General features: G+C 37.2%; 11 protein-coding genes and 1 pseudogene across 20 annotated transcripts; 6 read left to right on the forward strand and 6 right to left on the reverse strand.

Moving 5' to 3' along the window:
• Window positions 1-8,365: 8,365 nt before the first annotated feature.
• On the forward strand, window positions 8,366-20,667 carry LOC125220287 (clustered mitochondria protein-like). Of its 2 annotated transcripts, none has more exons than XM_048122444.2 (29): window positions 8,366-8,522; window positions 8,998-9,219; window positions 9,849-9,910; window positions 10,092-10,281; window positions 10,465-10,605; window positions 10,756-10,912; window positions 11,055-11,248; window positions 11,352-11,453; window positions 11,641-11,776; window positions 11,894-12,022; window positions 12,480-12,858; window positions 13,017-13,121; window positions 13,717-13,835; window positions 14,114-14,222; window positions 14,317-14,463; window positions 14,963-15,091; window positions 15,162-15,332; window positions 15,469-15,555; window positions 16,165-16,299; window positions 16,600-16,755; window positions 17,085-17,153; window positions 17,582-17,740; window positions 18,058-18,114; window positions 18,194-18,234; window positions 18,377-18,496; window positions 18,754-19,063; window positions 19,150-19,257; window positions 19,368-19,439; window positions 19,869-20,667. In XM_048122444.2, the coding sequence occupies exons 2-29, from the start codon at window positions 9,006-9,008 to the stop codon at window positions 20,319-20,321; spliced, it is 4,251 nt and encodes a 1,416-aa protein (XP_047978401.1). In that variant the 5' UTR covers window positions 8,366-8,522; window positions 8,998-9,005; the 3' UTR covers window positions 20,322-20,667. The 2 variants fall into 2 exon arrangements, with proteins under 2 accessions (XP_047978401.1, XP_088919186.1); XM_089063060.1 differs by having other exon boundaries at window positions 8,385-8,522; window positions 9,006-9,219.
• Window positions 20,668-21,773: 1,106 nt separating this feature from the next.
• LOC125222946 (protein EMSY-LIKE 3-like) lies at window positions 21,774-26,879 on the forward strand. Its single transcript, XM_048125851.2, has 10 exons — window positions 21,774-22,057; window positions 23,285-23,502; window positions 23,599-23,708; window positions 23,807-24,059; window positions 24,145-24,345; window positions 24,425-24,493; window positions 25,525-25,764; window positions 25,934-26,002; window positions 26,090-26,153; window positions 26,567-26,879. The coding sequence occupies exons 1-10, from the start codon at window positions 22,030-22,032 to the stop codon at window positions 26,611-26,613; spliced, it is 1,299 nt and encodes a 432-aa protein (XP_047981808.1). The 5' UTR covers window positions 21,774-22,029; the 3' UTR covers window positions 26,614-26,879.
• A 394-nt stretch (window positions 26,880-27,273) lies between these two features.
• LOC125220758 (aspartic proteinase CDR1 pseudogene) lies at window positions 27,274-28,699 on the reverse strand (annotated as a pseudogene).
• A 26,185-nt stretch (window positions 28,700-54,884) lies between these two features.
• LOC148933746 (uncharacterized) lies at window positions 54,885-56,009 on the reverse strand. Its single transcript, XM_089061277.1, has one exon. The coding sequence runs from the start codon at window positions 56,007-56,009 to the stop codon at window positions 54,885-54,887; it is 1,125 nt and encodes a 374-aa protein (XP_088917403.1).
• Window positions 56,010-59,913: 3,904 nt separating this feature from the next.
• LOC125224362 (AUGMIN subunit 7-like) lies at window positions 59,914-62,877 on the reverse strand. 5 transcript variants are annotated; one of them, XR_016130771.1, is made up of 7 exons: window positions 62,663-62,802; window positions 62,316-62,392; window positions 61,778-61,869; window positions 61,541-61,661; window positions 61,139-61,229; window positions 60,679-60,999; window positions 59,914-60,317 (listed from the first exon to the last, which is right to left on the reverse strand). XR_016130771.1 is itself a non-coding variant. In XM_089059128.1 (6 exons), exons 1-6 carry the CDS (start codon window positions 62,789-62,791, stop codon window positions 60,302-60,304), a joined length of 546 nt encoding a protein of 181 aa, XP_088915254.1. In that variant the 5' UTR covers window positions 62,792-62,877; the 3' UTR covers window positions 59,914-60,301. The 5 variants fall into 5 exon arrangements, 2 of the variants coding, with proteins under 2 accessions (XP_088915254.1, XP_088915255.1); XR_016130770.1 differs by having other exon boundaries at window positions 61,541-61,666; XR_016130768.1 differs by lacking the exon at window positions 62,316-62,392 and having other exon boundaries at window positions 61,541-61,666; window positions 62,663-62,876.
• Window positions 62,878-63,080: 203 nt separating this feature from the next.
• LOC148933747 (uncharacterized) lies at window positions 63,081-68,220 on the forward strand. The gene is made up of 4 exons (XM_089061280.1): window positions 63,081-63,090; window positions 66,421-66,569; window positions 66,873-67,035; window positions 67,550-68,220. The coding sequence occupies exons 1-4, from the start codon at window positions 63,081-63,083 to the stop codon at window positions 68,137-68,139; spliced, it is 912 nt and encodes a 303-aa protein (XP_088917406.1). The 3' UTR covers window positions 68,140-68,220.
• A 790-nt stretch (window positions 68,221-69,010) lies between these two features.
• On the forward strand, window positions 69,011-86,835 carry LOC125221818 (uncharacterized). 3 transcript variants are annotated; one of them, XM_048124086.2, is made up of 26 exons: window positions 69,011-69,320; window positions 69,645-69,725; window positions 70,551-70,688; window positions 70,963-71,073; window positions 71,158-71,208; window positions 71,302-71,402; window positions 72,607-72,700; window positions 73,608-73,739; window positions 73,818-74,087; window positions 74,186-74,264; window positions 75,483-75,571; window positions 75,656-75,739; window positions 76,261-76,335; window positions 76,424-76,471; window positions 77,021-77,116; window positions 77,254-77,483; window positions 78,441-81,970; window positions 82,062-82,141; window positions 82,356-82,436; window positions 82,797-82,868; window positions 82,943-83,048; window positions 83,272-83,326; window positions 83,605-83,733; window positions 84,691-84,808; window positions 85,608-85,690; window positions 86,265-86,835. In XM_048124086.2, the coding sequence occupies exons 1-26, from the start codon at window positions 69,156-69,158 to the stop codon at window positions 86,638-86,640; spliced, it is 6,474 nt and encodes a 2,157-aa protein (XP_047980043.1). In that variant the 5' UTR covers window positions 69,011-69,155; the 3' UTR covers window positions 86,641-86,835. The 3 variants fall into 3 exon arrangements, with proteins under 3 accessions (XP_047980043.1, XP_047980044.1, XP_047980045.1); XM_048124087.2 differs by having other exon boundaries at window positions 86,268-86,835; XM_048124088.2 differs by having other exon boundaries at window positions 86,280-86,835.
• A 77-nt stretch (window positions 86,836-86,912) lies between these two features.
• On the reverse strand, window positions 86,913-89,434 carry LOC125221821 (uncharacterized). The gene is made up of 8 exons (XM_048124091.2): window positions 89,186-89,434; window positions 89,060-89,116; window positions 88,902-88,977; window positions 88,276-88,355; window positions 88,119-88,168; window positions 87,957-88,041; window positions 87,743-87,841; window positions 86,913-87,470 (listed from the first exon to the last, which is right to left on the reverse strand). The coding sequence occupies exons 1-8, from the start codon at window positions 89,354-89,356 to the stop codon at window positions 87,246-87,248; spliced, it is 843 nt and encodes a 280-aa protein (XP_047980048.1). The 5' UTR covers window positions 89,357-89,434; the 3' UTR covers window positions 86,913-87,245.
• Window positions 89,435-89,505: 71 nt separating this feature from the next.
• LOC125221819 (chromo domain protein LHP1-like) lies at window positions 89,506-92,183 on the forward strand. Of its 2 annotated transcripts, XM_048124089.2 has the most exons (6): window positions 89,506-89,902; window positions 89,977-90,002; window positions 90,071-90,157; window positions 90,328-91,098; window positions 91,703-91,763; window positions 91,876-92,183. In XM_048124089.2, the coding sequence occupies exons 1-6, from the start codon at window positions 89,648-89,650 to the stop codon at window positions 91,918-91,920; spliced, it is 1,245 nt and encodes a 414-aa protein (XP_047980046.1). In that variant the 5' UTR covers window positions 89,506-89,647; the 3' UTR covers window positions 91,921-92,183. The 2 variants fall into 2 exon arrangements, with proteins under 2 accessions (XP_047980046.1, XP_047980047.1); XM_048124090.2 differs by lacking the exon at window positions 89,977-90,002 and having other exon boundaries at window positions 89,770-89,902.
• Window positions 92,184-93,786: 1,603 nt separating this feature from the next.
• LOC125223916 (protein SOSEKI 1-like) lies at window positions 93,787-95,779 on the forward strand. Of its 2 annotated transcripts, XM_048127224.2 has the most exons (8): window positions 93,787-93,914; window positions 93,983-94,057; window positions 94,178-94,218; window positions 94,363-94,499; window positions 94,565-94,634; window positions 94,705-94,823; window positions 94,894-95,404; window positions 95,471-95,779. In XM_048127224.2, the coding sequence occupies exons 3-8, from the start codon at window positions 94,178-94,180 to the stop codon at window positions 95,613-95,615; spliced, it is 1,023 nt and encodes a 340-aa protein (XP_047983181.1). In that variant the 5' UTR covers window positions 93,787-93,914; window positions 93,983-94,057; the 3' UTR covers window positions 95,616-95,779. The 2 variants fall into 2 exon arrangements, with proteins under 2 accessions (XP_047983181.1, XP_088918465.1); XM_089062339.1 differs by having other exon boundaries at window positions 93,849-94,057; window positions 94,894-95,319.
• Window positions 95,780-100,230: 4,451 nt separating this feature from the next.
• LOC125222244 (serine/threonine-protein phosphatase PP2A-2 catalytic subunit-like) lies at window positions 100,231-105,155 on the reverse strand. The gene is made up of 11 exons (XM_048124755.2): window positions 104,813-105,155; window positions 103,573-103,629; window positions 103,356-103,439; window positions 102,911-102,982; window positions 102,526-102,597; window positions 102,322-102,362; window positions 101,590-101,656; window positions 101,091-101,282; window positions 100,928-101,017; window positions 100,739-100,846; window positions 100,231-100,662 (listed from the first exon to the last, which is right to left on the reverse strand). The coding sequence occupies exons 1-11, from the start codon at window positions 104,903-104,905 to the stop codon at window positions 100,597-100,599; spliced, it is 942 nt and encodes a 313-aa protein (XP_047980712.1). The 5' UTR covers window positions 104,906-105,155; the 3' UTR covers window positions 100,231-100,596.
• An 18,963-nt stretch (window positions 105,156-124,118) lies between these two features.
• Window positions 124,119-141,860, reverse strand: LOC148933748 (protein FAR1-RELATED SEQUENCE 5-like). Its single transcript, XM_089061288.1, has 4 exons — window positions 141,685-141,860; window positions 140,966-141,398; window positions 140,792-140,876; window positions 124,119-124,387 (listed from the first exon to the last, which is right to left on the reverse strand). The coding sequence occupies exons 1-4, from the start codon at window positions 141,858-141,860 to the stop codon at window positions 124,119-124,121; spliced, it is 963 nt and encodes a 320-aa protein (XP_088917414.1).
• Window positions 141,861-142,672: the final 812 nt, after the last annotated feature.

A 142,672-nucleotide genomic window follows, 5' to 3' on the forward strand; every position in this document is an offset into this window, starting at 1 on the left:
CAAAGACAACATCTGAGATAGTAGAGATGAGAAGGATACCATATGCCTCGGCAGTTGGTAGTCTCATGTATGCTATGCTTTGTACTAGACCCGATATCTGCTTTGCTGTTGGCATGGTAGCAAGATATCAATCAAATCCCAGCCAAGGACATTGGACTGCCGTAAAGAACATACTCAAGTACCTTAATCGGACTAAGGACTATGTTCTAGTTTACAATGCAACCGAGCTCTGTCCTTTAGGATATACAGATTCAAATTTTCAAGCTGATGTAGATTCAAGAAAATCAACTTCCGGATATGTGTTTACCTTAGGAGGTGGAGCTGTAATTTGGAAGAGTGTAAAACAGAAATGCATTGCAGACTCTACCATGGAAGCCGAATATGTGGCCACTTCGGAGGCTGCAAAAGAGGTTGTATGGCTTAAGAACTTCCTTCTGGACTTAGGTGTGGTTACGAATATACCCAAGAGCATCACCATTTATTGTGACAATTCTGGTGCTGTGGCAAATTCAAGGGAACCACGGGCTCATAAAGCGAGCAAGCACATAGAGAGGAAGTATCATATCATTCGAGATATAGTGCAAAGAGGGGACGTACAAGTGGTCAAGATTGAGTCAAAAAACAACCTATCAGATCCTTTCACGAAGGCATTAGCGGTCAAGCCGTTTGAGAGTCATGTTGAAGGAATGGGAGTTAGACTAATACAAGACCTCAATCCGCTTTCAGTCCTCGCATATCATCAAATTATAAGCTCATAATTAAGTAATACTTGAAATCATCAGGCATTGGTACCAAGTGCCGGAATATATGTAGGGACTAGGGATGTAAAAAAGTGGTACTATAAAATACCATGGTTGTGGAGTTAATTACACTAGCATCAAGCTAAGTTTATATCCGTGAAGAATTGGATGCTAATCCAAACGAGCAATTGATATAAATCTCACAGGTCAAATGCATTGAGGTCTTGATGACCTTTGGCCTCGTCTTATGTTATCAAATTGGTAACATCATTGATACACACAAGTTATATTTGCATAAGTATAGCATGTATGTCTGAAGAAACAACCACTATTGAAGACTTACCCCTAATAAATTCTACTGCTTCATCCAAAATAAGATTGAGCTATTGGTCATAGCCTTTAAGAGTTCCGGTCACTGAAAGGAAAAACTGGAGTTGAGCTTATACGGATTTTAGCATTGAGTTTAGCCAAAATAAACCACTGAAAATGAGAAAAACATTATAATTCCACTATTGAGCATAACTCTGAAACAAAGGCTGCACAAGCTTATGCTTATGATTCACTGACATATATTCCACTGAGACAAAGTATAACGAAATTAAAATGTAAGTTTCATGTAAGGTTTTTCCCAAGGACTTGAGAATTTTAGCTTTATTTCAAGATCGGTAAAATAGCAGAAACAGTTGCCAAAGATAATAAAAGAAAAATAAAACAATGAAGGAATGAAAATGCATAGAGATATACATCCATTTAGACCAGGAAACTTCAGGATATATTTAATCCTGACGAGGAATCAAGGGAAAGTTTCCGATTCATAATATGTGAAGCAGAAAATCAGGACCCCACATATCAAGTCCATAAAACATTGTAAGTTTAACTAATTGTAAGTAATAAAGTCATAACCATAGGTGGAGAATGATGGTTATAAGCCTCTGAAATCCCAAACCAATGACAGTTATGGGTATAATGAGAGAGAGTAAGAGAAAAGACACCGAACTGTCAGTGAAAATCATAGGATGCAAAAGTATTAAAAACTCAATAACCAGCACACCTATATAGATTTTATACTCTCAAATATTTATCAAGCACCTAAATCAGAGCAAACATTATAAAAAATCACAACCAATTAGTCAAACCAATAACGAATTTGAACAGAGTAAGCCAACATTTATCCCCTCATTGTTTCCCATGGTCCTGCGATTCTCGAGATACACACAAAATGTGATTACAAAATTCTAATCCAGAAATCAGGAACCACATACCTAGTCTCCCACCAGTTAGCTTTACTTGGACACCCTTGTTGACAAACTTAGCTAGGTCCAGAACGGTTTCCTTTCTGCCATACTTTGAATAATGCAAAACATATTTTCGGAGTCCCACACCGATCAAACTTGTTGCAGCCGATTGGCAGGGATTTAGTTGAGCTTACGTACAAAAAATGCATAACACATACCATTTTGAGCTTCAATCGACTGCAGAAGTAACTGAGCGAGTTGCGGTTCGGTTCTGCAAATAAATTGACGTCAAATTATCGGAATAAAAACATAAAATGTAACATATTGCTTGGCCTGATAAAGTGAGGACAGATAAATGAGAGCTTACGATTTTAAGTGGGAGTTCGATCGGGGGAAACGAAGAACCATCCCCTAATTTCGCTGTATTGCGTCTTTCTCGCCTTTTGATTTCCTTCCGCTATACTGGTTTGTTTGGCTATAGAAAAATCTTTTTGGGTTTGTTTTTGTAGTGTTGCCAAAATAAATTTAATTAAATTGTAAATATAAAATTGAAGACAATTATTTTATATTATTATTGTTTTGCGTGAGATAAAAATTAAGATTATACTGTACTAAATTAAATTGTAAAATTATTTTTGTCCTAATAAAAAATTGATAAATTGATAAAGTTATAAGATATGCATTTCACTTTTATATATATTATACTTTTATAATAAATTGTGAATATATAGTTTCTACTTAACATTTGTGGTAAAAAAATAAAAGTGGACTCTTGATAAAGGACGGACAAAAATGACAAAAATAGACACTTAACTTAATATAGAAAAAAAAATAGCGAGTTCTCAAAAAAATTAAGGAGTCCCAAAAGAAAAAAAAAACTTAATATAGAAAACTTAATGAGTAAAAATTATTCAAACTCATTTAACTATTGTGCCCACCACGACACCACCCCCGACACCACCCCCTTCTATTTGGCTACTTTAATCGTCTTTGCTCATTGTCCACTGCCCCTTTTCACGTTGTTGCCCAAAACATACTGCACAACTATTTGAAACAAGATTGATAATGTAATCGTAGCTTTAATCTTATGATCATATTCACCAAACATGTATCAATATTCTTTTTTCTATCCAAAAAAATATTGATTTCTTTGTCAAGTGTACTTGTGAATGCAAAAGGCTTAAAAGGCCCTTTGTAATTGTGCAAAATAAGCCTATACCAAACACTCTATGTGAGTTATCAAACCACCATGAGAGAAACCTTGTTTCCACGGATACAAGACAACCAAATTGTACCAAATTAGATTCATTTGGAAGAGAGAAAATGCATGTGACATAAACAACCGATGCAACTCTATCTCCATGTTCTTTGGAATCACTGAAATGTGATCCAACACATTATTGAATGATAGCTTTTATGTCATCAAAAGGCTGTCTCAAGTCAACAATAACACTTATATTTCCATCATAGAAAGAACAAACTCTCTTGTTTTGCTTGGTAAAGCTCTTTCTAGTTCTAACATATCAAAATGACACTATGATTTAGTGTGTCCAACTAATAATTCTTTAACATATGGAAAATTTCACATTCAATTAGACCACTACTTACTATTTATGGAAATTGCTTGATAGGTATTTATGTATGGAAAATTATCTACTTGTTATTGGGCTCTTATATTTAATGGAGAGATTTCGAAAAAAGGGGTTAATTCCGCTGAACTTTCGAAATTAAGGATTCAATTTGCTAACCTTTCGGATTATGGCATCGAGGCATGCGAATTTTCCAGAATAAGGGATTTTCTCATTTTTCTCTTTTTTTCCTTATTATTTCCTTATAATATTTTTGAATTGACAAAAGTACCATGTAAAATTTGAACCCAATTCTGCAGACGGTGAGCCGGTGGGGCGGAAGGCTGGCATTCAAGGGCAGCAAGCTCCAAGACGACGCCGCTCCGTCCGAGGACCCAAGCATAAATGTCGTGGATCTGGGCACGATTGACCCGATGAAGAAGATGAACTAAGACAAACTGTTTCCTGTCGAGACGAAGAAATTCGGGTACGATGCCGCCAAGGCCAAGACAAAATCTGTTGAGAAAGCCCTCGATGATTGGGTGAAGAAGAAGACCGATTGGTACTGTAAATTGACAAACTCGTATTTTAGTGTCGTGATTGGTATGTTGATAGGCTTAATTGTTGAGTTTTTGTGCTCAAAATGGTTATTTCCAGTCAATTACTATATGTTTTGGAGTTCACGTGTTTGTTGAGTGTTTTAGGCTAAATTAGGCGAAAAAGGCCACCACCTGACCGGGTGAGTTATTGTGCAAAAATGTCACCCGACCGGGTGGCATTTAGAAGCCGTGGAGAGACCAGAGAGTTTGAGAGAAGTCCCACCCGGCCGGGTGGTGAATTTATACCTGCGAGAGTCCAGGGAGTTGTGGAAAGTGAAGACCCGGCGGGGTGATTTTCCTGTGCAATAATTGCACCCGGCCGGGTACGACGTTGCTGGCGATTTTTCCTTTTCAAAAGCGCGATTTTTAGAGGAGAAGAATAAGAAAGAAGATCTAGGGCAACTCTACTCATTCTCCAGTGTCGTAAAACACACATTCTCTCTTTCTTAAGCACTCTGGGAAGAAGATTGAAGATTCAAGCTTCAATTCCAACGCCAATTGTACTCCGTATCATGTTTTCCATTGTTTTCCTTAATTTAGACTTGTTTTCTTCCATGAATATGAGTAGCTAAACTTCTTTTATGTAGAATTCTTGGTGAAGATGCATTGATTCATAGTTTTAAACCAATTGACTTCGTTTTTATCTAGCTCTTGTAATTGTTTGGTTTATTCCTGTGCTTTTTTCGGTCAATTGCTTGATCACCAATTGGTAGTGTTAGGGTTTCTTAGAGTAATCAGGAGGTGAAATAATTAATCTTGAAATAGGAATGATTCACACCTTTATTCAATAAAACTCAGAAGAGTTGAGATTTTGAGTGGGATCTTTAATCTAATCTATCTTTTGGGAGTTAAGTCTAATAATTAGAAGGGGACTTTAATTGTTACACTTAATCTGCGGATTTCTCACCTTCGGAAAGGGTTAAATTCATATCTGTGATTTATTCAACAATTTTAGAGACTTTAAATAGTAATTTAATTTCAATTGGGTTAGGCTATGAGTTGTGCATCGGATCCTTGAATTCTGCATATTTCTTCATCTCTGTCTGCAACTTGCTTCTTTGTTCTCTTGTTTAAGTGTTTTCTTTTAATATCTGAATTTATATGCTTTCAGTAGCTGTTAGTTTCAAAACCAAAATTGATCGTCTAGATAGTAGTCGAAATTGGTTCGTGGTACTTAGAGGTTTACACCTAATTGTCTCTGTGGGATACGATATACTATTGATTGCTATTTGCTACAATAACCACACTTACAGGCATTATTTGGGTAAAATAAAGTTGAGTCATAAATAAAGTTTGATTATGATTTTGATGTAGCTATATTTGGCACTGGATTAGGTCGGGCTTATGTACTGTTTGATGATGACAAGTGCTCCTCGTTGATTTTAGTTTTGATTTTTTGCTCTTTTTCAATTTTCTGATGTTAATCAGCAAAATTAAAGTTTTTGTTTGTTTATATTATGTTATTGTGTTCTAATGCTTAGCTATGGAGAGAATATTAATACTGAGTTACAATATTTGGGGATTGGGGGGAAATAGCTTAATTTCAGGTGACGATGGTGGGCGACGAAGTTGTTTTAGTCAAATTATAATATTATGAGAAAAATAATAGGATAAAAAGAGAAAATAGAGAAAATCCCTTATTCTGAAAAATTTGCATGCCTCGATGCCATATTCCGGAAGGCCAGCGAATTGAATTCTAAATTTCGAAAGGTCAGCGAAATGAACCCCTTTTTTCGAATCTCTCAATTTAATGAGTATATGTGTATATTTATTTTATGGTAATTATCTTTACATTAACCATCCATATACAATAAAATTAGACTATTAAAAGCGTGTTTGTAGCTAAGTTCACTTAGAAGATCGCATATATTAATATTAGAGTAAAGTCAAAACTGGTCATGAACATATGCCCATTTTACGATTTTGGTCTTAGACGTCATCTTTTGAATTTTTAGATTCCAAACATTTCAACTCGGATCACAATTGGTCTAAAGTCTAAAGTTAACTTTTCCGTCAAATTTTAACGGTTAACGTTTTTAATCTCAATTTTGACTAAATTAAGCAGTTAAATATGATTACTAACTATCTAATTATATCCTTAATTATTTTAATAGTTATCATTTAAAATACATAACAAATAATATTAAAAGAAAAAAATGAGAAATTCAAAATCAATCAATTCATGGGCATCTGCATCTCCTCCGATTCCATCTTGGCCTACCCCCCCGCAATCGTAATCGCCGCCACCGGAGAGCTCATCCGCCCCCCTCCCCGCAACCGCTTCCGAAGTGCTCCAATCCCCTAAACCCCCCCCCCCCCCCCCCAAAAAAAAAAATTCTTCTTCCTCTGCAGCTCCGACGGCCTCTACTTCGACGACCTCATCCCGCCGCTCTTCACTGCCGACCGCCTCGACGCCGCACAGATCTACTTCGCCCTAATCTAGGATGATTAAAAATAAAGACGAAATATTTTTAATCATGGCCATTTAATTATTTATTGTAAATAATTCTTAAAATTATAAAATTATAAAGACAAAATAATAATAGTCATTCACATCCAATTATTTTATTATTAAATAATCTTTAAAATCCCAAGTTATAAAAATGACATGTCTATATACTTAATTTCTTATTGTTATTAGCAAATGAAATAATCATAGTCATTCTAATTCAATTATTTTTATTAAATAATCTTTAAAATTCTATGTTATAAAAACGCCTACATGTATATATACTTAGTGTTATCATCCAACGAAATAATCATAGTCATTCACATCTAATTATTTAATATTAAGTAATATTAAAATTCTAAGTTATACAAACGTATGTACTTATTTTCTTAGTGTTATCATTAACACAATAGTCATAGTAATTCATATTCAATTATTTTATTATTAAATAATATTTAAAATTCTAAGTTATAAAAACGACTACATTTATTAACATATAGCAATGTACGGAATAGCCAAAACTACATTGAAGTTTGGTTCTTTTAAGCTTTTGAACATTTTTTTTCTTAAATTTAATAAATATAAATCATGTGCCAAAATGAATATAATAAATCATGTGCCAAAAACAACACTTTTCTTTTGTTCTCTATTCTCTCTTTGCTATTTTACTTTATTTTTAATCATCAGATACACAAAGACTAATGTGCCAAAGATCTATTTTGTTCTCTATTCTCTCTTTATTATCTTACTTTCGGCCCGAAAATACTATCTTTAACTTATTTATCTAGCGTATCCCGGCAGTACAATTAAACGAGGCTTTATATCTAATAACTATGTAGTATATTATAATATTAGTATAAAACACAAATTATTGTATTCATTATAGTATGCTCAAAATTAAACATTAATACGAATAATGAAAATTAATTAACGAATGACCAACAATTATCTTATTATATGTAAAAGAAAAAACAATTTAAAGGGATGGGCCAAAGAGCCCGGTTAATCAAATTTAGGGGTGGGTAGGTACGGTATACCTTACCGAAATCACTATACCGTATACCTTACCGTAAATACGGTATGCCAAAAAGTCATACTTTTACCTTACCAAAGTTTTCGGTATACCGAACTTCGATATACCTTATTTTCGGTATGACGATTTTCCATACCAATACCGTACCTCATTTTCGGTATACCTTACTTTTGCGGTATACCTGACTTTCAACATCAATTAAAATAGAAAATTAGAATATTCAAAATATTATTTATATTTTATAATTTTAAAAATAAATTAAATTTAATTTATTCATAATTATATTTATATTTCACAATAGATTTTATAATTTAAAAATATATAAAAAATATTTTTTTATATATAATTGTGTTTATATTTTTGTGGTATATACCTTAGTTTACGGTATATACCTTAATTTATGGTATATACCGAATTTCGGTATGTAGCGGTATACCGCGGTATTTGAAAATTCATACCGTTACCTTACCGGAATCTTTCGATAAGATATCATACCGTACCGAAAGTCACGGTATACCGAAAATTCGATATTTTCGATATTTTTTCGATACGATAAGGCCGATATTTCGATATTTCGGTATTTTTTCTCAGTCCTTCAAAGAATACAAGGAGTATTATTATATTTATAGCAGCATCACTTGCTACGTACAGATACAGGTAGTATTAAAGTATGCATAGAGGAAAAAGCTCTGGAAGTAGGAGTATTAATTAATAAACAGAAAATAAAAAAATACAGTAGTATAAATTTGTCTGAAGAAATTAACAATCCGCCGTCCTAGTATCTCTCACAAACTCCAGCTACCTCACTCTCCCCTAATTTTACAAAACCTCAGCCACCAACCAAAACCCCACTTCACTACTTTGCAATCTCAGCCAATTCGATTCTCGCCTCCGTTCGGTAATTTTCAGATTTCTCCGATTCCCCTTTTATGCATATACAATTATTAATGCGTTACATTTTGGGTGTTTGGGTTTAGACTGAAGTCTGTGCTCCGTGTTTTGCTAGCTTTTACACAGCCTTTTTGCTTTTTTTTTTGTCAGTGTTATTATCTTGATTTCGTCTATTTGACTCAGTACTCATCTCAAAATGGTGCCGTTGCCCATGACCACCATTGAGAACTTAAATCATTTTCTTTGTGCTTTGACTGCGACCCCTATGCAAAGTGAGAATGTTTCAAGGTTTGGTTACTGTTGTATGCATGGATGAGAAAACCCTACGAGAATGGCCATGTATAATTATACCCTGCTGTAGAAGAAATACCCCATTTTTTTTGTCTTCTATGAGCTTGCTACATGTTTCTGTGTTTTGGGAATATGATAAATCGTTGTCGGTTTTCCTTTACTAATTACTAGTGTTTATTTCCTTTTGTAAGGGTCAAAGATGGCGGGAAAGTCGAATAAGGGAAAGAACCGTAAAGGGTCGCAGCAAAGTGCTGTGAATCCAACAGAACTGCCTGTCTCTTCTGATGCTCCCTTAGATAATAGCTCCACTGCTTTAGAGGCTAATGGAGGTAAAAGCTTGAGTGAAACAATTGAAGCAAATCCGGAGGTGAAGGAAGTAGATGGTGCATCAGAGCAGCCTCAAGGGAAGCAGGGTAGGACCTTTATTCTGGTTTTTAAATCAGCAGTTGCAGACTGTTGTTTCATTTATTCCTTTCAACAATAATCTCATACTAGATTATTTCTTGGTGGACTGTTAGTGAGTTTTGTAAAGCTTGGAAGTCTCATTTTGATTAGGAGATAAACATAGTATTCTGAAAAGTAGCACCATGTTTAAAAGGTGCAAGTTCTTCTGCCTAACTCAAAAAATAAACATTGCTGAGGAAAGACTTTCAGTTTTTGTCATGATGAACATAACATCTTCAAGAAGCTTCTTTTTCCTTTGTCTGTTTTCTTGTGGTATATAATCGGCTGTTATTTGAGATTCTGAGGTCTTATCTTGTACTATCTGACCTTTCTTTATTCGTGTTCGTTGCATTTTTTAATGTATTTTCTGCCAACTGTTGGACATAATACTTATACCTCTAGTTGGCTTTGGTAGAATGGTCTGTTTGATATTTGTTGTTTCCTTTTCGTTTTCTTGTCTAGATGAGAATGCTCCTTGCAGTTAATTTTGATTATGCAAATTTACAAGTACACACATAAAGAATATACATAGATTAACATTTTATGCATCTACTACATGTCAGCTTATACTAAATGACTATTTATCCATCCATGGCAGCTGAGGTTCATTTATATCCTGTTCCTGTGAGAACACAAGGAGGAGAGAAGCTCGAGTTGCAAGTAAGTTGAATTCATAGCTGATTCAAAAGGTTGTACTAAGTCCAAATGATTTTCCTTCTATACTGCACCACTGGAATATTACTACTCATCAATCATATGATATGGAAATCTTTTACTACTTTGTTCTTTATTTGAATTCCTGTTTCTGTGTTTCATTGATTCAATCATTTGGCTTTTATAGTTAAGTCCAGGAGATTCTGTAATGGATGTTAGGCAGTTTCTTCTTGATGCCCCAGAGACATGTTTTATGACTTGCTATGACTTGTTACTGCACACAAAAGAAGGTTCCGCTCACCATCTTGAAGATTACAATGAGATCTCTGAGGTTGCAGACATTACTTCTGGGAGCTGCTTCTTGGAAATGGTTGCTGGTATGTTTAACACACTTTAGTCAGCTGTTGCGAGTAAATACTCAAATAGTGATTTGTTTTGGAAACATGTCATGATTATAGAGTTTCTTGCTTGGTACTGCATTATGAAGTCATGTCATGAAAATGTTATTAAGAGGGACTAACTCTTGAAATACATGTGTTTTTGTGCCTTTCCCTTTGTAGCATTATATGATGATCGATCCATCAGAGCTCATGTTCATCGAACAAGGGAGCTACTTTCTCTTTTGACCTTGCATTCTTCATTATCGACATCACTTGCATTACAACACGAAACTGGTCAAAATGCAGCTAATAATAAAGCAGGTTTGTTATTTGTTTCAAGATATCTGCTCTTGCAGTACCTTTTTTCTTTCATATGCTTAATATTTCAAAGTATCTAAAGTATATGATATGTAAATGCGAATTCTGCTTTGGAGCAGGTATGTAACTTGTTTCACCTATTTTTACATATAGATGCTGTGAAAGCTGAAGTGCCAGAACTTGATAACTTGGGTTTTATGGAGAACGTTACCAGTTCACTCAATAGTTTGCTGTCATCTCCTTCCAAGGAGATCAAATGTGTTGAAAGCATTGTATTCTCTTCGTTTAATCCACCTCCAAGCTACAGAAGGTTGTACTCACTCCAAATAATTTTCATATATTTATGACTCAATTTTCTGTATTACATAGCCTAACCTTCACGTTCTGTACCTTGATTATATTGCTTTATATGTTGGTTGATTACTTCTAACTTTCTACACTGATTATGCCAGGCTTTCAGGCGACTTGATTTATTTGGATGTGGCAACACTGGAAGGAAATAAATATTGCGTCACAGGAACAACAAAAACTTTCTATGTTAACTCCAGCGCTGGGAATATTCTCGACCCAAGGCCAAACAAAGCTGCAACAGAAGCAACAACGCTTGTTGGTCTTCTGCAAAAGATTAGTCCTAAGTTCAAAAAAGGTAAAAAGATTATATGGTATCTAACTAGATTATTATATTTGCTTGCAAATGTCATAATTTTCTTGGTTATTATAAATCACTCATGCTGCTGTTTGTTACGAAGCTTTCCGGGAAATTTTGGAGAGAAAGGCCTCAGCACATCCCTTTGAAAATGTTCAATCTCTGTTGCCACCAAATACGTGGCTTGGTCTGTATCCTCTCCCAGGTTAGTACAAATGATACCTTACCACAATCTATGAAAGTTATGGCTCATGAGTAGCAGATTAGATGCCGTCATATGCTTGAGTTTGTGAGGTGCTGCATTTTCTGCAAATGATCATTCTTCTCCTTATTTCCTTGCATCCTTATTTATCTTGTATTGATAACTGTGTCATGGATGCTTTTAATTTCAGAACACAAACGTGATGCAGCTAGAGCGGAAAACTCTCTGACGCTTTCTTTTGGAAGTGAATTGATTGGCATGCAAAGAGATTGGAATGAAGAGTTACAGGCTTGCCGGGAATTCCCACATGCTACCCATCAGGAAAGGTCTACCTTTTTATATCGTTATACATCATTTGCCAGTCATGAGTGTCGTCTGTCAGTCTGTGTAAACCTACTAACCCATCATAAAGTATCATCTTACTTGTTATCCTTATATTGCAGGATACTAAGAGATAGAGCTCTTTACAAAGTTACTACTGATTTTGTCGATGCTGCAACTAGCGGTGCTATTGGAGTGATTAGCAGATGCATCCCACCCATTAATCCAACAGATCCAGAATGCTTTCACATGTCAGTTAGCCAATATATGGAGTACAATTTTCAATTTTATAATTTGAGTGTACTTCCAATTTATTCGCTATTATGAAGTCATGCAGCCTGTTCTTCCCGCTTTACCTTTTGATACATGATTCTAGTTCTCTAGGCTTTGTGGCTAATCATTGACATTTGCTACTATTTTGAAATTTTGATTGATAGTGTAACCAAATGAATCAAAAGTTTGAGTATCAACAGGGATCTTTTGTTATGGCTCAGCTGACCTTTATGTTTGCATGCTGTTTTGTTTCCTTTACCTATACTTGGTGGATCCCCTTTATGTTTGCCTTCTTCAGAACATGTTTTTGAAATTATCTTTTGTAACTTTCACCTTTCCACATTTCATTTTTTCTGCCCTCTCAGCTACCTACATGTTTGTAATAACTTAGCGTATGGTGTGCTAATCTAATGTTTGTTTGTTATTTGTTTTCAGGTATGTCCATAACAACATATTCTTCAGTTTTGCTGTTGATGCGGATCTTGAGCAGTTGGCCCAAAGGCGGGCATCAGAAGAGCTCCCTAAAGTTGAAAGCACATCCCCCTCGCAGAACTCTTCTGATCAAAATGAGGAAATTTTGTCACAGGCAGGCTTGAGTGGATCTTCTGTTCCACTTGCAGGAACTGTAAATGGCACTCAGACATCCCCCGATGTGCCTGCAGAGGCACAGTTGCCTGAAAGTGAGCAAGCCACATATGCAAGTGCTAATAATGATTTAAAAGGCACAAAGGCCTTCCAGGAAGCTGATGTTTCTGGATTATACAATCTTGCTATGGCCATAATTGATTACAGAGGTCACAGGGTGGTAGCTCAGGTGCGGTGCTAAGACGTTCATGTTTCTTCATCTTATGTGCTATTTGTTAAACACACCAGTTGAACCTTATGAGGAATCAGCCGCTTCATACTTCTGTGTCAGTATTGTCCGTGAACTGTGATTTTACTTTTTGCTTATGATTTCACTCACCTTGCCAGAGTGTGTTGCCTGGAATCCTCCAAGGTGATAAATCAGACTCCCTTCTATATGGTTCTGTTGACAATGGCAAGAAAATTTGCTGGAGCGAAGATTTTCATACCAAGGTAGACATGAGCTGCACTTTTACTTTGTCTATTGAGATTGGTTTATTAATCTGAATGTGCTAAACCTATAAGTTAATATCATATCCTTCTCCAAAAATACCCCTGCAAAAGAAATCATTAGAAAATATGACTTTCGAACACTCCAAAAAGCACTCAACCCTGTGAATATTTATATATATTCCATAGATGTTATTAAATGCATGTGTAGCTTTCTCAGCTTTGTTAATTATTTACAGGATAATAATAATAATAATAATAATAATAATTATTATTATTATTATTATTATTATCCATATTTGAAACTTCTCAGGGTTACACATGTGTGCTTTATCTGTTTTACCTTCTTTCTAATGTGAGGTGGTCTAACTTCACTGTTTTCCCCTTATTCAGGGACTTGATAAGTTCCGTATCAGTAGCCAATGAATTTCAAATGGCTTTTACTTATGGCATATTTCTAGTTGATAGTTTGATGTCTCTACCTTGTTATCAAGGGGCCTTTTCACTGTTAAGGGTCTCAAATTCCTAATACTACCAACAGATGTTGGGAAAATTCACAAGGTCCTGGGGTAGTACTTTATTTGAAATTGTCTTTCAGGTACTGGAAGCTTCTAAACGCCTTCATCTAAAGGAGCACACTGTGCTTGACGGATCTGGTAATGCTGTCAAGCTAGCTGCTCCGGTTGAGTGTAAGGGCATTGTTGGCAGCGATGACAGGTAACACTAAATTCAAATTGGTTAGTGAATTCTGTTATCAGCCCTCACTAGTAATGAAAGTTTCCTCAAGCAGACAGTCTTTAAATACTCCATCCTGCTTTCGTGTTTGAATTAGTAGATATGTTGGTTAGAGGCAAAAAGTGTTCCATCAGCCCTCAGTTTCTGGCCCTCATTAAGTATCACGTGTCTGTAGAATTTGTGAAACAAATTTTATTTGCATTTTAATTCTTTGTTTTGAGCTGTTTGTATTTTCATGCTGTTACGCCGTACTATGGCAGGCACTATCTTCTAGATTTGATGAGGGTCACTCCTCGTGATGCAAACTACAGCAGCCCTGATTCCAGATTTTGTATTTTGAGGCAAGAACTTATAACTGCCTTTTGCCATGTAAGACTTGTATTTCCACTCTAGTATCAGTGTCAAAATTGTTTTGAATATTTTGCATTCTCATAGTATTTCTTGTTCCTTTTTGCATGAAAAGGCTGAGGCAGGTGATAAATTAAGCTCTGGATGTGAATCACATGAAGAGAATACTGTCACTTCAGATTCTTTGGGTGCCAACAATGAAGAAGACTCTTTGAAATCTGAGGAAAATGCATTATCAGTGCCAAGTGATGTACAGTTACAGGTGATCACTGTGAAAAATTATCTTCTAGATGCTTTGACTGAAATATAGCTTTTACAAATGGGACTTGTACCCTCTTGGCTCTTCATACAATAATTCCTTATGAACTCAAGCATTTTACATGCTATTACACCACCAGTATTCGTTGTTGAGGATATGTTAATCATCACTAAATTGGCATTGCTTGCCTCTATTTTGGATGTGTATAGATTAGCATCTATACCACAGATAAGCAGCCTGTATTTTGGTTGTGTTGTTACTCCACTAATTTAGCTTTTCTTAAAGTATTTCTTTTTCCTTTAGATTATGTTGACTAAGATGGTCCTGATATTATCCACCACAACAATGATTGGGATAATCTTTTCTTCATGAACTAGTGGATCATACTACCACTTGTTGCTTTCACATGTCTGCTTAATGAGTTACTTCGAGCTTAACAATCTTCCTGGTTTGCATACTTATTTGTGTCTAAACCTTAAAACTTATGATCATTTTTTCACAGGATACCGAAGATGGTGTAAAGCATAATATTCAAGATTGTGGTTGCCACTCCAATAAAAAAGATGCAACCAAGGACATACTGTTCAACCCTAATGTCTTTACTGAATTTAAGCTAGCTGGGAATCCTGAGGTAACTTATTGATCCTTTAAACCTTCCACTCTGCACATTTTCAACTTTGTTAATATGTGTACCATTCCAGGAGATAGCTGCAGATGAGGAAAATGTGCGGAAAGCAAGTTTATATCTTAAAGAGGTTGCCTTGCCTAAATTCATACATGATCTTTGCACCCTTGAAGTTTCACCTATGGATGGACAAACTTTGACTGAAGCACTTCATGCACATGGCATTAATGTTCGGTATATCGGAAAGGTATGGCCAAACTTGTAATTATTTGTAATCCACATGTATCCTTAATGTCTGTAGCTGAAACTGGACCTCATGCGTTTACCAAACTTAATAGGCTTTTATAATCAAACTTGTAACGAGCCTATGCTTTAATTTACAGGTAGCTGAAGGGACTAGACACATGCCTCATTTGTGGGATCTTTGTTCCAATGAGATTGTCATCAGATCTGCTAAGCATGTTATCAAGGTGACTAACAATTTGTGAGATAATTCATGTTTTTTAGATGGCATATAATTTGGCTGTTACTTGTCGATTATCCAATTGCTGAAAGTAAACTTTAAAATGTTTGAACACTAGCTTTTTGTGAGGAACTGTTATTGATAATACGAAAATCAGTTTTGGATAAATACTAAAAAATATTTGAATGCTAGATGTTGGTCCGTAGAATTGTTGGCTCAACTATGAAAATGACACATACATTGGTTGATTTGTGCCTTTATATCTTCTGATGCTGTAATATTGATATTCTTGAGAGAGATGATCATATGAGTTATTAATGAAATATAAATGCAACGGAACTTGCTAGACTAATACTTCTGGTGTTTTGTGGAGATCCTGCATGCTGTGCCGATAACATGCATACATGGTAGTATGCGATTCTTTTTTCTAGTTGAAGATGCTACTCCCAGTTAGTTTTGCTAGTTCTTGGTCTTTCTACTTGAATACATTGCAGTGTGCCACTCTTTTTTGTGTGTTTCAAGTTATAACTTATATGATTGTCAGATAAAACTATCTTCCATATTATTTACAATTTTTTAAGTATTAAACTAAGTTGCTTTCCACTTTTGTATTCAGGATGCCTTAAGAGACACAGAAGATCACGATATTGCGCATGCAATCTCACATTTTCTCAACTGTTTTGCTGGAATGGTTCAGGTTGTTTCTGCCAAAGGTGTTGCAAACAGTGTGCACACTAAAAGCCACAAAAAGGTATGAATGTGGTTTATTGATTCATATTGTATATCTTGCTGAAGATTACAATCTTTCTTCTTCTTTGGCCTTTTGCTTTATTTTACAGTTTCATGTTAGTTTCAATTGAATTGCAAACGCAAAAAATGATGTTGCATCGGATTGAGATTTTGTAAACAAGATGAACTGAGGCAGGAGAAGGCCTTTCTCATCATACCGAAGTTTCATTCTGATGTTGAACAAAATGAATCTTTACTATACTTATTAAATTTGGTGCCAGGTTGCTTTTAGTTTCCAACATCTGTACTATATATTTTACAGGGTCAATCAGGCCATCATGCTTCAGGAAAATCTTCAAAAGCACAAGCTAAGTCAAAAAGTGGAAGCTATGTGAAAAAGAAGCAGTCCTTGTATTTGAGCTTTACCACAGAAAGTTTGTGGGCTGATATTCAGGAATTTGCAAAACTCAAATACCAGGTTTCTTGTTATTTAATTTGACTCCACTTATTTTCTATATTGGTAAATATTTATAGAGGTGTGATCAATTGCTAATTACAACTAATTTAAGACCATAGGATTCTAGAGATCTAATGGTCTATAAATTGTCATGTATAATTTCGTTTTTCATTTTTTAATATTAAAACGATAATAACAATGATCAAATTTAGGACTTTGGAACTCAATGTCAACATAGTGTATTAAATATATCAACACGAAGACATGACAAGACAATGTCAACACAATTTCGTATTAACATTGCACCCCTATGTATATGTGTGTATTTTATTGTACTATATCTTCTGCAGTTTGAGTTGCCGGAGGATGCAAGGAACCAGGTGAAGAAAATTTCAGTAATACGAAATCTTTGCCAAAAGGTAATCTTTTGTTGAATAAACTCTGAAATCTATTACTACTATCTTGGACATCCATTGTAAAATTTAAATTAGTATCCTTAGATGTAATTTTAGCTTACTATTGTAATATGTGGTTGAAAAAATGATCAAGCACTCTGGTTTATTGGTTTCAAAAATTGCTATTGTTATTGTGGGCATATAGATGGCTGAGTATTTGGGTGGTTTTTTCCTTGTTAGCCTGTCTAAGATAAGGAAACAACCAGGATTAACAGGCTATTCTATGTAGTGGGAGGAATTTTATTTTCATATTGTATACCTCTCTGTTGAGTTGCTATTTCTATGTCATCTCTTAATGCCAGAATTTGGCATTCAATTGACAAAAGAACTGTTGCTGGCTTCCTTATGTGTTTTGGTGTTTGCATCGATACATATTTTACCTCTGTGATCAGGTTGGAATGACCATTGCTGCTCGCAAGTATGATTTTAGTGCTGCCACACCTTTCCAAGTTTCAGATATACTGAATGTGCAACCAGTGGTAAAACATTCTATTCCAATCTGTTCAGAAGCTAAAGATCTCGTTGAAACTGGCAAAGTTCAACTAGCAGAGGTATGCTACATTTCTACTAAGCTTTCTTATTTGGACAACTGAATTTTATGCTCAATGCAATTATCTCAAATTCATATGGATGTGCTTATAAGATGCATTCATCTTTGCTGTTGAGGTCCCTATGAAATGTGGTTACTCAGAATAATCTATAATTCATATTTATGGGCTTATCTTTTATGGATTGTGAAGTATGCTAGTACAATGTTTCTCCTTTTTTATCTGATTGAAATGCTATTATGGATGTTTATTTTTGATTAAGAACTTTTGTTCATTATATTTTGATAAAATAATATAATGATGCTTCATTGCTTTCTCAGGGAATGCTTAGTGAGGCATATGTTCTATTTTCAGAAGCTTTCACAATTCTTCAGCAGGTGTGATATATTCTATATTATTCTTTCCATGTTCTTTCTTAGAATGTATGAACAATTTAAAATGACAAACAAATTGCAGGTTACTGGTCCAATGCATCGAGAGGTTGCAAACTGTTGCAGGTAGTTAACTTAAAACTTATTTCTTGATTTCATGATTAATGTTGTACCTGTCACGAGTATTCTGCATGGTACTGGAAGGGTTTATAATAGCTGACTTCAAGGCTTATAAGTTTATTAATCTACTGCACACCTCTGTCTTCAGGTACTTGGCTATGGTCTTGTATCACGCTGGAGACATGGCTGGAGCGATAATGCAACAGCACAAGGAACTTATAATAAATGAACGCTGCCTCGGATTGGACCACCCTGATACTGCTCACAGGCACAAATCATTCTCCCTGTTCCTTTCATATTTTTTTGTGCTCTAGTTTTATTGTCGGTGCCTAATATCTTGGCTTGATTTCATTCATAGTAATGTCATATATTGATTTACACTGACGAGTGACAAAAAAAAAGTTCCACATTGGGGGCTGTTTTTTTCATGTGGGTCTATTGACTATTTTTCTGCAATGGCATCTTTGAAAGTCTCTCTAGTATTAGTTTGATCTTATGTATGCTAAAGCATTGTGTTTTCTGCAGTTATGGGAACATGGCTCTCTTCTACCATGGTCTTAACCAGACAGAACTTGCATTGCGTCATATGTCACGGGCATTACTTCTTTTAGGTTTATCTTCTGGCCCAGATCACCCTGATGTTGCTGCTACTTTCATAAATGTCGCCATGATGTACCAAGATATCGGGAAGATGGATACGGCCCTTAGGTACTTGCAAGAGGCACTGAAAAAGAATGAAAGACTGCTAGGAGAGGAACATATTCAAACTGCAGTGTGTTATCACGCTTTGGCAATTGCATTCAACTGTATGGGAGCCTTTAAGCTTTCTCACCAGGTAAACGCCAACTGCCAGAGATTTATATCTGTAGGAACTTATGATGTATGGAACAACCCTTAATATTCTTGATCTTTGATATGCAGCACGAAAAGAAAACATATGATATTCTTCTCAAACAACTTGGTGAGGACGATTCTCGTACGAAGGATTCTCAGAACTGGATGAAAACTTTCAAGATGCGTGAACTGCAAGTAATACTCTAATCTATTTATTCAAGAAGTCATTTACTTTTATTTGTTTCTATTAGTTGAATAGATATCCTTACCTTTCAAGATAACATAAAATATTGTTTCAATTGAAGGTGAATGCACAAAAGCAGAAAGGACAGGCTTTGAATCCAACTTCGGCTCAGAAGGCTATTGATATAATTAAGGTACACATCATCCTTTCTCAGTGTTCATGTCACTTTCTACAAAGATTAAGATGAAACAAGTATTCATTTTAATTTTGTCAAAAGAGAAAATCTACTTTTAACTTCCTACTAAAAAAATCAACTGGATAGATATTCTTTTGCTTTGAGTTTTTTTGGATAAGAAAGATAAGATCCTATTATTGAACTTGTAAGCAAATCTATGTAAAGATCGATGTATCTTGTAAATCTGAACATTCTCTACTAGAATTCTAGGAAGCAAAAGATAATGCACAATATATAACGCCTGATGTGCTTTTATAAAAAAAAAACTCAATATAAAATGTAGGAGAATTTTCTTGGTTACATATTCATCAATCATCATGTATTCTGCCAGTTATTGAGATTACACGAGCATTTATTATGATTATGCTGAAACTTTATGTGTGCCAGGCCCATCCAGACCTGCTACAAGCATTTCAAGCTGCTGCAGTTGCTGGGAGTTCTAGTAATGCTAATGTTGCTGGAAAGAAAGCTTTCAATGGTGTTGGGGTTGGTGAAAGCTTTCCTGGGGCGAGGGGTTTGGATGAAAGAGCAAAGAAGAAAGCAGCAGCAAAGGCTCTTTTAGTGCGCAGGCATGGTAGTCCTGCACAGGCTTCACCATCCGGACCGCCACCACCACCACCATCTGATGGTGCTGTAAACGAGGCCGCAAATGGAGGGAAGAAAGAAACCAACCAAACCTCGAACGGAGTTTTAAGTTCAGAAGGTCATGATACCAAGTCTGGTCAGCAAGATCAGGCTCCGGTTGGATTAGGCACGGGCTTGGCTGCTTTGGATGCCAAGAAGCTGAAAACGAAATCCAAAGCGAAAGCGGCATCAGCAGCTGCTGAGTCATCTAACTGAGCCTGGCTAACTTTCGATTATTTTTGTTAGGTGTAGTTTTTGGTCAGCCTGAATTTTCACACCAGCAATTGAGTTATTACATTGTACTTTGAAGCATGACCAGTTTACAGATACATTTGAAACTCTTCCAAAGTTTAATAAATATGCTATGAAAGTTTTGCATCTAGAGAGGATTGATTTCTCAGCAGTTGTTTGAGAAATGTAAGTATTTATTTGTAGCTGCATCAGATAAGAGCTCTTCTGTAATGAAATTATTTATGGGATTCTTCCATAATCTTGGAAGTCCATATCTTCTATTTACTATTAGAATGAAGAGATTGAATGAAATACGTATTTTTGGAGATCATATTCTTTTGTGTCTAATTACTTTGCTGACATCGGAAACATCAGATACGCAAAGGCTACTCCATAAACTTTTTAAATCATTTTAGGGTGGGTTGATTTTAGATTAGGTCTGCGCTTTGGCCCAGTTTTGTTCCGAAAGCTTGGGCTTCAATTAGCAAACCTTGTTTACTCTTCAGAGAAGCTACATTTCATTTCCACCACCATGTTTGGCATAATATCATTTTTTTAAATAAATTCTAACCTTGTACAGACGTATCCTTTTTGCTCTGATCAAATTCATTTTGGCACATGATTTATATTTATTAAATTAAGTGGGGAGAAAATAAAGTAAAATAGTAAAGAGAGAATAGAGAACAAAATAAAAGTGTTGTTTTTGGCACATGATTTATATTTGTTAAATTTAAGAAAAAATATTCAAAAGCTTAAAAGGACCAAACTTCAATGTAGCTTTGGCTATTCCGTACATTACTATATGTTAATACATGTAGTCGTTTTTATAACTTAGAATTTTAAAAATTATTTAATAATAAAATAATTGGATGTGAATGATTATAACTATTATGTTAATGATAACACTAAAAAATTAAGTATGTACGTTTGCATAACTTAGAATTTTAGTATTACTTAATATTAAAATAATTAGATGTGAATGACTATGATTATTTTGTTGGATGATAACACTAAGTATATATGAATGTAGTTATTTTTAGAACATAAAATTTTAAAGATTATTTAATAAAAATAATTGAATTAGAATGACTATGATTATTTCATTAGATAATAACAATAAGAAATTAAGTATATAAACATGTCATTTTTATAACTTGGGATTTTAAAAATTATTTAAAAATAAAATAATTGGACGTTAATGACTATTAATATTATTATTTTGTCTTTAATCTACATAATTGATGTAGTAAATCATTCCATAATTAAATGTATAAAGGTTGATTATGAAAACTTAATCTTTCTTAAATAATCAATAAAAAGATAAATACGTAATACTCCTATATTACATTAATTACTATAATTATTTTAATATAAAATATCTAAAATGTCCAATTTTGTATATACAATTTCTCTCAATTGAAAAATGGCCGCAAAAACACTTTGGAACAAGGACACAACAGAATCAAAAGAGGCGGAACTCAAACCTTAATTTCCTTAGCTAATTTAATAAACACATTTCACGTCCGCATACCCCAAAACACACACGCCGGCCGAAATCAACGAAATCGAATCCTAGCTTGCTATTTATTAGCTCGTAAAAGTCAAAATTTTATAGTTTTCCTGACTCCGTGTGATTGATTCTAGGTTTTGAGCTGCGAGAATTTGTGAATCTTTGCTCTGCAAAAAGCTGGCTATGGACTGCGAGCCGTACGACAGTAGTGGTTAGTGATTCCCTTCATAATCCTAAAAGTTTAGGTTTTTACTGGTTATTTATGTGACTTATTTGGGTTCGGAATCTCAGTATAATTGGATTAGGGTTTTTAAGTTAAATGTATTGTTGTATAATTTGCATTAGTACATTGTGATGCCCGGAATCCTAATTACTTTTAGATTTTCACTTATGGTTTTCCTCAAAGTGCTGATTCTACTTGCTCACTTCATTAATTTCTGTCAAGTGTTTGAATTTTGAAGTCATCTGTTTGGCCAGGAGCTCAAAAAACATTCCTTTGTCTGTTATCTTCCTTCTGGTCCACTCTGTTAGTTCTAAATTCATGTCAACTTCGGTTGTTTTGAGTTACCTTGTTTTCTGTTCCCAGCTCCTTATTTGTACAATACTAGTATATTTAGTTACTTTGACAATATGTTTGAAATTTGTAGCTCTCTTCAAAATCTCTTAAGATTAGTAACATTTGGATGGAACTGTTGAATTAGTGGTTTGGAATAGTGAAAGTGTAGAGAAAAAATAATCATACTGTTTCATTTATGTCTGCTTTCTCTGCATGGACTGAGAGTTCTAGATTATCAAACCACATTCCCCTGATAGAATCTTGTGTATGGATCACTGGTTTTGCTGCTGGTGGTTGATTATAATTTTGTATCTAGATGGTTTTGTGTAGGAATAAAGAGGGACTTCGTGGGGTTGAGATCTTATTCCTCATTGAAGTATTTTGTTTTTCTTTTTCTCATTCTTTTCTGGAAACGGACGTAGGGAGGCACATAATTAGTACGAAATTATCTGGCCAATGGGTTTTCAATAAATCACTATGTGAGTTACTGTACTTCTTATTCCTTTGGGACACATTCCTTTCGCTTAACATAGCTGGTATCTGTAACACTGCCATCCTATTTCAAACAAATGCCTATTGTTGATGAACATGTAATCACGTGCAACTTTCTCTTTAGTAAGCTTGTTTTCTTCTTCACATGTCTTATACAATAAGCACGAACTAGCTGGATAACTCGTCTCAGTGTTTCATTAGTTACTCAATTTGGCCAACAACTTGGATTCTGGCATATCTGTCATGGGTTATTATGATCCCCTTATCTATGTTTTATTAACTTAGATGATATCTTCTATAGTGCCAGACTACATTATTGCTTGTTATGTTTTATAGGCATCGTCTGTGACAAATGTCTTTCTCCTCTCTTTCCCATTGATTCTGTTTCAGGAACTGATGATGATTTTCCTCCACCACATCAAAATACAAATAGAATGTCAAGAGGTGGCCGCATTTCTGGTAATGGAAGGCCTGCTGCCTTTAGTTCTCACCCATTTCCCCGGATCTATGAGGAGACTGATATGGAAGCTAAAATTCACCAGCTTGAGCAAGAAGCATACAGTTCAGTTCTAAGAGCCTTTAAAGCTCAAGATGATGCCATAACTTGGGTACAATTTGTACTGTGACGTGAATCTAATGTGGCTTATTTCTTTCATCAGATCTAAAGGTTTATGCGTCTGCTCAATAAATTGTATTTTTTCCAGGAGAAGGAAAGTTTAATTACAGAGCTCAGGAAAGAGTTAAGATTATCAAATGAGGAACACAGAGATCTTCTCAGTAGGGTTAATGCTGATGATACAATCAGAAGAATAAGGTATTTTACATAAAATAAGAGCTGTTAAAAAGTCAATCTCAAGTTTAATTTTGCAAATGATCATTTTATTGGTTATGAGAAATTGGGAATACTGTCAGAGAGTGGAGGCAATCAGGGGGGCTGCAACAAAGCATTCATGGTGCCAATCAACCAGTACATGATGCAGTGCTGAGTCCGTCCATTTCAGCTTCTCGTAAAAAGCAAAAGATAGCTCCACAGTATCCTTCTGTATCTTATGGTGGGCCATCTCCTTCTTTCCACCCACATGCAATTGCTACAACAAACCAGCCGTCCTCCTCAGCTGCTAAGCGTGGACCTATAGCAGGGACAAAAGGAAAAAAGCACAAATCTGTGAGTTGGAAATTTAATACTATCTAATTTTTGTCTGCTTTACCTTGACTGATGCTATTTTTCAATAATTTGCTTTATTTGTCAGATACCACCTGGTTCATTAACGAAAATTCGGCATCCCTCTGGGCCGGCTGGAAGAGGTCAATTTGGTAACCGCGTTGGGGGCCTTCCAAATGAGCGGCCGCAAGGTTCTTTTGATCCATTAATTGGACGGAAAGTCAGAACCAGATGGCCCGATGATAATAATTTTTATGAAGCTGTTATAACTGATTACAATGCAGTTGAGGTATATCCACCTCTCTTATAACTGTGGACCATTCTTTTCTCTTCATCAATTTCTGAAGTTAGCTCTATGTTATTTTCAGGGTCGACATGCTCTTGTTTATGACATAGGTACTGATTTTGAAACATGGGAATGGGTCAACCTAGCTGAGGTAGATAGCTTTTTTTTTCTACATTACAGAATCTCACAATTCCTTGCTTGCTTGTATTAGTTATCATGTTTTGTTATGTGTGATCTAATGTAATTGGATTGATTTCTTAAGCTTTGTTTTTAAGTACCTTCCTTCTTATGAGTTGGGCACTATATATTTCAGTGTTGTCCATTGCCACTGCAATGATCTACTTGCTACATTTCTAAAGTAGCATGGTACCAGTCCACCAACTGAGCAAACTCCATTGGTTCCTGACACTTAATATGTGTCATTATTTACTAATGGTGCAATTTTGCATTATTAGTTTTAGTTTTACTGCTTTATTGACCTTCACACCAATGTTCTTCCCTTTGATAACATTATTAGAGTGATCAAGTCATGTATCTCCAATCAAAGATTGTATTTTTTTAATAGAGTATCAATAATCAAATTTTGAGCTTTTTTTTTGAGGATAATAAGTTCCACTCACAGATAGTTGTCTAAATTTTTAGATTTTAATTTTGCTTATAACTACTGGTTGGGATATACATCCTGATTAAGGACATGTTTATAGTATCTACTCTTTTCCTTGTGTAAGTGTGTAACACATGTTACATAACAGATATGTAAAAGTTTGCATTACTGGATTTAATAAAGCAACACAAACTTTTGGCTTTTGTGGTTCTATCTAATGTGATTATCATTGTGTGGAACTTTCCCCTTAAAGGATGTCAACTATTAGATAGAGTCTTTCATATGTTCTATCTAAACCTCATAGCAAAAGCTAGGAACAATAAAAATCCTTTGGAATGAGAAGAAGAAACAGAAGCCTAGTTGACTAGTTAAATGTGGTATTATTGAGGCATGATTATCAATTCAGTGGGAACGTTTGACATGGATTGTTTTGCTGAGTTCTTTCTGCCATGGTATTATTTGTCCTTGGAACTATTAATAGGAGAAAAAACTAGCAAGCAGAAGAATTAAAGATTGATTGATATTAAACTGTTTCTTGGGGATAGCCTCAACCTGATGCTTTTGCATTTCCACTGTAGATATCTCCGTCTGATATTAAGTGGGACGGTGAAGACCCTGGGATTTCTCGTCATGGCAGTTATGGTGGAGCTGCCTGTGGGATCGGCCGACCTCTTGGACAAGATAATGCTCCAGGTTTGGGAAGAGGAAGGGGTTTACCCAAAGGCCAGTCCAGGAATGACCTTCCACCCCAAAATGGCATTGGAAAGAAAAGACTGGATGACATTCAGTTGCTTCATACTGAGACTTTGATAAAAGAGGTATGCAGTGGAGGTCTAGTGCCCACTTATTTGATTAGCTAAATGTTTTAATGATAGTTGTAGAAGGTTTTTAATGCTAGTATTCAGACCCTGTTGGAATTGGCAGAGCAAGGATCTAGTGTCCACTTGTTTTATTAGCTAATTGTTCATTAAGTTTGAATGTTGGTAGGTGGAGAAGGTTTTTAATGCTAGTCATCCTGATCCTGTTGAAATTGACAGGGCAAGGAAAGTTTTAAAGGTTAGTAAGCACATCATTCTTTGCAAATTAATTTCATGTGTATTTTGTCTTTCCGATGGGTTCTAATGTTTAGTTCTTTTGATACAGGAACATGAGCTCGCTCTCAGCGATGCCATTGCAAGGTTTGCGGATTTATCTGATGGTGAAAGTGGTATGCTTTGCACTATCTTTTTAAGTTTCCTACTTTTTAGTCACTGGCAGTTTGATAGTATTTTAAGTACTTACAATTTTACTTTGCATCTCCATTCCTTGATCATTCTGTGATACTGACTTAAATTTCAGTTAATATGAACCCTGCCATCTTTTTAAGTTAGTCTCGATTGGAAAAATGCTAGGTGAAAGACACAGCCATCAGTATTTATAAACTTTGTTTCCAGTCTTCCCAATGGAAAAATGCTAGGTGAAAGTCATAGCCATCAGTATTTACACATGCTGCTTGGTTCCAAACTCTTAATTTCACAAAGTTAATATTGGTTTTATTTAGGAAGATTTTATGTTCTTGTTGTGCATTGTGTTCCACTAAATAATTTCCTTTATTTCTCTTTTGGTGGTTGTGCATGACAGACGAAGGTGGTGGCTTCGTACATGGCCAGGCACTGGAGCGGGCATAAGAACCCCACACCAGTGATGATAATTTAGGATGAAGGAGGGATGGAAATGGGAGGTAAATTGGCATTTATGGGTAGAATCAACTTCTGTGACTAATACCGACATGGTAGAATACTGATCGATTTAGGTCTGTTGTATAATTCAGGTAACATTCCTTAACATTATGATTGTTTTTGAGTCCGGTAAGCCAAGTCTGTAGGTGCGTTGTTCTTAGATTATAGTAGTAGTTTGTAAAATATAAACACGTGGTATGTAAAATTTTTGTTCATGTCCTCTTGTAGAAAATCAATTAATTATTCCCCCAAATAGAAGCTTCGTTAAGAAGAAAATCTTCCTCCTCGAATCGCATATATATATATACACGTAGAGGCGGAAATTAGATTCTCAAGGAGGGAAAATAAATTAATGGATGCAGGGATGCAGATGAAAGGGAAAGAATGTTAATTCCATTGATCTACATCTTCTGCCTGTGTGTGGTGGTTTGCGTCCTTCTCCTTGTCTTCTCAGCCGTGGCATCCCTTTGCTGCTTTAGCCCTGGCTCGTTTGGCTCTTCGCCTACATTTATTCCTACATCGACTATTGCCCCCAATGCCCGCCACCAAGCCGTATGATCATGATCATCATTAAGTATATGGTCTCAACAATGGCCAAGTATCAATCACTTTTTTTTTTTTTTTTTTTTTTTTTTTTTTTCCCATTTCTTAATCATTTATATGTATGATGTTGATCGGAGAAACTCGATTGCTACCTTAAATTTCTTTCAAACACAAATTAAAGGAAAAGGAAGTTTAACTGAAAATCAGGATATTAATCTTTACAACCTTCCTAGTTGCAATCTGTAGGTTTAAAGGATACTATCTTATTTTCTAAGTCATATCCTATCAAGAAATCCATTTGTGCCAAATTACCAAATATTGGCTCATCATTTGTGGGTGCAAAAGCTAGGCACAAATTATTTTCCCTAGTCTTGATAAAAGTGTTTAGAGGCTTCAATTTCACATCAGCCCCTTTGAAATGAAATACGATTTCTGGAACTTTTGTTACACTTGTTGAATAATAGCATAAATCCAACAGCCCCTTAGGATCATCCACTTCTTTCATGTTCATATGACTCCTCACTTGTGCCGTAACTTTATTGTATAATTCCTGTGGAAGAAAAGTCAATGTTGTACCTGAGTCAATGATGATATTGCCATCCTCAATTCCCTTATAACTATTTGAAGATGAATGGCTGTCAAATTCAATTCTATTATTCCCAACACTAATCCCTTCTAATGTCAAGAAGTAGAAAGTCTTAGGGAACCTGGCCACTAAGACAGTTGTCTCCACGTCATCACCTGACACGTCAGCATCATCGCCAAAACTCATTTTACTAGAAGACAAGGCTCCGCCTATGTATGATCCGAGGCAGTAGGAGAATCTGCCTCGGATCAAAGATCCCATTTGGGTGATCAGTGACAATTCACCACCACCTAAGCCCACAATACCGGTCACATGAGGACCAAATGTGCCACGGTTGTTATGTCCACATCCAATAACAACATTGGGAATTGCCACGGAACCTAATCTTAGAGTTTCCGTGGCAAGGTAACCAATACTAAACGACTTGTCGCCATATCCAATGGTGTAACGACAAGTGTCCTGGAGACAAGAAGTCCTCCCATGAAGGGCATTGCATGGAGCAGAAGTACAAGCAGCAGGTTTGTAGGTTGAAGAAAGCTTAGGTTGAAAAAGTGGGGCTTTTTGGAGAAAGCATTCTGTACAAGGCTTGCATTGGATCCAAACAAGGTCGCTGCCGGTGTCGACAACGGCTAAAGTTTCGACTGGTGGCGTGCCAATGGACAACTTCATCAGATATTCTCCTTTGTCGGAAAAAATATCAACTAGCGGCGTTTGAGATATGCGTGTGTTGGCATGGTGGTTGAAAGAAGGTCGCAAAATGGTCATAAATGGGTGCGACCAAGAAATAAGGGAAGGAGATTGTAAGAATTCCCTGCGAATTAGGTCTATGGTAAGGCCTTGTGTTGTGATCATAGATATCATGTTGATAGCAATGAATAATGTTGTGAAAGAAGTGGCAGTTTTCATTGTGCTTCTTTGAATTTGTGTAGTGAGATGAGATGCATTTATATTGAATTTGAGAGTTATTAAACTTGATTAGATTTTGAGATTTTTTGCTATAATTGCCTGACTTTTCTTTGGTAATGCTTTGATTTTGTGCCATCATTATTGTCTTTATCCATCAATTGAGAATTTAGTCTTGTATATCTGTATTCAATAAAATAAGTAGTTGGTGTCTTTCTTATTTAGAAAAAGGGCAAAAGGCATAATATTTACCAAGTAAACTATCTAGTCGTTCTACTCCAGCAACAAATATAGCATATAATGAATTATTATCCTCTCGAGTGGCTTATATTCAAATTTATTGCATCTAATTGTATATAAGTTTATAGAGTCTCATTATTTACAAATCTAGTGTTAAAAACTGAACTAGAGATCAAATTAGGGCCCTTAGATATAGATTTTAATGGATGAGATTAAATCAGGTCTCATGAATTTTGCTACTTCATTATGTAAGCAATATTCTTCAAATCAGGGGTATTTCAGTCAAATTACAACTAGGGTAAAAAAATTCAACGTTGTTTCTTCTCATTCACATCGCTCCTCTTCTTTCTCATCTCTCTTGCTCTCTTCTTCTCCAAATCGAAGAATACTTCTACAAATCGACGAATTTTCTTCCACAAAGCGACATATCTTCTTCTACAAAGCGACGCCCATCTTCTATTCCAAACCGACTCTCATTTCTACTGCGAATCGACGCTCAAACGCTGCTTCTTTGCCAAAATCGACGACTCCACAACTTCCTCTTCTACAATCGACGACATCTCAAGCTGATTCAAGTCGATTGACCACAGATTCGAAATGATTGACACACGAAAGTCGTCGATTAACCACACATTCAGCATCTCTATCCGCAAACTTCAACATCTCCATCAGACGTCCACATCTCTACGCGATTTGAAATAGTTGACACCAGAAATTCATCAATGGAAGGTGAAGGTTTATATTATATTGTTTTTCTGAACTTCCTATTTTGAAGTCTATGACTAAAATTGCTTCGATTTACTGTTCAGATGGACGCCGATTGCGTTCCGGCAGAACGTTACGTCTCATGTAATACACTGTATTGAAGTTTTATATTTTTCAAAATTCTACTTTACTTCATACTTTCTTACTTTGGTTTCTGATTTTTGCGTAATTAGTTCATCAATCAGTGGTTAAATAGTTCAATTAGGGGTGAAATATAATCGTTTGTTGGTGGCTAATTCGCAGCGGGTCGACAAAGCAAATCTCGTGTGAAGTTCTTTTGCTGATCGGCTTGAAGGTAAACTCATGGACTGAAGTAATAAACAATGAGCTGAACTGTGTTGTGTGCATAATTTTGCGAATAATTATAATCGTAATGAACTAAAGAACCTATCTGATGAAGTATTAACCTCATGTAATGAACTAACAACGATTAATTTTTTCCAATTTATCAATAATTTTGATATTTGAGAGATTACTCCATCCTCTGGCCGAACCTCTGATTCAAGTAAGACACATTTGATTTTTGGCTTTGATTTGTCTTTATGAGCGATTACTTCAACATTTGATTGTTGCATAAATCAATTACTTCACTGTACTTTTGATATTTAAGAGAAAATATATAAAAACAATTTGGCTGCATAAATCGATGTAGTTCATTTCTTGAGGATATTACTTTATTTCATGAGGTTACTACTTCATTTTATGAGGCTATAGTTTGGTGTTTGATTTTTGATTTTTTCGATTGTATGTTGTTAATGTGTGTTTCTAGTTCATTTCTGGACTCATTTGAATTATGTGGTAAAAAATAATCTGCATCTTCTTAATTTGATTTATTACTTCATAATTTGGAGACATCGCTTTGTGGAAATCAAATCGCAAGGAAAGTTCGTCTGATGTTCGTATGAATTTTATTAATTTTGTTGTATGCATATTTTGCTAAGAAATAGCATTAAATGAAGTAACTAACCTATTTGATGAAGTAGTAAATTCATGGGATGAAGTAATTGTGTTGCATGCATATTTTGTGAAGAAATAACAATTGAATGAATCAGCTAAGCTATTTGACGAAGTAATAACCTTATGAAATGAAGGAATATAAACTGGTCTATTTTGTATGCATATTTTGCTAAGAAAATAATTTGAATGAACTAAATAACCTATTTGATGAAGTAATAACTTCATGGAATGAAGTAATATAAACAGACTTGTTTTGTATGTATATTTAGCTAGGAGTATACTTGTTTTGAATTGTTGTTATGTGTTTCTTGTATACAGGTGAAGAAAATGCTTGGCAAAAATCCTTTAACTCACAGCTGGGTGAGAAATCAAATTGGAGGAGCGAAATGAAGAGTTTTGGGAGATGTAGTTGAGGCACGGTGACATGCTGGGGAGGACATTGTGCAGTCCGTCCCCACGCCTAACAAATGGGTGGTGCCTAAAATCACGGCGCAGCCCATTGAGATGTGTTGGTGTGTCAATTTTGGATGATTTCTTATATTGGACAAGTTTGTGTTTTTTCCTTTTTTTTGTGATGGAGATTTTGTATTGGTTATGAGATTTATATAGTGAGGATTATGTGGTTTACAACTTTCACGTACTGTGGGAATAGTTGACTATTTTGGAGAAAATTTAAACGATTTTAGTTCGCGCACAGTAATAAACTACTATAATGAAGTAATAAATTTCTGCAATGAAGTAATGAACCTACTAGGATGAATAATAGGTAGGTTCAATCATGACATACGAATACGTCATAATCAAAAATAAATATTTCATTAATAAAACACTTTCACACAGTCTATTTGATTTAAAGTCTGCCAAATATTTAAACAAATTCAAATTCAAATTACGATGAAGTAATAAACAACATGAATGAAGTAAATAAGTACATGAATGAAGTAATAAACAACATGAATGAAGTAAATAATTACATGAATGAAGTAAATAACTTCAGGAATGAAGTACGAAACCTATTGGAATGAAATAATTTACTATAAGGAAATAAGCACATCACTTGTATCTTCTCACAATTCTTGAATCATGCCGACCAACCTCGCCGTATTTGGCGCATTTACTTCATTAAACTATTACAACATTAATGATATGTTTATACTACATGTGTGAAAAAATAAAAAAATATAAATTGTTAAATATAATTCATTCAATTGGATATTTGGTTCATAATAAGTATAGTTATACACAAACTTATGCATACAACCTAGTCATGGTAATATTACTTCATTCAACTTGGTGATTACTTCATTCAGCTAAATTATTACTTCATACTAATCTGTTTATCACTATAAGCGTGAAAAAATTGAAAAAAATACAAATTGTTAAACATAATTCATTTATCAACAAGGTTCAACAATAGATTTTTCATCGGATTGGTTAAAAAACTTAATCAAAATTAAAAACACATTAGGTACCCAAAAAAAATAAATCGAAAAAATCGTGAGATTGGTGTTTGTAGATCATCCATAATCTGAATTCTCCATGAGATTCAGAAGGTAAGCTTGAGATGTAATCTGATCTCATGAAGTAATTGGAATTCTTCATGTTCAACACATGTAGAAATCCAGCTACAAACTTATACATACAATACAATTCAGTTAATATTACTTCATTACTTGAGGTTATAACTTCATCAAGTACGTTATTTACTTCATTACAATTATAACACTTTGCAAACTATGCATACAACAATTTGTTCTTCTGCACTTCGAAATTTACCGTCCAGCATCCAAAATAAACACAATAAAATAACCTATTTTGATGAAGTTATAACCTCATTGATGAAGTTATAACCACATTTAACAAGGTAGTGGACTGAAGTAATAACTCACTTGAAGTTCAATGAAGTAAAAACCTATTTTTGATGAAGTGATATACATGTTGAATGAATTAATTACACGTATGAATGATGTAGACTCTTTCTTATCTGCTCCAAAATCTTTTAGAGTAATAACCTAGTCGAATGAAGTGATGGAACTATTTGAATTAAGTAGTAAAACAGAAAATGAAGTAATGACTTAGTTAATGAAGTAATAACAAAGTTAAATAATGAAGTACTCCCTCCGTCCCATTGAAGATGACCCACTTTCCTTTTTGGTTTGTCCCAATCAAGATGACCCATTACTTAAAATGGAAATCCCTTTATCTCTACTTTATTCTCTCTCTCTTACTTTACTCTCTCCACTTAACACACAAAATAAAATTGCATAAAATCCCGTGCCGCCCAAGGAAGGGGTCATCTTCCTTGGGACGGAGGGAGTACTTAATAATCTTACTGAATGAAGTAATAATCTAACTGAAAGAAAGTAATATCCTAGTTGAATGGAAATCTAAATATTGCGATTTCCACACTTGTTCTTCTCTAATTTGAAATGCCTTCGATCAACCGCGACGATTGAGGGAGACAACGCTGCTCTGCAGCTCGTCTAACATCCTCTCCAGCTCGCTCCCTGTGGCCCTATAACCTCATCAATTATCTCCTTTTGCATCTCTTTATTCACCATCTCCCCTATGTTGAACAGTAAGTGCATCACCATGTTATCTACCATCCCCCCCAATCTCTACAATCCATTTAAAGTCAATAATTAGCGGTCAATCATGATGTGCATCAACAAATTTGACTGGATCTTGGTGCACTGGTCCACGTGAAAGAGATAAACACATATACTTCAAGACAAATTCAGGAACAGAGAAGCATACACTCAACTCACAATCAACAAAATTTCGTGACATCCACTAAAAATGAACAACAATGACTCCAGTGAGCAACTCGATTTTGTATGTATCATGCTTGTGTGTGTGTGTCCGTGTTCCAAGTGCAATATACATAACTGTTGTATCAGTAAAAAAAAGAAGAAGATGATGCCTTTAATAAGTCAAGTTGGTTGCAGAAAGGTTCAGCTCTTTATTAAAAAAAGAAGATTTTCCAAATTCAGTGAAAAATGCTCTTATTTTTTTTAAAAAAAAAATGCACAACTCATGCATGAACTAGCTAGATCTGCAAATTGAAGTACACACGAAGCTCATTATCCACAAACAAACACATAAACACAATAAAACAACAAATCAACAACACCATCCCCAAATTCGGCCAGATCACAGCCAGAAGCAGTACAGAGTAATTAAAATCCGATGCGGTTTCTACAAATTATCACAAACAATCAATAAGGTAATGGACTGAAGTAATAACCTAATTGAAATTCAATGAGGTAAAATCCTATTGTGATGAAGTGGTATACTTGTTGAATGAAGTAAATAATGTAACTGACCCAATTGAAGTTCAATGAAGTAAAATCCTATTGTGATGAAGTGGTATACTTGTTGAATGAAGTAAATAATGTAACTGAATGAAGTAGTAATAATCTAGGTGAATGAAGTAATAATGTAACTGAATGAAGTAATAGTCTAGTTGAATGAAGTAATTTAGACTTTTATTTCACTAGGGCTTGCGAACCATAGAAATTCTAAATCATCTTTCAAGCCATAAAATTCTAAATCGTCTTTCTCTCGTCACTTACGGACAAGATAGCCCCCCTCACAAAGTACTTCTTTTTCCATTCAACAATAATATATTTAAATGTACGTATTTGATCAATATTACCTTCAATAAGCTGAAAAAATCATCATTCCTGCTTGCAAGTCATTCATGTTAACCTCATCCACCACAACAATAACAACAAAAATCATCATTCAACCAGAATTTAAGTTCATTCACTTCATTTAAAAAGGTAATTTAGTTCATCATAAGTACGTGATCGGATACACTTTATATTATCATTTCATATTAACCGGCATTTGTTCATTGAACATGTTATTAATTCATTCAACTAGATATTTGGTTCATATTAACTAAAGCTATACACAAACTTATGCATAAAACACAGTTAAGGTCACGTTACTTCATTCAACCTGCGGATTACTTCATTCAGCCAAACTGTTACTTCATTATAGATTTGTTTATACAACAAACATGAAAAAATCGAAAAAATATCCACCAACAAGAGATTTTTCATCAATATTAAAAACATATATCAAATTCAGAATTGGCTATAATTGGCAAGGATTCAAAATTCAGAATTGGCTAAAATTGGCTAGGATTTCAGAATTCAGGCTAAAAACTTACCAGTATCAAAATAACATCCAATTTGACTAGAATTCAGAATTGAAAAAACTATATCAGGATTTCAAAAAAAGCCCTAGCATTTCAGAGAAAGAGAGAGAGAGAGAAATTCTAACGGAATTCACCAAATCCCACCGTTGATGTCGTTGATGTAGTACTACTTCACTGGCGGAGGCAAATCCTCCGGCAGTGGATCGAGATCGAAGCTCCACATCCACCGCAGAATTTGTTGGTGTTGTTCCTACTACATCGACATGCTGATGCATTTCACGTGGAATTCTCCATGGATGAGTGAAGTGAGTGTTTTGTGTGACTTGTAAGGAATATCAAGCTTCCTGGGTCCAGCGAATCCACTAGAGCACGGGGTCTATGAACTCACGGAACGTTGGAAGATCTCGGTCGTTGGAGACACATAATACCTCTTCAAAACCCTCAACCACATATACTAAAATTAGCACAGGGAAGTAGGGATCGATCCCACAGAGATGAATGCGCAAGTAAACATGTTCAAAGACTCGGGACTATTTTTGGGTTGGCTGCTGCCATGCAATTTGGGTTGAGGAAATTAAACTAGACTTGGTGTTGAAATTTTGCTATGCCAACAACTAGATCTAAGAACCACTTCCTAAATTTACCTAGACCTGGGAAAACAACCGACGGTGGGGACCATTTACTGAAAAGGTAAAATACGGATGAAAAGCTGGAAAACAACTAACTAAAGTACTAACTAATAGCGACATCATCTTCTCCAACAAATGGCATGAAACTTCCAGTAAAATAGAGTGAGAACGTAATTCAAAGTGAAGCAACAAAAATTAAGGCGACGAAATCGAAAAAACAATTAAAACTAAAGCAGATCTACGGCTACTAGACGAAGTAAAGTAAAAAGAAAGCAGAAAGTTCAAAATCCATGCAAAACTTGGTTTCCCCTGTTCAGATCCACACTCCGGATGCTAAATCCACTCCGGATCCAAGCATCCGAAACAAACTCATTCCAAAATTATATCCATAACTACAGATTCGCCGATTCACCACAGATCAACAACAACAGCACAAATCCACAACCTATTTCCCAGATCAAGCACATAAACATCCAAACAGAGCATAACATTTAACTTCTGAAATAAACCTCAAAACACAGAATCAACGTAATTCAACACAAAATAAACACCATCATGACGTAAACGAAATGCATAGACAACGGTAAGTAGCAAACAACCACTCGACTTCAGAAACGTTGAAGTTCGACGGAATAACAGTGTAAAAACTGAATGTAAACTGATTGTATCTTCGCCCTTCGTGAGGACGGTGTTACCACTAACTCTCTCCGAAGATGAAACCTCTAACTATCCCAGAATCCCCCTTTTCCCAAGTGTGTGTGAGTGTGTGAGCTGAGAGCAAATCATGTATGTTTCGTGTGCTGCATGCTCCTCTTTATTTAGGCGTGGAAGTGGATCCAACAGGGTGTGAATAGTCTTCGTTACCCTCAGCTTTTGACTCCCTTCGTCCAGCCATTTTTCTCTTTAATTCTGCTCACTTTCCTTCGTTTTTCTTCGCTGGTCCGCTGCCTTCAGCTCTTCTTGGACCTAGCAATTCCTTTACACACTTGGCTTAAAACTTGTGTTAGACCCAACAAAAAAGTGATTTTTCACCACATAACCGATGCAAGAAATTAGCCTTATCAAAATGCTCACACTTAAACCATACTTGTCCTCAAGTATAAAGACAAGAAAAAAAGAATAAGGTGAATTTCAACGCATGGTTATCCCCTGACCGACTCTCTAGACTCTAACTTAACACATACTCCTAGACCTAGACATAAACTGACGCACAAATAACAAACACTTACATAAAAAAAACACGTAAACACATATGCATGAACTAGCTTCAACTTTTAGGCAACCGTCCCCACAAGATTAAGGTCAATCCAACAGGCTGCACTTCTCCAAATTTTCCCCTTCCCTTCTTCTACCTAATCAATCTGTCAGTTTGTCAAGATAGCCTTTCACCTCCCCAATTGTTGGATTCACTCGATCACTCATTCATCACCAGGGATGTTAGGACCGACTCTCTCATAAGTTATTGTCATACCACTGAAGCGTCGGGTTATGAGAGTTTTCTCCTTTCTACACTTCGTTTCCCTTCTTTTTTTTGCTGGGTCAGGTTACTATTGCTTCCTACCCTTAGACATATTTCCCCTGGACTTCGTCCAGCTTATACCTCCTCTCTTTTTTTTTCATTCATTTTTTCTCTCTGATGTGTGTGGACCAATGTCAACCGAGGCAAGGGGCGATTTTCGATACTTCGTCACCTTTACAGATGACTACTCGAAAATCGGATACATCTATTTGATGCGCTACAAGTCTGAAACTTTTGACAAGTTCAAGGAGTTTAAGTCTAAAGTAGAGACGCATCATGGTAAGAGTATCAAATGCCTGCGATCTGATCGCGGAGGCGAATACCTAAGTGCCGAGTTTTTGGACTATTTATCAGTGGCGGGAATTGAATCCCAAACGACTGCGCCGGGCACACCCCAGCAGAATGGCGTGGCTGAAAGAAGGAACAGGACCTTATTGAATATGGTCCGATCGATGATGAGTTATGCACGGTTACCTGTTTCGTTTTGGGGTCACGCTTTGCTTTCAGCAAACTATCTTTTAGACAACTTACCTTCTAAATCAGTTCCTACTACCCCGTATGAGTTGTGGAATGGGCGTAAGCCCAATCTGGAACATCTCAGAGTATGGGGGTGTCCGGCTCATGTATTGGAAAAGGATCCAACTAAGCTGGAATCTAGGACGGAGGTTTGTGTGTTTATAGGATACCCTAGAGGAACGAAAGCTTATGAATTCTATAGTCTCAGAGATCAGAAAGTGATTGTGAGCACCCATGCCACATTCTTAGAGGAAGATTATGTAATGAATCATAAGCCCAGCAGTGAGATAGCTCTTGAAGAGCTCACTCAAGTTATAACTTCCATTAACCAAGAACAATTACCTAGTGTACAAACAATTCCAGAAATTTCAACTAATACACCAAATATTGTAGTGCCGCGCCGCAGTGGGAGGGTCTCTCATGAGCCCGATAGATACATTGGTTTGGGAGAGTGCATGGATCACTCCTCGGACAGCAATGTACTCGATCCCTGGAATTTTGCAGAGGTGCAGGCAGATGTCGATCATTGCGAATGGGTGAAAGCAATGGATTCGGAACTACAATCAATGGTAGACAAAGACATCTACGTTTTGTCTGTCCTACCCGAAGGCTGTACTGCCATTGGGAGCAAGTGGATATACAAACGTAAACGTGGACCCGATGGAAGAGTTAAAGTCTTCAAGGCAAGACTAGTGGCTAAGGGGTATACCCAAAAGGAAGGCATCGATTACGATGAGACCTTCTCCCCAGTGGCCATGCTCAAATCGATCCGTATACTTTTGTCTATAGCAGCTTACATGGATTGGGAAGTATGGCAGATGGACGTTAAGACTGCGTTTTTAAACAGGAGTCTTGAGGAGACCATCTACATGGAACAACCCGAAGGCTATGTAGTAAAGGGCAAGGAACACATGGTTTGGAAGCTTAAGAAGGCCATTTATGGCCTCAAGCAAGCATCTAGATCATGGAACCAGTGTTTCGATCAAACTGTTTAAAAGTTTGGATTCGAAAAATGCCCTAATGAAAGTTGTGTGTATAAGAAGGTTGAAAAGGGAAATGTTGTGTTCTTAGTTTTGTATGTAGATGACATTCTTCTAATTGGAAACAATAAAAAGATGTTGTCATCAGTGCGAACCTGGTTGTCCAGCCAGTTCGAGATGAAAGATATGGGTGATGCGGGACACATTCTCGGTATCAAGGTTCTTAGGAACCGAGGTAAGAGAATGTTGTGCTTATCCCAAGAATCTTACATCGAAACGGTACTTAGACGCTTTAGCATGCAAGATGCCAAGAAAGGTTTCCTACCTTTCAGACATGGCATCCAGTTATCTCAAGAGATGTGTCCTAAGACAGCATCTGAGATAGCAGAGATGAGAAGAATACCATATGCCTCGGCAGTTGGTAGTCTCATGTATGCTATGCTTTGTACTAGACCCGATATCTGCTTTGCTGTTGGCATGGTAGCAAGATATCAATCAAATCCCGGCCAAGGACATTGGACTGCCGTAAAGAACATACTCAAGTACCTTAATCGGACTAAGGACTATGTTCTAGTTTACAATGCAGCCGAGCTCTGTCCTTTAGGATATACAGATTCAGACTTTCAGGCTGATCTAGATTCGAGGAAATCAACTTCCGGATATGTGTTTACCTTAGGAGGTGGAGCTATAGTTTGGAAGAGTGTAAAGCAGAAATGCATTGCAGACTCTACCATGGAAGCCGAGTATGTGGCCGCTTCGGAGGCTGCAAAGGAGGCTGTATGGCTTAAGAACTTCCTTCTTGACTTAGGTGTGGTTACGAATATGCCCAAGAGCATCACCGTTTATTGTGATAATTCTGGTGCTGTGGCAAATTCGAGGGAACCACGGGCTCACAAGGCAAGCAAGCACATAGAGAGGAAGTATCATATCATTCGAGATATAGTGCAGAGAGGAGACATAGAAGTGGTCAAGATTCAGTCAGAAAACAACCTGGCAGATCCTTTCACGAAGGCATTAGCGGTAAAGCCGTTTGAAAGCCATGTTGAAGGAATGGGAGTTCGACTAATTCAAGACCTCAATCCGCTTTCAGTATAAGTGGGAGATTTAGACGTTAGCACATTTTTTGTATACTCGAAAGGCTTATTAAAGGAAAAGGCTTCTAAGTTGAAATACATCATATCTTCAATTACTCTCACTAAGGAGATCATGCCGTATTATATTCACCAGCTCATGCGACACAAACAAAACCTAGACTTAACGACTCTTAACATGCTGAACAAATACACGCATTGACTCCCCTCCCCCTCCCACTTCACTCAAGCTTGTCCCCAAGCCATCGTCGTAAAGGGGGAAACAGGGTAGTCACAACAAACAATTAATCCAAATAAAACTTCTCACACTTAGACCGAGCATCGGGCTAAGTGGGAGAAAACAACAGGAAAACAAAAAACATAAACTTCTCACACTTAGACCAAGCATTGGGTTAAGTGGGAGAAGGTAAACATATATAGCAATTATTAACAGAGACACAGATAATAACACAGACATAAAAAAACAAAAAAAAATACGCTAATACAGAAAATAAAAGTTACTTGGTCATGGGGGAAAATCACTTCTGGGTCTGGCTCCCTCGAGAGCCAGACTGGGGTGGGATTCCGGGTCGGGTCATCTTCACCTTCTTTTTCGCCGGCAGCTCCGGCTCTTCTTCCTCTTTCTCTTGCTGATCGGACACTGGTTTCTTTTGTTAGAGTTTGTATACTAGAAATCACGTTTCGAGTGATTGAATACTGTAAAACTCTTATTTTATTTTCCAATAAATAAAACAGATTATTTTTGTCATAATGTTGTTATGTTTTACATTTAATGGATGTTAATGCATGTTTAAATGTATAAGTTAACTTAACAAAGTCTAAGTCTTTTGTTTTAGTAGACTGGTTGTGGGCGTCGTCCACTTTAAGGTAATACGGTCAGTTCTAAACAAAGAAAAAGATGAATTTCACAACCTAGATGGAATTTGACTACCCATCGAGAAAGGTTGCAATGTCAGTCCGCATATTTCTAAGCCTTACTGAAATAAGATGACATTGGTGTGGTATAGCACTGAACGGATCTAACAGCAAGACTTGCCTTAGGCTATCTACTGAAAGGCGAGGTCTTGATAAATATTTATTTCTTAATCAATGTAGGTTAGCATTGAGCATACGGTATTGATTATGCATTGCTTTGACTTATCAAATGGTGCGGGTTTTTCGTAACCCAATTATCCTGATATATTGGGTAGTGGTGATCGATACCTAGCGATGCTAGGATTGCTATTATATTGAATCGTGCACGAGGTGAGTCTCGTTTGATAATGTCCTCAAGAGGAGCGCGAAACGAAGTTTTATTATTCGGAACCTAGCTAGTTGGAGTATGATTACTCTATGAATAATAAATAAGTGTTTCATGCTAAGTCCACTCTTGGAATTAATAAGAAGTTAATTAATTAAGTCAATAGCAGACATTAATTAATTAATGGACATATTAATCTTAAGCACGGGAAATGAAAGATAAACGGAAACCCGGATTACTTATAATTTCGGATTTGGATGGGGAGAGTTCAATATTACTTCTGTAGTGGCTGCTCGTAATATTCCAATTATAACTTATATTAAATTGTGGGTTCAATTTAATTAGTAAAAAGTAAATTGGATGAGCCCATATCCAAAGCCTTCCATAGATCCCTGTCTGGGCCCAAAAGGAACTTAATATAAATAGGAGAATAAAGGAGACAGAATTAACAATTTGTTTTTCTCAAATTTTCAAAAATTTCGAAAACTCCCAGCTGTAGGAGATTTCGAATTTCAGTCCTATTCCAAAAAGGATTTCTTCTGTCTTCTTTATTTAAGTCCTAGTATTCTAGTAAGATCAGCCCACACTGATATTGGAGTACAGTTCGGGAACCAGAGAGAAGATTTGTGGTTTAGTACTCAAAGCATCACGTGGAGAAGTAGCTAGCCATCTTCAATTCTTTGGAGAATTAATTAGGTATTTTTCTGCTCCGTAGAAAAGCATGTTTTAGGTTTTCAATATTCTTAAAGCATGATTAATTCAAGTTATGAGTATGATACATGTGAAAATTACGCGAATAGATTTTGTCTAAATAATCTGCTAAATAGATCTGATTATTATGTGATTTGTTAAGAACGCACGCTTCCGCTGCCAGCACCAGCATCTTTAACATCAGGGACTTTGACTTGAATGAGATTAACACTGGCTTAGACACGGATGGGGTGACCACTTGCTTGAGCTGGTGTGTGGGTTGCTGGAGGGAAGAACTGCCTTGGCCGGGCTGCTTGACCTCACTGCCTGATCCAGGAAGAACCTTCTGCTGGGTCAGGGGGAGTGTCTTTTCCAACCATTTCAACATTTTCATTATCAGCTCCACAGCCTCCGTCATCCGCTCATTCTGCTTGGATGACTTCACCTCCAAGTCTGCAATGTTCCCCCGCAGTGTCTTCACCTCCTCTCTGTTCCCACTTAATTCCTTCCGCATCCCACCAAGCTCTCTCACCATCTCCTTTCTCATCACTTGCATCTCCTTCCTCAACTCCTGCACATCCTTCCTCAGCTCCTCGACCTCCTCACTGGGCACAGCCTCCACTGCCTCCGTCTCCGTTTTCACCTTGTCTCCTACCTCGTAGAAGAAATTCTCTTTGCCGTGAGATTGGAGCAACCTTTTGTTGAAAAAGTATTCAACACTGAAAGTCTCCGGGGGCTCGCACTTTACGACCAAAGGAACGGTTTTTGCAATCTTTAGGTTGATATTCCGCTGGAGGTAGGCGCTGAGGAGGTGGCAGGTATACATATGTCGAGTAGGGTTGCTTGTCATTTGATGACATGCTTGAGCCAGCCAGTACCCTAGATGCACCTTCACGCCTCTCACCATGCACCAAGTGAAGTAGAGGTCGGTAGTTGTCAGGGCTGAGTTCGCTGTGCCCATTAGATTATAGATGATAAATGTCTGGGCGAATCGAAGGATGCGGTCTTCAATGTGTGAGGCCTTGGAATAGCTGGATTTGAACGTTCCTGCCTTGGAGTGGGTGACCAGCTCCCATGTTTCCTGCACTTTAAACCCTGGCGTATTCTTTGGTACGCCGACCATCCTCTCATTCCAGATTCCTTCGTCATCTTCAGCCTTGGTAAACAACCCCATCCTTAATGACCACTCTCTGATGCTTATTTCATGTTCTTCGTTGAAAATCCTGAATGTGATGGAGTCCGCGTCGGGGTCAGAAGTGTTCTTTAGTCGGAACATTGAGAAAAACTCCCGAGCTAAGTCTACGGGCACCTTCTCCTGGCTGTGCTTCAATAACCACTCAAATCCGATTGCGTAGATACACGCGCGGAAGTCTTCATCACATGCGATCATCCTATGTTCTTTGGAGCTGTACTGCTTGCCAGACTTAGCCATCTTCCCTGCACTGCATCTCTCTTTGTACGCCGTGGCCCGTTTCTGATCGTCGAAGCGCCTCATTGACTCCAGCAGTTCCCTAGTCAGCCACACCTCCGGGCGCTCATGGCTAAACTCCTCATCAGATTCTCCAAGTTTGGAATTGGACCCAGGAGTAGGCTCGGCTTGTTCCTCGGAAGAGGGAGCTTCGGTCACTGGGGAAAGGGGCTCCTCAACCTCCTTGACGGAGGGAGCTTTCCTTGACCGCTTCGACTGCGTCGCAGCTGCCTTACCTTTCCTCGCCCTTTCCTAGGCCAGGCGACGATCCTCCGCCTCTTCAGCTTCTGTCCCTCGGGCAGGGAATTACTTTTTCTCGGAATAGACCAAGTCATCTACTTCGTCTAGCAGACTCCTCCTGGCCCTTCGCCTCTCTGCTCTCTCGTCCACCCGGGGTTTGTCTTCTTCCTGGTCATCCACCAGGTCCATAATCAGATCTTGCCCTTCCTCGACGAGCTCCGCTACTCCAGTAGTATTTAGGTCTGTCTCTTCCAAAAGTTTTTCCGGGGTTTCCCCCACATCATCCACCATTGGGGTCCCCCCCTCGATATAAACAGGGGATTCCCTCCTGACATCACTCGGGTCGCCCCCTCCTCCATCGGTTCAGGGGTCGCTCCCCTAAAATCCCTTGGGGTTTCATCCCCGGTTTCCATAGGGGTTTCCCCCTCAGCAAACTCTACCAAACCAGGGGTTTCCCCCTCAACAAATTCTACAATAACAGGGGTTTCCCCCACAGCAACTTCTTCTCGAATAGGGGTTTCCCCCTCAGCAACTCCACCTTCTTATCACCATCACTTAGTCCACCATCCGCCGCCAGTTCACCCGTCTCTTCCCTCTTGTCCGCCTCCAGTGTACTCGTGCTTGGAGCGGTTTCTGCTTGTTGAGAACCAGAGTCCGGTACCCTGGTTGAATCTTGAGGCCTCTCGTCGTGGGGAACTGCGGGTTGTACCGTCGAATCCGCTGGGATCGTCGGTGGTGGTATGGCCGCCGTGGATGTCATCAGGCTGCCAGTAGAACCGCGTCGTACACCTCCGGCTGCGAACTTCTGGTGGCCTGAGTTTGATCCATCACCGTAAATCTGAAATCAAAAGAAAAACTAGGCAGAATCGGGTTAGGGTTTGTATTTCTTGAGAGAGAAACAAAGTAGAGAGAAGGGAGAGAAAATGCAGTTCGTCGTTTGGGGATTATTGGAGAGAGAAACTGCCGGTTGGCCTTTTTGGTGAAAAGATGGTGCGGTTGCAGGCGTGATGTAAGCAACAGTACACCTCCCATAAATATCGGCCAATTTGAAATTTGAATTATCTCCATCCCTCCTAAAATTCCTTCTCTAGACTCTCCTTCCCTAGCTGATTTCCCTGACCACGACTTTACACTTAAAAAGAAATTGAAGACGCCAGACTCCTAGGTCAAGGATAGAATACAAGACAACGGTTTTCCTGCGGAGTCTGGTGCTTCGAAAATATTTTTGGAAGATTTACATTTTATATATATTTTTTTCGATTTTTCCTATGTTTAAAACGCAATTAAACTATTTACACATTCCTTTTGAGTATTCCCGAGATCCCCTGGTTCAGTGTATATATTTAAAATGTAAGCCAATTTACCTAACCCAGGAATTCATCGAGAATACTTCCTTGTCTGACTAGGTGATAATAGGGAGTGCGCGTAGTGGCACTTCCTCCACTACACACAACTCATAATTATCCCTATAGACTTTTACTCTGTGACTATTAACAAGAAAAGGGATAGAGTTAGAGGCACTTCCCTGGATCTCTACAGCTCCATTCGCGCGGAGGCTGACAATAGTATATGGACCGATCCACTTAGACTTCAACTTCCCTGGCATCAGCTTGAGCCGGGATTGGAAAAGGAGCACCTTCTGTCCCACATGGAGTTCCTTGATCCGGAGATTCTTGTCATGCCATAACTTTGTCCTTTCCTTATACCACATAGCAGACTCATAAGACTCCAGCCTCAGTTCCTCCAGTTCTTATAACTGTAACTTCCTTTCTTCTTCACAAGCCGAAGGCTTCATATTCATCTCTTTTACTGCCCAGTACGCCTTGTGCTCTATACTCACGGGCAGGTGGCACATTTTTCCAAACACCAGCCTATAAGGCGACATTCCGATAGGAGTCTTGAAAGCAGTTCTGTAGGCCCATAATGCATCACCGAGCCTCTTACTCCAGTCTTTCTTTGACGGATTAACTGTCTTCTCCAATATTGCCTTGAACTCGCGATTAGAAATTTCTGCTTGGCCGTTTGACTGAGGGTGGTACGGGGAGATACTCTATGGTGAACACCATATTTCTTCATCAGAGCCTCGATGGTGCGATTATAGAAATGTGTTCCTTGGTCTGAGACGATGGCTCGAGGAACTCCGTATCTGTTGAAGATATTGGCCTTCAGAAATTTTGCCACCTCCTTCGATTCACATGTCGTGGTGGCCTTAGCTTCTGTCCATTTAGACACATAGTCTACTGCAACCAATATATATGTGTTCCCACAGGATGATGGAAAAGGTCCCATGAAGTCCATCCCCCATACGTCGAAGATTTCGCAGATAATCACCGGGACCTGAGGCATCTCGTCCCTCCTTGAAATTCCCCCTGTCTGTTGGCACCTCTCGCAACACTGACAAAACTCGAAGGCATCTTTATTAAGCGTCTAGTACCTTCCTCGCTGTTTTCCTTGGTCCAAAGTGACCTCCACATGCCAAAGTGTGGCAATGATTCAGCACATCTCTTTGTTCCCATTCGGGAATGCAGCGTCTGATCACTTGATCTGAGCACATCTTCCATAAGTACGGATCATCCTAAAAGTAATATTTAGCTTCACTTTTAATTTTCAACTTATGGGCCCGGGAAACTTCTTCTGAACTTGGCACCTCTCTCGTGACCAAGTAGTTTGCCAAATCAGCGAACCATGGTTCTGCGTTTAGTGTTCGCTTCCCTTTGTCGGATTTTTCTAGACCGGTTAATGCCAATACTGCCTCCCAACTGATTGGTCTAGGAAATTCCCCTAGATGATACAAATGCTCTTCAGGAAAAGCATCGGGTATGGCCTCTTCCGTTTCCCCTTGAAAAATTCTGCTCAAGTGATCGGCTACTCTATTCTCTGTTTCTCTTTTGTCTCTCACTTCCCAATCAAACTCCTGCAAAAGCAACACCTAACGGATTAACCTCGGCTTAGACTCCTTCTTAGCTAGTAAGTACTTTATTGCTGCGTGATCCGTGAAAACTATAACCCTCGACCCAAGAAGATAGGGTCGAATTTTTCGAACGAGTATACGACAGCCAACATTTCCTTCTCCGTGGTATCATAGTTCTTCTGAGCTTGATTTAGAGTCTTGGATGCATAGAAGTTTTCCCGTCTATCTTCTGCCCTAGGACAGCTCCCACAGCGAAATTACTCGCGTCGCACATTATCTCAAAAGGATGATTCCAGTCTGGCGCCCTGATTATTGGTGCTGACACGAGTCTGTCCTTAAGCAGTTGAAAGGCCTTCTTGCACCCTTCGTCAAAGACGAATTCTACATCGTTGTGCAACAAATGAGTGAGCGGTTGCGCGATTTTCGCGAAATACCTGATAAACCTCCTATAAAAACCCGCGTGACCCAGGAAGCCTCTAACTTCTTTTTGGTTCGTGGGGTAAGGTAACTTTGATATCACATCTACCTTTGCCTTGTCCACCTGTATTCCTCTTTCAGAAACCACGTGACCCAGGACAATACCTTCAGTCACCATGAAGTGGCATTTTTCGAAATTCAAAACTAGGTGCTTCTCCTGGCATCTTTTCAATACTAGGTCAAGGCTGGCCAAACAAGTGTCGAATGAATCCCCGTATACGGTAGAATCATCCACGAATATCTCAATGCATACTTCAAGCAAATCCGAAAAAATACTCATCATACACCGCTGGAACGTTCCTGGTGCGTTACACAACCCAAACGGCATTCTTCGGTATGCATACGTACCAAAAGGGCACGTGAATGTGGTCTTCCCTTGATCTTCGGGGTTAACGTAGATCTGAAAATAGCCACTGTATCCATCAAGGAAGCTAAAATACTGTTTGCCAGCCAACCTTTCTAACATCTGATCAATGAAAGGTAGGGGAAAGTGATCCTTCTTCGTGGCCTCATTCAGCTTCCTGTAGTTGATGCACACCCTCCACCCCGTTACCAGCCTAGTGGGCACCAACTCGTTCTTTTCATTCTTGACAACCTGTATTCCAGACTTTTTGGGCACCATATGGACAAGACTGACCCACTCACTGTCCGGAATGGAGTAAATGATCCCTAGAGAGAGCAATTTCAACACCTCCTTCAGAACTTCCTCTCGCATGTTCGGATTCAGTTTCCGTTGTGCGTCTCGGTGAGCCTTCACACCCTCTTCTAAACGGATGTGGTGCATACAAAGATCAGGGTTGATTCCTACTAAATCAAAGAGGGTCCACCCTATTGCTTTTTTGTTCCGCCTGATCACTCCCAATAATTCCTTCTCCTGCTCCTTGGTCAAGTTACTGTTGACTATTATTGGGAATGCCTCATTCTCTTCCAAGTAAGCATACTTGAGACCTGGTGGGAGTGTCTTCAGTTCCTTCTTGGTGTTGTTCGTCTCCTGGGGCAAGGGATTTTTTTTTGCACTATCAGGTAATGTCTCCTTCCCAGACCCAGGAGAATTCTCCAGACTAGCCACATGGGCTGATCCCCTTGATCTAGCTAACTCGGGATTTTTGCAAAACTCCATGATGGCTTCTGCTAGTTCCTCATCTGTCAATTCCATTGTATTCATTGCTGCACACCACTTTACAACTTCTCGGTCGATCAAATGGCTCAACTCCGAGTTGTCAATTTGTTCTTGTATCAATTCTGTCTCAAGATATTCTTGGACCAGGGGGTTAATGACATCTATAGCATACAAATTCTCAACATCTAATGGCCTTTTCATTCCCTCATCTATGCTAAATGTATATTTTTCTACATTATAGTCCAAGCAAATCGTTCCATCGAAGACATCGATAATGGTCTTAGCAGTGCGTAAGAATGGTCTCCCTAAAAGCACGCCACTAGACTCAACAGACTCATTATCATTCATTTTGATAACATAGAAATCAGCAGGATATAGAAAATCATGCACCTTAACTATGACATTTTCTAACACACCTTCAGGACAGATGCAAGTTCTATCTGCTAACTGGATTACCACCTTGGTGGCGACCATCCTCACCCCTGTCAGTTTCTTGTAGATCGAAAGCGGTAAAACATTTATAGACGCCCCTAGATTACTGAAGATGCTACTTTTTTGTTTAGACTGTGTGCACAGAAAAGAATAACAAGTTTCCTAGGTCCAGCAAATCCACTAGATCACAGGGTCTACGAACTCACTGGTCGTTGGAAAATCTCGGTCGTTGGACACACAGAATACTTCTTCAAAAACCCTCAACCACTTATACTAAAACTTAGCACAGGGAAGTAGGGATCGATCCCACAAAGATGGATGCGTAATGAACATACTCAAGGATTTGGAAATTGTTTTTGGGTTGGCTGCTGCCACGCATTTTTTTGGGTTGAGAAAATTAGACTAAACTTGGAATTGAAATCTGCTACGCTAACAGCTAGATCTAGGCAGAACAGAAATCATGCATGTAACTGAAATCGAGACAATCAGTAGATCTAAGAAACTATTCTAAATTACCTAGACCTGGGAAATAAACTGACGGTGGGGACCATGGCTGAAAAAGTAGAGTACGGACGAAAAGCTGGAAAAACAACTAACTAAAGTACTAACTAACAGTGACATCATCTTCTCCAATTCAAATTGCACAAAAACTCAGAAGAAACAGGTACAAAGCGTAATCGGAAAACAGAGCAGACTGGATTTTAGCAATTTAACGAAGAACAATTAGGAAGTAAACAGATCTACGTCTACTAGACGAAGTAAAACAGAAAGAAAATAGAAAACTAAAAAAAATCCATGCACAACTTGAATCCCCTGTTCAGATCCAACCTCGAATGCTAAATCCACTCCGGATCCAAGCATCCGACACAAACTCCGGCCAAAAACATTCCATAACTTCAGATTCAACAAACAACCTCCGATTAACAACAACAACACAGATCTACAGCCAAATTCCCCAGATCAAGCACCAAAGTGACAAAAACAGAGATTAACATGCAACTTGCCGAAATAAAACTTCAAACAACAGGATCAACGTAGATGAACACGAGATAACACCAATATAACAGAAACTAAAGGAATGCATAGATAATCAGTAACAGCAACAACCAAATCGACTTCTGAAACGCGAAGTTCGAAAGAAATAAAGTGCATAAAAAAACAAAAGTAAATAGATTGTATCTTCGCCCTTCACGCGGACGGTGTTACGACGGACGTTCTCTGAAGATGAGACCCTTAAAACCCTAAACTACCCCAGAACTCCCATTTCCCAAGTGTGTGTGTTGTGTGTGAGCTAAGAGCGAGAATGTATCTCTTTGGCGTGTGCTGCATGCTCCGTATTTATAGGCGTTGAAGTGGTGCCCAGCGAGGTATAGATAGTCTTTGTTGCCCTCAGCTATTGACTCCCTTCTTCTAGCCTCCTTTTCCTTCAATTCTGCTCACTTTTCCTTCATTCCTTCGCTAGTCCGTTTCCTCCAGCTTCTCCTGGATCTAGCGATTCTGTCACACACCTGGCTTAAAAACTGTGTTAGACCCAGTAAAATATAGTGTTTTTCACCACTTAACCGATGCATAAAATTAGCCTTATCAATTACACATAGCATGCTCGACTCTGATATCTCCTAGAGAAATGGGTAATGTGAACATACCTGGGTTTGTGCATTTCGAAGGCATCCTTCTCTTTTGTATCACAGCAGACATGTTTTCCCCGATCACAATCTTTCCATCTGGCTTGGTCTTCCCAGCTATGAATTCCTTGATGAACTTGCTAAAGGCATGCATCTTCAGGGCTTGCAAGAAGGGCAGGTTGATTTCCAGCTTGCTAAAAATTTCCATGAGGTCCTCTGTATCATCCTTCTTCTTCTTGGCTTCCCCTCGGTATGGAAACGGCTTTGCTCGCTTTACCGCATTTGTGGAACTCCCAGCTGGGTTTTCGCCAGCTTGCCTACTTCCTTCCTTACTTACTGACTCAGGCTCTGGATCTAGGAAAAATGGATCAGCTGCTCGAGGTAAAGATCCCTCTAAATCTCCCTTCTGGAGGTCATCCTGAGCATGAACTTCTCTGGGTCTAGGGCTATCCCCTTGAAACTCTTGACTTTCCTTCCCCTTACTTGCTTGTGCGGTACTTCTTCGTCAATCTCCAGCGTCGGGCCTTCATAGCCCCGCCCTGATCTCAAGGTGATCTGACTAATGTTTGCTCGATCAGGTGGCTTGACTGTGGCAGGGAGTTTTCCTTCATTCCCCCGCATCTCATTCAAAGAAACTGCAATCTGAGACAACTGCTTTGCCATCATGTCCATGGTTGCTTTGTGCTCCAACTGGGCGTCTTGCAGTTTATGCACCACGTCATTGTTAGAATGCAGATTATTCTGCATGAACTGCTGCGAATTCACTAGGTCGTGGACCATGTCATCCAAACTCCTTGGTGGCCTGGAGTTGAATTGATTTGAATTTGATCATTGACCTTGGTTCTGTCCTTGGTTTTGCCGATAGTTCCCTTGATTTCCTTGGTGGTTATTGTATTGGTTGCTAGACCCTTGATTTCCTTGGTGATTTGGTTGGGAATTCTGATAGTTTCCTTGGTTATTCCTCTGGTGAGGTGGCACATAGGAGCTCCCTGAATTGTTCTTATTTTTGCTTCCCCAATTAGTATGGTCCTGATTCCTGTATCCCAATTGCAGTTGCCCCTCTTGATTCCTCCCTGACCAGTTGGACTGCCTCTCTGGAGGGTGTGCATAATTTGTGATCTGCAGTGGGGGCGGCTGACTTTGATAATTGTCAGTCCATCTAAAATTGGGGTGAGTCCTCCATGGGGCCTCTCTTTGCCTTCCTTGGTTCCAACTTCCATCCGGATTCTCCAGCTCCCCATCGAGTTCGCCTGGGCTTGGCACTCCCCTTCACAAGGTTGACCGAAATAAGGTTGAAGTTGCCTTTCCTCTTGACTAGGGGGTTTCTCATTTTCCGATGGAGCATGAGGGTTGTACTTCTCAATTGCATTCAACAGTGCTTTTTCCAATTTATCTATCTTGTCCTCCACTTTCTTGTCATCTTGTTCTGTTACTGCATTGGCCGATCCCCTTCTCAAAATGCTCCGCGGGTTATCATAGGCCTTTTTTGCCTCGATTAATCTCCCCAAGGTCTCTTTGGCTTCACTTGCTTTATTCTTGGTAAAATTTCCCCCGCTCGAGGAATTCATCAAATCCTTTGATTCAGGGTTTGCACCTTCGTAAAACAAATAGTAAGTCTCTGCCTCGATCATCCTGTGGTTCGGACAAACATCCAACAGTCCCTTGAAACGGGACCAATAAGAGCTCAGAGACTCATCATATTCTTGCTTGCACTCCTGGATCTCTTTCTTCAAAGCGTTCGTCTTGTTGGACGAGAAAAAATAATCCAAGAACTCCAGCTTGAAATCCTTCCATGTGTTGATCGAGTCTGGTGGGAGCCTCAGCAGCCAAGTATTAGCCTCCCCCTTAAGGGCAAACGGGACTGCACGCAAACGGTAGTCCTCCTCAGTCGCCTCGTTGGGTCGCTTTTGGATGCTGCACAGCTTACTAAACTCGTTTAGAAATTCGTAAGGACACTCATTCCTTCGTCCAGAGAATGTAGGCAAAACCCCAAGCACATTTGTCTTAATATCGATAGACCTCCGACGCGGGTTTGAGACTATGGCATGGGCGGATTCACCGTCCAGATGCGCGGTGAGTGACCTATCTCCGGATCGGGATCCACTAAATGTGCCATATTCACGTCCTCCTCTTCCTCAGTCTCGGAAGGCTCTGTTTCTGTGGACGACTTCAGGTCTTCTTCTCCTAACGAGTCCCACTCCTTCTCACTTTCTGATTCGAACGGGAATGGGTCTACTGTCCTTAACCCTGATCTGGTAGTGACAGTGGACGTAGACTCCTTGACTTGCCACTTGTATCGGGCGTTTCCTGACCCAGATGAACTAGCCCAACTTCCAGAATGGAAGCCCGTGTTCATAAACTGTCAAGAAAAACAAAATAACAGAAATTAAACTATTTACACCAAATCCTCAAACGCATAAACAATTAACACCATCCATCCCCGGCAACGGCGCCATTTGAAGTGGGTGTTTTGTGTGACTTGTAAGGAATATCAAGCTTCCTGGGTCCAGCGAATCCACTAGAGCACGGGGTCTAGGAACTCACAGAACGTTGGAAGATCTCGGTCGTCGGACACACAGAATACCTCTTCAAAACCCTCAACCACATATACTAAAATTAGCACAGGGAAGTAGGGATCGATCCCACAGAGATGAATGCGCAAGTAAACATGTTCAAAGACTCGGGATTATTTTTGGGTTGGCTACTGCCACGCAATTTGGGTTGAGGAAATTAAACTAGACTTCGTCTAGCTTATACCTCCATTATAATTTTTTTTTTTTTACAACGCCCCATATGTGCTTCCAAGTTTGTAGGCTTATCACTCTTGATGGTGACTTAACAAATATTTGACATTGTGACACTTTTTAGGCTAGGAGGGCTAACTAGGGATTAAGACAAAAGTATATACACTTGTGAAGGGGAGAACAAAGAATGCCTAACGTCATCTCCTAAATTCACATTCACTATGTAGATTTAATATGATTAGGAGCAAGTTCTAGAAACAACAACAAGCATATGATAAAAAAATCACACAAAAAAGAAGTTTTGGCTCAAATCTCACTCGGGTAATAGCATGAATCAAGGCAAACAAGCAATTCATTACTTATGCACCTATTACTCAAACCCTTAAGTCAAAGACCATGATAGCTTAAAAGATGGATGATGTTTTTATCATTAACAACTAGTCTTTACCCCAAGAAACCAAATTTTTTTTTCAATTCAAGCCTCAAAATTTTCAATCAATCACAACCAAACAAAACAATTCTATCCTAAAACAAAATAAAAAGCAACAAAAGACAACTAATCAATCTAAAGCAATAAAATAAGTACCTCGTTAGTATCCCTATCCACCATCTCTCCCCCCAAACTTATTCAAAGCTATGCAAAGAATAAGTTTGAAAAGTTGGTGGAGAAGGGAGACTTACATGGTATGCAAGCAACACAAAACACACCAAAAACAAACTAAAACGATAAAATTAAAAGTTACCTACTAGGGGTTACCTCCCCTACAGTGCCTTTGGTTATCGTCGTTGGCTCGACGTCCTCCATGAGCTGCATCATGTCACGCCATAAATGATGGTGTTGGCTTTTCTGTCAATCTTGGAAGCATAGGATCTCGGCAATCTCTTCTTCCACCAAGTATTCTTCAGTGCTCCATCAGAAATTTTGGTTTCCACTTCGGGTGAATTTTCAGCTTTTGTTTTCTTCTCTTTCACTTTAGAATTCGATGCAGCCTTTCCTTTAGAAATTGATCCACCACATGAACCACACATCCACTGCGGCAAAGAAAAATCCCCAAATGTGGACTCAATTTCTTGTGCCTTTTGGACTTCTACAACATGCACAGCTTTGCACTCCTTCTTCGTAACCAGTTCCTCTTCCTCACGACTCTTCATAGCATTGTAGATAGATAAGATGTGGCGTTTGTTGCCCATATGAAGAGTGAGCTCTCCCCTCGCTATATCTATCAATGCTTTTCCCGTTGCAAGGAATGGACGCCCCAGGATAAGCGGTACATTCACGTCTTCTCCCATATCCAACACTACAAAATCGACGGAAAATATGAAGTCGTGTACCTTCACAAGAACGTCCTCAACAATTCCTTTAGGATAGGTGATGGTTCTATCTGCCATCTGCAGTGTGATTGTAGTTGGCTTGAGAGTGTCGATCTTCATCTTTCTGAAAAATGATAATGGCATCAAATTTATGCTCGCCCCCAGATCACAAAGTGCCTTTGTCTGTCTGTCATTTCCAATGACGCATGAGATGTTGAAACTCCCAGGATCTTTAAGCTTGGCCGGCAGCTTTTTCTGAATTATGGCACTACAGTTTTCAGATATGTTCACCGTCTCATAGTCAGTCCACTTCTTCTTCTTGGAGAGAACATCTTTTAGGAACTTTGCATATGTAGGCATTTCTTGAAGTGCCTCCACCAATGGGATATTCAAGTTCACCTTCCTGGAGATGTCTAAGAACCTCGAGAACTGAGCATCTGTCTTCTTCTTCTGAACACGTTAAGGATAAGAGATCCTCACTTCAGCTGGAGTATGAGCTGTAGATGGTGCGGGTGAAGGTATAGTCGTGTTCTCCTTAGGTGGAGTAGAAATTTGCACTGTCTCATCTTCTTTGACCAATTCCTCCTCTTCAACTCTCTTTTCTGCTACTCTACCCTCATTCCCGGATGGCATTGAAGGTCCCTCGTAGTTTGTTCCACTCCTCAGATGAATAGCTTTGTAGTCCTTGGGATTGATGGTAGTGGTAGAAGGGAATTTTCCTGGTTGCGTAAGAGTGCTCACAGTCTGGGAAATCTGGCTGATCTGAATATCAATGTTCTTCAAATGAGTGGTCATTCCCTGTACATCCGCCTCGACCTTCTCCATCCTTTGATTGTTCTGCTCCATGACCTTATTAGATTGTAGCATGAAGGACTTGAGTATGTCCTTCGTGGTCATCTTCTTGGGGTCGTTCATCATTCCATCAGAAACTGTGAGTCCCGGAGGAGGCTGCAGAGCATTATTGTGGTTCCCATAAGAGAGATTGGGATGCCCCTTGTTCCCATATTGGTCGTATCCTCCCCCACTAAAGTTCGGGCGTGGGTTATTGTAATACCTGTTACCCCCCTATTGCACATAATTCACATCCTCCATACTTCCTTGGGGCTCTTGAGACGGTTGCTCCATCACCATGCAGTCGAACTTCATGGTTAAGGCATCCAGCTTGTCAGATAGGGTGCTCATTGTATCATGATCTGTGGTATAAGCCACCCTATGCACCTTACTCCTTTCGTTGCTCCATCCTTCATCACTGGATGCAAGCTCTTCAATCACTCTCATCGCCTCCTCCTCTCCTTTCTTGAGAAGATTACCTCCCGCGCTAAGATTTAAATCCCGTTGTGCTTCAGGTATACATCCCTTGAAGAATGTAATGACTTGCATTGTTGGGGACAGACCATGATTGGGACACCTCTTCAGCAAGGCTTTGAATCTCCCCCATGCATCTCTGATAGTCTCCGTAGGAATCATCTGAAAGGCAATGATCTCGTGCTGCCTCTTAATAGCCTCACTAGGGGGATAAAACTTCTCCAGGAATTTGTGGACCATCTGGTCCCATGTTCTAATGGACCCCGGTGTCAAACTCTCGAGCCAATCCTTTGCTGCATCTTCCAAAGAAAAAGGAAACAGTCTCAATCGGACCTGATCATCTGTCACTCCATTCATTTTCGTCGTGTTGCAGATCTGAATGAACTTGGTAATATGCTTGTTAGGGTCATCTGAGGATTTGCCCCTAAAAGCATTGTTTTCCGCCATCTGGATCAGTCCTGGTTTCAGCTCAAAGTTGTTGGCGTCAATATTGTTGAAGACAGTTGGGTTTGCCACTCCGTGGTATACATATTGATTCTGCACCGGCACAGCTGGTTCACGATTAACCTGTCGGCGCAATTCCTCCAGCTGTCGTAGAAGCTCAGCATTGGTGGGAGGAGGGGGTGGTGAGCCATTGTTGCCTCCGTTGTTGTTCCCTTCTTCGTGCTCCATCAGAATAGGAGACTCGGGATCAAGCTGAATATGATCCTGAACTGGTGATCGAATAGGTGAGAGGTCCCTCCGATCTGAAGATGCTCCTACGCGGTTTGGCGAAGAAGCTTGAATCTTCTTTGTGAGTCTCCTATATGCGTTCCTCTTCCGGTTCGATGCTTCGATCTCAGAGTCGAAAGGTTCTAGAGGCAAGCCTTTAGAACGTGTGTGCATACACCTGAACAAGAAACACAAATATGAGAACTCGAAAAATTAAAAGAAAAATAAAGCAGTAATGTCTGAAGTAGTAATCTTGATTATTATCACGATATCAAGCTATTTAACACAAAAATTGTCCCCGGAAACGGCGCCAAAAACTTGACTCAACTTTATTTTACCCAAATAATTCCTGCAAGTGTACAGGGTTATTGTAGCAAATAGCAAGCAAGAGTATATCGTATCCCACAGAGACAATTAAGTGTAAACCTAAGTACCACGAACCAATTTCAACTACTATCCAGACGATCGAGAATTTTGGTTTTAAACTAACAACTACTAAAAGCATATAAAATCAGAGATTAAAATAAGCACTTAAACAAGAAAACAATTAAGCAAGTTGTAGAAAATGATAGAGAAATATGCAGAATTCAAGGATCCGATGCTCAACTCATAGCCTAACCCAATTGAAACCGATTTACCATTTAAAGTCTCCAGAATTGTTGAATCAATCACAAATATAGATTAAACCCCCTCCCGAGGTGAGAAATCCGTAGATTAGGTGTAATAATTGAAGTCCCCTTCTAATTCTTAGACCTAACTCCTAATAGTTCGATTAGATTAAAGATCTCACTCAAAACCTCAACTCTCCCGAATTTTATTGAATTAAGGTGTGAATAATTCTTCTTTCAAGGTTAAATATTTCATCTCCCGATTATTCTAAGAAACCCTACACTCCCAAATGGTGATCAAGCAATTGTTAGGAAAAAGCACAAGAATAATTCAAACAATTGCAAGAGCAAGATAAAAACGAAGTCAATTGGATTAAAACTATAAATCAATGCATCTTCACCAAGAATTCTACATAAAAGATGTTTAGCTACTCATGTTCATGGTAGAAAACAAATAGAAACAAGGAAAAACAGTGGAAATCATGATGCGAATCGCAATTGGCGGAGGAATTGAAGCTTGGATCTTCAATCTTCTTCCAAGAGTTCTTCACAAAGAGAGAGCGTGTGTTTTCTCGCTTGTCGAGAATGAATAGAATTGACCTAATTCTTCCTCCTTATTTTTCCTTCAAAAAATTGCGTTTCAGCTCTAAAAAACGCCAAAATGACGGACCCGGCCGGGTGGAATTAATCCACTGGAAATTCACCCGGCCGAGTGGGACTTCTTTGGTACTCTCTGGAATCTCGCAGGCATAATTACGCCACCCGGCCGGGTGGGAATTTCTGGACAGCGCAGTGATCGTATAACGGCCATAACTTCTTCTACCGAACTCCGATTGAGGCGTGCGAGATACCCACGCGAAGCTCTTTCGAAGACGAAGAGATTGGTATGCATTAGGGGCTGATTGGACTTCAAAATCTCCAATAAATATTGTCTCAAACCAAAGCTGCTGCACATCCACATATTTGGTACCTTTTTCTACACATTCTTAACAAAATGGTCAACATACCAACATAATAGAGAAGTAGATATAAACACGTCCAATAATAGACAAAATATGATCAAATTCATACATAACCACCCTCTAAAACCATGTAAAATCCAAGTATGTCAACTAACTAACAGCGACATCATCTTCTCCAACAAATAGCATGAAACTTCCAGTAAAACAGAGTGAGAACGTAATTCAAAGCGAAGCAACAGAAATTAAGGCGACGAAATCGAAAAAACAATTAAAACTAAAGCAGATCTACGGCTACTAGACGAAGTAAAGTAAAAAGAAAGCAGAAAGTTCAAAATCCATGCAAAACTTGGTTTCCCCTTTTCAGATCCACACTCCGGATGCTAAATCCACTCCAGATCCAAGCATCCGAAACAAACTTCTTCCAAAATTATATCCATAACTACAGATTCGCTGATTCACCACATATTAACAACAACATCACAAATCCACAACCTATTTCCCAGATCAAGCACAGAAACATCCAAACAGAGCATAACATTTAACTTCTGAAATAAACCTCAAAACACATAATCAACGTAATTCAACACAAAATAAACACCATCATGACGTAAACGAAATGCATAGACAACGGTAAGTAGCAAACAACCACTCGACTTCAGAAACGTTGAAGTTCGACGAAATAACAGTGTAAAAACTGAATGTAAACTGATTGTATCTTCGCCCTTCGTGAGGACGGTGTTACCACTAACTTTCTCCGAAGATGAAACCTCTAACTACCCCAGAATCCCCCTTTTCCCAAGTGTGTGTGAGTGTGTGAGCTGAGAGCAAATCATGTATGTTTCGTGTGCTGCATGCTCCTCTTTATATAGGCGTGGAAGTGGGTCCAGCAGGGTGTGATTAGTCTTCGTTACCCTCAGGTTTTGACTCTCTTCGTCCAGCCATTTTTCTCTTTAATTCTGCTCACTTTCCTTCGCTTTTCTTCGCTGGTCCGTTGCCTTCAGCTCTTCCTAGACCTAGTGATTCCTTCACATACCTGGCTTAAAACTTGTGTTAGACCCAGTAAAAAGGTGATTTTTCACCACATAACCGATGCATGAAATTAGCCTTATCAATGAGATTTAGAAGATTGCGAAAACTGAGGCAGGTCGCGATTGAAGCAGATCGCGATTGAGGCCATTGTCCGGCGATCGTGAATTGAGGCAACACAATTGTCATGCGATGGAGATCAATGAAGATTGAAGGTGATTGCAAGAAGGAGATTGATGAAGATGAAGGTGATTGCGAGAAGGAGATGGATGAAGATGAAGGTGATTGCGAGAAGGAGATCGATGAAGATTGAATAAGAGATCGGCGATCGAAGAATTGAGAGAAAAATTGAGGAAACACATATTTTAGTATTTTATGTTTGTGAATAAATGATTTTCCAAAATACCCTTCAACAAGTTTTTTAGGGATAAAATAATAAAATAATGGTAAATTAATTCTAAACACAAGATTAAGAAGATGGAGGGTCCTAATTTGGTCTCTAGTTCGGTTTTTAAGAAGGGTTCGGCATTGATCATAACTCTAAGTTAATATATATATATATATATATATATATATATATATATATAGGGATGTGATCATATCATAACCCATATTTATGGTGATAACCTAATAACCCTCATTTTATGGACGAAAAATATCATTTTATGGAACAAAATATCATTTTATGGAATAAAAGTATCATTTTATGCATGCTGAAAAAATATCATTTTATCGTGTATAAATATCATTTTTAGTAAAAATGATACTTTTGACCCATAAAATGATAGGGTTATCACATAAATATGAGTTATGATATGATTGCCTCAATTGACAGACTGTGCATTTAATTTGGAGAAATTTCAAATCCAGGGACGTCGAAATTCTAAGATTGTCGAGTGGATTAGGGCATACACTGTTAAAAATGGAGTAGTGTTTATTTATTCAGAAAAAATCGAAAGGACATCAAATTAGGAAAGGTAGTTATTAATATATTTTGGAAAAAAGGTGAAAGTTCAATTGGGCCAACCAACTCAACTTTACCGGGCTGAATAGCACCGGTCCATAATCCTTCCACTGCAGAGAGCGGGAAGTTTAACGCTGCTATGTGAAGCCAGCCTGGCGCGGTGCTCTCCGCATTAAGAGGCATGTGGTCTACTTCTTTAAATGGGCCACATGGCTCAACTCCAATATTATTCAATTTGTTACTCTTGAATTCATAGAAATGGTTATAATGTCTCTAAAGTCAACCAATATTACTCAACTTGTAACTCCTTAAGGGTGTATTCTAATTGGTAGAAAATGGTTATAATGTCTCAAAAGCTCTACACTACCAAGATTATTCAATTTGTAACTCTTTAGTGATGGAACAATGTACTTGGTGTGATAATATTATTAGACCAATATAAAATATTCTATGCTCTTGATTTACAATGAAGAAGGAAGCTTTATGGAGTACTATGAGATACTATCAAATAATGCAGCTTAGCCATAAATTTTCAATTCAATTCATAGCTCTAGCTAGTCAATGTAGATATCATAATTCAGTATGTTACAAGGGACTAATTGATTAAGTTTCCCAACACAACACAATACAATACAATGAGAGAGAGAGAGAGAGTACCATAACACACAATGAACTAAAGAATGAGATACACATTAAAGCATTGACCAACAACTCCTATCTAAATTTACGAAGACGCATCTTCGCCCTTCTCACGAGCAATGGATGCAGACAGGATTCCAAGATCTGTATTCAGGAACGCCAGTGCAGTTTCACACTCTGAAATTATTCTCATTACTGAAGATGGATCACCGGCAACTGTTTCAGATGATCCAACAGCTACTGCTGCATGTGAATCTCGAAGGTTCTTCAAGTTTCCCAAGAACTGTCACAATAAAGAGACAAGTATGCCTTTAAATATTTCACACATTAAAGTTTAAGGGTTAATACTTAATATACTAGCTTATGATCCCCATCTTAAATGTTTTTATTTATTTGCGATTTAAATTCCAGCATCTGAAATCTGACTGGGCTCACCCATCAAACATGTTTCTCAGGATATCTAAAAGTTGAGGTTGTAAATCTAAAAACTGGCAAACTTGGACTCATAAACTACTAGTACTAAGCCAAAGTTTTTCAACTGTCCCAAAAGAGAAATCATAAATTGTGACAACCACTGAAATTTTAAATTTGTAAGCTATGAGAAACTTTGCTTTGTGGGATACAATTATATTTGTATTAGGTACCTTCAAAAGCATTTTGTATGCCTCCAACAATCTATTTGCAGCGGGTCCAAAACCATGAAGTTGAGGAACCTCCATCATATGTGTCCAAGGACGTATTTCATGCAGATAGTAAAATAGTTATATCAAGTTTACAAACATAAATAGGGATGTAAACAGATTAATAGTACAAAATTGATCATTGAGCAGTACACCAAGAGGCAACTCAGAGAAGATTAATGAAAAACAAAACCTTGGTGTAAATGGTGTTGAGCTATCTAGCAGTTTCAAGGAAAGATTCCAGATGTTCCCGTAGTTTTGCTTCAGCGTCCATGTAATCTTCATCTGGATTATATGGATGCTACAGAGGGTAACCCCATACAAAATGATAATATTGATGCAGAGAAAAGAGATGAAGCTAATGCCAAAATCAAATGAAGCTTGCATTGTTAATGAAATTAGAGTATAGAAACTTGATAAGCACCTTAGAAGCTAGATCATCAACCATCTCTTGAAGGTTTAGAAGTCTGTTTGTTTGATCTGAAAGTTGTTTCTCCAAATCAGATATATCTGCCCTACAAGTAGTGTTTGATTTAGGGAACATAAGATAAATGGAAAACACCGAGTCCAAGTCTGATAATGAAAACCCCAGGTAGATAATAATACTTTGCTAACATAAACAATTTATAATAAGAAGACGAGTAAGAAGAATGCCAATCATTCCAGAAGCAACAGCATATTAATAAGTACGACCAACAAAGTAGATTCATTTCTAAAAGGCTAAATGGAATTCAAACCAGTATTACTTCTTATTAGCAACAAAGGGAATCTGAAAAGAGTGAAACGAAGGGTTATGACACTAATCTAGAAAATAATTACTTCTTACAGTGGATATATTGATTGGATCTGCACATCTGCTGGAAACAACTTGCATTCTTCAGAGAAAATTTGAGCTTGTTTCTCAGCTATAGCATCGATAAGCTGAATATCTTTAGCTACTTGCTCATCTACACTGAACAAAATGACGACACTAAACATTAGCAGGATAAATATACCATCTAATGATCATTTAAAAAAAAAAGAATATACTCATAATGACAACATGGAATCTAGACATAAACACCTCCACTCGGGATTATCAGCATAGATGCTTGCCTCCACAAGATCCACAATAAGACGCAACATTTCAGTACGATCTTCGTAACTTCCTCGACCCTGCAATAAAAGTTATCACTAGCTAGAAATATGTATAGATAGCATGCATCTATCCTAAACATTTTTAGAAGCAATTGAAAGTTGAAAACTTCATAGCCAGGCAACCCATGCCAGTAAAATTATTTCAATGTCAGTTGAAGAGAACACAAAAACGAAAGAAGAAACACTTGTTTATTGTAATTTCACATATTTATAACAAATAGAACACGAGACTGGAGAATTTAAATTTTGAGCATAAATAGTTGGTTTGTAAGTAGCTAAGGGAATGCTTCATCAATATATTTTCTCTTTTCCATTCACCCAAATGCACAAATGCAGAAATAAAATAAACATAAACTGAACAATCATTGTAGTTGTAGCGTTGTGGTTAAACAGTGTACAATGGATGGGGCTTTTGGGGACTTGAAGAAATAGGACTTAACAAAGACTTAGAAAATGAACTTTACGTAATTCGAACTCAATTGGATGGCTCTAGTGTCAATAGTAGTGGTAACACCCAAAAACTTTGCAATCTCTGTCAAATCTGCAATACAGAAACAAAACAAAATGAAAAGAAATGTAGTTGAAGTATAATTTACATGTTCCATTCAAAATTATAATCAAAATATACACCAACAGCTGCAGATATTGCAGCACATATAAAAATTCTGTCAAGTTGTCAATCTGAACACAATGCAGACAAAGCCTACACCAAATTATTCTCAAAATAAAAAGAAAAAGAAAACTTTAAAATAAAAAGGGTGGCCTTCAATAACAATGCTGAAAAATGGAACAAAGAAAAAAGGGGATTTACAGTGTATCCTGGAGGTCTCTTCATCTCGATCCACAGCATCTCCCTGTAGATTCTGCTGCGAAAATGGAGAATTATCACCCAGTAATCTGCAAAATATCCATCATCGAAATTGAAACAAAATGATGGCATAGTTGTTGGAATTTTGGGGTGTATGTGTATAGATCTTTCAATTGTCCAGTGATTCAATAAAGATTAAGGTTTGAGTTAAAAGTGTATTTAATTGTTATGAAAATAAGTGAATGAGAGACCGAATAGAAAATAAAAGGGTTTATATTTAATATAAATATAAACTAGGGTTATGGTCCCCAGTCGTCAGTTCGAAATCTATGTATTCTCTCGGCAGACTACTGTGAAGGACGTCTCTGATCGTTTGGAAGATCCATAGCCGCTGCAAAGCAATTCCACCTTTCAATTCATTATGGATCAAGGTACGTTTCCGCTCTACAGTTTATGCTCCTTCACCATCTTTCTCGGTTAATCATCGTAGAGAGCAGCTTTATGTAATTGTTCATTCAATTATTCGAACAATGATAAAATCCAAATAGGCGAAGTATCGCTACTTGAAAAAGAGAAAGAGCCATTCGAGAAGGGCGTAGCGTTCCATGCCGGCAAAGAGGAGTGACTGCGCCGGTGCATTGGCTCTCGGGTAATTCAACATCGTCAATTTCTTCTGCACTTGTTCCATTTGCTTCGCCGCCATGCCAACGTCAGCACGAAACTGCGAAATTTGCAGGTAGTGGGAGGGGGAAGCAGATAATTTTGAAGCTTGATTGGATTTTCTGCTATTGTACGATCGATTTTTAGAGTCAAATAGTAACATTGTTCAATATTGGGTTTTATTTTTCTTAAAATAATCGATCAGAATCAAGATTCCATAAGAAATGAAAACGAAAATTCAAGACTCCAAAGGTATAAATCTTGCTGCTTGAATAGTTGGTGATATTCATGCATAAATCATATATATTCACCGCCCAATGAAAGCCCGCCACGTGGGGGGAGCGCGTGGCGTGCTAGTTTGCCAACTCTCTCTCCCTCGCGCGAACCTCCATGCGACGAGACGGCTGCAACACTGTATGATGGCTCCTTCCTGAAGGAACTGACAGCGGAAGCGTTCGATTAATTCAAACAAATAAATCAAATAATAATCAGATCTATTTAGCAGATTATTTATACAAATTCTATTCGCGTAATCATCACATGTATCATGCTCATAACTTGAATTAATCATGCTAAGTATAATTGAAACCTAAAACATGCTTTTCTACGGAGCAGAAATAATACCTTGTTGATTCTCCAAATAATCGACGATGGCTAGCGACTTCTCCACATGACGCTTTGAATACTAGACCACAGATCTTCTCTCTGATTCCCGAACTGTACTCCAATATCAGTGTGGGCTGATCTTACCGGAATACTAGGACTTAAATAAAAGAGATAGAAATTCAAATCCACGGAGGAGAGATTGGGCGGAAATTTCATTTATGAAGGAGTGATCAAAAATTTTGGTAAATAATAATGTGTATTTTCTGTCTCATTTATTCTCCTATTTATATTAAGTTCCTTCTGGGGCCAAACAAGGATCTATGAAAGGTTTTGGATATGGGCTCACCCAATTCACTTTTTACTAATTAAATTGAACCTACAATTTAATACAAGCTTTAATTGGAATATTACGAGCAGCCACTACAGAAGTAATATTGAACTCTCCCCATCCAAATCCGAAATTATAAGTAATTTGGGTTTCCGTTTTAACTTTTATTTCCCGCACTTAAGATAAAAATGTCCATTAATTAATTAATGTCTGCTATGGACTTAATTAATTAACATCTTATTAATTCCAAGAGTGGACTTAGCATGAAACGCTTATTTATTATTCTTAGAGTAATCAAACTCCAACTAGCTAGGTTCCGAATAATAAAACCTTGTTTCGCGCTCCTCTTGAGGACATTATCAAACGAGACTCACCCCGCGCACGATTCAACATAATAGCAATCCTAGCACCGCTAGATATTAATCACCACTACCCAATATATCATGATTATTGGGTTACGAAAAACCCGCACCATTTGATAAGTTAAAGTAGTGCATAATCAATACCGTATGCTCAATGCTAACCTATATTTAGGGATGTCAATCGGGCCAACCCTATTCGGGTTGTGGGTCAATCGGGTGCGGGCTACTCGGGCTGTGATTTTTTCGGGTTATAAAAGTTCAACCCTAACCCTAAAAGCTCGGATTTCGGGCTAGTCCAGCGGGCTAATCGGGTTGCTGCCCATAAAATTAACATGCGATCAATCCAATAAATAATGGTAAAAATTAATTATATTTATAAAATGTAAAATATTTAATTATGATAAATTTGAGATATATGCATAAACTCAAACAAAAACATGATTAGATACTAATATTTGAGATTTATGCAAAATAAAACATAAACAACAAGAAATTTTAAAGCATGTTTTAGAAATTTAAATATATTTTTTAGTGAATTTGAAGTATCTAATTTATATATCTATTATTATGTTAGTAAAAATTTAATAAATAATTTATATATTTAATATATAACATTGAAAGTTATTTTTTCAGTAATCTATGTTATAAAATAACCAATGAAGTGTCGAATTAGAATCAAACAAATAGAACGATAGAAATTTTATCAGGTTTCCGAGCCAGCCCATCAGGTTTTCAGGTCTGTCCCTAACGGGTTGCGGGTTAATCGGGTGCGGGCTAATCGGGCTGTAATTTTATCGGGCTATAAATTTTCGGCCCTAACCTTGTAAATTTGGCGGGCTATTCGGGCCGGTCCACGGGTTGCGGGCTACATTGACATCCCTACCTACATTGATTAAGAAACAAATATTTATCAAGACCTCGTCTTTCTGTAGATAGCATAAAGACGCGTCTTGCTTTTAGATCCGTTCAGTGCTTTACCACACCAATGTCATCTTATTTCGGTAAGGCTTAGAAATATGCGGACTGACATTGCAATCTTTCACGATGGATATTCCATATAGGTCGTGAAATTCTTCTTATTCTTTGTTTAGGATTGACCGTGTTATCTTAAAGTGGACGACGCCCACAACCGGTCTACTAAAACAAAGATTTAGACTTTGTTAAGTTTACTTATACATTTAAACATGCAAAACAACCATTAAATGTAAAGCATAACAACATTATGAAAAAATAATCTGTTTTATTCCTTGGAAAATAAAATAAGAGTTTTACAGTATTCAATCACTCAAAACGTGATTTCTAGTATACAAACGGTAACACTTCCAAACAAGATGCTCGCCCAACTCTCGTGAAGGAGGAGGTAAACCAACACCATCACCGCCATCATAATTATTGTAATTATTCTGATTTTGGATTTGTAATGGATACAAGGAGTGCTAATTATTTAAAAATATAGTCTATAGATCTTCATCTTCTTTCATTAATTGTTTCCCAACTAAAGTTGATAGTTGTAAGATCAAGGATAACAACAATGCGACAAGTTATATGTTTAGAATTAGGATTACTTCTTACAAAACTTCAAATTTGGAGTATGATCACCTTGATTGTGCAATCAATGTGTACAAATATCATGCTATCATTCCAATTTAGGTTGTGGGGCTGTTAATAATGGAGTTGGTTTCCTCTAACTCTATGTCGTGGTAAGTTGAATGAAGAATCTTAAATTTGATTCATCTTTTTTGTTTTAGTCCATACAGGGAAGTAAATAGACGATCAATTTTACAACTTTGTTCCGGTTATCCTAGCGAATGAAGAAACTTGTCAAGCTGGACTTATCCCAAGTCCCATAGCCGCTGAAGTAGAAGTCGATGATGGACTTCGCTGTCTCTCGGAGGATAAGCCATTTTTCCATGTTATCATGACAAACTCACATATCCATTCCCCCTATAACATGGTACTTGCTCGTTTTCCATTATATTCTCGTTGCCATACACATTCATCCCATTTGGATGTATTCTCAAACAATTGCAAACTGTGAACTTTTTGCAATGCTCATAGTATAACCTAGATACATTACAAGTTACAACTATGACTTTTTGATCTTGGATTACCGTTGTTTATAATTAACTCAATTCTTGATTTGGTGAGATCTTCGTATTGCAATTGACTATTGATACAAAACACACTTCCCCAACTATAAACCATTATAGGATGCATATTGCTTTTTAGTATGGTGTATAATTTTCGCTTCCAACAGAAAGTGCCATCATATATAGTTCCCATTTTTCCTTGTCGAGTTGTGCCTATGATTCTCACACACGGTGACAAGAAGTGGAACACGTCATACAATGGAAAAGCGAAGCAACATAGGTTTGAGGCTAGTGGGTGGAGAAGCTTTGTAGCCAATGGCGGATCCAGGAGTTGAATATCATGGGGTCGAAAAAAAATTAAGTATAATAGTAAAATAATTAATTTTTAAAAATATTTTTAATTTAAGTATTTATATTCGGAAATGACATAATTATCTATAATATAAAAGTTTAGAAAATTATAATTTTTTAAAATAATTCAAATATGTATAATAAGGTTGAAATATTAAATTATATTGTAAAAAATTTAGAAAAAAATAAAGAAATATCACTATATATTAGTATCATTATTCAAGTACGTGTTTAATTTAAATAAATTAATTAGTGGAAATATCAATAAAGTATTTTATATACAAAATTGATTAAATAGTTAAAATTGTTTAAAAGTGAAGTTAGGCCAATATCAATACATTTTTGCTTGATTAATTTGAAATACTACAAATAAAGAAATATAGTAAAATTTTAAAGTTTATTTATAAAATTTGAAGCACTAGGAATGTGTCAATTTTTAATGGTGACACCTATTTTCTTCTATTTAAATTTATTGGAAATAAACAATGTTTAGAGGACTTTCACTCCTCCCCAGACGCAGTAATCCCTCTCTCCTCATTCTCGCCTTCTTGGTCTGAAAACAAATCTGAAAAGGCCTCTCTCCCTCTTTCATTCTCGCCTTCTTGGTCGCCGCTTCCATTGCCGCGATGCCGCGATGCCGCTGCCGGATTTCAAACACGGCTGCCACAGCGTAGTTCCTCCTCATCTCTTGCTCACCTCGCCATCAATTCTCTGTGTTGGGTAAAGGGGCGATGGGATGGACGATGTAGGGTCGAAGGCAAACTTTCCGGCAGTAGTCCGGGGGCGATGGTGGGGTCGGCCGACCCCACTCGACCCCACCTGGACCCGCCGATGTTTGTAGCTGATAACAAACTGGAACTTGGTGATGCTTGGATATTTGATGTGATGGAGCCCAGCACGGAGAGTTTTAGGCCCAAAGTCATCATCCTCAGGAATATCGAGTATTTGCCGCCTGAATTGGAGGCAAATGTACCTGATACTCACGGCCAGGGGCGGATCCACCTTATCAAAAGGTGGGGCAAATGCCCCTCCTCAAATATTTTAACATATGCTATTTTTAATTTAATTTTGCAATTTTTTTGAAATTTCTTTATATTTGCCCCTTCTCCAATTCTTAAATTTTCCTTATATATAAATTTGCCTCCGTTAATTTATATTTCTGGATCCGCCCCTGCTCACGGCGATGGTATGACATCGGAGTCGACCATAGAAATTGACTAGATTCAACCATATTGGCATTTCATGTTTTTATTTAGATTTTTGTTGTTGTGATTATCTGTTGGTAAAATCTTTTGGTAATCTGTATCCTAGCTACTCATCTTTGATGGTAGATGGATTTGCAACTTTGCACATGTATATATATATCCTCATAGGAATGTGATCAAAATAAAAACTCTAAATATTGTACAAATTCAAAACCATGATTTGGACCATTGAAAAATATCAACAAATCACAAAAAGGCATCACATTAAAACCTTGAAACACATTAAAACCTTGAAATTTTATACTGTGTTGATATTGTATTAAAACAGTGTTAAAACTGTATCGACAAGTTTTGAATTTGTATAATATATAAGTTTGCATTTTATCATTATCCTATGACCATATTCGTAGCATAGTAGTACTACACATTTATCAACTCTTTACAGTTTATAGTATTATTAAACTGAAGATGCGAATTGAATGGTTTAACCCTTAAAATCTTACCGAATCATTTAAATATCTTTGGAAGAGACTTGACTCGTAAATCAGTAGTAGTACTATTAATCATCTAATGCTACAACAAAATAAAAGAGATGCATACGCTAAAATTAATGACATAAAGTACTTAAAATGCAGTACTAATAATAATGATTAAAAGGACTGAATAGGGAGTATAAATTAATATTGTAATAGTACTATGTGCTAGTTCAACATCCAAACACGGTCTTAACAATCTTGATTTCTCAAATTCTGAAAATTGAATTTCAAGGGGTGACTACGACAAGTTTCTCTCCCACTGTAAAAACCCCCAAGAATCCGCAGCGCCGAATCATATACCGACTTTCTCTCACATACATATATTTACTCTTACATCTAGAGAGAGAGAGAGAGAGAGATGGAGGTAGAGTTGGAGCCAAGGGTGAAGCCATTGGTTTACAAAGTGAAGGCGATGTCTAGAGAATCACCTGCACAGAAGGCTGCTCACCTGCTCGATACAGACCTCCGCAACCATTGGTCGACCGCCACTAACACCAAAGAGTGGATCTTGCTTGAGCTCGATGTATGTTTTGCTCATGCGAATTTTTTCTTCTTTCCCCCCCCATTGAATTCTAGTGTTGCATTCTTGTTTTGAATTCAGTTGATTGTGCTTAGTTTATTGATTCAAGTAGTTGGTGTGAGAGAATCTTGAGGCTGTGCTTAATTTGGGATGCTGCCACATACTGTATTTTATATCTTGTATTTGCAAAAAGGGTGTTAAAATTTTGAATTTTAATTGGTTATATACTTCACTCACTGCTTAATTCAGCTAACAACCTGGAAATTTTAATGCTAATATGTTACACTTGCAATTGTTGTCTAATGCTTTCGTGTTTCTCCTTCACAGGAACCATGTCTGCTCTCACACATACGGATATATAATAAGTCAGTTCTGGAATGGGAAATTTCAGCTGGGTTACGTTATAAGGTTTGTTTAACATGAGTTTTGAGAATTTCTGTATGCCAAGTATCTGTATATAATCTTCTTATTTGATCGTGTACAAAATCTGATCTTTTCACCGTCACATCTTTTCCTCGTCGCATCTTTTCTCTTTTGTTAAAACTTATTAGGCACGAAGAAGAATGATGGGGACTTTACTTCATGTAAATTATTGTGCCAAAGTTAGTCGGTTTCATGGATCACATTATATCCTTACCCCCTCCTCCCACCCCACCACCTGTAGAGAGAAGACTAGACATGTTAATGATTATTTTTGTAATTTTTCTTTCTTTTGTTTGTGATTTTGTATTTGGAACCATATCTAGGACGAGTTATTTAATTCTCTTTCAATATAAATGGAAGATTATATTTTGTGCTATATTTTATCTGGTCACACTTACTATTGGGAAAAGGCAATTTCATGGGCTTTTTAGGATTGTATTTCCTGTTACAGACATCTCATCTTCTCTTCAGTTTTAATCAGAGCACAAGTTGCCATGAACCATATCTGGTTTAGTTGCCATGAACTTTGCATGGTAGTGGCCCATTGGGGGAATGGCAATGACTGACTAATTTACCTATTTTGATTGTTTGAACATATTAGATACTGTTTTACACATTAGCTCTTTTATCCTTTGTTTTTTACTTGTCATCTTCGATTCTTTTGCCTGGCATCTGAAGTTTTGTCAATCCTCATATCTTATGCCCTTGGACTCACAGTTTACTTTTCTCATGTAGTCTTAGAGTGATATATTTTCTTAGTGACTTTGAAGTGGATAATTTTTTCACCCAATTTACATGTTCACTCGACAGCCAGAGACCTTTGTTAAGGTTCGTCCCCGCTGTGAAGCTCCTCGGCGTGACATGATGTACCCAATGAATTACACGCCTTGCCGCTTTGTGCGGATATCTTGTATGCGTGGAAACCCAATTGCTTTGTTTTTTGTTCAGGTAATCATTGAATTTGTACTCCTTGTTCTTGCTTCTAGGTGATCATGATTGAGCTGTAACATGTAACTGTCTAAGCATTTAAGGCAGATATGTTCAGTTAATTTTCTGTTCTGTGTGCAATTCGATTTTTTTTTCACATTATTAGCCATATTTGTCAATGCACTTTTTTCCATTACAGTACAGATCAATGTTAATTATGACCGAAGATTTGAAACCCATGCTGCTAAAATTTTATGTTTATAATATAACAACCCGAGTGCCCTTTCAATTGCAGCTAATTGGGATTTCGGTTCCTGGTTTAGAGCCAGAGTTCCAACCTGTTGCTAACTACTTGTTACCGTACATTATATCACACAAACAAGATGCTGTGGATATGCATCTCCAGGTGAATTAGCTAACATTGACTTACATGGCTAATGCATTATTCATAATTCTGTTATTGTTCTCTTTTCTAACTGTTCGTTTGTAGTTGCTTCAAGACGTTACAAGCCGGTTGGCAAGATTTCTTCCTCACCTTGAGGTATAGATTCGGACCAGTTTATCTAGTGAAAAGTATGTGTTGTAGTCTACATGTAACTGAAGTTTTATTGCACATATGGATTAATATTTGCAGGCTGATCTTAATAGCTTTGCAGAAGCTGCAGAACCTACTATGCGTTTTCTGGCTATGCTTGCCGGTCCATTTTATCCTATCCTTCGGATTTCAAGCGAAAGGTACATGAACCTAGCATATAGGTGCGAAGTTCCGCACTGAGCTTCCCTTAACATGCTGGTGCTTTTCTCACTAAAGGTTTTAACCAACATCATTTATATATCATGAGGGTTCTCTGTGTATCAATTCTGCCACAAGTGCGTACTGCTTGAGAAGTAGGTTGACAATTGGTATTTGGTAGTTCACGTACTTTACTGTTTCATCTGGTCATTATCCCTTACATATTAATCTGATCTTCAATTTGCAATGTGTTGCTGAATGAATAGAATGCCTTGTTCAAGAAGCATAGTGACTTTTCTGACACTAGGATCATGGTCTATGCTGGGTGGGTTGCTAAAGGAGCAGGATAGGGTCCTAGGTTGAGAACATACTTGATTTACATTGAGCACGAAATTTCAATTATTGCTATAGGTTTCAGTGGTTTTAATTTCCTAAATTTGTATCCTGCAAGTTTGAGTTGGTGCTTAACAGTGTACATGCCCCGTAAAGCTACTTACAATGTATAGCCATTAATTGCGAATAGGGAAATATCTATGCATCCACATCTACTTAAGTAGTTACTTACTAGGGAAGCCCATGTTGTGAACTGGTTGGGTTAGAATCTTTCTGTTTGTGTTGAGTGAAGTTAAGAGAGGAACACATAGCGAGATATCCTTAATAGGAGGAATAAGAGATTGGCTATATGAAAAGAAGTCATCTTATCCTATGTTTTGCTAAAAGGTATGGTTTGCAAGGCTTCTTGCTAATTTACTGGAAAAGAAATCCCTCGTGGTCATAACATTTGTTGTGAATTCAAAGTACCAATTAGTCACTCATCTGAGTTTCCATCCTGTGCCATAGCATATTGAAAGGTAGACTTGAGGCTGCTAAAAGTGCTAATTGCGGACTGATCTATCCTTTCTATGTTAAAGTATATGATTTCGATTTCTAAGAGGTTGTCCAACTCCCTCCGGATTTCTATGTAGTCCTGTCTCTTCTACGAGCTATGTTAGGATCTTTTTGTTCAGTCTTTCTTAAGGGTATTTGTTTTCATGTTTTCTTGGCCTTAAAATACCATGCTGAATCAACTTACTTAATGACTTGCCAGCTTTAAGTGTCTCGAACCTCAAATGATACCACTCTTTACATCGAATTATTACCAGAAAATTTTATAAGCTGTTCAGCATTAAACATTAAACCTAAAGAGTGTTTGTCGTAACATGACAGAGAGAATGCAAGGCTGGCTCCTAATTTTCCTGACCATGAAGCTTCTAAGACCAATATGTCATCTACTGCACTGACGGTTTCCTCAAACTTTGAGGTACTGCAATAGTCATCCTATATTATATGTTTGTGATGCTGTCAGCTCTTTGAGAGTATGTGTGATTCCTGTTACTAATGTTCTTATTGGTAATTGTGTTTCCTTGTGTTTTTTCTTTCTGTGTCTGGTACTCATTTTGAAATTTGCTTCGCATGAAATGGAGGTTCTTTTCAGTTCAATTACTTCGGATACATCAGAATAATGTAAAAAGATGAACATCTTGTTCATAGTTGTAGTTGAGCTATACAAGTTCTCTGATCTTTTCCTGATCAGCAATCCATTTCTTTTTGTGATTCAGTTCTGGTTTAAGTTCTGTATGTGTGTCTGGTGAGATTGTGAAATTGCTCCCCATAGACAGATTGATGCCGACATTCTTTGCATAATCCATTTTATATATTACAAGGGGTAAAACAATTCAGATAATTTTACTTCTTTTACTTTGCAAAACGGTTAGTTTTAAGCTGACGATGACAGTGATATTCTTAAGCGTCTGCTCTGACTCTGTTAGCTTTTTAATTTTATTTTCAACATTGTAGATGTTAAAGACTGTAACAAGAGTGTTGGCGTGTTTGTCATTGATTGGATTTTGGAAGCATCGAGACTTTTGTACTGTGATGACCACACTACCACAGTATAATCCCCCACCCCCACCCCCCCAAAAAAATAAGAAAAGAAAAAAAGAAGATAAGAATTATGGCTTGTGTATACTATTAATTATTAAAGCATTAAGGGTTTCCTGAAATCAAATCATTACTTAGTGGAAAAAAAGGATGAGAAAATGTTCTTCTGAAATTCGTAGTATAAATGCTCCTACCAATTTGTACTTGAAATGTTCCATATTGGCACCTTATTACATTTGATTCAATGTTTATGGCTAATTGCAATTTTTCTGTTCTTCCATGCTCAGCCAAGGAGATCAAGGACTACATTGTCTGCTTCCCTACCTATATCTATGCACTTGGTTTTCCGTGCTGATGCAGTCCTTTTACTACTCAGAAAGGCTTATAAAGATTTGAACCTGGGGAATGTCTGCAGGACGGTGAGAAATGCGTGCTACTTCCTTATGTATATCCTGGTTTTTGTATAGGTTTGCTTCTGAGGCCCATGATGTTAACAGGTATCAAGAATTCTTTTGAAGTTTATGGAGCCTATACTGATGCACGAATTATCTGCATCTGGTCTAGCTTCGGAGATTACATCTTCTGTTCATGATGAGAGTCCTAAATCTGATCATCGTGATCCTATTTCATTACCTGATTACTCGAATTTGTTCGGGGAGGAATTTCAAATTCCATTTGATTCTTGGGACCTCACATACCTAAACGTGTTAGATTCTGCAGCTGTTGAAGAAGGACTAATGCATGTTCTTTATGCTTCCACTTCCCAGGTTTGCTACATGAAGCCTGATCTGGTCTGTTTGGCATTGAACCTGAAGTAGTGAATTTCTATCAAAATGTAATTAGCAATGGTTTGTTCTTGTTTCAGCCATCACATTGTAGTAAGCTTGCTGAAAATACTTCAGATCTTTGGCTGGCATTACCACTAATTCAAGCCTTGCTTCCAGGTCCTACTGCTACTACCACTCTTCTATCTAGAATTAATGAGCCTTGAATTAACGCAGCCCTTTTCGTAGAATGTTAAGTTCTGACATCAAAACTATAACATTGTTCTCCTGTAATATTCTGTTTTTCCAAATAAGATATAGATTGTTTCACTCTTAAATAAAAATATCAAAAAAGTTCTATAGATTTTGTCAGGGTGAAGGCTATGAGGGAAAGTTCTCAATATGGTACTATCCCATTTCGGGAATCTAGCTCTTAAATAGTACCATTTCAAGAATTTTGCCAGTCTATGACTACTTTTTCAATCATCCTTATCTCTTTGCACTGATGCTTAGTTAGTTATTTTAGCTACTTCTGCATCCATTTACAGGTCCTTGTTGTTTAACCATACTATTTCCTCCTGTAACATGTAATTAGATCTACTTACATTGTAGACTTCTGAATGCTTTATGATTTGGGTTTTAAAGAATGGTAACAGATTATCACAGAAATTCTAGGCCTTTGGCTGATTGATGTTTATGTAGATGTGTATGGCGATATAAATCACTGTGTTTGTAGTGGAAAAGCAGCCCTATTTAGTTAAAACTCGATTTGTGACTTGGCTCTTTGTATCAGAATATTAATATGAGTAAGTTTGATTCAGTTGAAATAAGATAGCCAGTTCTTTGGTTTTGATTTTATGTCAAATTCAAATATAATACTACCAGTTTGATACGAATCCCACATCGGTTCCACATGAAAGTGTGGAATGGCGTATAAGTGGGAGTCAATCCTTCACCTTTCACCATGGCTTTGGGTTAAGTTAGGGCTCCCTAGCTTATATGCTTATCAGAGTTTCATTTAACTTTTATACAAAGTACAAACCCACATAAATAACTGAAAGAAGACTGAAATAAAGGTCTCTTTCTCAAGTCTATTCTCATCTAAATTGGTACAATTCAACCATTTGCAAATAAAGATGAACTTATTCACGTTTGGATTTTGGAGATACATGTTGATGCTATGTTTTGGACTTATGATATACATGTTGATGCTATGTTTTAGACTTACTCCAACTCAGGTTTCAGAATTACACTTCAAGTCTTAAATGGATATTATTATCGAATGTATACAATATTAAACTGTAATTGCTTAAAACTTTAATAAATCTGTTATTTGGAAGGATGTTTTAATTCTCAATGGCATTTCTCAATTCTTCTATCCCTTCTGATTTGCTACAGCACTTCGACCTAATTCAAGCAGTCCTTATCAGATTGATGACAAGTTCTCTCTTTGGAAACAACCATTTGTACAAAATGCACTTTCTCAGGTATCATGCGTTCTATGTGCAATGTTCTGCTGAAACATTTTTCAAAGTGCACTCAGTTTTTAATCTATATAATTGTAATGGCAGATTGTGGCAACTTCATCTTCAGCGATCTACTGTCCTTTACTTCGGGCTTGTGCTGGCTATTTAGCATCTTTCTCACCATCACATGTTGGTTATGCTACTTCTTATGATTTGAATATAATTGATGATAATTTCTGTTAAAAAGGAACAGTTACTAAGCATATTCTTTGCTGTGACCACCTTCTTCCCCACCCAGTTGTATGAAATACTCATTTCCATAGCTTGTGCACTCATTAAGACTTTCATAATTTAGGCTAGGTTGTGTTTGATATATTTGCAGGTGGACCAAGCATAGAAGTTGTACTTGCTGCCTGTTCAGGAGTTGGTTAACTTTTGAAACTTAACAATTTAACAGCAATCGTATTCATATTATTATTCTTCTTTCTCAAGTCTGATGATAAGATCACGTTTACTACGGCTTTATGCCAATTAGTTTCATATGTGTGATAGGTTGATCAACTAAACACATCGATGTAGCATAACATAATTAACATTATATGTTTTTATGTAGCAGAGAGGATTGTAGGAGACAAAATTCATATCCCATAGCAACTCCATTTGCTTCTGCATTTAGTTCATAATATTAAACCAACTATCTCCAATTGCAGGCTAAAGCAGCGTGTGTTCTTATTGATCTGTGCTGTGGTGTGTTGGCACCATGGACTGCTCAAGTGATTGCAAAGGTTATGCGTATTGTCATAATAGAATGGACCACATATATTTTGTCTGGGTTACCATTTTTTTAATTTGTTGTAATGTTCTTGATTGAAGGTGGACTTGACCATTGAGCTCTTGGAGGACCTTCTGGGTGTGATCCAGGTATTCCATTTTTCTTGGATGACTATAGTTTATTTTCTTGTCTTTTCAGTGGAGTAGTCCTTCTGTTTCTCTGAGGAAATAGTATAAAAGAACATGATCTATTATGCTATTATTGTTGCAGATGATATTAAATATTTTCCTTCCAATTCTGTGTACTTAATATCTTTGTTGGAAATTGGAGCTACCAGAGAGGGTTCAAGCTAAAGACAGACTTTTGTTTCTCCTTTCGTATTTCTGATTGGTTATTCTGACCTGGGACTGGGAAAGAAACGTGAACTGGAATATATAAATCTATCATCTGTTTTCTGGTGTCTTATTACAAAGTAGCATATATCTACAGTAAGCTGTTTTATTGGTGTCATCAGTGTACCTTTTCTTGGCCTGTTTCATATTGCTAGAGATGAGTACTAGGTTTGGCCATTAGAGCAGTCGATGAATTGGTGTAACTTATCTGTTCCCATTTGGATGGTCCATTTAATACAACCATCTCTCTTGATGTGGACCTGCGATGCTTTAGGCTAACTAAGGCCTGACTGTTATCATTTACAGGGCACTCATGTTTCATTCTCCCGTGGACGTGCTGCCCTCAAGTATATTGTCCTGATGCTATCTGGAAACATGGATGATATTATGGCAAAATATAAGGTAGTGCTTTTAGCAACATGTTAATGTACAAAGTGTTGAAATTGCTTTAAGTTTGTCCGTATCCGATTCTGTTCCCAAAGAAAAAAATTCTCACTAAATGATTCTTTCACTGGTTTCTTAATAATGACATGTTTCAGGAAGCTAAATACCAGTTACTTTTCTTGGTGGAGATGCTCGAACCTTATCTGGATCCTTCCTTAACCCCCTTGAAGGGCATGATAGCCTTTGGAAATGTATCTTCCATTTTTAGTGAAAATCAAGAAAAGAATTGTGCTACTGCAATAAATGTCATTCGCACAGCGGTAAGGAAGTCTGCGGTACTTCCGTCTCTTGAGGCTGAATGGAGACGTGTATCTGTTGCTCCTAGGTAATAGCATATAAGAATTAATATACATTTGGTATGCAGGGCTTTCATTTTTGTGAAAATTGGCACCTTTATTAATTATTATTTAATGATTATGAGTTTTTGCTTAGAGATCTCTTCTATCTGCTTTCTTTTTAGAGGTTGCGACTTGCGACCATTTTGTGATCTAGTTGACTGTTACATGTTGACACATCTCAAGTAATCATAAATATTCCAAACTGTTTCCAGTTATAGAAGGAACTCATGGGGGGTTATCTTCTCCGTGGTTTCAGTATGGCCCCTGCATACTAATTTGATAGGCACTCTTTATTTTATGATTAGGTTGACTGTTTCGTGTTGACACATCTCAAGTAATCATAAATATTCCATACTGTTTCCAGTTATAGAAGGAACTCATGGGGGGTTGTCTTCTCCCTGGTTTCAGTATGGCCCCTGCATACTAATTTGATAGGCACCCTTTATTTTGTGATCCAGTTGACTGTTTCGTGTTGACACATCTCAAGTAATCATAAATATTCCGAACTGTTTCCAGTTATAGAAGGAACTCATGGGGGGTTATCTTCTCCCTGGTTTCAGTTTGGCCCCTGCATAATTTGATAGGCACCCTTATTTGAACATGCCATATGTTCAGCAGGAAGTTGGTTTGAATAAGAGCAATATATAACAGGAATACAGTTTTTTTGTAACTTAATAATGCCAAGGACTCAAGGGACTATAAGTTTTCCTTGCTTGTGATGTTCACTGAGATAAGCTCATTAGTGTTGCTCGTAATTCACATGAGGATTATAGCATCTTCTACTATAATATTGCTGTAGTTTAGTAAGTCATAAGTATATTTTATGCTAAGCCTTTGTTTTGTGAAACTTGGATGTTTATGGTATTACTCATGCTCCGCCTTTCTGCTACTGATCTCTTTCTGCAATTAAACATTGATAACACCTTGAGGTGCTCTGTGTGCAGTGTACTTCTATCAGTTTTGGATCCTCAGATGCAGTTACCTCCTGATATTGACAATCGCAAGTTCCCTTCTCCTGGGAAGGTGGAGCCACAGTCATTAGCTTCTCTACCTCTTTCTTCTCATCATGGGGTAATCTCTTCTCGGTCAAATAGCCAAGAGACTACTGATACAAAGGTCGATATTACTGACATTACCGGGAAAGTGGATGTATTGGAGGATGTCAATCTTCTCTTTGCTCCACCAGAACTGAATAGAATGTCCCTCATTCATGTTCCATCCAGCACAGACAAAAATATTTCAGATTCTAACCATCTGAATGTAAGTTTAGAGGTCAACAACGCCAGTCTTAAAAATTCAGTCAACCAGTTTCGAAATGATGCTGCACTTGATGCTGACCAGGGTATTGAATTCAGTAATTTGCTGGCTGATTATTCACAACTCGCAAATTATAGAGGTTGTGAGCTAAGGGCCTCTGAGTTTAGGCGTTTAGCTCTGAACTTGATCTCCCAGAAAAAGTTTACTCAGGAGAGTCATGACGTTGCCATAGATGCTTTGCTTCTTGCTGCAGAATGTTATATAAATCCCTACTTTATGGTCTATCTCAAGGACAATTTATCCAGTGTGAGCAATATCTACCATGGAAATTCTAATAATCACGGAGCAGCAGATATGGAGAAATTTTTTGGACAAAAAGATAATGATTTGAAACTTGTTGCAGATATTGAAAGGAGAAGGGACAGAGTTGTTCTTGAAATCCTGATTGAGGCAGCTGACTTAGACAGGAAGTACCGCAAAGTGGCATCAGAGGGCGAAACTTTGGGATTGTCTGTTGAAGGGGGCGAGGATGCTGTTAATTTGTTCCTGCAGGATAATCTCTCAGCAGATGCGATTACCTTGGTTAGGCAGAATCAAGCACTACTGTGCGATTTCTTGATACATCATTTGCAGATAGACTCACATCAGGAGCAGCATCCAAGGCAGGAGATTCTAATGTGGTGCCTTCTTTTTCTGTTGCATTCTGCAACTAGATTATTCTGTGCACCTGAGTTTGTGGTTGATGTGATATTAAAGTTTGCTGAATCCTTGAACATGCATTTGACATCCTTTTGTTACCAATCAAAGGAAGGCGACCCACAGTTACCCAATATAAAGCTGCATGAGGTGCAACGCTGCTGGATTCTCCTTCAAAACTTGGTCATTGGTTCAAGTGGCAATGATGAAAGATCTGTACTACCAGTTAATGTCAGAAATGGTTTTCGGTTCTCGAATCTTGTTCCTAGTTTGGTTTGGCTGCAGAAAGTACCGGCCTTTTCTTCTTCTCCTTTCCCGATTGTTAGGTATTTTGGATGGATGGCAGTTGCACGCAATTCCAAGCAATATCTTGATGACCGTCTCTTCCTAGTTTCTGATTTGCCAGAGTTAACATATCTTTTATCCATATTCTCGGATGACCTCTCTGTAGTTGATAACATCGCTGATCAGAAAAATGTGGGCAAGCAGATTGAGAAATTGAGTATTCACCCAGATATAAATTGTGAGGATGGAAGCAAGGGTCTAGGATGTGAAGATAGATGGCAATCTTTTCATGTCTTGTATCCTGTTATCAGCAAATATTTTCCTAATTTGAAGGAAGACTTTATAGGTTTTGGTGAAACTATTTTGGAGGCAGTTGGCCTGCAAATGAAATTTCTTTCTACCTATATGGTGCCAGATCTAATGTGTTGGTTTTCTGATTTATGCTTAAGTCCCTTTGTGCAGAGTAAGAATACCCAGGCCTTATCCAAAGACAAGCCTGATTATTACAAAGGTTTTGTTGCCAAGAACGCAAAAGCTGTTGTCCTTTACATTCTTGAAACCATTGTAGTTGAGCATATGGAAGCAATGGTTCCAGAGATACCGAGAGTGGTGCAAGTGTTTGTATCCCTTTGTCAGACATCATACTGCGACGTATCATTTCTTGAATCGATATTGCATTTGTTAAAGCCCATTATAGCATACTCCCTTAATAAGGTGCCTACTGGGGAAGATTCATTAGTAGATGAATCATGCCAGAATTTTGAATCTTTATGCTTCAGTGAGCTATTTAAATTTATAAAGTCTACTGGCGAGGATCTAGGCACTTCTGTGGAAAAAGGAAAATGCCAGGCACTAACAATATATGTTCTAGCTTCTGTTTTTGGTAATTTGTCCTTCCAGAGGAAAGCAGAACTCTTACAGTCCGCCCTGTTATGGGCCGATTTTGCCTCATCTGATGGAACAAATTCTTTGCTTGATTATATTTGCGCATATCAGGTTCTCATGGAGAACTGCAGAGACCTACTAATTGCTACTTCTAAAGTCTGGGGTATTATTCCACTTCAAGTTTCTCCAGATTCCGATGCTAGCATTAGCTTTGTTAATGGTTTTCCTGAGTTCTCCTCCTGGTTTCTCAATGATATATGCTATTCCCCCTCTCCTACTGATGTATCTGGAGAGCATCAAGATAAACCAGTTGCTGATGTCAGTCAAAAGGTTTGTCGATTGACTTTGGAAGAAGTAAAGACATTACCAAAAGAAATAGAGGCCATTATTTCGAAACTCAGTCCGACCTTGGAACAGTGCTGGAGACTACATAATAAACTGTCCAAGAAACTGACCTCCACATGTGCTGAGTGTTTGATATACTCAAGGTGCTTATGGTTGATTGCTGATAGAGTTTCTGTCTCTTCAGGAGTAGAGGATCTCCATCCGAGCAAACTTTTTGATGATGTGCAAGATATTTGGAGGACAAGTCTTGAAGGACTATCTAAAAAGATCTTACTGCTTCAGGATAAGCATTGTTGGGAGGTCGCATCTCTGTTACTCGACTCTCTCCTGGGAGTGCCCCAGCACTTTTGTTTGGATAATGTGATAAGTGACATATGCTTAGCGGTTAAGAACTTTTCTAACAGTGCTCCAAACATCTCTTGGAGAATATTAACTGACAAACTGATACAATTGTTGTTAGCAAGAGGTATCTATAAGGTCTGTCAGAATGAAGTCCCTCTGGTTGATCTTTTCTGTGCCATGCTTGTGCATCCTGAGCCGGAACAACGATATATTGCACTAAAGCACTTGGGCAGACTTGTGGGCCAGGATGTTGATGGTGGAAAGTTAATTCTATCATCAACAATCGAGTCTGTTATAGCTACACCTGTTTCACCCATTTCTGCTAATGAGCAGATTTTATCTTCTTTAGTTGCAGCCACATGGGACAACGTAGCCTTGATGGCATCTTCTGATACATCACTGCTCCTGAGAACAAATGCAACTGCACTTCTTATCAACTTCATACCATTTTCTGCAAGGTCTAAACTGCAATCGTTTCTTGCATCTGCTGACAACATTCTTCAGTGTTTGACGGCTCTTTCACAACCAACACGTTATGGCCCACTTACACAATTCTCTTTGGCGCTCATAGCCAGTGTTTTTCTTTATTGTCCATCTGAAGATATTTCACTGATTCCAGAAAGTATTTGGAGAAGTATTGAAGCTCTTGGAATGTCTAAAATTGGTAATCCTCACACATCTTATCAACAAAAATAGCTAATCTAATGCTGTCAGACATATATCTAAAAGTACTCCATTTTTCTTATTAATTGTAGATAGGTATTGCACCAGCCTAGAGAAAAAGGCTTGTGAAGCACTATGCAGTCTTAAAAGCGACGGGGAACAGGCTAAACAGGTATTGCAGTCTGATACGCATTATAATATCCAACAGGGCTTACAATTTGAGATGGTAAAATACGGTCCAAATGCAATAGCCTTCAATTGAATTATCAGTATCTGAATCTTCTTTCTTTATTCTACGTTTCTTCTTCAATTCTGTATCAGTTAGAACTTACCAATGTACTTAATATTTTTTTTTTCGTTCCCTTCATTTTTCTACTTGGATGTAGGTCTTGAGGGAAGTGCTTTCTTCAACTCCTCCAAAGCAGCAACTTCCTGACTTTTTAACTACCCGCGATTCCATTCTTATGGTATTCATCAAGGATTCACTACTTTATATGAAAGTTAATCTTTTGTCTGGAAAACAAATTTGCCAATTTGAAAGGCAAATACATGAAACTGAACATTATTTGCAACTTTATGTGTCATTTTGCTAATTGCTCTTAATTGAAACTACAGAATTTCTTATTTTCTCCCTAAAATTAATTTTACAGAATTTCTTATTTTCTCCCTAAAATTATTTTTTCAAACATATTAAGAAACTTGTGCAGCTTTCAAATAATTGATAATGAATATTGAAATTTTCAAATGAAACATAAGTTGACTTGTTGTTTACGTTCGTACTGCACTTCACTATGGTTTGGCGTCCACTTATCTTTCATTAATTCCAGGTTATTGGCAATTTAACCTCTGCCAAATCGTACTTGGACTTCTTCTCAAAGGATGCTGAACAGAGGCTCATGGTCAGCCTTTGAACCCTAACCATTGCTTATTTTAGTAAATTATACCACATAGTAATTTCTTATTATTCTTGTAGGAGCTGGAAGAAGCTCAAATGGAAATGGAATTTCTGCAAAAGGAGCACCCACTACCTGATTCAACCTTCAAACTCAAAGATTGGCGCCAATTTCCATTTATGTCCAGTAATACTAGTTGCCCCTGATGTAGTTTTCTCTTACTGCAATATTACTACTAATACTAGCTATTTAGGAGCAGATCTGCAGAAAGAGATTTATCTTGTCATTAATATATATGAGGCAAATAGTAGTTTTTCCACTTGATAGTGTACTACCAACTAATTCTGTGAGATGTTATTTGTGCAACTTTAGATTAATTAATTTTTATACTCATTTCTGTTCCTTGCAGCCTATTCAAAGGATGATCTTCGATTGCAACAAATTAAAGAAGGAATTAAATCTATGTAAGTGCTATTAATGCTTGTTCATATCTGGTCTTCTTACATTAGTGTTTAATGAGATATATATTAATATGCATACATTTCCATTTGAATATGTGGAATTATATGAAATTAATAAATAATGTATTTTTGTCAACACATTTTATATTTTATTTTGTTAATATTTTTTCATGTTAAGTACTTAATTTTACCAAAGAATAGAATAGAAACAGGAGTATAACCACATCAATATTTTGAATAATCAAGTACTTATTACTGCCCTTTCTGGACTCTTTCACCAGAGAAAAGGCAAAACTCAGGGATGAAATAGTCGCTCGCAGGCAACAAAAGCTTCTTTTGAGGCGTGCCCGTCAACAATTTTTAGAAGAGGCAACTTTACGAGAAGCAGAACTCATTCAGAAGCTTGATAGGTTTCACCTTTTTTCTGGTTTATTGTCATATATATATATATAGGGGCATTCATATCAAAACCCTATCTTTTGTCAAAACGTCAAACCATGTAGAGTACATTTTATGCCGTTTAATGTACATTAATGACGTTTTACATGTAAGATTGGTTTTGATGTTAACACACCCCTATATTTATATGAGTGTGTTATAATGCTAACTTTTCTTAAATTGCTAACTCGTCAACGCAATTATTAAAAATGTCACCACGATCTCATTAAAATGTTAATACAAATTTGGGTTGACATTTTAATATACTGTGTTAGTGTGTTGACATTTTAAATATCAATGTCAACACAATGTATTAAAATGTCAACTAAATTTATGTACATTTCAATATTATCGTATTGACATTTTTAATACACCGCATTGATGAGTTAACAGAGTTAACAACGGATCACACCTCTCTCTCTATATATAGGGATGTACTTAAATGACAACTAATATTAAAGTGACAACCTACTTCCAAGTTCCAACCTCGTGGTGCCATGTGGCACTTAAACATGCAAAATTATAAACGCTACAAATGCAATATACATTAATGGACGTTGAACATGGATTTCCACATATTGCATTATAGATGTAGACAAATTGCATCATAGATAATTTAGTTTTGCATTATAGACATATACTGTTTAATTTGCGTTATAAATATAGACATACTGTTTATTTTGCCTTATGGACATAACACAATTTATTTTGCATTATAGACAATTTATGTTTAATGCAAAACTAAACTATCTGTTAATGCAATCCGACTAGATTTATTATGGAACAATCTTGCATATTACATGCCATGTGGCAGCACGAGGTTGGAAGTACGTTGTCATTTTAAGAAAGGATGCACCCTAATGCACCCCTATATATATATAGTATGTGAATATTATTTGTAGTGACAAATCTGCATTATGGATTATCAGAGAGAGAGCAGAAGAGGTAGAAAAGGAGCTCGAGAGGCAGCAGTTGCTTGAACTTGAACGAGCAAAAACTAGAGAATTACGGAACAATCTTGAAATGGAGAAAGAAAAGCAGGCTCAGGCAAGGATTACTATAGTAACTGGTTGCAAGATGGTCGTGCTTTCATTTTTCTTAATGAATAAGAAGTTTATGATTCAGGAGTCACATTTGCATGCCTCATCCCAGTTGCCAACTTTTCTGCAAATCATCCTTGGATCATGAGTAACTGATAACTTAATAGAATGCCTTATCGTACTGCACCATGATTACTAGAATATATAATCATAAGCTAATTTGTACTCCCTCCTTCCTAAGGTAGATGTCTCACTTTCTTTTCTTTTGTTGTCCCATGTTACATTTCCTCTTTTGGACAAAAGTAACTATTAATACATTCAATCACACTTTCTCTTCATTATCACTCCAGTAAACAATTGTGACATCTACCTAAATTCATGTGTCATTCCCAAATGTGACATCTACCTTTGGACGAAGGTAGTAGATTTTATGAAATTCATGAGAACTGCTTGCTTATGAATCTTCATCCGTGCATTGCTAGGCACAAATTCTGATTGTTGGAGCCTTCTGCTTTATCAGCCTTTCAATCCTGACCTAGAATGTATTATGCTTTTCTATGTTATCTAACTTAATTTTTTTTTCCCTTTTGTTCTCTCTCTTTGAGATTTTCTTTGCTTTTATAATTCAATAATGAGTTTGAATCCTGACAAACTTTTGGTCTGTATCCCTGCTCCTGAGTTATATATGCTTTGATAAATGGGAGAGTTCAACTTGAGCTCCTCTCCGCACTTGATATCCGTGTTTCTCAAATTTCATTTATCTAATCATGTCGCTCCTTAACTAACAGAGATGAATTTTTTTGTAGAGAGATCTCCAGCGGGAACTTGAGCAAATAGAATCTGGAGTCCGACCTTCAAGACGAGAATTTTCATCTTCCAGTCAAACTAGGTGAGTTTTATTCTATTGAAAAGATTTATAAGTTTTGTTTCTTATTCCCTCCGTCCACGAAAAATAGTCTCATTTTGCCATTTTGGGATGTCCACAAAAAATAGTCTCATTTCAAAAATGGAAACTTTCTTTCACACTTTATCCACTTTTTCTCCTCTCTCTCATACTTTATTCATTTATTCTCCTCCTGTCTCCTACTTTACCAATTTATCATTAAAACCCATGGCATCCAAATGAGACTATTTTTTGTGGACGGAGAGAGTAACATACTTATTTTTGCTACGATTTAAGGTTGCTGAAATTAATTATCATGGTGTCTCTCATATTGTTATCCCTAAAAAGTAGCCATGGTTCTGCAGAGAGATTGATAGTATGGTAGAAAAACCCCAAACATAATTTTTGAGGCTCATGAAAGGGAACTGGAAAAAAAGTGATCCTTCTGAGTGTTGGTAACTCATGAATGAACAGTAATCTTGAAAAGATAAAAATTCTATCGAGCATATTTAGCCACGTAAGATTCATGATAATTGTAGGACTTTTTTCTCGTGAAGTGACCTTTATTGCTTTTAACCAGTAGAACACGGGATAGGTATCGTGAAAGAGAAGCAAGCAGGGATGGGGGCGAAGGTAGCTTAAGAGCAAGTAGTCGTGGTGCTGATGCTACCACCACAACAGCTCTACCTGGCAGGGGTTCATTCTTGGGACAACTTCCCACCATTCTGCAATCGCGTGAAAGAACAGACGAATGTGGCAGCAGTTATGAAGAAAATTTTGATGGAAGCAAGGATTCAGGTGATACAGGTAGTGTTGGGGATCCAGACATGGAGGGGCAGCCCATTAGTTTTGGATCTAGTCAGAGGCATGGATCCAGGGGCAGCAAATCGCGCCAGATAATTGACAGGAAAGAACGCGATGGTAGACGTGAAGGAAAATGGGAGCGAAAACACTAGTGAATGTATGAAGTGTACAAGTTAATGTATTCTAGTTGTATGCTTGTTTGTTGTAACATTTTTACATGGTGGTACACCGGCTGATAGAACGAGGCTCGTAGAAAGTTATACATCATTGGATTAGTGTCCGGTGGCTATCACTGTGTACATTAATGCATTTTCAAGTTGTAGTAATATTTGCTATTTTTTGTATTAGTTTGAACTGTTATATTTGTTCGTGATTAAGGACAAATAAAAAAATGATTTAAGGGTAACTCATATAAAAAGAGATGAATATTATGAATTCTTCAATTTATATCACTTCATCAATGAAAAAAGAAAGTGCTTTATAGTCAACATCAAACTTTCTAAATGGAATATATTAATACTAGGAAAGAAAATGAATGATATTTTCACAATGAGAATGTAAACAGAGATTGATGTGGGGGGTAGAGGAGCAACTGCAAAATCCTGACACGGGGAAACTCTGAAACGGCGAAAGGAGACTGTTGCACCAGGCCGTGTTTCCATTCCTTGACAAATCAACCACTTCTTCCAACTCCAAGCAGAAATGAGTGCAGGTCTCATGTTCTGAGGTCTGGTTAGTCTAAAGATTCTTCAGCTGGTTACCATTGTTTCTGATACATTCTTCTGTAAATACTTGCGCCTTCGAGTTCTGCATGGATCTCTCTCTCTGTCCTTATGCCCATTGGATTGCTCAACAACCACCCATCATTGTCGCAAAGAATATTAGGATCAACATGGTTAATATGCACAAGCTTGTCAAATTCAGCATCAAAATATTTCCTCATGTCAACTGCTACTTCCTGGACGTCTGATTGTATGAATATCTGCTCAACAGAAAAAATGAAGATGACACTTAATAGTTATGTACGCATGCTGGAATACCGCAGGTTCTAAATGTCTTGTCATTTTAAAGACATTTCAAAAGTGGGTTGTGTATGACTGTCCAGTTGGAAACGAATTTTACACTCGGTTATCTTACAATTGGGTTTGTATTGAGGAAAAAAAAGAACAGGAAATGGTGTCAAGTATGGCATATATTGAAGAAGACCTAATCAGATTGTATCAGGTCAGAAAAGAACACTGAGCAATCCCTTACCTGTCCTCCAGGAACTAAGCCTTTTACAATGGAATCGACTAGAGGCTTCTGCACAACCCTTCTTTTATGATGCTTTTTCTTAAAGTGAGGATCTGGACACTGCATACATGAAGCAAATAACTCTCCGACATAAGAAAATACAGCTAGCTACAATCATAAAATGGGGGTAATATAGATACTAAAACTGAGGGACCTGGATATGAGAAACACTCACCAATATAGAAACTAAAACCAAGGGACCTGGATATGTGGATATAAATTGTTTGAAGGAGACCGCTGCATTGGCATGCATAAAGTGGCTGCATTCACAAACATGTCAACCATTATTCTAATTCTAAGGACTTCCCAAAGCAAGATAAAGTAAAGTTATCCTTACATATTGTTCAGCCCTAGTTCATGTACCCAATGCTCAGCACGTTTGGCCAACTGCAGAAAAATAAGTAGTCAGGTAGGAATAGATTTCTAAAGTTGTTTGGGTTCCACGAAGTAAAAAAGTGCAATTAGATATATGCTCAAAGGAATGTATAGCATACTTTAGGACGTATTTCCAATCCTAGATAATTCTTCAATCCGCAGTTTCTTTTGGCAAGCCATAGGAGAAATCTCCCACTACCTGAAATTTTTACCTAATCTGTGAGATTAGGTTCCTAGTGACAAGATAGCACTATAAGAGTTTAGAAATGCAAATTTCGCATGATTTCATCTGCTCCTGTATCATAATATCCAATCATGTTCTTGATCAGAAACACAAAAATGTTAAACAAGAAAAAGTGTAAATTAATAGAGATATGGTTAAAATTACTTAGTTGTAAACACTACCAGTGAACTGCATGCTTCCATCCCTAAGACCATCCCCAATCGTATACCAAAACTCATTTTTGGTGTAGATAATTTCTCCAACCGCACACCAAACTCAAACCCATTTTTGGGGTTTTCAATGGAATAACACCAAATATGGTGTTTACTCCAAAATTTTGTTAGACAAATACTCAAAAATGGTGTAAACTTAAAGATGGTGTAAATGGTTGGAGTAAAACTACTTTTTGGTGTGACGTATACTCAAAAATGGGTTTGAGTTTGGCGTAAATGGTTGGAGATGGCCTAAGCATAAGATAAACAAAATAACAATTTGGATATCATGAAATAAATAAGCTCTTACCGCTACCAATATCCACCATCAATGGAAGCTTAGCATCTTTATAAACAGCATTCCAATCTGGGAGTTCCACCGGTACCTACGCAAAACACAAATATGGATCTCTCTCTCTCACACACACACAAAGTGTAAAATTATAAAAATGCACCAACATAATTTACCATTTTGGAAAAACTGAGAGGATTAACATGCTGCCGGACCCTAACATGGCCAACCTCCTGCAAAACTCAATCGAACAGATGTTAGCATTTCATTCAAATTTTGATTTTTCCACTAATTTGAGCAACCTGGCAATCTTTGTTGGAGAGATTTAGGTCAGCGTATTCCCGTGTGACGAGTTGGGTGCTATATTCTAGTTTTTCCGGTGCCGCCGAAACTCCGTGGTGGCATAAAATAGTAAGTGATGAAGGTGATACGGCGGTGATGGGGCGGATAAATCTGGGTAAGGAGCACCACATCGGGTTGTCGATGAGCAGCGCACTAGCAACCGTATAAGTAGCAAAGGAGTATTTATGAAGTGATTGATTAATCTAAAAAAAAAAAAAACTCTTTCTTCATCTCCACATTTTTATCTTTTTGAAAACACTCTAAAAATTGATTTATTAGCAGTGACTTTACTAGAAAATAAATAAATTTCTCCATTGAGATAAAGTTGATTGAGTAATGAAGATCGAAAATAGGCTTGTAAAATTGTAAAACCCTCAGCACGACTCTAGAGAGAGAAATTCGCTCTGTTGCGAGAGAGAAAGATGAAAGGAGGGAAAAAGAGAAATACCAATTCTGACCCCGTTCAGCCCGAGCTCCCAACCGCCCTCAACGACGCCGGCGATGAGGACCGCCAAAAAAGTTCAGAGGACAGCGGGAGGCGCGAAGATGCGGGGGATGCTGTTGAGGACGAAGAGGATTCCGAACAGGACGAAAACGCTCAAATTGAGGGCGTGCGGACGAAGCTCGCCGATGGATTCTACGAGATGGAAGCCGTACGCAGGAAACGAGTTCGGAAGGTGAATTACTTTTCAATTTAGAGTACATTTTGAAGTGGATTTGAGTGATTAATTGGAATGCGGCAAAATTGCAGGGTCAATTGCAGTATCTTATTAAATGGTGAGTGATTTGGAACTTTAAATGCATTCAATTCTATATAAATCGGTTAATTGGGTGTTTTTGAATAGGCGAGGCTGGTCGGAGGCGGCGAATACGTGGGAGCCGGTGGAGAATTTATTGCAGTGTTCTGATATTATTGATGCATTTGAAGAAAGGTTCTATTTTCTATAGTTTTTCCTAAATTCTTCTATTATCTTTTTAGTTCTAGCTACTTTGTTTGTTAATCAGTAGTAATATTCAGTAATTTGTGAGTTCCTGACTAGTGCTTTTCTTTGCCCCTTCCTCTTTCTGGCTTCGAATCATTGTCTTGTAATATCTGCTGTAGTCTGAAATCTGGGAAAAGTAGGTGGACACGCAAGAGAAAGCGCAAGGCTGGTGTATCAAACGTTCAAACCAAGAAAAAACTGAATCATCATAATCATCATCAACAACAACATCAGCAGCAGCAGAATTCTCCTGCAGCAGCTGCTACTTATAATATGCCCTCTCATGTAATCAGGATTCCAGAGGAGCCAATCTCCTTTTCCACGCTAAATGACTTGAGTTGTACAAATGGGATTGATGCGAATAATATCAGTGTCACAAAAAGTGTAAAAACCTCCAACAGAGTGAATGAGAATGGTGTGAAAATGGGTTCTGCTACAAGAGATGAAGATAATGAGCTAAATGAGTTGGATTTGAAACTGTGTGAACTGAAAGGAGCGATGGTGGTAAGTTCAGAAGACACTGATAGAGTTGCTAAAACATCCCAAGAAGTCCAACTAGCAGGAGGAGATACCTTGGCGAATGGATTGAGTAAGATCGATTCAGTCCATTTAGGTCGTTTCACTGGAGCTAAAAAGAGGAAATCTGGTTTTGTCAAGAGGTTCAAGAAAGATCCAGAATTCTGCTCCATGGATAATGCATCAAATGAAATCTTGGCATGTGCTTCACTTGTTCAACAGCCAGAGTTTCTTGGAAACAATATGAGTTGCAAGAGTAAACATGAAGATTCCAAAAGCATGTGCTCCATCACTGAAATTGTCAAGCCCATAAGCTATAAGGCTTCCATATCTAACAATGCCCAAGAAGTCCTGGTAGCCTTCGAGGCCATAAGGTTTGTGATTCAGTGCCGATTGCCACTTCATTTCTTTTAATAAATTGCATAATTTTGTTTTTTATCTTATTCAAGTATACCATATACACTAAAGATGATAGTATTATAATTTAAAAAGGGAAATAGCTATGAAGTCACGGCCTTCACCACTATTTTTCACAAGTGTTCATTTTAGTTTTATGCATTTGTTATTCTCTTGACCATACAATTCTATGTGTTGTTCCTTCCCATGTTATAATCTATAGAAGTACCAATGCCCTAAACATAATTTGATTATTTATGTCTTCTAATGTAATTTTAGTCTGAGAGGCACACAACCTCAAGACACCCATATCTTGACTTACATGGACTTGTATGACCAATAAAGTTTTCTTAAATTATTTCCTCAGTGGGGCCATTGCTATTGGCTTTTTTACATTCATAATTGTTCAAAATCCTTTCAATAACCTAACGATATGGTCCATATGATGATAAATGGGGGTTGCAAGCGCAAAGTTAGTCTGCAATGTTTTGGATTAAATTTTGTACTACCTTTTTGTTCTTCCCATATGTAGGCAAACTTTGTGAACGTTTCTTCTGCTACAATGATTTCATTCTGGTGCAGGTCTGATGGAACCAAAGTTATAGTGGATAACAAATTTTTGAAAGCTAACAATCCACTTTTGGTAAGTTTTCCTGTATATTTTCTTTGAGAAATCATGCACTTGATCATCTATGAACCTTATATCTCTGAAAGCATAACCAATCTCTGTTATTCTTTCTCCAAATATGATGCAGCTCATAGACTTTTATGAGAAACATTTACGTTATAGCCCAACATGACGAAACTAAGTAAACCGAGTTCATGCAATCAGAAGCAACATCGTTTCACATTCCTTGTTGTATAGTATCGTAGTTCAAGTTTGTTGTGGCAGAAGGCCAGTTGTAGGCCATGTAGCAGAGTTCCTGTCTATAGAAGGGGGTAAATAGTTGCTGGATATATAACAGCTGAACTGTTCTTATTGTGGGTTCTGTTTATCAATTCATGTAATATGGTTGACTTGTCAACTTCTCCTGGTAATGAATCATTTTATTATTTCAGAGTAGCTTGCTGTATTTATGTCGTCGTTTACTTTACCTTTAGACTGTCTGTGATACTTTAGTGATGTAATTTAATCATATCGTATCGATAGCAGTCTTCATTTTTTTTTATTTAATTTGAACGACCATATATTATGTTAATTTTATTTAAATCATTTAATTAAAATTTTAAAATAAAATGTACAACTATATAATATAATGTCCTACAGAAATTCAGTAGTATTCCGGAGTAATCGTATTATTTTAGTTACAAATTTATTTAATTAAAAGTTTTAAATTAGTGAAAAAAATTAAAACTGGTTGAGGTGTGACACTAGTTTTCTGTTTAAATTGCAATTAAAAAAATAAGGTTTAAAACAATTTTAACCCTCTAAAGTTAATCATGCAAATTGGGCTTTCTAGACCAAATTAGAGGACATACTAGGAGGCTTTATAGCCCAAATGGGAATGATAGCCCACTCAAAGGTTGGGCTTATTCAAAACATTTTGTTTATTTTTAAATAGTGGAGTACTAGTATAAAATAATCTAAAAGTAATAGACCTATTATATCTGATATGAAAAATAAAGAATCTCGATGCGTTTATTGATTTTGTTTGCAGAATATAATCAATATAATTTAAAACTCATTTTGATAGATATTATTCAAAAGCTTATAATTAAACTCTTAAAAAACACTCTATCTACTCCATAATTTGTTTTAGCTTGACTTTATGCTCAAACTATCTGGTAATTACCGTAAACATGTTTGGTAACCAACCTACATTTTTTGTAAATTCTGTTTGATTATGGAGAAATACTATTTAAAGAAATCTACAAAAATGGTGAGGGTTTCTTCGTTTTACTTATATGGTGGCTTTGAGTTTCTTGTATTTTTATAATCCTACTATAAATCAACTTATATATTCCAAGTTATAACTATCTTAAAATTAGTAACCATCCAAGAAGTCAGGATTCGTGTTTGTGGAGTACATGTAAAGAAGAGTTAAAAATTATGTTTTGGGAACAATAATGTAATGGGCAACGAACCAGCGACGAAATAGAACAATCACAACCAAACTTCAACCTAATTAAACAAATATACAATTACATACTTAATTTAATTAAAATAATGGATCTGCATATCTGCTCTAATAATGGCCGATCACCTTCTCCTATTCCTTAATTCTTTTTTTTCTTTTTTTTTTTTCATTCTTTTCTGCAGAGGCAGCTGTTATTATGTTACTATCACCCAATCTCATTATATATTACTAATAAACTAAATTTCCAACCAAACCAAAAACTGTATGGATTCAAAATTGTGGTTATGGTAGATGGTATGTTCACAATTATGGTCGACCACCCAACTGCATACTATATACTAGTAAACAAACAATAACCTATATTATTTCATAATTTTCATTTCATATAGTTTAAATTAAAGTAGTGAATATAACCTCTTGTATGCATGCTTAACCAATTTAGGATCAGCTTGGTTTGATGAAATAGTCCAAATCAACAAAACAAATGTCAGAATTAATATTTTCCAAGTGTATGTAAATGAAATGTGGATTTATACACTTGAACCGATCTATTTGACCCGAACAACATCAGACCATAAATATTCCATGGCCCATAGTATAATAAGAGACAGGTATTTTGTATCATTCACCACTATATATATTCCTCACAGCTGAAACGGCACGCACGTATCTGGCCTTGTTTTTGGTAATATCTTAGCATCATCTGAATATCCTAGGTAATGACTTTCTCTTTTTCACTTGCATAAATGAATTCATTCCTTTCACTCGTATTTGTGTGTTTTAGGGAAGACAAAGAAGTTGAATTCTTTCTTAATCAAATTTTGATTTTGACCCCGCTTCAAGAAAAGGATCAGCAGCTGTAAGTTTTTATGTTTATACAGGAACAGGAGTATATTAGAAAACGTTTAAGTAATTGCAGGTGATTGATTGTGAGAATATTTTGAGTTTTAAGTTCATTCGGTTTGGAAATTTTGGCCAGATGGAATATACGGATTTTCACAATGGACGAATAGTCAGAAGGTATGAGATTTTCCATCTCTATCACTATCATTCATATCTTCTTCTTCTTCTCCTCCATACATCTCATTTATTTTTCAGCTTACATTTCGTCCTAAATGTTTGAATAATTGAGTATTTGATAAAATAAAATGATCGAATTATTAGGAGAATAATGGAGGCAAAAGGTGGTGCACAAGTGAGGCGACTTCAAATACTATACTTTCTAAGTCGAAACGGTTGCAACGAACATCCTCATCTTATTCGAATCCATCATCTCTCCAATAATGGTGTTCGACTCAGAGGTACGTATGTATTTATTTATTTTTCTCTCACTATATAAATAATTAAATGAAATTATATGAACTAGACATCAAGAGATGGTTGGGAGAATTGCGAGGAAAAGACATGCCAGAATCATTTGCTTGGTCTTACAAGAGGTAGGCAAACATTTACTTTATTACTTACATCCATGTGACAACTTAAAAAATCTCTCTGATTTTGTTGCAGGACATACAAGGCAGGCTACGTATGGCAAGACATACTAGATGACGACCTAGTTACTCCCATCTCAGACAATGAATATGTCATCAAAGGCTCTGAAATTCTCTCCACTAATCACAACATAGGTAAAACTACTCCATATATAAATGTTTATTTTCTAGGAATCATTGATCTTGATTCTTGGCTGTTTGATAGAAATCTCAACACATAGGCAAAAACCACTTCAAGATTCATCAAAAGATATGCAGATAGCATCACCCACTGCCACTGACATCCATTCATCAGACAGCTCCAACTATGCCTCATCAGAAACACCAAGCGTTGGATCACAAACATCCACCTCAGCAGATGATTCAGTGAACCACATACTAGAAGAGAGCTCTCACAGATCCAACCGGGAAGCTGTATCGAACCAAAAGAAGAGGAAGACTAACAAACTCGAGATAATCAGCATCAAGGGCATTCGTAAAACAGCTGCCACATCCGATAAACCCCATCACAGAAAGAGCCGTTCTGGTGGTCTATTCCGGAATTTCATCAGCTGTGGTGGCGTAGATACAAATGACTCAGTCGTGGTGATGGCCAGCCAGTGGTATAAGCCACTCTTGAAGACGTGCTCAGGTAACTCAGCCGACGGGGTGAGGGATCCTGCGCCTGCCAAGGAGAAGCCTCATGTTGCTTGGCCACTCTACGGGCCTAACTGCTCGTACGTTTCCTCCTGCTGAAATATTTGCATGCTTTGATCATATAGAGATTTATGTTTTGATGGCAGGCAATGTGGGAAGACATTTAAACCGGAGAAACTGCAATCACATATGAACTCCTGCAAGGGGATGAAAGCCTTGGCCAAGGCGAAATCAACATCATCCAGAAACGAAGACTCAGTGTCTGCATATCTACCTACTCACAAAAGTTAGAACTCTTCTACTACAGTGTCCATTCTTCTAGTTCTAGGAGTCATTTGTGCTGAACAATATACTTTGTTACCACTTTCTCTGCAGCAGTATAATGTAATTACAGTATAATAACAGAGAAAGAGAGACAGGTTTAATACTTTCATAAAAAGGCTAAATTTTACTCTTGTTGGAGAAAGAACAACAATCTATACAATTCTTTTCTCTACTCCTCAAGCTAAGTTAAGATTAGAAATAATCAGCAGAGTTAAAAGTAGATCATTGGAGTCCAGAAAGTAAAACCTGGACAAATAGCTGATCTAAACTAAATGCGAACCAGTGCAGCAACAGATGCAGCCGTAACTTGGTTAGGTCAGCTTTATATTAAGCAGTGAGCTTCTTAATCAACATTGTCAAGAAGAAACAGATATAACTCTTTTCTCAGCATCTCTATCCTCTCATCACCTTTATCTCTTTTTCAACGCACCATCAACCACTGGTTTACTCGTGCCATCTGAGATGTCCCTTCCCTCCTCAATCCAATACCACAATTTACGGAAACTTCCAAGTAATCTAAGAACCAGGAACGTGAAAATGAGAGGGCTTTGCTTGGTTTTGATGGAACATTTCACCGTGTCAGTTTTCTCACAATTGTTTTCTATGCCCTTTTCGCCTCGTTTTCCGTATAAAGAGAAGTTGGAAATATCTGTCTCAACTGCAGCTTGAAGAAAATTTATGATTCAGAACCTTAAAGCTGAATCAGTACTATCATTTGCATCAAAAGACCTGATATTTATAAGGGTTCTAACAACCCCAAAGGCCTTTTTGATGCTCTCATGAACGCTCAAAAATTGTTCTACTAATGGACCAGATGTATCTTTATCTGCTAACTCACACAGCTCTATGAACATGCTGCAAAAAATGTCAGCAGACTAGAAAACATAAAACTTTACATTTAGATGAATGAAACTATGTAAAGCTAGAATTTCATTCCGTGGCACCTAATAGGAGTTCATGTGATGATTGCACAAAATAGACCTTTTGCCCGCTCAATATCAAAATGGCTTTTCATGGGAGTAAATATTCAGCATATAAAAATGAAGGGGATTAAAAAACATTAAACTTGACATGAACGATGGCAGAAATTCTGCCCCACCCTTTGCATTTTAGCTGCATGTCCTCAAAACAAGGTAGCATGCAAGAATTTCACACAGGTGCTGAAGCATGTAGACAGAGAGAATATACAAGCCTTCGAATGTGAACTTCTAATGCACGGACTGCAGATCGTCACACAAGATTCTTAGTTCAGACCTTTTTGGGGAACCTGAAATCACCAAGAAAGCTACTAGTAGTATCATTTGATAGTTTCGTACGATTCACTGGCTTAATTAGAAGATTGGGTGAGACAATGATATTCTTGCTTCTAAGAGGTGAGAAGTCCGACTTCCTTGGTGACTACTGAGGGAGTACCTTCTTCGTGACGACCTGCATCTCAATATGCGAAAACATGATAACACATATGCATCATTTAGGGGAATGAAAAAATAAATAAAAGAAGATGAAGGGTTTTTCCAACCCAAGTTCTTGCCCCCTTCAAAAAAAACTTAGAGCATCCACAATAGTGTTGACATCCCGGCGGACAAGCACTAGTACATCCCCAAAACATCCCACTGCCTTGTCACATCACTAGGACATCTCACTGCACAATAGTGGACTAGCACTAGGACATCCCAATAGCCTAGCACAATAAACAAATTCACAAATACAGAATTAAAAATTCGACACGAATACGGACGAAGAAAGTGCAATAATAATATTATTAAATAAAAAAATTAAGATAGTACTCCCTCCGTCCCTCTGTAGTAGAGGGACGGAGGGAGCCCTAAACCTTAAGCCATGCTGCTACTGAAATACTTGTATCGACGCTCTAAAGCGTTCATGATATTCATAAATAGATCTCGGTGCATCCTAAAACGCAGCCGAAAAAAGTTCTCCCTAAACCGTGGCTGCTAGCGAAGTAGTCGTCAAACAACCGTTGGTGGACAACAATGTGATCCCGGGGTATTACAGCTCGATTATGGATGGGGCAAGGTACTACCAACTGCTGCAAGTGCAGTTGTATCAACCGATTTATCACCGCGGACGTATAAGCCCGCAACTCTTCGTTAATTCGCCGCCTTACGTCAGCATCCCCACCACTACTACTAGCCATTTTTGGATCTACCGATCAAATGAGAAATGTAGAGAGCGAAGAGAAACTCGTTAATATAAGTGGTGCAAATGAAATGAAGTGTGGAAGTTTTAGTTCGTGTCTCTCTTTTGCTCTAGTATGAAAAGCAAATATAAGCAGACTGATCGAGAAGATGCTGATCAACTGATCAAGACAACTCCTAAACAATCTACTTGTCGTCGGGTGTGCAAACGAGAACGAGAACGACTTTCAAGACCTTAACCCACAATACTATTAATTAGTAAAGGGAAGTAAGGGTCAGATCCCATAGAGATGAAGGTGTTTTACTTGTGTTTGGGACGTTTTGGAAATCGGCTGCTGCCACGCTTTGAAAGTGGGTTAAGTTTACTGTACTGGACTGAACGACTAAGACTGACTTCTATTTAACTGATCAACTAAACTAGACTAGGCTTAAACTGACTGAACCATTCCTATCCCCAACTGATCAACTAAACTTAACGACGAAAGGTACCCTGCATAAAGTGAAATGGGACCAATGACTCGAGAAAAGTGCCGCAAATAATGCTGAAACAAGCAAAAGGTGACAGAGATGGCTATGCTAACTAACTCCGATCTTCTTCTTCTCCAAACAACCAAAATAGACTAGCTAAACTACTATGGTAGATCTAAACAGAGCATGTAGCGCAAAATAGGGAATCAAACAAATCAAAACTTGATCCATTCAATTTAAACGAAAAGAAAGCAGATCAACGGTGTCTATTCTAATTTCATGCAAGCTGACATGTGTAAAGCTTAGATCGACGTAAATCTAAATAGGAACAACTAAATCTTAAACAACGAATAATGATCGTAATACTGCAAACCTAGATCTAAATAATTAGAAACATTCAAACATAACCAAGTATAAACATAACAAATGCCATCTTCGAAAACTCCAGATCCAAACAAACTTCCATCATAAACTTCATTTCAATCAACAAATCTCCAACAATTCAGATTTAAACAACAATCGAAACTTTAGATTCAAAGATCAAATCGCCGAAATAAACTTGTAACAAGAGTTAACTAAAGGAAAACTTAAAATAACAGCAGATCTTAAAATAACAGCAGATTCAGAAATGTATCCCATAAAGCTAAAACGAAAAAAAGATATCGAGTGTATCAACTCTTCGGAACTTAGAAAAATCATGAACGAACAAAAGTTTCTCTTTAAACTAAGCTCTCTCCCTCCAAGATGAGGAAGAAGAGAGTGTTGTTGCAGTAGAACTTGTCTCCAACTACTGTCTAACCTCCTTGCTCCATGCTTGCTAATTACGTGGTGTATGAAGATGAGTTTTCTCCTGATCGTAGATGATTTGAAATAAGTCCTCTCTTTCTTTCCATTTTATTCCTCTATATATAGGGCAGCTTGGCACCAATCTCTATAGCAAGATCCTCATGATTTGGCATTAATGCTCTTGCTGAAAAGGACACTCCTTTTCTCTCATCTGACTCATCCTTTTGTAACTTCCAGTGTGTATCGGACTCTCTTGATCAGTTTGTACCGCTACTTGGCATGGTCCAATCGCTCCCTTGATCAGTTTACACAGCTACTCGGGATGGTCATTTTGTTCACTTGATCAGTTCATCCCAATTTTGGGTCATTTTTGCCTTCTGCACCACTCGATCATTGCACACTACCATTTCATTGCTTTTCAATTCCTGCACAGTTAAATCTTCCACTATTTCTAACATCAACGCCCCAATTAGTGTAATAACCACAATTAAACCATGCTTGAAACGGGCCCTATCAAAGTGCAACGAGCTGTATATATAGAGTTTTGAAAAAAAAAATTTAGAAAAATTTAAAAAATGCTCTAGTCCGCCGAGACTCCGTCGCCTACCATAATAGCGGACGAGAGGACGGACAACCCGACGGACGTCCACGCTTGACCATGGACAACCTCTCGTCCGTCGCCCGCTCCAATAGTGGACGTCCCCGACGGACAAGCCGCTTGCCAGTCGGACGTCCTCTATTATGGATGCTCTTAGTCAGTCTATTAGACCTATTAATTAAAAATAATAATTTCGTAATATACTTCAAGAGAAATATGCGTTTACCTTTCTGATACCATAAGAAAGCTCAAATCAGATGCAATACCTTTTTAGATTAGTTTACCTATTATATATTAAAACTCGTGGCATTCACGCTCTTTGTCTATTTTTTTTGGACAAAGAGAGTATATTCAAATTGAATAGTATAAACCCAAGTTATAGGAATTACTTTTTCAATACCATAACAATTCAAAACCCAAGTTCTTAATTATAAAAACACAGGTTTTCAATATTCAATCTTACCAAATTCAATTGCAATGTAAATAACAATGGCTCAATATTATTTTAACTTGTGGAATTGATAAAATCTCGGGTTTTAAACTGACTGGCTATATCATATAAATGCAATTGTAATAAATAAGAAGTCAGTTCTCTCTATTTAGAATGAGAAGACAAAAATGAGAAAGAAACTAAGAGAAAGCTCCCCTCTTGTACTGTTATACAGAACGTCTGTCTGTAATTGTCTCTACTGAACGGCAACGATTAAACGTGAATACAAAGGAAAACGTACAAAATAAAATCATTAAAAGAAAAAAGTAGAACAGTGAAAAAGAAAAATTACGAAGGACAACAAACAGAAGCATCATCCCTAACCCAACTTCCCAACGCTAGGGACCCTAAACGACCTTGTGTATTACTGTCAAGCCTCTTTGAAACTCAGATCTCGGTAAATGCCCCTGTCACTGTCGTGCATATAACAAGACATGGCAACAGTCAGCTCTACAAGAAATAATCAGGCGTTCTCCGGGTCACATCGGGTTCCCCTCTCCTTGGAGCTGGCTCAAACTGCAAGTACGATATCACAAGGTAACAGAAAGATAGCGGTATAGAAGGAGAAGACAAGATTGGATACGTGTAGAACCTGGATAAATGTATGCTCCCTGCAATCATCAACTTCCAAAATGGATGCCATATTACCACAGCGGTAGCAATAATTAGGCGCACTGAAAATTGTGACAACTTTTTGTTCCTGCGGCACAGGTGCAAATCATCTAAGAAAACCAGTCTTTACTACTGATGATAAAGATACAATGTAAAATTGCAGTATTACATGTGCCCAGTTATATCCCTCCATGACCAGCTGATGAGCTCTAGCAATTAGCTTCAAATTGTTAGTGTGGTTGAATTGCTCCGAAATGTCCTGTTGAAGAAGCTAATTAACCAGCTGAAAAAAGGAACCAGGAACAGAATTTACAGTCAGTAGATGAAAGTACCTGACCAAAAGTATATCCAGCACCACGTGGGGATATGCCCCAACCACATCGATCATCAGGATCAGACCACAACAGATCACACATGGGACCTTCATGTGGAACTTCTTGAACACGATCAAAGTTTCTAATGTTGTTAAGGGTTTCAATGGATGGGGATAATCCACCATGTAGACAAAATATTTCTGATTCAACCTACTCAAAAGATTAGGTCAACATAATAAGTTTCATATCAATGCATTTCAAAGTTCTGAGCCTTCCAAAAAAAAAAAAAACTAGTAGATCTGTATACAGCATCATTATTTTCGTGACTTGAACTCACATTTACTCATCACATACTATTTGGAGACCATCATTCAATAGGTCTTTCATTTACCAGGTCTGCACATGATTTCATAAATATGAAGTGAAACATAATTGCAGTTTACCTGAAACATTTTTTCATTTAAACATGTGCCTAACCAAATGCACTGAACAATAATATGGAAGAAGCTCTACTAACCAAAGCAGTCAAAGGAAAATAGTCAAATAGGTCAGTGAATGTCTTCCAAACATTGGCACTCCCATACCTACAATCAAACAGGGACTTTCATGGTACATAGCATTTGCCAAATCAAGAGAAAACAAATGAAAACTAGATGAGCATATGACAAGCCAAAGTGGCTCTTTAAGATATATCCAACAACACATGACCGAAATAATATATCATCACGCACTTGCCGTTCATGTTATTTAAAGCAAGAAAGTGCGGTAACTATGACCAGAGGCCACGGGTTTCACACAGTTATGTTTTTTTTAGCTCTATACTCTCAAAAGAAAACTCACATTTTGCTGCAACACACTGCCCTTTAGATAATCAAGTTGTCATAAATATATGAAATAACTTACTTTTATGATGATATAAAGCCTAATTTCCACAACATTAAACTTTTCCAAGGCACACGCATTTATAAATTACAATATATATTACTTATACATAATCATCGCATTTGTGCTTACAGTATTCAGGAAAACATAAAATGATACACTTTAAGCAAATGCAAACATATAAACATTTTAAAATGATCTCATTAAAGTATTGTAGAAAGTAGAAACGCATAATTTTGGAATATGTCTCATTATGTTACAGGAATAATTGTATAAAGACTTGGAGAAAGGAAAATGCAAGCACACACAAGATCAAATCCTAGAGCTAGTTGAGAACATATAGCACAGGAATATAATAGAAACTCACTTCCTCAGACATTCATCATAAAATCCATAGACTTGTGTGATCTGCAGGTAAGTAAATTAAAACTATCGTAAGATACAAGGACTAGTGCAAAACTTTTATGGCAGAGAAATGAACCTACATTTTAAATCACAATAATCTAAAAGTAAAAGGATCTGAAAACAAGAAAAGATGGATATATTTCTGTATCAAGCAAAATATCAATACCTGTCTACTTTCATGATTTCCTCTAAGAATTGTGATACGTTGAGGATGACGCACTTTCAAAGCCACTAGTAGCTGCAGGAAATAATTTAATAAGCTTCTCTCACTAAAAGTTTTTGGGTAAAAATAAGCAAGGTTAGATGCAAACATTATCTTAATTTTAGAGTATTATCACAACATTGATCAACTCTCTCCACCACTGCAGCCTCTCCCTTTCCCATAAAGGGAATAAAAGGGTAGATAAAGGAAAAGAAATTATAATCACAATACAAAGAACAGAGAGAGGTATGAGTTATAAAGCAGCTATATACATTATCATAGCATGTCATCCAAAAGCAAGACGCCAGTAATGCCATAAAGGCAAGGTCATGTATTTTATAGAACTTACAGTAACTGTTTCAACTGAATAGTACCCACGATCAACATAATCTCCCATAAATAAATAGTTTGTGTCCGGACACTGCCAATAAAGAACACGGTACTATGAGAAACTGAGGAAGCACACAGAAATTAAAAGCATAAACATATTGAGACCAATTGTCAGCATGAAATCAGATAAGCTAGATGAAATACTTTATGAAACTTCAGAACTCAGTAATTGGCTTACAGAGAACCAGAAATAGAGAAAGATGCAGGCTAGAGAGTCTTTATTTTTAAAAAATTTACTGTATCAGATTTTAGAGGCACACAAGTATCAAATAGAAGTACAGAAACCTACTAATGACGTGAAGATTGTATTCAATTTCGAGCTGTTAATATATGATAAAACAGCTCATCCTCGAGCCCAATCCTGCAATAAATCCAAGCAGATGAATGTCCCAGTCAATAAGTACCTTCCCTCCAATACGGAATAGTTCAGCAAGGTCATGAAATTGTCCATGAATATCACCACAAATTGTCACAGGAATTTTTACAGGCTGCATCAAGTAAGAAAGAGATTAATATAAAAGCCAGGGCACAACAGAATTCATCCATGTAACCTAGAAGCGATAATTAGCAACAGAAAACAACCTATAGTAAAGCCAAATCGAAATAAACTAGAATACATACCTGGACATTGCTTTCCTGCATTAGTATCTCCTTAGCCTTCTCACATAATGTTCTAACCTACAATTTTAAACGAATAGAAAGTCTCAATCTATAACAAGATGCAAGAATAATAGTGACCAAACAAGATGCAAGACTGAGACAGTAGAAATAGTAGATGTCACATAATAAGTACGATCCAACTCTCACTTTCTTCATATGATATTTTTTACACACTAAGACTGAGTACCTGAATAATTTTACTTTACGTCTAGCAACTGAATTTACTGAAAACTAGTCTAGCATTGTTTAAGTTCAGTAACTCCATATTGATTCTCTTCACTAATCACAATAGTAGAATACTAAACCACATACAGCACTAAGACAGACTCTACTCAATTTTAGGTATTTCTTTTAGAGCTCCCAGGTTTATGAAATTAAATATCAAACCCAATATCTTGCCCATCAGTGGTCTGATAATAGATTCAAGTTCAACCATCATACTGATTCCTCACAAATTTTCTTAAGGATAATCATATGGAAGGTTTCATTGCTGCATTTAAGTTTCCACTCTAATAGCTGATTTTACTCCATTACTACTATTTTAGTCCTCCTAGTCTCCTATATTACAAGATTTCTGTGCCGAGGATATATATCATAATTCATAAATGCAAATACAATTGTAGTGCATTGGTAGTACGGTGCAAGATTGGACTCCAAGTCTTCAACTGATTAAGTCTTAAATGTACCTAAAAACCAGACTCCCACTTATGCACACAACTCGAGAGCATCTTCTCCATATGCTTTCTCTCTCTCACTCACCCAAATCATCATTAGAATTCTCTATCCCTCATACGCAATAGTGATCTGTACCAAATCCGGGTACACAAGTCGAATCTTATTCTCCTATCCCCATTATTAGCATCCCAATCAAACAACAAATCTTATAAGGAAATTCTCTTACAATTTGAGACCCAATTATAAAGAAATTGAACTGACTTGCCGTCTCAAGCTTCTAAAGATTGTTCTTTCCAAGATTCCTTTCAAAATGGTAGTAGCTCCTAAGTATATATCAAATGCCTCGAAGAAAAAAGAATTTTTATTTAAAAAATTATCTAACAAAACATTAGCTGTGGTGTGGCCAATCAATAATAACAAAAGAGAGAAGTACCACATCAAAGACAAGAATTTATAGAATCTATCAGATTTATAGGTTTACGTCAACGATAAATACCAAACGAAAGGAAAAGGAAGAGAATAAAACCTCGGGCTCAGACAAGGGTTTGCACTGCATAAGCTGAGAAATTTGTGCGTCCAGATTCCCATGGGCGGTCGGAGCCGCCAGATCCGTAATCATCTTGCTTCAGTTTCTGATTTGTATCAGATCCAGCACCGTCCGATGCGACGTGTTTGTGTTGAAAATGGTGAATGGATATTTCTAATCCCGGGATAGGATGTGAATCCTAGGATGATAGTTACTGTAAAAAATGTATCTACGTCTGGAGAGGGTGAAAATGGTGGTGGTGACGATGAATAGAGGGAAAGTGAGAGAGAATCGATCAAATTTAGCTATCTGATTCCCCCAATATTGCTCTTAGCAAAGAGCTCCTGTACTGTACTGACGGATGCACGCGCCTGGGCTAAATGGCGCGCCCACGTTGGGCTGTGAAGCCCCACCATGCACCCGCAATTGGGCTTCAATATAACTGTTGGAAAGTAAAAAAAAAAAAATTGGGAAAATTTGAAAAATAGATTTGAATAAAAAAAAAAATCTCACTTAACAATAAAACATATCCATTTTTTCCTACTTTAAATTTATTTTTTCATTTTTTTTAAACACCAAAATTCACATTTTTCATCTATAAATCACATCAAACAACTCCCTCAATCTCATTTTCTCTATCAAATTCTCAAACACTCTCTCTTGCAAACATGTCCGACCAACCACCCTATTCCTCCAACGGTCGGAACCATAATTGGTTCTGGAGTCCGTCACCCGCCTCGCCGGATATGGGTTTTTCGGCCCTTACTCTTTCCCAAGGCTCGGAAATTCCGGGTGGCTACCACCTTACCCAATGGACATGCAAAATGCCACCAATGGTAATACAGGTGGGCGCCCGAATCCGGCTCCGGCTCGACGCAACCGTTGTCCCAACTTCCAAAGGGCAACCCCCTTGATGGCGGTGGCGGTGATCCCAATGTCGACACCCCTTACACTCTGACCGAGATTGAGAAGATGTTCGAGGCCTATGTTTCGGTGTCCGAAGATGTTGCCGTTAGCACGAACCGAAGTGGGAAACAGTTCTAGGAGCACATCTGCAACATCTACAACGCCAAGCGTCCGACGGGGAATTGTGGAGCGCAACCAGAGTATGTTGTGCTATGCGATTGGAAGAGCAAGGACATACAGAAGTTCCAGGGGTTTTTCCTCGAGGAACAACAGACGGCCGAGAGCGGCTCCAGCGAAGCCGATATGATCACGGGCACCATGATGGCCTTCTAAACGATAACCCACAAAGCATTCAAGCACCTCAACAATTGGAAGAAGGGTGTATGCAGGGGAGGGGCGGAGCTATGCTGCCATTGGAGGTTTAACTATAATATATATATATATATATATATATATATATATATATATATATATATATATATATGCGTTATATGATAACTGATATTTATGTGATAATCTAATAACCCTATCATTTTATGGGTCAAAAGTATCATTTTTTTAGTAAAAATGATATTTATACACGATAAAATGATATTTTTTCAGCATACATAAAATGATACTTTTAATCCATAAAATGATATTCTGTTCTATAAAATGATACTTTTCGTCCATAAAATGAGGGTTATTAGGTTATCACCATAATTATGGGTTATCATAGGTTTGTGTTAAAATGACAACCCCTCTTAAAGTGACTTCGTGACACCACTCATACAACAATATTATAAACGTTACACAACAATATTACAAACAGTACACAACAATCAATAGATTGTTGTATAGTGTGTCGGATATTGCTGGACAAGAAAAATTGCTAGATAAAGACCAACAAATTGTTGACCGTCTTTTTTCAGAATTTTTTTTTTTGCCACGTGACAGCTTATTATTCGTCCACGTGTACAAATGATTGGCTAGGAATGGTGGTATGGTGTTATTTTAAGGGGTGGTGGCACCCTAACATGCCCCTATATATATATAGAGAGAGAGAGAGAGTTTTGATCTATGTAAAACTCATTTTTAATACAAAATACAGAACCAAGCATACATATGTCATTTTTAGGTCATCGTAAGCTTATTTTTATGTGATTATAATAAGCATGACATAAAATGATCTTAACATGACCTCAAACCCAAATTTTATAATATGACCTAAAACTACTTTATAATGACCCACTGTGTTTTTTTTTAATTATTGACCATTAGATTGAAAAATCTCATGGACAGGATTTGGTCTGGATTTTGTATTGAGATGCATTTTGGTATTGATCATTTTCCTATATATATATATATATATATAGAGAGTTGTGATCAATGTCGAACCAATTTTAAAGACCGAACTAGAGACCAAATCTGGGCCATTACATCTAGTTTTTTTGATGAGATGTGCTGCTGTGAAAAAAATTTCGGCTTCATTACAAGCCCATTTTACTTCATTATATAGGTTTACTACTTCATTCTGTACGCAATACCTTGAAACTACAACATGTTTTTACTTGCTTCCAATAGGTTTTGAAATGATTCAACATATGCTTCATTCAAATTCATTGACATGGGTTTTTGCTTGATTAACATTTAAAAATGCAATTTATTCAAGTGAGTTTATTACTTCATTCAGAAACGTTATTACTTCATTGGATAAGATTTTTACTTGATTCCCGTAGGACTTCAAATGCTTCTACACATACTTCATTCCAATAATTTATTACATTATTCCATGTGTTTATTAAACCATATTAGCGCCATGGCGTTGGTGATAGATATTGTAGAGAGAAAGAACGGCACGCGACGGCGAAACCACATTTACGTACTGGAATGAAGTAAAAACCTACTGGAATGAAGTAAAAACCTACTAGAATGAAGTAAAAACCTACTAGAATGAAGTAATATATTCTGGAACGAAGTTAAATCTTCGTGACATGTTAGTATGACTTATTTACCTTCGGATGAATTAAAATAGGCCCGTGATGAAGGCGAAAATAATTTATAAATTTCTGTATCTCATCCATAAAAAAACTAGATCTAAAAGCCCTAATATATATATATATATATATATATATATATATATATATATATATATATATATATATATATATATATAGGGGTGCACTATTGTGCCACCATAGATAGGATAACACCATACCACCAATATAGTCCGTTAGATCTCATTTATGGACGCCTAGGATTAAGTTTCATGAAAAAACACAGGTTTGCATTCTACTGTATTAGATATTGCAGTCGTGGTAAACTACAATATTGTTGTGGTAAGACTGCAATATTCAATGAACAACACTGTAATCTGGTAAAGTAAAATTAGAAATTTCTTATTTTACACCTCCGTGTTTTTACACGTGGCAGCATGACAAGCACACGATTTTCAGATCCAATGGCCTAAAATGGTGGTATGGTGTTACAATAAAGAGAGTTGTCATCTTAATACATCCCTATATATATATATATAGGGACCCATATATATATATATATAGGGACCCATATATATATATATAGGGAGATGATCAAAATAAGTAAGTGCTTAAATCAAGAAATGCAGACCAAATCTTGGCTCTAGGATTAGATGATCTAATGGTCAATAATTAACCAAAAACACGGAAGGTCATAATTAAGCAGTTTTAGGTCATATTATAAGATTTGTGTTTAATGTCATGTTAAGATCATTTTAGGTCGAGGAGACGCAATGAGAGGGGATTTTCACACCTACCGTGTGCGATTTTCACACAGTGTCTTCTCCTAATTCTTTGCTTCTCTAGTTCCCTTCGATTGTTACTTTTCTTTGTTGGTTTCGTTGTTCCTTTCGTTTACTGTTCCATTGCCGTCGTCTCTGGCGGGAGTTTTTGGTGCTGTTTTTTTGGGAAGCTGTTGGTGTGGTTGGGAGTGGTCGGAGGGATGGCTGAGTCTGGAGCGTTGGATAAGGTTCCGGTGGGAGGAGTTGTGTCTTTCGGGGATCCTCCCCCAGGAAACGAGGCCCAATTTCCCCTGAGTCCGATTGAGGATGGGGAGTCGATTGAACCCAAAATTAGGCGATCTGAAAGGAGGAAATCTTCGCGATCTCTTTTTGCGAGGGGTCGCTTCGCAAAATCTTGCCCGAGGTCGCCGTTAATGAGAATGGTGGAGATGAGAAAGGGTGGTTTGAAAGGAAAAGCTCTGTGTACTTCGTCGGCGAAGGGTTTGGAAAGATCTGATTCAAAATTGAGCAAGGGAAAAAGGGGTGCTATGGGTAAGGGCCAAAGGGCGTGGAGGTTTTTCCAGAGGTGAGTGATGTGGAGGAGGGTGCCATGGTGGTGGCGGGAGGGGAGATAGCGGAAGGCGTGGGTGGGAGAGAGGGAGTTATAGGAGGTGCCGATTTGGTTATGGAGGTTTTAGGTGAGACCAAGCTGGGTGGGGAGATCGATAGTCTGGAGCCTACTGAGGAAGTATGTGGGGGGGTTGAGGAAGGCCTAATTTCAGTGAGGAATGAATCTATGGTGGTTATGGTTGACATCGATAGTGCCTTGGACCTCTGTGAGGCCCAGCCTCTGCAAAACATGGCGTTTCTTTTACAAAAGGAGAGTTTGGATGCAGGGAATTTCACTCAAGGAAGTGAGGTGGGTGAGGGAAGTGTAAGATGGGCAAAGCTGAAGGAGGTAAACCAACACGATGGTCTGATGAATGAGATGTTTACTAATGAGGAGTTTCCCCCTCTGAACAAGGACATTTTAAGGATTAAAAATGGGAGTGCTAGGAATAAGGAGGTTCCTCCCCCGCCTAAGCTTAAGGGGAAAGATGAACTAAGGAATGAGGCTAATGGGGGGAGCAGACCGGTCTCCTTTGTGCAGCAAGGTAACAAACCCCCAGTCCCCCAGCAGAACAGTAAAACAGGGGCATCTAAAGGTACAAATGGGGCAGATCGGAAGCAGTTTCTGGTGGACATCATCAAGAATGGAGGGAAAGAACCTTTATACTTTGAGCCGGAAAATATCAAAAAGATAGGCCTTGTGGGGGAATCTGCAGGCCTGCCCTCCATATATTTCTCTGGCTCAGACACAACTTTCCTCACAGAGAAGCTTGGCTATGCAATCGTTGGGAAATTCTCTCATTCTATACCCTCCGCTCAGCAAGTTCAGAAAGCTTTTCAGGGAATGAAAATGGTTGGTGAGTATTTTTGGAGCTATATTAATGCTAAACATGTTCTTGTGCAGTTTAAAGAGATAGCAGATTACGCAAAGCTCCTTAATGGTCCGAATGGGAGGCCGGTTTGGTTCATAGACAGACATCCTATGCGTGTGTTCAAATGGACACCAGAGTTCGATCCGTTTTTTGAGTCACCTATAGCTCCTATCTGGTGTAATCTAGTGGGCCTTCCAATACATTTGTTTGAGAAATCGGCTTTATTTGCCATTGGAGGGCTTCTAGGCACACCAATTCAGGTGGATCAGGACACCATCTCCCGGAAACGCTTATCCTTTGCAAGATTATGCATTGAAATTGATATCTCTGCATCCCCACCTGAGGAAATCGTGATAGACATACAAGGGAGGGAAATTAGACAGAGGGTTAAGTGGGACCGCATTCCACAATATTGCCATGATTGCAAACATGTAGGACATTCAAGGGAGGACTGTTATTTAAATGGCAAGAAGGAAAAGCCAGCCAGAAGAGACTATAACAAACCTAATGATAGAAGACAACAACCAGAGGTGATAGCACGGAAAGAGAGGGGAGGAGAAAACGAGATGGAAGTGGAGACACCAGTCATTCATGCTTCTGTAACTGAACCTGGGGTTGATCCAAGCCTGGTAGATGGGGTTTTTGAAAAAGGGGAGAAGGCAGCGCTGTTTGTAGGGGAAGGATCCACAGAACCGGGTGCTGATGGGGAAGGTTTTAGAACTTTCTGGGGAAAGAAGGGGAGGTTTGGTGATACGAGGGGTAGGGGCCAGGTTAGGGGCATGGGAAGATCTTTCTCTTTTGACAGGGGGAGAGGAGGGAAGGGTTTGCCTCAAGGTGTGGCTGGCAAGAGCTTAGAGGATTCATCTAATGGAGCTAGTGGTTTTCCTCCTTCTCAGCAAGGGAAGAACCCTGGTGAGTCTTCTGGGGACTTTCTGAGGAACCCCTTATCCAATCCAATGTTTTTTAAAATGCTTCCTAATGGAGATTTCGAGAGTGAGGCATATGAAGATGAGAAGGATTGGGAGCCTGACGATGATCAGGAGGACATGGAGAGTTCTGAGGCTGGAAGTTTGTTGGAGAAAAGGGAAGCTGAGTCTGAGGGCCCTCGAGGTCTGATTGAAGATGGTAGTAGCAAGAAAGGGAGGTTTGAAGCCTCGGAGGAAACCAACCTGTCTTGATGTCAATCAACTTATTGATATGGAATGCTCGTGGTGTTGCCAACAAAAGCACACAGAGCACTATTAAGTTTTTGATTAAAACACACAAAATTTCGATCATGGCCATTATTGAGCCACTCACAGCACCAAAACCAGATTTTTTTAGCAGGATGTTCGGCCTGGATTTCAAGGGAGTCAATGATAATGGGCAGATTTGGCTCTTTACAGAGAGTGGAATGGAAACTGATGAATGGAATATTTCGGAGCAAGTCCTACATGCTCGGATATCCTCAGAACTCACCCCTGTGCCTATTCATTTGTCAGTGGTTTACGGGAAATGTTGGAGGGAAGGGAGACTTCCTTTGTGGGACAAGTTAAGGGAACTGGCTGTGCAAATGGAGGGTCTTCCGTGGCTAGTAGGGGGGATTTTAATATCTTTCTTTCGGAAGATGAGAGACAAGGTTCCAACAAAAAAAGAACAAGGGAGATAGCGGATTTTGCCAACGCCATAAGCGACTGCCAACTTCTAAATCTTGAGGCAGATGGAGCACAGTTTACATGGGCTAGAGGGAGCACATTCGAGAAATTGGATAGAGTACTGATTGGAGAGGGGTGGTCTGACCTCTTTGCAGCAACAAGAGTCACTAATCTTCCCAGGGTGATGTCGGATCACGGACCACTAATTATCCAATGTCAGCTGCCAGGTCCTCCTATCCGGCCATCCTTCAGATTTCAGAATATGTGGGTTAGACATCACACGTTCTTGCGTGAGGTCGAGGAGAGCTGGCTTGAACCCACAGGGGAACGAGGCATGGTAAACTTACAACTGAAGCTGGGGAGGGTGAAAAAACGGCTGAGGTGGTGGAATAAAAATGTGTTTGGGAATATCTTTGAGAGGGTGAAACAGGCTGATCTCGAGGCTCAGAAGGCTCACAAAAATTATGAACTAAACCAATCCCCTGTTTTTCGGAGTGAAATGAACAGAACTGCGGCTGAACTTGTTTTGAAACTAAAGATGGAGGAGGATCTCTGGAAACAGAAAGCGGCTGTGAGATGGACAGTGGAAGGGGAAAGAAACACCAAATCTTTTCAAGGATGGGTCAAGCAAAAGAGGGCAAAGTCTAGAATTCATGCTATTGAAGAAGATGGAAGAATCATAACAGAAGATGGAGAGCTCCGCTCCTCGGCTGTCAAATTTTTCCAAAGCTTGCTAACCTCTGATGTTGAGTCTTTGCAGGATCCGAATTTGGAGCTCCTATCCTCTCTGCCCCAGAACTTTGATATGAGTTCTCTGGAAAAACTCCCTACAGAACAGGAGGTCAAAAAGGTTGTTTTTGAGATAAATGCTGATAGTGCTTCGGGGCCGGATGGATACTCTTCCCTTTTTTTCCAATCATGTTGGGATATAGTTGGCTCGGATGTTACTGAAGCGGTTATTGATTTCTTCCGTGGAACTGAGATGCCAAGAGGCCTGGCAGCTACCATGATCGTTCTGATACCCAAAAAGAAAAACCCCACCATGTGGTCGGAGTTTAGGCCAATAAGTCTATGCAATGTTACAAACAAGATCATCTCAAAACTTTTGGCAACAAGGATGGCACCGCTGCTCCCTGATCTCACGGTGCCAAATCAGAGTAGCTTTATTAAAGGTCGACTGCTTAGTGATAATGTGTTGCTTGCGCAAGAATTGTTCCACGAATTGTGGAAATGCAACCCTTCACCAAATATGGCACTTAAGTTAGATATGGCCAAGGCGTATGACCGTGTTCAGTGGCCTTTCTTGCTTAAAGTGTTGAGGAAGATGGGCTTTTCAGAGATGTGGTTGGGGTTGATTGAGAGGTCCATAAACTCGTGTTGGTTTTCTATTCTTATAAACGGATCTCCAGCTGGGTTTTTCAAGTCTTCAAGGGGTTTACGGCAAGGAGACCCTCTTTTTCCATCTCTTTTTATCCTAGCGGCTGATTACCTTTCCAGAACTTTGGACCGCCTCATCCTGGGGAACAAGAAAATGAGATATTGCACAGCTAGACACACAATGGGGATTTCTCATTTGGCCTATGCGGATGATATTATCATCTTCACACAAGCTAGACGAGCCTCTCTCCGGAAGCTTAAGGGATGTCTCAGACACTACATGGAAGTCTCAGGGCAGAAAATTAATGAGGGGAAGAGTTGTTTCTTCATTGACAAGAAGCATGAGGGATGGGCTGCGGGCATCACTTCGGTGGGAGGATTTCAGCAAGGTATTTTACCTTGTACCTACCTCGGGGTTCCTATTTTCAGAGGTCGGAAGAAAACAAATCTTTTCTTGTTTATTCGCGAGAAAATCTCCCAGAAGATTATGTGTTGGAGCCATAGACACCTTTCTTTTGGGGGTCGGCTCACTTTGGTTAAAAGCATCCTTGAAGCTATCCCGGTACATATCTTCCAAGTCCTTGAGCCAACAAAGGGTGCCCTTAGAATGCTGGAGCAAGTTCTAGCCAGGTATTTCTGGGGGTCGTGTAACACAACAAATAAAACTCATTGGATTAAATGGAAGGATATATGTAGGCCTACTTCGGAAGGAGGTCTTGGGTTACGATGCATGGCGGATATTGTTGAAGCCTACAGTTACAAGTTGTGGTGGAGATTCCGGGAACAAAACTCTTTATGGGCTCAGTTTATGTACAAGAAATACTGGTCAATATCTTCTTCCTTAAACATCTATAGATCCAACAGGTTTAGTCCCATATGGAGAAGGATGTTTAAAGCTGGAATCAAATGCCAGAGCCTTATTAAATGGATGTTGGGAGAAGGGAAAATTAGTTTTTGGGATGATATATGGGTTAAGGATCAACCAATCAGTGCTTTTTGCTCGAGAGCAGGGACTCCTCCTTTCGTAAGAGTAAAGGATTTCTGGGCAAGCTCCGGCTGGAAGAAAGAGGACATCTCTGTTTTCCTGGATGAATGGGGTGTGCCGAGGGAGGTGAGTGAGGAGATCATGGATATTCCTTTCAATGTGGAGGCCAGGGATTTAGGCCGATGGGCCTTGACACCTCATGGTAATTTCTCAGTGTCCTCGGCCTGGGAGTTGGTCAGAAATAGGGGAGAAGAAAGGGAAGTGTTTGAGTTCATTTGGGATAGAGGCATAGGCCCAACAATATCGGTCTTTCTTTGGAGACTCTTAGCCAACCGAATCCCGGTCGATGAGAAAATCCAATGGAGGGGCGTCTCTATTGCATCTAGGTGCCGCTGCTGTGTGAATCCAGACATTGAAACAAGGTTACATCTCTTTGTAAACAGTGAGGCAGCTTTTAGGATATGGGAACATTTTGCAAGATGGTTCCCTTATGCTCCGGAGTTTGCCAGGAGAGGGAATAATTTGGAAGGTCGATTGAGGTGGTGGCAAAGGCACACGGGGAACAAGAATAAACATCACCTTTGTATTTTGATCCCTTGCCTGATCTGCTGGTTTATTTGGACTGAAAGAAACGGGTGTGTTCATCAGGAAAATGTCTTCAAGGTAGAAAATGTTTGTAAAAGGGTTGTTGCATATTTGAGAAACTTGGTGTTAGCAGGGTTCCTGGGTCCAGATCAGTGGGTTGGCTGTGACCCGAAAGTGGACTTTATGGAAGCACAGTCCAGGAAGAGTAAGGTGCGAAAGGTGGAGAAGGTGGTGTGGAGGCCACCTGAATGGCCATGGCTGAAGGTCAATACTGATGGGTCGTTTGAAGGATGCACGGGTAGGGCAGGGGGTGGAGGAGTGGTGCGCGATCACCTTGGAGACATCGTGGAGGCATTCTGCACCCCGGTGGCTGCATCCTCAGGTTTTGAGGCTGAACTGAAATCTCTTTTAGAGGGTGTGAAAATGGCTAAACGTCACGGTCTGATGCTGTGGCTGGAGACGGATGCTGAGATGGTGCGGTCTTTACTAGAAAAGAGGCAGTTGGGCCCTGCTGATTCAAGACACACTATGGCAAAAATCGGCAGGGAGCTAAAAGAGCTTCAATGGAGAGTTTCATGTATTAGGAGGGAAGGTAACAAAGTAGCGGATTTCCTTGCAAAAATGGGAAGAGATAGCCAGGAGTTGGAGAGATTTGAAGGAGGTGCTGTTCCAAGTCGGGCGAAAGCTCTTGCTAGGCTTGATCAACTCGGCATGCCGAGCTTTAGATTTTGATTTCCTTTTCGTTTTAATGTACGTCACTTGTATGAACCATCCACTTTTGGGAATGGTTATTTTGTAAAACCTTGGTTGACATGATATAGATGGGATGAGGGACCTACTCAACCCTCCACCAAAAAAAAAAAAAAAAAAAAAAAGAAAAAAAAAAGAAAAAAAGATCATTTTAGGTCATGCTTTATTAGCATGACCGAAAAATAAAGTAGCTATGACCTAAAAATGCTCTACGTATGACTTTGTTCTGCGTTTCTGTATTTAAATCTAGTTTTCATAGATCAAAACCCTATACATATATATAGGGTTGCGTTAGTGTGCTAACTAACTTATAGTAATAACTAATAACTTTCAATATCGTGTATTAAAATTATTAACACAAAGACATAATTATATCAATACAACATGTAAATTTAAAATGCCAACACAAAGACATAAGTTTATCAACACAAGAAGATTGATAAATTTATGTCTTTGTGTTGATATTGTTAGTTAGCACAAAATTGATATTAGTTATTAGTTATTACTGTAACTTAGTTAATATTTGATCACACAATATATATATATATATATATATATATATATATATATATATAGGATTGTGATCAATTGAGATTTTTTATACTAATTGAGAAATGAGATGCAATATCAGCCACTCATTTTTATTAAATGAGTGGTCCAGACTTTTCCACATGGAAAATATCTTTAGATTAATTAATTATGAAAGGGCAGAATGGTAATATCATAGTAAATTTTATTCAATAAATATATTTTTTTTAATTTTTTAATTTTAATTTTTTATTAATTTTTTTTTAAAAATTTTAAAATTATTATTTATTTATTTTTATTTATTTTTAATTTTTTTAAATTTTTTTAAATTTTTAAATTTTAATTTTTCAACTACATATACAATTCATGTCAACTACACACATATAATGTCAACTATGTGTGTACAATCCATGTCAACCACACACACAATTCATGTCAACTATGTGTACAATCCATATCAACTACATATACAATTCATGTTAACTACACAATATAATGTCAACTACATGTACAATTCATGTCAAATAGTATTTATTGAATAAAGTTGTTGACATTTGATGTGTAGTTGACATGAATTGTATATAGTTGAAAAAAAAAATAATTAAAATAATAAAAAATAATAAAAAAACGAAAAAAAAATTTAAAAAATTTTTAAAAAAATTTTAAAAATAGATAAATAAAAAAAATTAATAAAATTACAATTATGCCCCTCTGTTGACATAAACTACATGCTGTTGACATTTTACAAATATTATGGATGAGTGGCTGAGATTGTATCTCAATTCTCAATTAGGTTGATAAATCTCAACCTAACAGGACCCTATATATATATATATATATATATAGGGATGTAATAAGATGACAACCCTCTTTATTGTAACACCATACCACCATTTTAGGCAATTGGATCTGAAAATCGTGTGCTTGTCATGCTGTCACGTGTAAAAACACGAAGGGGTAAAATAGGAAATTTCTAATTTTACGTTACCAGATTGCAGTGTTGTTCATTGAATATTGCAGTCTTACCACAACAATATTGCAGTTTACCACGACTGCAATATCTAATGCAGTAGACTGCAATATCTAATACAGTAGACTGCAAACCCGTGTTTTTTCACGAAACTTAATCCTAGGCGTCCATAGACGAGATCTAACGGACTATATTGGTGGTATGGTGTTATCCTATCTATGGTGGCACCATAGTGCACCCCTATATATATATATAGGGGAGTGATCAATTGCTAACTCATCATTTAATTGCTAACTACAACTAATTTAAGGCCATGGAATTTTAGAAAACGTGTGGTCTACAATTTGCCACGTGTAATTTTCATTTTTATTAATAGAATAAAAAAAGATTTAAAAAAAACGTCAAATTAGGGTTTTAGATGAAAATGTCAATATAGTGTTTCGGAAATATCAACACAATGCTTTGAGAATGTCAACACGATGCTTTAAGAATGTTAACTCATTGCTTATATTGACATTCTACATATATTATATTGACATATTTTATATAGTACGTTGACATTTCTGCTTTACGAAAAAATTGAAAATTTTTCGATTTTTTTTTTCAAATTTTGACGTCGGAACATATGCATATATAATATCGTTGGAATCCTTATAAAATTATCTTTAATTTGATATATGTTATATGAATTTAAAGTTTTGGGATTTCTTTTAAAAGTTAGTTATAACTAAACATGTAGTTAATTGATATTAATACCCCTATTGATATTTTATGGAATTAATCATATGGCTTTATTGATGTTTTTCGTTGATCGTATTGATATTTCTTGGTTGATGATCTAGGCCCTTAATTTGAATATCTAATGGCTATTATTTAGTTGTAGTTAGCAATTAGGTATTGAGTTAGCAATATAACACTCCCCTATATATATATATATATATGGAAATGATCAAAACAAAAATGTCTTAAAATCAAGAAATACAGACCGATTTTGGACCATAGGATTAGCTGATCTGATCTTAAGATTAAAAGATCTAATGGCTCCATTAATTTCTTATGTATTATTATTTTAAACATAAAAAAACGTATAAGGATAGAAATGATATTTTGTCAAGTGTCTTGTTATGGCAATCCCTACAATCTTGCATTATTCTACTGTCAATTAAGATTTCTTAAGTATTATTAAGATTCTTTGAGCGTGATTAATTAGATAACTTATTCAATATCATCAACTTCATCTTCTTCACCAATCCTCCATCCCCCATCTCCTTCATCGGCAATCCCTTCAATCTTTTATTATACTTATTCAAGAAAAAATATTGAAGATTTGTTCTTCGTGATTTACTTATACACCAGAATTTTATTTGCATTGTCTGGTTGTTTGAAATTACTCAGTTCATTCAGATTTGTATGAGGCATCCTGGTACTCGGTAGTTTTATGTAATGACTTGAATATTGGATTATTATGACCCAATTTACCCATAAGTTGACATAACCCAAATATTCGTTTAGTATGACCCAAAGAATGGATGATGTTTGGATTATTGTTTGTGTATTCTTCAGCCGTATTAATATTGGGTTTTTTAATATGTCAAAAACATGAGAATAATCATGTATTTTACTTCAATTTGTTTGATACGAACATTTTGATCAGATTTGTATGGCACATTTTGGTACTTCGTAGTGTTATATAATGACTCAAATGTTGGTTTATTATGACACAAATTAACCATACGATGCTATGACCCAAATATTCATTTATTATGACCCAATATTCGGTCGTAGTAATATTCAGTTTGTTTGATACGAACATTTCGATCAAATTGTATGAGACGTTCTGGTACTCAGTAGTTTTATATCATGCCTCGAATGTTGGTATATTATGACACATATATTCATTTACTATGACCCAATGTATTGAGTAATGCTCATCACATGGGCTATCGTCTACAAGAAACAAGAGGAAAGCATTCCAAGGTCATTGTAATGGAAGTTTTTCTCATCTTCAGCCGTTCCTTTCCTTTTTTCCCCTTCTGGACTGATTTTGTTATGTGGTGCTGTATCTGAAATATCAACAAATAAGTGAATAACATTAACATAAACCAAGCATAAAAATATGTGTTTTCCCATAGCCAGTCACCATATGATTGCTGTAACTCCATCATATCTCATACCAAATTCATGAGCACAATTAAACTACATGCATTCGAAACCTAGAAATTGTAGTAGCCATACCTTTCGGTGCTTTAGGGATCGTCTGTATCTTCTTCTTCATCGTCGTTCTCTGATACACTACGTGACATCCAACCAATTGAAGTGAAAAGTTTGCCAGATTTCCGTCATGCCTCGCCGATCCAAAAGCTTGAGTGTCGACCATTGTTGAAGTAGGCTTTTGGTTCACCTCCTCGTCGATTTCAGAATCGTAAATTAGGATGAGGGTTTTTGTGGAGTATCCAATTTTGTGGAGTAGCCGATTTGTGAGGAGGTAGGGTTTTTCTTGATTTTGTGGAAGAAGAAGGAGATTTAAGGGAAAGTGGAGGAGTTTTCGTTGACAAGAGAGTGCGGAGTTATGACTCCCATTTAATCCGCTCTTATAAAACGAAACGACGGTTCCTTACTTTTTTGATTCCTAATTTACCCCTCGCATGACATAAAACCGACTTATTATGACCCACAAGAACCGATGATGCACTCCAGATCGTGGCCACTAATCTCTAGATCTAACGGTCCATATATAGTTTGTATTTCTATACTAAGGGACTTCTTTTGGTAGATGAAAACCCTATATATATATATATATATATATATATATATATAGAGTTGTGATCAATATCGAACCCTTCTCAAAGACCGAACTAGAGACCAAATTTGGGTCATTTATTTTTCTTTATCTTATGGTTATGATTAATTTAAAATTAATTTAAAATTTTATTAAATAAAAACGTTTTTAATTTATTTTAAAAAAAAATTATATTTTTAATTTTTTTTAAAAATTTTTATTTAATTTTTTTTATTCGATAAAAACTTGCTGGAGTAAATAATGAACTATATTCACTGCATAATGAACTAAATGAATGTATGTTATGAAGTAATTTTTCGCATTCGTTATATACTGAATTTACTTCAACTGAAAGATAATTATGTCATAACACATTATGAAGTAATAAACTAATAAAATGAAGTAATAAATTAATGAAATGAAGTAGTAAACTAATGAAATGAAGTAATTACATAACTGAATGAAGTAATAAACTAATGGAATGAATAATAACATGACTGAATGAAGTAATAAACTAACGGAATGAAGTAATAACATGACTGAATGAAGTGATAAACTAACGGAACGAAATAATAACCCTAAACCCAACTGAAAGATAATTATGTCATAACACATTATGAAGTAATAAACTAATGGAATGAAGTAATAACATGACTGAATGAAGTAATAAACTAACGGAATGAAGTAATAAACTAACAGAATGAAGTAATAGCATGAATAAATGAAGTAATAAACTAACGGAATGAAGTAATAGCACGACTGAATGAAGTAATAAGCTCATAACAATAACATGACTGAATGAAGTAATAAACTAACGGAATGAAGTAATAACATGACTGAATGAAGTAATAAACTAACAGAATGAAGTAATAACTCTAAACCCAACTGAAAGATAATTATGTCATAACACGTGGCAGCATGATAAGCACACGATTTTCAGATCCAATGGCCTAAAATGGTGGTATGGTGTTACAATAAAGAGAGTTGTCATCTTAATACATCCCTATATATATATGTGATCATATCATAACCCATATTTATGGTGATAACCTAATAACCCTCATTTTATGGACAAAAAATATCATTTTATGGAACAGAATATCATTTTATGGAATAAAAATATCATTCTATGTATGCTGAAAAAATATCATTTTATCATGTATAAATATCATTTTTAGTAAAAACGATACTTTTGACCCATAAAATGATAGGGTTATTAGGTTATCACATAAATATGGGTTATGATATATATATATATATATATAGGGGTGCGTTAGGCTCCTTTGCACCCTAAGTGTCCTATTTCCTTCTTAATCTCAGCCCTTGGATCCTTGAATTGGATGGTTGTGATCAATGCATTATTGGTCTATAATGTTGCATTATTAGCCGCTGTGCATTATTAGAATGAAAATGTGCATTATTAGTCTATAATGTTGCATTATTAGCCGTTGTGCATTATTAGAATGAAAATGTGCATTATTAAATGACACGTGGCATTAATCTAACCGTCAGATGACAAAATCGTGGGGCTAGGATTAAGAAGGAAAAAGGACAAAAGATATGAAAAGGATTTGAATACATCCATATATATATATATATATATATATGGGCATGTTAGGGTGCCACCTCCCCTTAAAATAACACCATATCACCATTCCTAGCCAATCATTTGTACACGTGGACGAATAATAAGCTGCCACGTGGCAAAAAAAATATAAAAAATAATCTGAAAAAAGACGACCAGCAATTTCTTGGTCTTTATACAACAATTTTTCTTGTCCACCAATATCCGACACACTATACAACAATCTATAGATTGCTGTGTAGTGTTTGTAATATTGCTGTATAAGTGGTGTCACGGTGTCACTTTAAGAGGGGTTGTCATTTTAACACAAACCTATATATACATCTAATGCAGACCAAATCTTGGCTCTAGGATTAGATGATCTAATGGTCAATAATTAACCAAAAATACGGAAGGTCATAATTAAGCAGTTTTAGGTCTGTGTTTAATGTCATGTTAAGATCATTTTAGGTCATGCTTTGTTAGCATGACCCAAAAATAAAGTAGCTATGACCTAAAAATGCTCTACGTATGACTTTGTTCTGCGTTTCTGTATTTAAATCTAGTTTTCATAGATCAAAACCCTATATATATATATATATATATATATATATATATATATGTGCGCTATGGTCCATAAGTGAAATCCTGTCAAAAATCAAAGTGAATCTCAGCCCTTGGATCCTTAGATTGGATGGTTGTGATCATAATATCCGAGCTACATTATTACGGTATAAGCGTTACATTATTAGCCGAGCTACATTATTAGACTACACAATCTACATTATTAGACTTATGCGTGTTACATTATTAGTCGAGCTACATTATTAGACTACACAATCTACATTATTAGATGACACATGTCATTAATCTAACGGTTACATCACAAGATCCAATGACTGAGATTTGCTTTGATTTTTGACAGAATTTCAGTTATGGACCTGATCACGTCCCTATATATATATATATATATAGAGTTAAGTTCCAACACAATCTCATCCATTAGATGTAACTGGTGGATGGTCCAGATGTTGATTTAATATCTCAGTCCGGTGTTGCATTATTTCTTCTTGGTGCATTATAAGGGTAATACAGTAAAAATACATTAAATGACACACGATCAAAATGGCAGGTGCGATAATTCAGCGGGATTTTGATTGACCTTCCATCTACTCACTCTCTCTCCCTCAAAACCTCTCACTCCACGATCAAAATCGGTCTCATCCAATTCCCCCATTTTCAAAACCCTAGCCGCCGTTCCCCCCATTCCCCTCATTCACAAACCTCGTTTACTATCGTCTAAACAACCTACGGTCGACGGTTCTCACTTGAGGTGTGTCTACCTCCGCGAGTGACCAGCAACATACATTCCACAACAGAGTAGGGTTCTAAAGGCTTCGTTTTTTGGTAAGATTCCCGTCTAATCGTCGATTTTCTATGTTAAAACACCGCCTACTCGACGATTCATGTTGTTCTTCCAAACAAAATCACTATTTTTTACCAAAGCTTGGTCGATGTTTCAATAAATCATGAAATTTTTTTGATTTCTTACAAATCTGTCATTATTGAAGGGTGTATTTAAGAATTTATTTAGACATATGCTTTGGGCGAGTTTGTTGACGAAATGTAATGGTTTTTTTGTGGTTTTTCTGCCAGAACACCACCGTTCTACCATTGTGTACTGGAAAGCGTAACCAATTTCAAATTTTTTCGTCTAACAGATCCACAATGACAAAAAGAGGTCGACCATTCAAATCCCAACCCACCCAGGCTGCAGGTGAGCAGTGTATTCATTTGGTTCTTTAATTCATGGAGTAGGGGCATGCATTATGGGTTTTTTTGAGCTTTTCATAATTGGGATGCATGTGGACATAAATTACTTGTAGCATTATATGCTGCTTGAAATACATTATATGCCAATTGACATAATTGGTGTAACAAATGCATTATATAGAACGTCTGTTACATCATTGAACTCTATCTGCTGCATCGTTTAGGTATGCCTTCATTGTTGTGGATTTACTTAATGCTACATTATATGGTCTTGTTGGTACATTACTTATTTCCCTGAAACTGTAAGAGACGTTTGGTACATTTTTTATGTTTTTTTCTTGAATCATCCACTTCAACATGGCTTTATTTGCTTCTTGTTGGCCATTATTTTTTCAGTGGTATGCTTTAGACTGTCTTTGCTTCATGTTGTCCATTACTGATATGCTCACAGACACCTTTTTTTAAATTGATCTATGCATTATTTGGGTGCTTGCGTGCATTATGTACTATATATTATGCAATACATTACAATCATGTGATATATTATTGCTTCAACGCATTTAACTCCTTGCTTGTTCCGTAGCAGCGAAGCAGCCAAGGGTGGACTTCAAAGAAGCTGTTGACGATGTCATACCTATAGCTATAGCACAAAAATTTCGGCAGAGATTGGTTGAACAAAACGGAGAGACAAGTACAACGAACGAAGAGGTGGAGCAACGGAAATATTGTAACAAGATCATCTTAATACAACATAAGGGAAGACTAATGTACAAATTTGATATAATAATGTAAACAAATCTTCATAATGAAGGATAAGGGAAAAATAATGTACATGTTTCATATAATAATGTAGTTGAAACTAATTGATTGTTAATAATGTAATGTAATTGATTAATAATGTAATGTAATGGATAAATAATGCACAAGGTGTACCATGTACTGAACCAAAATATTAGAATCGTAGTATAAGGGATTAACAATGTGCATAATAGATAGAATAATGTAGTTTCAACAACATGAGTGTTTATTAAAGTTACTGTACCGTATAATAACAGAAGCGTAGTGTCAAATAGTTAATAATGTGGATTTAGTGGGAAATAATGTACCAAAAGTGAGAAATAATGCACTAGGTGTAAAAACCTTTCATAACCGCAGTGTTCAAAATAATGCACTAGGTGTAATGAATAATAAAGACAATGGAAAAATCAATACAAAAAACGCATTTTGCAAAAATAAATCAACATTTCATCTTTCCCTTTCGTAGCTCTTTCTCGTTCTCCATCTCTTTAAGCATTGAATTATTTCGAGAGTCATGATGTCCCATCTTGTCGCAAGCCTTACAACGTCGAAAGGGCCCAGAAGCCTCCTTTATAGCCTTTTCTCTCTTCGAAATCAGACGGCTAGCTGAGCTGCTAGCGTGGCCCTTTGTTTTCACAACATCCGGAGGATGGACCTTCTGTCCGACTACCGGCTTCATCTCCGGAGAACATTCGGGTACAACAAACACTGCAAAAAAATCATAACAAAAACAATACGAGGAAACATATACATTACAGTAAAAAGATTGTACATTACTAATCAGATAAAATACATTATACAAAGATATTTGTACATTATATTCATCAGAATACTAAACCCTAGCCGAGATGAGAACTAAACCCTATAGGTGTTACTTACTCCATACTACACCCTAGCCCCAACGATTGATAAACCCTAGGTGAAAGAATTTAAGTTGCGCAAAAAACTTAAACACTGCCAATGTTACCGTATAAAATAACAACAAAAAATGCTCTGAAACATTTACATTACAGTACATACATCGACCATTATTGACTCGATAAATTACATTACACATAGATATTTGTGCATTATGTTTGGCAGTTAAAACTACACCATAGCTTATATGATATCTAAACCCTAGCAGTAACGACTGAAACTCGAGGACTTCGACTACTGTTGAGTTAATTAATTCATACTACACACTAGCCCAAAGGATTGCTTAACCCTACAGGAATAAATTAAACTAGCGCCAAGGATTGCAAAAGAGTCAGATGAAAGAATACTGCTGAAATCGTTTTTTTTTTTAAGATTACAACAACATTTAATACTCAAAACAAGAACAAATTGAATAACCTTCTTCCATTGTTGTAGAACAAGAAAAAAATTCACAAAGGGTCCAACTTTTTCGATTCTTGTAATTCAGGAATTTCTCCAACTTAACGATGCATTCATGACTCGAATCTTCAAGAGAGGTGTCGGAGAATATATTCAATGGAGAAGAAAAGATTTCAGTTTGGAGAGAGAAGAAAGTTTTCATCTAATTCCATGAGAAAAACCGCTGTGATGAATTGATAGAAAAAAACAAGCAAGTTTCCATAACTAACTCCATAGTGTATTCCTAAAAGGCCCTGCACGATTTTTTTATAATATTATAATTAATTCCATGTGGCATTATTTAGGGCCATAAGATCTTGAAATTAAACAGCCGAGATTAAGTTGAACAATTGAACAAAACATGGAAAAAAGATATGAATACATCCCTATATATATATATATATATATATATATATGGTTGCGTTAGTGTGCTAACTAACTTACAGTAATAACTAATAACTTTCAATATTGTGTATTAAAATTATTAACACAAAGACATAATTATATCAATACAACATGTAAATTTAAAATGTCAACACAAAGACATAAGTTTATCACCACAAGAAGATTGATAAATTTATGTCTTTGTGTTGATATTTTTAATATACAAAATTGATATTAGTTATTAATTATTACCGTAACTTAGTTAGTATTTTATCACACACCGTATATATATATATATATATATATATATATATATATATATATATAGAGAGAGAGAGAGAGAGAGAGAGAGAGAGAGTTGTGATCAATATCGAACCCTTCTCAAAGACCGAACTAGAGACCAAATTTGGGCCATTCATTTTTCTTTATCTTATGGTTATGATTAATTTAAAATTAATTTAAAATTTTATTAAATAAAAACGTTTTTAATTTATTTTTTTAAAAAAATTATTTTTTAAAATTATTTTTAAATTTTATTTTAATTATTTTTATTCGATAAAAACTTGCTGGAGTAAATAATGAACTATATTCACTACATAATGAACTAAATGAATGTATGTTATGAAGTAATTTTTCGCATTCATTATATACTGAATTTACTTCAACTGAAAGATAATTATGTCATAACACATTATGAAGTAATAAACTAATAAAATGAAGTAATAAACTAATGAAATGAAGTAGTAAACTAATGAAATGAAGTAGTAAACTAATGAAATGAAGTAATAACATAACTGAATGAAGTAATAAACTAACGAAATGAATAATAGCATGACTGGATGAAGTAATAAACTAACGGAATGAAATACTAAACTAATAGAATGAAGTAATAACATGACTGAATGAAGTGATAAACTAACGGAAAGAAGTAATAACCCTAAACCCAACTGAAAGATAATTATGTCATAACACATTATGAAGTAATAAACTAATGGAATGAAGTAATAACATGACTGAATGAAGTAATAAACTAACGGAATGAAGTAATTAACTAACAGAATGAAGTAATAGCATGAATAAATGAAGTAATAAACTAACTGAATGAAGTAATAGCACGACTGAATGAAGTAATAAGCTAATAACAATAACATGACTGAATGAAGTAATAAACTAACGGAATGCAGTAATAACATGACTGAATGAAGTAATAAACTAACGGAATGAAGTAATAACCCTAAACCCAACTGAAAGATAATTATGTCATAACACATTATGAAGTAATAAACTAATGGAATGAAGTAATAGCATGACTGAATGAAGTAATAGCATGAATAAATGAAGTAATAAACTAATGGAATGAAGTAATAGCACGACTGAATGAAGTAATAAGTTCATAACATACATTCATTTAGTTCATTATGTAGTGAATATAGTTCATTATTTACTCCAACAAGTTTTTATCGAATAAAAAAAATTTAAAATTTTTTTTTTAAAAAATTAAAAAAAAATTAAAAAAAAAACATTTTTATTTAATAAAATATTAAATTAATTATAAATTAATCATAACCATAAGATTAAGAAAAATGAGTGGCCAAGATTCAAGATCATGTGGTCAAGATTCGGTCTCTAGTTCGGTCTTTAAGGGTGGATTTGTGGTTAATAGGACTCTATGCCCGCTCACGCGTTTTCGGCTGCATCTTCTTCTCTCCTCTCTCAAAACTTCTCTCCAAACCTAGTTCATCTTCATATCTTCATCTTCCATCGATCATCTACGGTTCAGAACTTCTGTCTAGTTCAGCATTTAATCGGTAGATTAACCATCTAGATTGAATCCATACATTCAAAATGGTCAATACTCGGAAAACTTCTACCGAAAATTCTGGCCATATTTCTGGTGAAGGTAATACACGCTTTGCAAAGTTCTTACTCTTAGTTTACTTTATCTAATTCCTAACTTCGACTCTGATTTTTGTAAAAATAGTACTAAAATATAGTCGCAAGCAGCCAACTAAATCTGAGACGATCAAACAATCAAATCGGAAGCCGGATGCAGATGCTGGAAAAAAAATTACAGATCCACAAGGTAAAACCTAATTTAGGAATTTGAAATTTTAAAGTGTTTTTGGTTGCTTGAAAATTTGTATATGGCACAAATTCCTGAGGAAGAAGGTATAAAAAATATTTGTTATGAAGTAGTAATTTGATAAAATGAAGTTAAAGCCCTAATATAAAAACTATCTGTTTGTTTGGTTTCTTCATCTTGTCAGATGCTTAATTTGGTTTAGTTTACTCAATTTTATAATGCTCTTGTATGAAACTTGCTATAGAGGTTAAGGGCTGATGATGGTAATGCTTAGCATTTCTGTGCAATGACACAAACACTTGCTAGTTACATTGTTGGCTACTGCAGTAAAATTACATACATTGATCTATAAAATTTAATTACATTGATCTGTAAAGTTTACATACAAGCAGAGATCAGAGATCAATCAGGTTGTCACACGTAGTTATAGATTCATGTCCATCTTATCACACAAATTTATGAATTCATGTTATATTGCACATAATGATCTATTCTTGTTTAGAATGTGTGGCTGGGTATGTTGAGATGAATCTAGTTTCTCCAACATCCAACTGTAGTATGTGCCATCTCTTGCTAAAATGATCTATTACTAAAATGAAGTAATAAAACATTATAATGAAGTAAATGACATTAAAAATGAAGTAACAAAACATTATAACGAAGTAAATTCCTGAGGAAGAAGGTGTAAAAAATATTTGTTATGAAGAATTTGATAAAATGAAGTTAAAGCCCTAATATAAAAACTATCTGTTTGTTTGGTTTCTTCATCTTGTCAGATGCTTAATCTGGTTTAGTTTACTCTATTTTATAATGCTCTTGTATGAAACTTGCTATAGAGGTTAAGGGCTGATGACGATAATGCTTAGCATTTCTATGCAATGACACAAACACTTGCTGGTTACATTGTTGGCTACTACAGTAAAATTACATACATTGATCTGTAAAGTTTACTACTACTACTACTACTACATCACAAGCAGAGATCAGAGATCAATCAGGTTGTCACACGTAGTTATAGATTCATGTCCAGCTTATCACACAAATTTATGAATTCATGTTATATGAAGTGGTCAGTTCTCTGTCCTCGATGGTTTCGCATGTGAAATTGGAGTGTATCCAACTGATCAGGAAGAGATTCCCGATCCAGCTGAGTCGTTGATACGACGACCGAGACCTGACTTCAAACAAATTTCCTCAACCCACTTCTACTGATTAGTATAGCGGAGGTGAAGGTCGAATCCCACGAGGATGGACACGTTTAGATAACTATGGTGACTTTCCTGGGTGTTTGGTTAGCTACCACGCTTGGGTTGAGATTTTACCTAGACAGGAAATAAGGTAGTACTCTAGTGACTAGTAGGCGGAAAAATAACAGACATATGAGAGTGTTCGTGAAAGTAGGGGACAAGGTGTATCAGAGACATATGGAAAGTAGAAAGTTACTAAAAGAGGAAAGTTAGAGAACAAGGTGTATCTGATGGCTGGGGGCTTTCTGACAAGTCTGGATAGTACCTCTGAAAAGTAGGGAACAAAAGTAAAAGGTAACTTAAAAGTAAAAGTGGTTCAACTAAAGTTGATTTTGACGTTTTCTTCTTCACCAAGTATTGACAAAAATCATATGAACACAGACACCATAACTAAACTTCAGATTCATGAATTCAAACTCGAGATCCATCGATTAAAATGCTTAAACTTGAATTAAACGGTAAACTGCAACTTTTACTTCTACTGACTGACATGCAAGGTGGTAATCACGGCGCGGAAAAGAAACTCATGCACGAAAACTTGACTAACTTAGCTACAACTTCAAATCAACAACTCCCGAATAGAAAACACTTAGAAATTGAAAGCAATAACTAAATCTAACTTCCCTAGGCAGAATGAAGCAAACTCAAACCAAAGTGACATGCGAAATAGGAACTTCATAATGTAAAAGCTGGAAATTAACAAGGTACTTCAAAAGAGCAACAACGATGAGTGTTTGCAAATAACTAGCAATGAACAAAAGTGAACTTTAAACTAAGAAAGCGATTAAGATTGTTTGTGCCACTCCGGGCGATGATACTACTATACTACTGCGATAACTGGCTGGAAAGGCGAACTGATGACTTCTCCGGCAGACTCTTGGACGTCAAGTGACCATAGCTGTGGCGAGGAACGAGAGGTAAGATAATGCTGAAGGATGGATCTTCTAGAGAGAATTCTACTAAGTGTGATTGTCAAACTCCGAACCGAACTTCTTCGCTCTCTCCAAATGGCTTCTTTTATAGGGAGGCTTGCCCTTGCTTTTAGGGTAGACTTCTCCCGCACTTTGACCTTTTTGCCCTTGTAAAATAATCATCCCAGCTATCCTCCTTCTCCATCTCGAGCCTTTTCTCTGGCATGCATTCTGGTCAGAATCGCACCCTTCTAGTGCCCTTTTCACTTGCGTCACACGAATCGTCACCTACTGACTTGGATCCTTCAATCCTGCACACTTAAGCAACTGTTTTGCAGATAATACATGTATTTCACGACATACTGACCAGTAACCAAGGCTTAGAATACGACTTATCATTATATTGCATATAATGATCTATTCTTGTTTAGAATGTGTGGTTGGGTATGTTGAGATGCATCTAGTTTCTCCAACATCCAACTGTAGCATGTGCCATCTCTTGCTAAAATGATCTATTACTAAAATGAAGTAATAAAACATTATAATGAAGTAAATAACACTAAAAATGAAGTAACAAAACATTATAATGAAGTAACATCTTTAACTGATGTGTTGTTTGGACATTAAAATAAACTACATATTCTTTTTGATGAAGTAGTAAATTGATATAATGAAGTTGGTTGTGTTTTTAATGAAGTAATATAAAGTGAAAATCACATTAAATGAAGTAACATAGTATTCTAAGTGAACTATATGTTGTAAATTTATTCTGTATTCTTATGTATAGGTGAAAATTCCTCTCAAAAGAAGAAGAATGCAAGAATTTCTTTAGACATTGATAAGGCTAATTTCATGCATCGGTTATATGGTGAAAAGCGTTACAATTTGCTGGGTCTAACATGTTTCCTAAGCCAGGTGTGTGATAAAATCGCTAGATCGAGGGAATGCCGAAGGAAACGGTCTAGCAAAGGAATGAAGTGAAGTGAGCAGAATTCAAAGGAAAAGAAGGCGTGACGGAGGGAGTCAGTAGCTGAGGGCAACAAAGTCTATCTATACCTTGCTGGGCCCCACTCCAACGCCTATAAATAGAAGAGCATGCAACGCATAAAATATCACTTTTCACTCTCTTTTAGCTCACACACATAACACACACTTGGGAATGGGAGATCTGGGGTAGTTCGGGTTACGAAAGGGTTCATTTCTTTAGAAAGTCTCAGTTGCAACACCGTCCGCGTGTGGACGAAGATACAATCTCTTTTAATTTCAGTTGTTTTGCACTTTTGCGGTCGAACTTCACTTTCGGGAGTCGACTTGGCTGTTGATGTTACTTGTTATCTTTTCGCTTCTGTTGGTTTGCGTTTAGTTGTGATATTTCAAGTTGATTTACGTAGATCTTGCTGCTGAGAGTTTATTTTAACAAGTTTTATGTCGATCTCTGTTTTATTTTGATGTTGTGGTACTCGTTCTGGGAATTTGGTGATAGATCTGTGGTTTGTTGATTTATTGGAGGTTGTTGTTTGAGTCTGAAGTGATGAAGTGTTTCTGTTGGTTGGAATTTGTGTTGGACGCTTGGATCCGGAGTGGATTTAGCGTCTGAGGTTGGATCCGAAGTGAGGAAGGGAAATTGTTGGATGGATTTGAGTTTTCTACTTGTTTCCTGTTTTACTTCGTCTAGCATCTGTAGATTCGTTTAGTTCTTCGTTGTTATGCATCAATTTGATTTAGATTTAGTTTGCTCTGCTCTGATTTCGTTCATGTTGTTTTTCTTATGAGTTTTTACGCAATTTGGTTGAAGAAGATGATGTCGCTGTTAGTTAGTACCTGAGTTAGTTATTCTGCCAGCTTTTCGTCCGTACCCTGCTTTTTCAGTCATGGTCCCCACAGTCAGTTTGTTTCCTAGGTCTAGGTAATTAGAGTAGTTTTCTTAGATCTGGTAATTGAGCAGTTAATTTTCTTTGCAACGTTCTCTTGTTCCTTCGCCTAAGTCTAGCTATTAGCGTAGTAGTTTTAAAATTCCCAAGTCAAGTTTAATTTGTTTTCCTCAACCCAAAAAAAATGCGTGGCAGCAGCCAACACCAAAAACAAGCCCAAATCCTTGAACATGATTATTACGCATCCTTCTCTGTGGGAACGATCCCTACTTCCCTATACTAGGTTTAGTAAAGTGGTTGAGGGTTTTTGAAAGAGTGCTCTGTGTGTCTGACGACCAGGACTTCCTACGACCAACGAGTTCCTAGACCGCGTGATCTAGTGGATTTGCTGTTGATGTTGGACTTATGCAAAACTTAAGAGTTAATCTAACGGAGAAGGTAAAATAACAATTTGAGAAGTATACATCTTAAATAATGAAGTATCTTGTCCGTGAAATGGATCATTTTCTGAACCACTACCAGGATTTGAATAAACCGTGTGTTGATCAACATAGATCCAATGTGAGATTTCATAAAGATGATGGAACCAAGGTACAAATCTAATTTACATAATTAAAAATATTTATCCCCCTACTACACACAACATAAAAGCATTGAAATGATCCTTTTCCTTTATTGATCTATGTTTATGAATGTCATACTCAAACAGCAGTGCATACTTTGTACTTCATTATATTTACAATTTAGTTCATTATGTAGAATATTAATGTGGATGCGGAAATTCAGTCAATGTTAATGCTTATAAGGATATAGACATGGATGATGATTTCATGGAAAGTTATTTGGTTGGTAAGTCAGTGTCAACTGAGCTCATTGTTTACAACGCCAACAAGGTAAGCTTGTGCAAAGTCATAGATAATTTGAAGTTTGTTCTTAATATGATGAAGCTATAATAATTGATTTATTTATTGCAGACAATAGATCAAAACTTTGAAGGAACGGATGGATGTACGTACTAGAAATGAGAAAACTGTGTCTCATGCATTGAGATCTCCATTCAATGAACGACCAGTTAAGATTACAAACAAGCTCAGTAAAGATGAAAACGAATCATATTACTGGATTCTTACAACACATAAACCAGAAAAGTATGATTTCTAAATTGTTTTCTAACAATGTATCACATTATTTTTACTAGTATGTGAAATTCTAACATATATTAAAAAATATGCAGACTTGAACTTGTTTATGACGATGACGTTGTAAAAGTTACAAAGATGGAAATGTGTTCCTTGATACCTCGGAAATTAATTGTTGTTGGCGTTATAGATGCATGGGCTTCCTACCTCAACAATATGGAAGAATTCCGTTCACTGTACTCATCAAGACGACTATTTTTCACCACTTATCCATGTGTAAGTACAAATTATTTAAATTAAGTAATATTAATTGTTGTGAAAATCCTAACTATGTTAATATACAGTTGTATACGATTGTTACAAAACCTCAAAACATGGATGTCAGCAAAATCATTGCAAACTTCTGCAGTAACTTGGATAGACAGGTGAAGGAAATACCGAATTTCAAATGGGAACATGTGGACACGGTACAGGCATCATTCTGAAGTATCTTAATTTTTTATGAAGTAGTAATTTGAAAAAATGAAGTTAAAGCTATACTGTATAAACCTATGAAGTAGTTAATTGCCAAAATGAATTAATAAAACTTAATAGTGAAGCAATAGACTCTAAATATGAACTATCTATTTTTATTGTTTTGTATGGGTTTAGGATTTTAGGAATAAACTCAGTTGCTGTGTTGTTTCATATTCTTCAGATTTTTAATAATACTTTATTCTCCCAGTTTTTTACTTCATTCGTGTGATCTTTTACTTCATTACATAGGTCTTTTTCCCCATATGTGCGAATGAGCATTATTATGGTATTTACTTTTGCTTCAAAAGCAATGGCGACGACACTTATAGTGACATTCCAGAGACGCTGGTTTGTATTCTTCACATATGATTTAATTTTATTACACTTACATATGATACTGATTCACTTGGATTTTACATGATTTTAGAGGGTAGTTTTACTTGGTTTTGATCATATATTGTGTACTTTGAGACATGGTTATAGCTACTTCTCTATTATGTTGGTATTTTGACCATTTTGTGAAGAATGTGTAGAAAAATGTACAAAATATGTGGATGTGCAGCTTTTCAATGTTCGAGACAGCTTATCTGGAGATTTTGAAGTCCGATTCGCATGTAATGCATACCATTCTCTTCGTCTTCGAAAGAGCTTCGCGTGGATATCTTAAAAGTCTCAATCGGAGTTCGGTAGAAGAAGTTATGGCCGTTTTACCAAGACTGCGCAGTGCAGTGACATAGCTGGCGACCCGCCAGGTTCGCATGCAAACGAACCTGGCGACCCGCCAGCAATCCACGAAAAAAACGCCGTAAGCAGCTGGCGACTCGCCAGCTTCGACGCACACCCAACCTGGCGACCCGCCAGCTTCGTCGGACAGCTTATTTCGGGCCCAAAGTCAACCCTAGGTATATATATGCCTAGGAAACGCCTCCAAACACAACTTACACGCCTCCTACCCCAAAAATACTACTTTTTCACCTAGGAAGAAGAGAAGAACGAGCAGAGGACGAGTATTCATCGCAAGATTGAAGACGCGGCCTCCAATCCGCCCAATCCAATTCTAGGAGTTTCTACTTTTAGTTTTATTCTTGTTCAAACAATGTTTTTGAATATTTCTTTGACTTTTGTGTTGAACATGAGTAGCTAAATCCTTCGTAGCGGGGGAGATACAATGATTCTTATGTTTAATTGATTTCCTTTTTCTATGCCTTGGCTCATGTGGTTATTTTGATTTCTTCTGTGCTTATACGTTTATTTGACTGATCACCTTATAAATGCATGTGGATTTTACTACAAGAACTGAGAAGTGAGTAGTTTAATTTGAAAGAGAAGAAATTGACGTCTTTGCCAATATAATCGAGAGATTTGAGCCTTTGAATGAAGCTAAGTATCTTAGGAGCTATTAGGAGTTGTTGCCTTAGTTCTAGGAAGGAGACTTCGGTTCTAGGTAGCAATCTACAAATTATATGCTTTGAGAAAAGATATAGTTTTACCTTAGTGTTAGCTTAATAACCCTTTGTTGGCATAGTTAGGAAGTTAGTTGAGCATAGGATAGTTGTTATCGATCCTGTAGGATTCTACCCTTCGCATCTTTGATCTACATCCGTTTTCTTATTTGCTTTAATTCTCTAGTTGTTTTTAATTGTTTTTACCTTGCTTTTAAATAGATTTAGAAAAACCAAAATTCCAATTCATCTAGATAGTAGTTGAGGTTGGTTCGTGGTAATTAGGTTGACACTCATTGTCTCTGTGGATACGATACTCTTTGCTTACTATTTGCTACATTAGCCCCGTACACTTGCGGGTATACTTGTGTTAAAAATAAGTTGAGTCAAGTTTTTTGGCGCCGTTGCTTCAAAAGAAATGGAATTGTTGTACTAGATAACTCTGAAAATGGCGACGACAATGATCTCACAACCAATTATAGTGACATTCCAGAGACGCTGGTTTGTATTCTTCACATATGATTTAATTTTATTACACTTACATATGATACACAACAAAAAATAACATATATTTTATTATACATGCAGAGATCATATTTTTGTCTTCCTCACCAACATTGGTCTTCACAAACAGTGCAAGACAATATCCAATGCTAAAATACAAAGATTCAAAATGTCATGGAGAACTTATGAAAATGTTGAAGACTGTGGAGTATTTCTAATGCGCCACATGGAAACATACAAGGGTGAGCGCGAAGCTTGCTGGAACCGTGGCTTAAAAAAATCAAGTTCGGGTGTGCTCCAGAGCTTGAGGGCCAAATATTGCTCAGCATTGATGTTAACAAATAACAGCCATACAAGCTTCAACAACAAAAGCATACTATGAGGAGGAAAGCAATAGCCATGTAATAGATGTTGAGAAAATGATTGCAGCATATTTAAAGAAAAAATGAATATTTTAGCAGATTAAGTTTTGAAATATACATAGATATGTTTTGAGCAATTCAAAATAAAGTACTTCGCTTATTAATGTTGTTCTATATTAGATTTAAATGTCGCATTGGATAATAGATATAGTTCATTGGGTAGCTAATTTGTAGAATGAAGTAATAAATTATAATAATGAAGTGGAAATCTATAATAATGAAGTATCAAACTTTTATTATGAAGTATCTATTTACTGCGTTGTATGGGTTTATGGTTTAAATTTAACTGCTGTGTTATTTGCACATATAAATGAACTAAATATTCTATTTAATGATATAATAACCTCATATCAATTAATAAGCTAATGATCTGTTTTCATAAAAAGTTTAAACTAATTCAAATTCAAAGTGTAAATGAAATAAGAAACTACGGGTCTGAAGTTCTGAACTTAAAAAATGAAGAACAAAACATATCCCACTGAAGTAATAAATGACGGAACATAACTACTGTTACAGAACAAAACAACAAGCCTCAACATTGTTGTTTCCTCTTCTTCTTCTTCTTCTTCTTCTTCTTCTTCTTCTTCTTCTTCTTCTTCTTCTTCTTCAACTCTTGTATCTTGTCACAATTCCTTGAATCATGCTGACCAATCTCGCCACATTTGCCACATTTCTGACCAGGCTTCGACAACTCTCTTATTTCTCTCTCAAGGCGTGAAAGACGTCGATTAGAACCCTTGGTGCTGACAACATCAAGTGGATGAACTTCTATTTCACTAGGAACTTCTGAGCCATATTCTCAATCATCTGTCTCTTTTCACTTATAGACAATACATTTTCCTCACCAAGTACTTCTTTTTTCCCTTCAGCCATAATTGTCACGACCGCACTTTCTAAGGATAGAAAGCCCGGTTGATCGTGACTAGGGGAGGATGAAAGAAGCGGGGAAGAAAGGGGAAAACTGTGGCACAACTGAACTTGAACTGAAATAACTTGGAATATATATATAAATCAGAGTGCATGGTACAAGAGAATGAAATCTCGACTTTTACATTGCAGCGGAAGAGTCAAGAGCAGATGACATCGTGTATGGAGACACGACGCATCCAAGTACTATTCTATCGAAGGATCTTCATCGTCTATGCTCAACACCGCCCGCCGTCATCACTGCTCAACCTGCATATTTTTAAAACATATGCAGGGCTGAGTACTCGGTGTACTCAGTGGACACGTGCCGAAATATTTTTTTACTAAAAACTGATTTTGTCAAGTCACCCCTAAGTAAACTCGGGATTTTAAGTGAAAGATCCGAGAACACTAAATCATTTTCTTGTCATTATCAAAAGTGATCTGCTGTTCTATTTTCCTGGAACTTATGTCATATCTGAACTAACTCCTGGTGAAACGAAGTCACAAACTCCTGGTAAAACGAATTCACAACTCCTGGTGAAATGAATTCACAAACTCCTGGTGAAACTAATTCACAACTCCTGGTGAAATAAATTCACAAACTCCTGGTGAAACGAATTCACAACTCCTGGTGAAACTAATTCACAAACTCCTGGTGAAATAAATTCACAAACTCCTGGTGAAACGAATTCACAACTCCTGGTGAAACTAATTCACAAACTCTTGGTGAAACGAATTCACAACTCCTGGTGAAACTAATTCACAAACTCTTGGTGAAACGAATTCACAACTCCTGGTGAAACTAATTCACAAACTCCTGGTCTAGTAGGGACATCGCCCTTGCTAGACAATCAGATAGGCAAAGTTCAAAACAAAACATGGCTTGACATAACTTTCAAAAACTTCATTTCCTCATAAACATTTTCGACTAAACTCATTTCTATCGGTCAAAGCCGAACAAATTATCAACGAAGGCTGACAGTTCACAAGCACCCGTAAAGCAACACATAATGTCACATAACTAAATAACATCATTTTCACTTGATGTAAATAGCACTCATCATAAATTATTGTTCATGAAACTGTAAATGTAAACTGTACTTTTCATATCACCTTGGCACTCTTCATAAAAACCCACGTAAAATACTTCTCGTAAAAACTGTAACTTTAACAGAAAGCCCACCTCGTTCGCTTAAAACTCCTTAAATTGATTTTTCCTCACTCCGCCTCTACTCGCAGAGATAGCCTTTTGAAAGCAAACAACGTACTAATAAGACTCAAGAAGTTCTCATACTTATAGGAATGCATGCCCCTAATTAATTCTCTTATCCTTCGTTCACTTCTAGGAAATTTTTTTAGAAACTTGCATATTAATTAAATCGGGAAATTTAATTAATAACACTTCTTTATTAAACTTAATTATTTTCGTGGCTCGAGAACGTCGTCTCTCTTTCCTCCTATTTCCTTAGCAGTCGTCCGAAGCATCGCGGGGCGACGCCGGTCGGCCCTTCGCATCTCGCAGTTAAATATCTTCCATCTTCAGAAACTTAGCAAATTATTCGGGAATTAATCAATTGAGCTCCAACTCAAGTCCTTAAATTAATCCCGTCCAAAAAATAACTTCTTAAGTCCAAAATTAAGAGTTCTCGGCCCAAACAGTAAATCCATTGGCCGACTAATTAAATATAAATCCCTCAATTAAAACTAGAGTCCAATATTTTATAATCTCTAGGCCCAAATCTCCCTTTTATTTAAATACTTACGGCCCAAACTTAATTAAATAGGGACCCAACAACAATCATTTCTTTGGCCCAACCTCTTAATCAATTACTAAGGCCCAAACATAATATTACAAAGTCCAAATCTAGACTCCCTTCCATCCATCGGTCAAACTCTCTCTTTCTCTCCTACATTTCTCAAAATCAAGAATTGGGGAAAACCAGATCGGAGAAGAAATGGCGGTGCCTCCTCCACTCTCCGCCCCGCGACCTCTCCGGCGAATCGCCATCTCCGGCGTTGACGGAGCTCCTTCCTTCTTCTCCTAAAACCCTTTCTCTTCTCATCATTTAACCCCACAGTAAATCCCCAAATTAAAATCATATCGAGGCCCGGCGGCGTCTCCTCCTCGTGCTCGCTGCTGCTCCGGTCGGCGCTTCCTCTGCGTCGCCGGCAGCGCATAGCACGCACCGCCGCTGCTCCATCGTCTTCTCTTCCTCGGCGGAATCGCGCCTCACCTGCGTCGCCGGGCGAACTCGCCTCAGCGTTCTCCGACGAGCGCTCTCCTTCCAGCGCTGGCGTCCTCGGCAAACCCAGCAGTAGAGAGGAGGCATCGCCTCCTTCTCTCTCTCTCAGCCGCGGCCTGCAGCTGCTCCGCGGAAATTTTTGGACTCCGTCGACGCTCGCTCGTCGCCCGGCAGCCCCTCCGCCTAAGCTAAGCTTCCTCCCCTTCCCCTTCTACTCAATTTCTACAATAAAAACAAAGCTTTGGGGGCTCTCTAGTGCTTATTGATTCGAAACTTGGTTGTACTTAATCACTGGAAGGAGCTTGTTATTGTTTTTGCTACACTTAGTCTTGTTTCTATGATTGTCATACTTGTGGTTTACTGATTTGGGAGTATCTCATACTTGACTAAGCATTGGTACCCTCTGTTAATGTTTGGTTCTTTATGCTTGCTACTGTTATGAATATTCTATTGTTCTTCTAAGAATCTAAGTTATTGGCTATCTATTGTGGTTGATCTACATGATGCGATGGAGATGGTTGTTGAGGTTGTTACCTCACTTTGATGAATCCTCTCGGATGGGACCGATGTCCAGCCTCAAAATCTCCTCCTTGCTCCTCCTCCCTCCCTTGCTATATTCCTTGACTTATTTGGTGAAATTATAGTGTTGAGAATGAGGGGAGGAGAAGGAGATTGGGGCTGCTTATATAGGCTTCCATTTTGGCAGTTTGTGCTTGAGACTTGGAGGCAAAGGCTCCTATTTTGGGGCTGCCAGCTCTACCTCTTTTGAGCTTCATGTTCATGTTATTCTTACTACTTTGGTGTATGTGTGGCTGTCTCTCTCTTGGCTGTTTCCTCAGCCTTGATCGATGGGAAAACTAGAATCTTGCTCATGTCTATATTGGGCTTGTGTAGAGGCTCATTCTACTATGCTCTCTTTTCTTGGTTCCTTTTTTATGCTAGTTGAGAATGTGCCAAAAATGGCTGACCTCAGGCTCTATACTACAGCCTCTACCTTGCCTACTACTTCTCTTTCCTAATTAAGCTTGTGTCTCCCTTCCTTTTTATTTGTGAGTCATCTTCTAACCCCATTCTTGTGCTAATTTGCAGGTACCATAGCTGGAAATTTGGAGTCTTGTGGCTGAAGAAATCGAGAAGGATGGGGGAAAGAAGAAGAGAGAATCTTATCCCCACTATGTCTGCATTCTCATTCTTACTCCTAGCTTGGAGCCAAAGTCTTAGGTCTTGAGACCATTAGGATAGTAGTAGTTGTCACTATTCATTCTTGTACCAAATAAAGATGTATGTACTTAAATACTTTATTCTCAATTACATCCCATGCATTTCTATTTCTCCAAGCATTTTTCCAATAAGAATATCTCTTCTACTTTTAAAATTGAAGTAGAAATTTCCTTGCACTTTAATTGCAATCGTCTTTTCGCCCAAATTTTTTTTATACTCTAAAATTAGTGCACGAAAACTCGGGGTGTTACAATAATATTTCTAAATGCACGAATTTTACCACCATCTCCCTCAATAAGCCGTGCGATATCATAAAAATCTGCATGCATATCCATGTATTCCTGCTTCGTCTCATCCACAACAATAAATGATTCAATATTATCATCAAAACCAAAATGCACAGGCTTGACAAATTTAGATTTCAACCAGCGTCCTCCATGTAAGTCATCAGGGACTAACTTCAATTTTTTGTTTCTCAAGACCCAAAATATGTGACTGCAAACGAGCCCAAGCCTCTCAAACATCTTACAACCACATGCATATGAATCACAAGAAATTGAGTATGAAACTGTCTAGTTCTTTGAGAACTTATCATTCACCACATAAATCTCATTCTCACCAACGGTAGACACTGTCACCATAGTGACATTATCGACTGCTTCCTCAATCTCACTCTGAATTAGTTTGAAACCACTGTCACTATAAATTGTCGATGCATGCTTCTCAAGAGCCGAATTTGTTTCCAAAGTTGGAATTGTGTTAAAATCCAAGTATTCAAGCCTATTATTGTTGCTCCTTTGGCCATCCAGTGCATTGTTGTAATACATAAGAAATTCAACAAGATTAAATCGAGATTTGGAGTACCCTTGAAGAATATGTTCTGAGATTCAGATATAGATGTGGTCTTTATCAGTGAACTCATTGGAAAATCCCTAAAATATGCAGGAATCTATAGTTCATCAAGTAATTAAAATACTTCATTTAAAGGCAAATATATTTCAGCAGACAGAAAATATGTTTCTAAAGGAGGATACGTACCCAATATTTTCGTGAGTCAAACATAGAGGAAAAGCACTCATTGTCCTTAAGCCCATATTTTTCCATTACATTATTCCAGGATTCTTCAAATTCTTCAGGCTCTATCAACTCAAACCAAACACAACTGTTTAACTCCTTTTTCAAATCTTCATTGCCAAGTTGACTCTTTGGTAACTTTTCCACAACTTTAAACATGATGTGCCACATGCACCATCGATGTATTGTATCAACAAGGACTCTTTCCACAGCAACCTTCATTCCCAAATCCTGATCAGTAATGATCAATTTTGGTGCAGAACCCATGCATTTGACAAAACGTTCAAACAACCATGAGAAAGAATCGACATTTTCCTTAGATAATAAGCCTGCACCAAATGTTACAGGTCTTACATGGTTGTCTTTTCCTGTGAACGGTGCAAATATCATGCAGTACCTGCATTAAATCGATTCATCAAAAAGATCCAGTAAATGTTATGCAGTACATGCATTATAAGTTAGTTCATTCTGTTAGGCAAATACTTCATCTTGTTGTAGTTTTACTACATTCAACTAAGAATTCTAAATACTTACTCCTCACATCATTCCAGTAGACTATTAATTCATTATAGACAGTTACTAGTACCTTCTGTTAAGTTATTGCATTAATACAGTAAATGTTTTATGCATATGCAAGTTGATCACATCAATAATCATTTTACTATAAACAACATACTTCATACTTGTTAGTTGAATAGGTTGTGTCAAACGATATTATATCACCGTAGAGATGGAAATTTTTCTTAGCAATGGGATCACACCAGAAAAGACGAGTGAGCCTATCTTTGGAGTTCACCTCAAAATCATAAGTGAATGCCGAACAATTCTCCTTCTTTCGGCTCATTTCATTAAGTATCATCTGTGCATCTGCCCACTAGTAAATGCTCTCAAGTCGCGCCTATAGTTTCGAACTTCTACAACCGTACACCCAACATAATCCAGCCCACCAAGAACCTCATTCAGCAACTTAAAAGTTGAAAAGGCTAATTTCATGCATCGGTTAAGTGGTGAAAAACACTATATTTTACTGGGTCTAACACAGTTTTTAAGCCAGGTGTGTGACAGAATCACTAGATCCAGGAGAAGCTGGAGGAAACGGACTAGCGAAGGAATGAAGGAAAAGTGAGCAGAATTGAAGGAAAAGGAGGCTAGAAGAAGGGAGTCAATAGCTGAGAGCAACAATGACTATCTATACCTCGTTGGGCCCCACTTCAACGCCTATAAATAAAGGAGCATGCAACACACAAAGGAGGATACACAATTTCGCTCTTAGCTCACACACAACACACACACTTGGGAAATGGGAGTTCTGGGGTAGTTTAGGGTTTTAATGGTCTCATCTTCAGAGAAAGTCCGTCGTAACACCGTCCGCGTGAAGGACGAAGATACAATCTATTTACTTTTGTTTTTTTTATGCACTTTATTTCGTTCGAACTTCACTTTTGGAAGTCGATTTGGTTGTTGCTGTTACTGATTATCTATGCATTCCTTTAGTTTCTGTTATATTGGTGTTATCTCGTGTTGATCTACGTTGATCCTGATGTTTGAAGTTTTACTTCGGCAAGTTGCATGTTAATCTCTGTTTTTGTCACTTTGGTGCTTGATCTGGGGAATTTGGCTGTAGATCTGTGTTGTTGTTGTTGATCGGAGGTTGTTTGGTGATTTTGTAGT

Source organism: Salvia hispanica, chromosome 1 (assembly GCF_029641045.1).
Source record: "Salvia hispanica isolate PSC_SH4W2 chromosome 1, Shi_PSC_v1, whole genome shotgun sequence".
Taxonomy (NCBI): Eukaryota; Viridiplantae; Streptophyta; class Magnoliopsida; order Lamiales; family Lamiaceae; genus Salvia; species Salvia hispanica.

What these genes read in the sequence shown, in the direction of transcription:
- LOC125223916 (XM_048127224.2), top strand. Translation starts at nt 94,178, where the DNA reads ATGGAATATACGGATTTTCACAATGGACGAATAGTCAGAAG. An exon ending in TAATGGTGTTCGACTCAGAG is followed by an intron (nt 94,500 to 94,564) that starts GTACGTATGTAT and finishes TATATGAACTAG; the next exon opens with ACATCAAGAGATGGTTGGGA. An exon ending in TTTGCTTGGTCTTACAAGAG is followed by an intron (nt 94,635 to 94,704) that starts GTAGGCAAACAT and finishes ATTTTGTTGCAG; the next exon opens with GACATACAAGGCAGGCTACG.
- LOC125220287 (XM_048122444.2), top strand. Translation starts at nt 9,006, where the DNA reads ATGGCGGGAAAGTCGAATAAGGGAAAGAACCGTAAAGGGTCGCAGCAA. An exon ending in GCGAAGATTTTCATACCAAG is followed by an intron (nt 13,122 to 13,716) that starts GTAGACATGAGC and finishes ATTGTCTTTCAG; the next exon opens with GTACTGGAAGCTTCTAAACG. An exon ending in ACACTAAAAGCCACAAAAAG is followed by an intron (nt 16,300 to 16,599) that starts GTATGAATGTGG and finishes TATATTTTACAG; the next exon opens with GGTCAATCAGGCCATCATGC.
- LOC125221818 (XM_048124086.2), top strand. Translation starts at nt 69,156, where the DNA reads ATGGAGGTAGAGTTGGAGCCAAGGGTGAAGCCATTGGTTTACAAAGTG. An exon ending in CTCATTCAGAAGCTTGATAG is followed by an intron (nt 83,734 to 84,690) that starts GTTTCACCTTTT and finishes ATGGATTATCAG; the next exon opens with AGAGAGAGCAGAAGAGGTAG. An exon ending in AGAAAGAAAAGCAGGCTCAG is followed by an intron (nt 84,809 to 85,607) that starts GCAAGGATTACT and finishes ATTTTTTTGTAG; the next exon opens with AGAGATCTCCAGCGGGAACT.
- LOC125221819 (XM_048124089.2), top strand. Translation starts at nt 89,648, where the DNA reads ATGAAAGGAGGGAAAAAGAGAAATACCAATTCTGACCCCGTTCAGCCC. An exon ending in ATTGATGCATTTGAAGAAAG is followed by an intron (nt 90,158 to 90,327) that starts GTTCTATTTTCT and finishes TATCTGCTGTAG; the next exon opens with TCTGAAATCTGGGAAAAGTA. An exon ending in AAGCTAACAATCCACTTTTG is followed by an intron (nt 91,764 to 91,875) that starts GTAAGTTTTCCT and finishes AATATGATGCAG; the next exon opens with CTCATAGACTTTTATGAGAA.
- LOC148933746 (XM_089061277.1), bottom strand. Translation starts at nt 56,009, where the DNA reads ATGCACACACGTTCTAAAGGCTTGCCTCTAGAACCTTTCGACTCTGAG.
- LOC125222244 (XM_048124755.2), bottom strand. Translation starts at nt 104,905, where the DNA reads ATGATTACGGATCTGGCGGCTCCGACCGCCCATGGGAATCTGGACGCA. An exon ending in TATGATGAATGTCTGAGGAA is followed by an intron (nt 101,657 to 102,321) that starts GTGAGTTTCTAT and finishes GTTTGATTGTAG; the next exon opens with GTATGGGAGTGCCAATGTTT. An exon ending in CTGGATATACTTTTGGTCAG is followed by an intron (nt 101,018 to 101,090) that starts GTACTTTCATCT and finishes CTTCTTCAACAG; the next exon opens with GACATTTCGGAGCAATTCAA.
- LOC125224362 (XM_089059128.1), bottom strand. Translation starts at nt 62,791, where the DNA reads ATGCCATCATTTTGTTTCAATTTCGATGATGGATATTTTGCAGATTAC. An exon ending in AGAGACCTCCAGGATACACT is followed by an intron (nt 61,870 to 62,662) that starts GTAAATCCCCTT and finishes CTTTTATTGCAG; the next exon opens with GGTCGAGGAAGTTACGAAGA. An exon ending in GCTGATAATCCCGAGTGGAG is followed by an intron (nt 61,667 to 61,777) that starts GTGTTTATGTCT and finishes CATTTTGTTCAG; the next exon opens with TGTAGATGAGCAAGTAGCTA.
- LOC148933748 (XM_089061288.1), bottom strand. Translation starts at nt 141,860, where the DNA reads ATGATACTTAATGAAATGAGCCGAAAGAAGGAGAATTGTTCGGCATTC. An exon ending in TTGACTCACGAAAATATTGG is followed by an intron (nt 140,877 to 140,965) that starts GTACGTATCCTC and finishes GATGAACTATAG; the next exon opens with ATTCCTGCATATTTTAGGGA. An exon ending in TCAGAACATATTCTTCAAGG is followed by an intron (nt 124,388 to 140,791) that starts GTACTCCAAATC and finishes ATTTTTTTGCAG; the next exon opens with TGTTTGTTGTACCCGAATGT.
- LOC125222946 (XM_048125851.2), top strand. Translation starts at nt 22,030, where the DNA reads ATGGACTGCGAGCCGTACGACAGTAGTG. An exon ending in GATACAATCAGAAGAATAAG is followed by an intron (nt 23,709 to 23,806) that starts GTATTTTACATA and finishes GAATACTGTCAG; the next exon opens with AGAGTGGAGGCAATCAGGGG. An exon ending in GGGCAAGGAAAGTTTTAAAG is followed by an intron (nt 26,003 to 26,089) that starts GTTAGTAAGCAC and finishes CTTTTGATACAG; the next exon opens with GAACATGAGCTCGCTCTCAG.
- LOC148933747 (XM_089061280.1), top strand. An exon ending in TCCATTCCCCCTATAACATG is followed by an intron (nt 66,570 to 66,872) that starts GTACTTGCTCGT and finishes CGCTTCCAACAG; the next exon opens with AAAGTGCCATCATATATAGT. An exon ending in AGCCAATGGCGGATCCAGGA is followed by an intron (nt 67,036 to 67,549) that starts GTTGAATATCAT and finishes AACAATGTTTAG; the next exon opens with AGGACTTTCACTCCTCCCCA.
- LOC125221821 (XM_048124091.2), bottom strand. Translation starts at nt 89,356, where the DNA reads ATGTGGTGCTCCTTACCCAGATTTATCCGCCCCATCACCGCCGTATCA. An exon ending in CTCTCAGTTTTTCCAAAATG is followed by an intron (nt 88,978 to 89,059) that starts GTAAATTATGTT and finishes TGTTTTGCGTAG; the next exon opens with GTACCGGTGGAACTCCCAGA. An exon ending in GAACTAGGGCTGAACAATAT is followed by an intron (nt 88,042 to 88,118) that starts GTAAGGATAACT and finishes TTGTGAATGCAG; the next exon opens with CCACTTTATGCATGCCAATG.